Here is a 144,179-nt window from a genome sequence, read left to right on the forward strand (position 1 = left end):
CAGCGAACGGTCTACCCGACGGGAGACCATAGTCACAAGACATTAATTTTTTATTATCAAATTGCTTGCATATAGAGTATCGTCTCAATTGTGTGACTGGATTCGTGATTTCCTCTCAGAGAGGTCACAATTCTGAGTTATAGACGGTAAATCATCGAGTAGAACAGAAGTGATATCTGACGTTCCCCAAGGTAGTGTCATAGGCGCTCTGCTGTTCCTGATTTACATAAATGATCTAGGTGATAATCTGAGCAGCCTCCTTAGATTGTTTGCAGATGATGCTGTAATTTACCGTCTAGTAAAATCATCAGACGATCAGTTTCAATTACAAAATGATCTAGAGAGAATTTCTGAATGATGCGAAAAGTGGCAACTGGCACTAAACACAGAAAAGTGCGAGGTCATCCACATGGGTACGAAAAGAAATCCGATAAATTTTGGGTATACGATAAATAGCACAAATCTAAGGGCTGTCAATTCGACTAAATACCTAGGAATTACAATTACGAGAAACTTAAATTGGAAAGACCACACAGATAATACTGTAGGGAAGGCGAAACAAAGACTGCGCTTTGTTGGGAGAACACTTAGAAGATGCAAAAAACCCACTAAAGAGACAGTCTACATTACACTTGTCCGTCCTCTGCTGGAATATTGCTGCGCGGTACCAGGTAGGATTGACGGAGGACACCGAAAAAGTGCAAAGAAGGGCAGCTCGTTTCGTGTTATCGCGCAATAGGGGTGAGAATGTCACTGGTATGATACGCGAGTTGGGGTGGTAGTCACTGAAACAGAGGCGGTTTTCTTTGCGGCGAGATCTATTTACGAAATTTTAATTTACCAACTTTCTCTTCCGAATAAGAAAATATTTTATTGACACCCACCTACAGAGGGAGAAATGATCATCATCACAAAATAAGAGAAATCAGAGCTCAAACGGAAATATTTAGGTGTTCCTTTTTCCCACACGCCATTCGAGAGTGGAATGGTAGAGAAGTGGTATGAAAATGGTTCGATGAACCCTCTGCCAGGTACTTAAGTGTGAATTGCAGAGTAATCATGTAGATGTAAATGTAGATGTAGAAAGCAAAGAATAATGGATTGTCCAGTCCCTAGAGAGTTATATGCAGTGAAATGAGATGAACTGTTAGGAGTAACTAACTGGAGCTCGTGGTTGGGCATGAGATACGGAATTCGGACGAAAGGGTGAAAGGGTGGTGGTGGTAAAGGAGAGTTTCGGGGGAGGGGGTGAGTGGAGGAGGGTGGGATCATGATAAATCTTACCGCATCAGCATTGATGAATGGCTACGAGTACTATGCGTCCACCATTCTTGGGGCAAAGTAGGTCACTCACTTTTTAGCTGTTCTACTTTCTCCAAAACTGATGGACGCAATTTTTAGCCTATGACTTATTTTATTCTATTTTTAACAAATGACCTGCTTAATTCTTGTGACACATCACTGTTTCAACTCTCTTTTTAGCCCATGACCATCTTATTTTCTAGGACATGCTACTTTCATCCCATCGACATTACAAATTTGGAGAAAAAGTGCTATGTCTCGAAATATACCTCGCCACTGCTGGAGAGGTTGCGGCTATGAAAAATTACTATATTGCCACCGCGCTATGGACGACAGCTAGTAAAGAGAACATTAGGAAAACCCTAACCTGTATGACAATCCAAACAAGGAGTGAAGCCTGCAGTTATTAGAACCTGGGGTGAGTGTCCCCGACAAATCTTAATGTGTGGCAACCCATACTGTGCCACTAGGAGTAGCAGCTTTAAATGGAAGCATTATAGAGCACCATAATCAGTCCTCCAATCATAAATAAATAAAGTGACAGTGATGCAATTAGCACCAAAGAGTGGTTCCAACAAATGTAATAACAAATCGACGTCGAAACTCACCATGTTATCTGAGCCCTTCAGCCTGAAGTTGTTGAGGCTATTCACAAAATCCACAGTATTTGTAAGTGTTTCTGTCAGGTATTTTGCAGCACACGTGTGGGACTCCTAACGTTTCTGACAATGGTGTATTACGGTACCCCGTCTTTGTGAACCTTACATAGTCCACAAAGTCTTGATGGTACTGGCCCTTGTGATGACAATTTTTTGATGATCCCCTCTGGTAAATCCGGAACCTTTGGAAACGCCAAGGTCCTCTTCTAAAACATTTGGTGGGGTCAGCGCTGATCTGCCTGTAGGATTCGTTTTGTAGCAGGGTGTGCATCTTCTTAGTGTAGTCCTTGTGCGAGAAAACAGCAATAGCGTCGCCTTCGTGAGCTTCTCTCTCTCTCTGCGGTAACGTTTGACATTGTGGGCTTAGTTCTCGTCAGTGCATAACAAGTATTACGACGTACTTTTTCGGCTGCTTCACGCGGACGTCGCAAAATGGTCGAGACGACATCCCTTCAGAAATGAAAGAGCACACAGGTAAAGACATCTTAGATGATTCAGCTTGTCGAATTTCTTCATAATGCAATGCATCTCCTCTCCATAAAAGTGTCTAAAGTGAATTTTCAGGTTCTCCTGGCGTATTATTTGTTGACCAATCAGTCTACGGGTGTACTGCCAGTTCAGAGTCGGGGAGGGGGTGGAAGGTGAGAGGTGCGTTTCCTCTGAGGTCCGCACCCGAGGGCACAAAACGCTAGCTACAGAAGCGATGACATGGGCATCTGTGGTAGGTGTAGTTACATTGCCCGACATGGCCGCAAAGACTTTCAGAAACAGAATGGAAAAGGTGGCACACGGTGATAGTCGATGAAGTTAAAGGAAGGCGCAGGGTTAAAGACGACGAGGATTAGGGGAGTTGGTCTTGGTATATAATTTCATGTGAAAAAAGATGGATATAAAATTTGTATGGGCTGGCTGTGAGAGACAGTATGAACAATATAACGTGGATCATCGTTGTGTGTCTGTAAGGTGAGCTAGCACGCAACTGGAGCCTGCCATTTTACGCCACGAGGCACAAAGAATGACACTTTCTCTACATTAAGAGCCAGTTAATTTTAGCGCAGTCATGAACTACGAATCATAAGTAGGCTTGCAGCAGAAGCTTCTAATTTAATGTCGTAAGTAACTGGAAAGAAGCATCTTCGAACTAAGACTAGCGTCCTGGCTGAGGTGCAGAGAGATAAGATAACAGCTGAAATTGGAACAAAACCGTAACGTCAATGAACGTAGCGAGGGGAGCGGGCGACCTCTAATTAGCAGGGCTCAGTGCCGTCCAGTGAGTAGGAAAGGCACCAGTTCTGATGACGTGTGCTCTCATTTGATGCTGAGCCTCGTTTCTAGGTCTTGGAAACATATGGTGCACTCAGTTTTTATAGCACAGTTTGGTTTTTCACCTGAAAAGCGGAAGTGGTTTAAAAAGCGCACATCCATCAGTGCTCTACCTGTTTTAGATGTGCAGTCAATTTTATTTCCATTTTTTAATGAGGATTAGTGTGGACTTAACTCACATTGGAGGTGAACTTAAAGGTGTGATTGGATTTTAGCCTAAATTTGCTTCTTGATATTTTCATTATTTTAATCAACATGGTAAGGAGATAACAGCGATCTGTTCTTGGTGATTAAATAGCAAAAATGATCAAGATAGCAAATCTCTCATTTATTCAAATGCCCTGTTTCGGCACGTTTAATCGGTCATGTTCAGATTATGAGCACGATCTGTCTGGCGCTGGCGGCATGTTCAGCAGCTTTGCGTGGTCATAGCGGTAACTGCCATGACCTCTGATCACACGCAGATTTCAACATGCCGCCAGCCCCAGCCAAATCGTGCTCTTAATCTGAAGATGGCCAATTAGACGTGCAGAAACCGGTCATTTCAATAAATCGTCAGATTTTGTTTGGGAGCTAAACACACGCGGCTGCAAAACTCTTTTCTCAGGGATGAACTAATGTCTAGGATGATCTAGCAGACCTACTGGGTGTGTTATAAATCAGTTTAAGTAGGTGGAGTCGGATTTCACCAATAAAACTGCACGATCAAAAATTGTTTTACACTTCTCTTAATTATTTGATAGTAACTATCTCTCAACCGCATTAATTACTTCAGTCACTGGAAGTCTCGCTTATAGTTTGCGAAAAACTGTTGTAACTGTTCCCAAGTTTGACTACACTTCCATACACAACTTTACTGTTCGTATATAATGCCACAGGGCTAAGTATTCTAAGCGTAGATAAATCCAGTGAATGCTCAAAGGCCAAACAGTTTAACCACATTCACGAAAGAGCTCGTTACAAGTGGATACGTTTGGATTCTCGAGTCCCCGACAGAAATCACCAACTCATGCGAACGGAAACAGACACGAATAACCTTCTGTACTTTCTCGAGTCCTAGCCTGAAGTCCTCCAATACAACCACAACGGAACAGCCACGAAAGTCTGGACTCCGTGGAGTCCAAAATCCAAGTCCACTAATAAACGCTAGTATAAACGTTTGGACTCTCTGGAGTCTGCGACTGAACTCCACCAATCCTTTTAATATTACTTCCCAATTAAACATTTAATCTAACCTCCATAACATTCAGTTTGTCTGCTATTCGCTGTCCACCTCTGTGCATCTCCCGCCATTCCGTTTCATAGTCAGGCCATGACATACGACTGTGAACCTTAAATTTCGCTCGTGAGATTTCCATTGTTTTAAACAACATGGTAAGGAGGTAACAGTGATCTGTTCTTGATGATCAATTAGCGAAAATGGTCAAGATCGCAAAATCAGATGAGTGCTAAAATGACCGGTTTCGGCACCTTTAATCGACCGTCTTCAGATTATGAGCACGATTTTGCTGGAGCTATTCACCACACCGCCAGCCCCCGACAAATCGTGATCATAATATGATGGCCGATTAAACATGCCTAAACCGGTCACTTCAGCAAATCATCAGATTTTGTCTACAGGTCAAACACACGCGCCTGTAAAACAGTTCCCTTTACGATGAAATAAAGTTTACGATGTCCTAGCAGATCTACTTGGTGTGTTTTAACTAAATTTAAGCAGCTGGAGTTGGGCTTCACGAATAAAATTATATGAAAAATAATTGTTTTATATTTCTCTTATTTATTTCATAGTAATACTCTTGCATTAATTATCTCAGTCACTTCAGCAGTTAGCCAATTTACCCCCCACACAGAAAGTCTTGCTCACAATTTGCGAAACGCTATTGAAACTGTTCCCAAGGCTGACTACAGTTCCCAACACATCTTTACTGCTCTAATGCAGTGCCACTGTGGCAGGTATTCTAAGCGTAGATAAACCCAGTGAATGCACGAAGGCTTAACAGTTTAACCACACGAAAATCTTCGTAATCACAGTATCCTTTGGATACAAACTAAGTTATGAAACCAGCACAGTTCATAAAACAACTCATTACAAATGGAAACGTCTCGACTTTCGAGGCCCAGATCGAAATCACTAATTAACGCCAACGGAAATGACACAAATAATCGGTTCTTGAGTCCCAGAAAAAATCCTGAACTAAAGCAGAAACGGAACAGTCACGATAACGTCTGAACTCCAAGGAGTCTCTGACCGAAGTCCCCTAATAACAAGAAACAGTGGCATCTGGTGTCTGAGACTGAATTCTACCAATCCTCTTAACATCACTTCCCAATTAAACTTTTAATCTCCCCTCCATAAGCTACAGTTTGTCTGCTATTAGCTGATCACCTCTGTGAACCTATCGCCATTCCGTTCCCTAGTCATGCCTTGCCGTAAGATACAATGTTATACGACTATGACCCAATTATCCGAACTTTACGAGTATAATTAAATAGACATTATATTCTAAATCACACTTGTATGTTTGTTTTAATGACAAGAGACACTATTTTTTACTGTAATCTCTCAGAAAGCTTTAATCTGAATTATTCCTGAACCGCTTATTAACTTTGTCGTAGAATTCCATACAGTAACGTTCCCCGCATTTCGATGATAGACACTGTCATTCATGTTTTCATTTGATACAACAGTTGACTGTAAACAGAAAGGGGAACAGCCAGTCTGATGCTACTTGTGGTGACATTTCTTACTGTTAAATGGGAGGTCGCTGTCGACCATAGCTATCAAAACACACAATGAATCTTTCGAAAGAAAAAACAATCGCCTATATAACTAATTAACATGGCTAGATTTCCACCCATGGGCCAAGAAATCGAGGGACCATCTTTGGAAGCGCATTGCCATACTCCAGCGTCCAAGAATTTCAGGTCCGTTTGGTAGGAAAGCAACCAGCTGGTAACTAATAGTGCGTGCCGCTTTTCCAACGCTTTGAGTTAGAAAGCATGTGTCCGGCGCCTGCCAAGGACACGATACAACCTTCCTTTGTAATACGTTAAAGCCGCATGTTACATTGCCATCAGTGTCGTCTTTACAATATACAAAGTGAATAATAATACAATTCTGATAGCTATTTTACACAAACGGCTGCTGGAAATCAGCAGTTCTGCTTTCTGATTTAGTTACGACAATGGCTGTTTCTTTTCAATGAGATGTCGGAAGAAGACAGATTCATTCTCAGGCTAATATTTGTACTTCTACTTCAATGCACTGCGTAAATCTTTTTAAAACCTAATCTCACAACCCAAGCCCATTTCTAAAGCTGCTGTGCACCTACATGGGGGCGAAAATCGATCACGGAAATGGAAATTCCTCAGCTAGAATCGCATTTCCAGAATTGATATTGGAGTATTTGCGTGACCAACCGGAAACGAAATCCGACTTTGGGTGCTTCATACAAATGCAGTGACTGTCGCTAGCAATACCTTTGATCCGGTATTACCGAGCTATCGGTGCAATTTTAGGATTTACATCGACGCCGCATATCACATCGAATGTGGTAGTGGAACTTCGCTAGGCAGTGTCACTTTTATGAAGCAACAAGAAAACACAGCGCTCTCTGTAATATGAATTGGGCGTCGCTGATCTTTGTTCGAGAGGCCACTGACTCAGCAAAACGTTGGTACTCGGGTTAATGGGCTGCCTGCCGCATGTGCTGCAGCTACGTCATTAACCTTCACGCGCTCGTGCGGGCGGTGAAGTGACCGCCTTTTTGCAATTTCACGCCATACTTACTCCACAAAGGTAACGAGGCGGCGGGAGGGACATGTATTCTCTAGTTGCACCTTTTTCCGACAGATGCTGCTCAAAGTTCGTCCAAGTCGCACCTCTCTGCCTCTCAGAGCAAGTTCAAATACACTCCTGGAAATTGAAATAAGAACACCGTGAATTCATTGTCCCAGGAAGGGCAAACTTTATTGACACATTCCTGGGGTCAGATACATCACATGATCACACTGACAGAACCACAGGCACATAGACACAGGCAACAGAGCATGCACAATGTCGGCACTAGTACAGTGTATATCCACCTTTCGCAGCAATGCAGGCTGCTATTCTCCCATGGAGACGATCGTAGAGATGCTGGATGTAGTCCTGTGGAACGGCTTGCCATGCCATTTCCACCTGGCGCCTCAGTTGGACCAGCGTTCGTGCTGGACGTGCAGACCGCGTGATCGACGCTTCATCCAGTCCCAAACATACTCAATGGGGGACAGATCCGGAGATCTTGCTGGCCAGGGTAGTTGACTTACACCTTCTAGAGCACGTTGGGTGGCACGGGATACATGCGGACGTGCATTGTCCTGTTGGAACAGCAAGTTCCCTTGCCGGTCTAGGAATGGTAGAACGATGGGTTCGATGACGGTTTGGATGTACCGTGCACTATTCAGTGTCCCCTCGACGATCACCAGTGGTGTACGGCCAGTGTAGGAGATCGCTCCCCACACCATGATGCCGGGTGTGGGCCCTGTGTGCCTCGGTCGTATGCAGTCCTGATTGTGGCGCTCACCTGCACGGCGCCAAACACGCGTACGACCATCATTGGCACCAAGGCAGAAGCGACTCTCATCGCTGAAGACGACACGTCTCCATTCGTCCCTCCATTCACGCCTGTCGCGACACCACTGGAGGCGGGCTGCACGATGTTGGGGCGTGAGCGGACGACGGCCTAACGGTGTGCGGGACCGTAGCCCAGCTTCATGGAGACGGTTGCGAATTGTCCTCGCCGATACCCCAGGAGCAACAGTGCCCCTAATTTGCTGAGAAGTGGCGGTGTGGTCCCCTACGGCACTGCGTAGGATCCTACGGTCTTGGCGTGCATCCGTGCGTCGCTGCGGTCCCGTCCCAGGTCGACGGGCACGTGCACCTTCCGCCGACCACTGGCGACAACATCGATGTACTGTGGAGACCTCACGCCCCACGTGTTGAGCAATTCGGCGGTACGTCCACCCGGCCTCCCGCATGCCCACTATACGCCCTCGCTCAAAGTCCGTCAACTGCACATACGGTTCACGTCCACGCTGTCGCGGCATGGTACCAGTGTTAAAGACTGCGATGGAGCTCCGTATGCCACGGCAAACTGGCTGACACTGACGGCGGCGGTGCACAAATGCTGCGCAGCTAGCGCCATTCGACGGCCAACACCGCGGTTCCTGGTGTGTCCGCTGTGCCGTGCGTGTGATCATTGCTTGTACAGCCCTCTCGCAGTGTCCGGAGCAAGTATGGTGGGTCTGACACACCGGTGTCAATGTGTTCTTTTTTCCATTTCCAGGAGTGTAGATCCGAACACGTTCGGCGGTCAGTTTACCGCCTTGCGAGCGCTTACTGCACTTACAAACACGGTCAGTTACCGCCTTGCGAGCGCTTACGAGACTTTGTTCTACTCGTCTACTTCGGAATTTAAGTATTTCTTTTTGTAATTCCCCTATAATTCCTCAATTTTATAGACTCTTCCAATTCTCAAGTGAATGTGCATGTGCTCCAGAATGTCAACATCAAGAAGATCACAAAGGTGGCCTGCATGTATATTTTTCCGCTTACTTGACTTGGCAGGAATAAATACGTTACGCATTTTTCAATTCAACACAGGTAATATGAAAGAAGAAACGAGAAGACAATTCTTACATGCGTTATCTTTGGAACTGATGAGCGAAAATCTGAAAGAAAGAGCTAAATTGAAGCATTTACCAAAAATTTGTTATTATTTTTGGAAAGTTACAGAGAGAGTGACGTAGTTTATCCAGCTGTATCAACCCCTACAAGGAGAGGAATATGTTATTTGTGTGGCTCAAAAAAGAATATAAAAACAAAGCGAGAATGCGGTGAATGTGGAAGAAACGTCTGTCTACGACATTCAACCACGACAGTTACGTGCAATAATTGTTGTCAGCCTCAAAACGAGAATGAAATGCATACAGACTGATCAACATTTTTCATCTGACAGAAATGTTTGTGACGTTTTCAATCAAAAATTCTTTTTTCAAAGCAAAATTAGCTTTTCTTGTGACGAGTTAAGACAGTGAATAATTCTAGTCTTAAGTATTACATTATATAGTCCCAAAACATTACAATCAAAAAAATGTTCTTGTATTTCATTTGGGTAGTTGGTTTCCTTTTTGTATTCCATTGTATATTTTATTGTTAAATAAATACTTTTGATTACAAATGTGTTTGAAATATTGCGTGAGATATCCTATGTCGATATCTTATGGAAATATGACCTTTAAAAACGGAAAACCTCAAGAAATTGATGAAAACCCTCAGGCGGTCGGCCGACCGCCCGCGCGAACGCTCGCGTGACCATTCCTAGCGCGAGCGCATGAAGGTTAAATAAGCAAGAGCAGCAGGACAAGACGTTGCTATCATCAAGGACGCGTGCAGACGTGCTCGCGTAACATCGCCCCACTCCACACTGGCTAGTAGAAACAGTTCTGAGAACCCTTTTGTCTCCGACAGTCGCAACAGTAGCTGCCGCCTGCCGAGGTTCGTGGTAGGCAGCAATTGCACCACCTTGCTACCGGCTCGAAGATGACAGCCTGCGGAAGAAGTAAGGAAATCACACTCTTTATTTTATTATTAGCGCTCGATTTCGTTACAATTGTGTTACACTTTTGTCCATATCATTTCATAATCGAACGACCTAGTAGCTATTCTCTTATTCAGTGCTATCAAAGACTGGCTGCAAAATCGATTTTTCCAAACTCCATTTCCTGAGACCTCGTTTAGTATATAAAACGTAAATTCTACTATTGTGGATTGGGTTAACCGTCTATAAAAAGGGTCCTGACATCAAAAATCCCATAAAATTTATTCCATTCCATTCTGGCTGGCTGGTACAGAAAACGTTCTGAATTGGCTCTAAGCACATTGGGACTTAACATCTGAGGTCATCAGTCCCGTAGAACTTAGAACTACTTAAACCTAACTAACCTAAGGACATCACAGACATCCATGCTCGAGGCCGGATTCGAACCTGCGAACGAAGCAGCTGCGTGGTTCCGGAATGAAGCGCCTAGAACCTCTCGGCCACAGCGGCCGGCCGTTGTGAATTATTTCGAATTGAAAAGCAGTATGGGTTGCAAGGTTATTTGATTTCCGTAACGTGTTTCGCCCATTTGGGGCATCATCAGATTGACTTCAAAATAAGAAAACAATCCGTAGCAAATAAATAGCGGGAATGGTCCCATCTTGCACTTCTACAGGAATAAATATATTGGTGGGATAGATGACTGATCCATCCTGTGAGTATACTCCAACCGAGGTAACAGCTGCAAGTATACACAGTGCGCAATCGTGTGTTGGATTAGTGAGCAGTCGTGAAGCCGCGGGCGTGTCGTGCCTGAGTGTTGTTTAATTGGGCAAGTCCATTGTGCCCGGGAATACCAACGTGCCAGATGTGTTCGCCCATACGGAATAAAAATGGTTCAAATGGCTCTGAGCACTATAGGGCTTAACATCTGTGGTCATCAGTCCCCTAGAACTTAGAACTACTTACACCTAACCAACCTAAGGACATCACACACATCCATGCCCGAGACAGGATTCGAACCTGCGACCGTAGCGGTCACGCGGTTCCAGACTGAAGCGCCTAGAACAGCACGGCCACACAGGCCTGCCATACAGAATACACAGGCATATTGTTTGTCTACAGGTACTGTAACGACAGTTCGCGCGTGGCTATGAAAGAATGCCAGAGACGTTTCCCTGATCGATGGATCCCCTGTGTCATCGTATTCCCTAGTTTTCAAACATTATGTGAATCCAGAACACTACCAGGTACACATGTAACATTAGAACGTGAGGGATCCAGCCAGCAGAGTAAAGGGAAGGCATTGTTGAAATGGTACAGTGGAATAGCACCACCAGTGCATGGCACTTTAGCTGTCAGCTCGATATTCCAAAAAGGTGAGTGTAGCGTACATTACATTCCGAGGGCTCGTACCCATTCCATGTGCAGCCCATGCAACATCTACATACAGGTGATTCAGTAGCCGGCCGCGGTGGCCGTGCGGTTCTGGCGCTGCAGTCCGGAACCGCGGGACTGCTACGGTCGCAGGTTCGAATCCTGCCTCGGGCATGGGTGTGTGTGATGTCCTTAGGTTAGTTAGGTTTAAGTAGTTCTAAGTTCTAGGGGACTTATGACCTAAGATGTTGAGTCCCATAGTGCTCAGAGCCATTTTTTTGTGATTCAGTAAGCAGATAACTATTTCGTGAACGCTTGGCTGTACACAGAGACGTCATACAACACACTTTATTTACAGATGAGCCTACATTTACCTTCAGTGGTACCATGATTACCCGAAATTCTCATACATGGGTGACGGAGATCCGAATGACACTAGAGAATTCCAAGTTAGGTTCTCAGTGAACGTCTGCTGTGACATGACTGATGATCTGGTGACAGGGCCTGTGTTCCTGCTAAATCGTATGGCAACCACAGCATACGTATATTTCCTGATAGAAGACCTACCTACAGTTGGAAGACGTGACATTAGAGAAACGACAGCAAATGTACCTGCAACATAATGGATCACTGATCCACTCTACGAATGTATCCCAGTGTCTGAATAACCCATTTCCTCAGCGGTGGGCTGGCTGTGGCGGACCCATTAACTGGTCTGCCAGATCACTCGACATAACCCCACCAGATTTCTGTTAATGAGGCTGTTTAAAGGGGGATGTGTACGCTACAAACATGGATACACGTGGATAACTTGTCTATAGCATCACCGTCGTTGTTGCCCGCATTAAAGCTCGCCGAGATGATGCTCGACGTCCAACACAACACACCCTCCAACCCATTGACAAATATATTGAGATGGATGGGACACTTTTTGAACACCTCCTGTAGGATGGATCAATACGGATCAGTCATGTGTGCTACCATTATTCTGTCCACCACAGCGCCTACGTAACATTTCGGTAAGTGTTACTCACACTTGCCTTCATAATCATTCGCGGATGTGTGTGGTCTTCAAACTGATCGAATTCCGTAACGATCGAAAAGCGGGCACATGGTAAAAGGACTTTTTTGGTTTATTTTCACATGTAGAATCACTTCACAAATTACATGACATCCCTCCTGAATCACCCTGTGTTTGCAAAACATAAGAAGTCACACAAATTACATAAAGCTAAGTATATATCAATATGCCCACATACGAGCAAAAGAAAAAGATAAATTGATGGTAGCACGATACATATCTTTCTCTTTTGCTCATACATGGGCATCTTAATATACTGCATACTTAATTTTACGTAATTTTTACGACATCTTATGTTTTGGATACATGAACATTAGTCTATGTGTTTTACATAGTTTTATATTCACGTACGTACCTTATGGAGGTTCTTACTGTCGTAATTCCTTTCGTTTGATTAGGTCCACCTTTAATTTTTTTTATCGTTCTATGAGGTATGGACTTTACATCCAGTTAGTTCCGGGTAAAGTTTAATATATGTTTTAGTTCATTTGTTCGCCTAATCGTACAAGATAGTACCGTACCCCTGTATTTCTATGCAATGGATTATTTTCTTGTTTTGTAGACAATCTAATGAAGCCCCAAAAGGGGGAATAACGTTACTGAAATAAATAACTTTAAAACCCAGACTGTTTTTCAGTTTGAAATAAAAATCCTAATTTTGCACTTTACTGCTTATTCTCACGCACCTACTTTCAGTAAACTTCCACTACTTCGGATGTATTACAATACAAGGACCACTCTGCCTAACTTAAAAGAATAGACAGTTCTCTCTACTTCCACTTAGTGCAGACTTTTCACTGTTTAAAAATTAACTTGAACTGCAATAAACTTAATTTGGCTTCATCCGACAATCACACACACTCTTCAGAAAAATAAAAGTTCTACCACTGAACCAAACTTGCTGTATATATTCTGAAACCACATTTACAGTCAACGCGCCTTCTAATAGGCCTATGAAACTATCTTTTAAATGATCCGAGCCATGTCACTGTTGGCTTTAAAACATTTGGACTGGCACGAGAAAAGATTAACACCAGCCTAGAATGAACACAAACCAACGACTGATGCTTAGCTTTAACTTTTTAGTCGGCAACATACACTCCTGGAAATGGAAAAAAGAACACATTGACACCGGTGTGTCACACCCACCATACTTGCTCCGGACACTGCGAGAGGGCTGTACAAGCAATGATCACACGCACGGCACAGCGGACACACCAGGAACCGCGGTGTTGGCCGTCGAATGGCGCTAGCTGCGCAGCATTTGTGCACCGCCGCCGTCAGTGTCAGCCAGTTTGCCGTGGCATACGGAGCTCCATCGCAGTCTTTAACACTGGTAGCATGCCGCGACAGCGTGGACATGAACCGTATGTGCAGTTGACGGACTTTGAGCGAGGGCGTATAGTGGGCATGCGGGAGGCCGGGTGGACGTACCGCCGAATTGCTCAACACGTGGCGCGTGAGGTCTCCACAGTACATCGATGTTGTCGCCAGTGGTCGGCGGAAGGTGCACGTGCCCGTCGACCTGGGACCGGACCGCAGCGACGCACGGATGCACACCAAGACCGTAGGATCCTACGCAGTGCCGTAGGGGACCGCACCGCCACTTCCCAGCAAATTAGGGACACTGTTGCTCCTGGGGTATCGGCGAGGACCATTCGCAACCGTCTCCATGAAGCTGGGCTACGGTCCCGCACACCGTTAGGCCGTCTTCCGCTCACGCCCCAACATCGTGCAGCCCGCCTCCAGTGGTGTCGCGACAGGCGTGAATGGAGGGACGAATGGAGACGTGTCGTCTTCAGCGATGAGAGTCGCTTCTGCCTTGGTGCCAATGATGGTCGTATGCGTGTTTGGCGCCGTGCAGGTGAGCGCCACAATCAGGACTGCATACGACCGAGGCACACAGGGCCAACACCCGGCATCATGGTGTGGGGAGCGATCTCCTACACTGGCCGTACACCACTGGTGATCGTCGAGGGGACACTGAATAGTGCACGGTACATCCAAACCGTCATCGAACCCATCGTTCTACCATTCCTAGACCGGCAAGGGAACTTGCTGTTCCAACAGGACAATGCACGTCCGCATGTATCCCGTGCCACCCAACGTGCTCTAGAAGGTGTAAGTCAACTACCCTGGCCAGCAAGATCTCCGGATCTGTCCCCCATTGAGCATGTTTGGGACTGGATGAAGCGTCGTCTCACGCGGTCTGCACGTCCAGCACGAACGCTGGTCCAACTGAGGCGCCAGGTGGAAATGGCATGGCAAGCCGTTCCACAGGACTACATCCAGCATCTCTACGATCGTCTCCATGGGAGAATAGCAGCCTGCATTGCTGCGGAAGGTGGATATACACTGTACTAGTGCCGACATTGTGCATGCTCTGTTGCCTGTGTCTATGTGCCTGTGGTTCTGTCGGTGTGATCATGTGATGTATCTGACCCCAGGAATGTGTCAATAAAGTTTCCCCTTCCTGGGACAATGAATTCACGGTGTTCTTATTTCAATTTCCAGGAGTGTATATATGTACACTCCATGCTGTCCGTTTTATTGTTAAGTTGGCGTCGCGGCTCACGCCGCCTCCGTTCAGGTACTCCATCGTCTGCCGAGTTGAAATTTCAACATGAAAGAGAGTTCCAAAACAATTAACGAAATGTTTAGCCCCCACTCCCAGCCCTAATTCATTCACTCAGCAAACATTTGTAATGCGACCTCTCATTACTATGTTGCACTCTCAATAGTTTACCTGAGGATGAGAATGTGCATATGTGGCAGACGTAGTTAGTACGTTACAACTTCATCGATATGACATTCAAATGGTTCAAATGGCTCTGAGCACTATGGGACTTAACATCTATGGTCATCAGTCCCCTAGAACTTAGAACTACTTAAACCTAACTAACCTAAGGACAGCACACAACACCCAGCCATCACGAGGCAAGGAAAATCCCTGACCCCGCCGGGAATCGAACCCGGGAACCCGGGCGTGGGAAGCGAGAACGCTACCGCACGACCACGAGCTGCGGGCGATATGACATTGTTGAACTACTCTGCACCTAGTGCGGATCTGCTTTGAAATTATATGCACATGAACCTTACGATGCTTCTACTGACTTTTCTCCATCTTAAATTGGGGAATAATCGTTTTTATGCAAAATAGAAAAATAACACCTGCAATATTCGTGGAAGTATGAGTTTCATTTCAGATGAAGCTGAGTGGTAGCCCTGGCAGGATTATTATCCACCCCGAGCGTCGGTGTTTTCTCCGCTCCTATATTTATTTAAAACGATCAAATATCACATTACATGATTATCGACCACCAAAATAAGTTACATTATCTGAAAGATAGTGCAAACACGTTCCCACAGTAATTTCACACACTGTCCGTCATTCTAAGACAATTTGCCATGTTGTTGACTGCTTTAACCAGTAAGTGTCACACATCTCCAGTATTTACACTACTGGCCATTAAAATTGCTAAACCAAGAAGAAATACAAATGTAAACGGGTATTCATTGGACAAATATATTATGCTAGAACTGACATGTGATTACATTTTCACGCAATTTGGGTGCATAGATCCTGAGAAATCAGTACCCAGAACAACCACCTCTGGCCATAATAACGGCCTTTATACGCCTGGGCATTGAGTCAAACAGAGCTTGGATGGCGTGTACAGGTACAGCTGCCCATGCAGCTTCAACACGATACCACAGTTCATCAAGAGGAGTGAGTGGCGTATTGTGACGAGCCAGTTGCTCGGCCACCATTGACCAGACGTTTTCAGTTGGTGAGAGATCTAGAGAATGTACTGGCCAGGGTAGCAGTCGAACATTTTCTGTATCCAGAAAGGCCCGTACAGGACCTGCAACATGTGGTCGCGTATTATCCTCCTGAAATGTAAGGTTTCACAGGGATCGAATGAAGGGTAGAGCCACGGGTCGTAACACATCTGAAATGTAACGTCCACTCTTCAAAGTGCTGTCAATGATAACAATAGGAGACCGAGACGAGTAACCAATGGCACCCCATACCATCACGCCGGGTGATACGCCAGTAGGGCGATGCCGAATACAAGCTTCCAATGTGTGTTCACAGCGACGTTGCCAAACACGGATACGACCATCATGATGATGTAAAGACAACCTCGATTCATCCGAAAAAATGACGTTTTGCCATTCGTGCACACAGTTTCGTCGTTGAGTACACCGTCGCAGGCGCCCCTGTCTGTGATATAGCGTCAAGGGTAACCGCAGCCATGGTCTCCGAACTGATAGTCCATGCTGCTGCCAACGTCGTCGAACTGCTCGTGCAGATGGTTGTTGTCCTGCAAACGTCCCCATCTGTTGACTCAGGGATCGAGACGTGGCTGCACGATCCGTTACAGCCATGCGGATAAGATGCCTGTCATTTCGACTGCTAGTGATACGAGGCCGTTGGGATCCAGCACGGCGTTCCGTATTACCCTCCTGAACCCACCGATTCAGTATTGTGCTAACAGTCATTGGGACTCGACCAACGCGAGCAGCATTGTCGCGATACGATAGACCGCAATCGCGATAGGCTACAATCCGACCTTTATCAAAGTCGGAAACGTGATGGTACGCATTTCTCCTCCTTACACGAGGCATCACAACAACGTTTCACCAGGCAACGCCAGTCAACTGCTGTTTGTGTATGAGAAATCGGTTGGAAACTTTCTTCATGTCAGCACATTGTAGGTGTCGGCACCGGCGCGATCCTTGTGTGAATGCTCTGGAAAGCTAATCATTTGCATATCACAGAATCTTCTTCCTGTCAGTTAAATTTCGCGTCTGTAGCACGTCATATTCGTGGTGTAGCAATTTTAATGGCCAGTAGTGTAGTATTATTTCTGTCACATTACGTGGCATATATTAGGAAACGCTCATGTCTCGCTTCGTTAGATTATGGAGAATTAATTACAGGATCTGTTAACCTTTATGGACTGGGGTGCTGTGTGATAACGTTGGCACGGCACTGGACGTTGGAAACAATTCAAGGCTTAGGAACTTAAGTAATATTATAATGGAAATAATCTATATTGTAATATGAATGTGTTGATGTCTTAAATCCTTCCACAGGTTTATCCACTTTGCGTGCAGTGGTAACATTAATTTAAAAATTAACACTACTAATAGTAATAATAGTAATATTTCTTTCTTTCCATGTTCAACTGATATACACTGCGAAACGCAATTAAAGAGTCACTTTTCTAAAACAGAGTTATTGTCTTCCTTATCTTCCCTTGGAATGAGCCAACAACCTTTCTCTGTAATACCGGAAAAGCGTAGCCCCTGTGACGTCATCCTCAGGCTCGGCGTTGCTTCAAACAGCAAGCAAGGTGTTGACACTCGCAAAAAAAGAAAAAAAGTAAAAAAAAAACAGAAAACAACAGAGCTCAGAAGTGTATGTGATGTGTAAGGTGGGTTAATGACTTGACACTAGCACGAATTTCACCACAATTCTGGCCAACGCCACCGTTCACGTGTCACACGATTGAAAGGACCCGCCCTCACCCCCCGTTGCCCACTCTTCACCACTAACCTTGGCGCTTCTGCGTTGAAAATCAGAACTGCTACGTCCAGCGTTGTAATCACGCTCTTCATCTACGTCATACTCTGCAAGCCACATAATGGTATGTGGCGGAGGGTACTTTCGGTACCACCATCTGATCCCTCCAACTCTGTTCCACTAGCGAATTGTGCGTGGGAAGAATGATTGCCGGTAAACCTCTGTATTGGTTCTAATTTCTCGGATTTTCTCGTCGTGGTCAATACGCGAGATATATCTGGGGGAAGTAATATTTTGTCGACTCCTCCTGAAAACAGCTGTCCCGAAATTTCAACACTAACTCTCTCCGTGATGCACAGCGCCTCTCTTGTAACGTCTGCCAGTGGAGTTTGCTTAGCATCTCCGTAACGCTCTCTCACCAGCTAAGCGACCCCGTGACGAAACACGCCGCTCTTCGCTGGATCTTCTCTATCTCCTCTATCGGTCCCACCTGATAGGGATCCCAGATAGATGAATAATATTCAGGAATCGGGCTAACAAGCACCTTATCAGCCACTTCTTTTGTGGATGACTAACATTTCCTTAAGATTCTTCCGATGAAACTGAGTCTGGTGTCTGCTTTTCCCACTATCCATTTTATGTGGTCATTCCATTTAAGGTCGCTCTGAATAGTTACACCTAGATATTTTACGGCAGGCGCTGTTTCCAGCTGTTTGTCATCAATAGTGTAGCTGTACAGTAGTGGACTCCTTTTCCTATGTATGCGCAGTATGTTACATTTATTTACGTTCAGGGTCAACTGCTAGAGCCTGCACCAATCATCTGCAGGTCGTTCTGCAAATTCTTACTATCTTCTGGCGTTGCTACTTTGGTATAGACAACTGCATCATCTGCGAATAGCTTTAAAGAGCATCCGACGCTTTCTACTAGATCATTTAAATATGTTGTAAACACCAGCCTTCCTATCACACTTCCCTGTGGTACTCCGGATATTACCTTTACGTCTGTCGATCTTGTTCCGTTAAGAGCGACGTGTTGAGTTCTATCTGCAAGGAAGTCTTGAATCCAATCGCAGGTCTGCTCTGATACTCCCTAAGCTCGTATTTTTTTCATTAAACGGCAATGTGGGACGGTGTCAGATGCCATACGGAAAACAAGGAACACGGCGTCAACCTGAGCGCCGTTGTCCACTACGCTGTGGATCTCGTGGAGGAACAGAGCTAGCTGAGTTTCGCACCATCTCTGTGTGCGGAATCCATGTCGATTTTTATAGAAGTGACGTTCATCTTCCAAAACGTCATAATTCCTGAACATAAAACATCGTGAACATAAAACACGTTCCATAATTCTATATCAGATTGACGTCAACGGTATAGGTATATACTTGTGTGGATCTGTCCTACGGCCTTTCTCAAAAACAGGAATGACCTGCGCTTTTCTCCAGTCGTTAGGTACCTTTCTTTGCTCAAGCGATCTACGATAAATTACTGCTAGAAGGGGAGTAAGTTCTTTCTCATAATCTTTATAGAATCTTATAGGTATGTCATCTGGTCCTGACACCTTTCCACTACTAAGCGATTGTAGCTGCTTTTCAGTTTTTATTTTGACGATGACCGGTTTCAGTCAGTAATGACCATCCTCAGATATTTTTCTACACCATGTCCTAAAGTGATAACGGTACTCTGTCTTTCTGGATGTCTTGGCAGTACAGTTCCTCTTGATAACTACACTCCTGGAAATGGAAAAAAGAACACATTGACACCGGTGTGTCAGACCCACCATACTTGCTCCGGACACTGCGAGAGGGCTGTACAAGCAATGATCACACGCACGGCACAGCGGACACACCAGGAACCGCGGTGTTGGCCGTCGAATGGCGCTAGCTGCGCAGCATTTGTGCACCACCGCCGTCAGTGTCAGCCAGTTTGCCGTGGCATACGGAGCTCCATCGCAGTCTTTAACACTCGTAGCATGCCGCGACAGCGTGGACGTGAACCGTATGCGCAGTTGACGGACTTTGAGCGAGGGCGTATAGTGGGCATGCGGGAGGCCGGGTGGACGTACCGCCGAATTGCTCAACACGTGGGGCGTGAGGTCTCCACAGTACATCGATGTTGTCGCCAGTGGTCGGCGGAAGGTGCACGTGCCCGTCGACCTGGGACCGGACCGCAGCGACGCACGGATGCACGCCAAGACCGTAGGATCCTACGCAGTGCCGTAGGGGACCGCACCGCCACTTCCCAGCAAATTAGGGACACTGTTGCTCCTGGGGTATCGGCGAGGACCATTCGCAACCGTCTCCATGAAGCTGGGCTACGGTCCCGCACACCGTTAGGCCGTCTTCCGCTCACGGCCCAACATCGTGCAGCCCGCCTCCAGTGGTGTCGCGACAGGCGTGAATGGAGGGACGAATGGAGACGTGTCGTCTTCAGCGATGAGAGTCGCTTCTGCCTTGGTGCCAATGATGGTCGTATGCGTGTTTGGCGCCGTGCAGGTGAGCGCCACGATCAGGACTGCATACGACCGAGGCACACAGGGCCAACACCCGGCATCATGGTGTGGGGAGCGATCTCCTACACTGGCCGTACACCACTGGTGATCGTCGAGGGGACACTGAATAGTGCACGGTACATCCAAACCGTCATCGAACCCATCGTTCTACCATTCCTAGACCGGCAAGGGAACTTGCTGTTCCAACAGGACAATGCACGTCCGCATGTATCCCGTGCCACCCAACGTGCTCTAGAAGGTGTAAGTCAACTACCCTGGCCAGCAAGATCTCCGGATCTGTCCCCCATTGAGCATGTTTGGGACTGGATGAAGCGTCGTCTCACGCGGTCTGCACGTCCAGCACGAACGCTGGTCCAACTGAGGCGCCAGGCGGAAATGGCATGGCAAGCCGTTCCACAGGACTACATCCAGCATCTCTACGATCGTCTCCATGGGAGAATAGCAGCCTCCATTGCTGCGAAAGGAGGATATACACTGTACCAGTGCCGACATTGTGCATGCTCTGTTGCTTGTGTCTATGTGCCTGTGGTTCTGTCAGTGTGATCATGTGATGTATCTGACCCCAGGAATGTGTCAATAAAGTTTCCGCTTCCTGGGACAATGAATTCACGGTGTTCTTATTTCAATTTCTAGGAGTGTATTTGTTGATGAACCCCCCCCCCCCCAATCCCCCCATGGTAAACCCACGGGTGTATTACGAGTTCACAGAGTCCAACGGACACAATATTTCGGCAACAGACATGCCATCATCATTAGATGGGATGCGCTGATCAGCTAAGCTTCTGAGTGGGTTCGCGGAGGGGGGTGTGCGTTTCATATGCGGTCCACACCCGAAGGTGCACGACGGCAGCCGTAGAGGCGGCGGCATGGGTAGGTGTAGTTACACAGCCGCAAATACTTTTCAGTAACATAACGGAAAAGGCAGGAAACAGTGATGAGTCAATCAAATTATAGGTGGTGCAGGGTAAAAGATGATGACCATAAGGTCAGTTGGTATGTAGTTTAGTGTGAAAAGTTGGATACGAATTTTGAATGGGCTGGCTGCGATACCCAGTATGCTCAGTACAACGTGGATGATCTATGCGTCTTTTTAAGGAGCGATAGCACTCAGCTGGAGCCCGCCATGTTACTCCGCGAGGCACAAAGAATAACACATTCTGTACGTAAAGAGCCTGCTAATTTTAGCCTTGCCATGAAGTAAAACTCAAATGTAGGCGTGTAGCAGAAGCTTGTGATTTAATGTCGGAAGTATCTGGAAAAAAGCATCTTTGACTAAGACCAGCGCTCTAACTGAAGTGCCACAGAAACAAAATGGAAACTTGAATTGCAACAAAGCAGTAACGTGAATGAACATAGGAGAGCGGGCGAGTTCTGAAGTGCGCGCTCATTTGACGCTGAGCCTCTTTTTCAGGTCTTGGGGATATGTGTCCCACTAGGTTTTTATTGCACAGTTTGGTTTTTCACCTGAAAAGCCGAAGTGGTTTAAGAACCAATCTCCCTGTTTGCTCTATCTATCTTAGATGTGAAAGCCATTTTATTTTCGTTTTTCAATGCTGCAGTGAGGATCAGTGAGAAGTGAACGTAATCTACATGGGAGTTTAGCTTAAATGTGTGATCGGATTTTACCTGAAATTTGGCTCGTCAGATTTTTATAATTTTAACCGACATGGTAAGGTGGTATGTTCGTGATGATCAAGTAGCATAAATGGTCAAGATCGCAAAATCTGACGACTTATTAAAATGACCAGTTTGGGCACGTTTAATCTTCCATCTTCACACTATGAGCACGATTTGGCTGCTGGCGGCGTGGTGAACAGCTGCGCATGATCACAACCGTAACTGTGGCTGTTCACCACGCCGCCAGCAGCCAAATCGTGCTCATAATGTGAAGATAGCAGATTAAACGTCCCCAAACTGGTCATTTTAATAAGTCGTCAGATTTTGTTTAGAGTTCAAACACATGCGGCTGCAAAACTGTTTCCCTTACGATGAACTAATGTTTACGATGACTAGCAAGTCTACTGGACGTGTTATAAATAAATTTAAGTAGTTGGATAGAACTATACGACCAAAAATTGTTTTATAGTGCTCTTAATTATTTAATAGTAACTATCTGTCAATTGCATAAATTATCTCAGTCAATGAAAGTCTCTGTTACAATTTGCGATAAACTGTTGTAACTGTTCCCAAGTCTGACTACACTTCCCAACACAACTTTACTGCTAGTATATAATGCCGCTGAGATAAGTATTCTAAGTGTAGATAAATCCAGTGAATGCTCAAAGGAGTAACAATTTAAAAACATTCACGATAAAGTTCATTACAAGTGGATACATTTGGAATATCGAGTCCCAGACTGAAATTACCAACTCAGGCGAACGGAAACAGACACAAATAACCATCTGCACTTTCTTGAGTCCCAGACTGAAGTCGTCCAATAAAACCGAAACGGAACAGCCACGAAGAGTTCAGACTCCGTGGAGTCCCAGACCCAAGTCCACTTACAAACGAAAGTATAAACATTTGGACTCTCTGGAGTCTGAGACTGAATTCCACCAATCCTTTTAATATCAGTTCCCAATTAAAGCCGTGCGGGATTAGCCGAGCGGTCCAGGGCGCTGCAGTCATGGACTGTGCAGCTGGTCCCGGCGGAGGTTCGATTCCTCCCTCGGGCTTGGGTGTGTGTGTGTTTGCCCTTAGGATAATTTAGGTTAAGTAGTGTGTAAGCTTAGGGACTGATGACCTTAGCAGTTAATTCCCTAAGATGTCGTGCACATTTGAACATTTTTTTTTCAATTAAACATTTATTCACCCTTCCGTAACCTATATTTTGTCTACTATTGGCTGATCACCTCTGTGCATCTCCCACCAATCCATTTCCTAGTCATGCCATACCATACAACTATGACCCAATTGGCTGACCATAATGAGTATAATTAAAGAAATAGTGTACTCTAAATCCCACTTGAATGCTGGTCTTAATAACAAGAGACATTATATTTTACTGTTTCTAATCTCTTATAAAACTTCAATTTGAATTATTGCTTTACCGTGTATTAACTTTGTGATGGAATTTCATACACAAATGAAAACATGCGCGGGAAAAGGGGCCAACCCTCAAATGTAAAAACTTAGAGATAAGTGTTGCCATCTTTTGTTGGTTACGGGAATTATCAAAATTGCCATTGATCTCACCCCTAAATATCACTTAGGGGTGAGACCAATGTCAATCTTGATAGTTCCCGTGTCCGCCAACAGTCGACAGCACTTATCTCTGAGCTTTTACATGTGAGGGTTAGCCCGTTTTTCCGCGCATGTCTTCCAATGTTTTTCTCATTTCATTGATAGGAACTGTCATTCATGTCTTGATTTGAGACGATGGTTGACTAGAAACAGAAAGGTGATCAGTCAGTCTAATGCTACTTGTGGTGACACTTCTTAACCTTACCTGGGTGGTCGGTGTCGATCAGAGCCATCAAAAACACACAAGAGATGTTTTGAAATAGACGCAGAACCGGTCGACTTTCTGCCGAGTGTTCCTTCCGTGGCACTTAGGAAATACGCTAACAGTAGCTCCTATAGCTAATACACATGGCCACCTTTCCTTCTACTGGCGATGAAATCGTGCGATCATCTGGAGCATACGGGGAGACAATCTCCCTTTGAAAAACTCTTTTAAAACACGCGCTTTGGAGACGCCTGGTCGTCCACCTGCTTCCAGAAATCTCACGCTGGTTTGGTTGGAAAGCAGTCAGGTGGTAAGTAATAGTGCCTTCTGCTTTCCCAACCCCTTGAGCTAGAAAGAATGTGACCAGCATATGCAAAAGACAAGACAGAATGGCCCTTTGTAGTGCGTTATGTCGCATGTTCCGTTGCCGTCAGTGTGGTCTTTACAATATATGAAGCGAATAATACTACACTTCGCTTAGCTCAAAGTACTACTAAACCGCGTGATCCAATTGGGCATAAGATAGAGAACAATGTTCACATTTGCGATGCATTTTGAGACAGCAAGCTCCTCCTATAGACGCCTGACCAGAGTACGGCTTTTACAAAATACGCAGGTGTGTAACACTGCTACTTTCTCTTCCGGCCCGCCTGCAACGCATTCAGCTTCGTATGCGTTCTGTCCCGAAACAGTGTGTGAACCGAGCACGTAACCATCAATAAAATCTTCTCGGTTTACAAGCCACTTCATTTTGAATAAAACAATCGAGCCTTCGATAACTGTCTCCGACATCGGCATCAGGAGTTGAAATCACTCCTAATGATGATAGCGGAGACAGCTATCGAAAACCCGATTGTTTTATTCGAAATGACGCAGCTTGTAAACTGAGAATATTTTATTGAAGCATGCCGCCGCGAAGGACTTCGAGGACACGAAGACGCTACTTTCTGCCGTCCCAGTTATCCCTGGGCTATTCATATGCGGACAACAAGCCACATACCGCGTTCAGCCCTGCGTTCCCTCGGCCTACCCATGTGTGGTATAAAACACAACTGGAACTCATTTGTTCACTCTCAAGTGGTTTAAGAAGTTCACCTCCATATTTGTTCCAACAACGTAAAATTCAGTAGAAACATCAACAATGTACAAAAAGACTGATTGCTACTTAACGTAAAGAAGACACGTTAAGTTGAAAACACTTACGTAAAGTTTTCGACCACACCCTTCATCAGCAAAAGAGAAACACACATCATTCATACACACAAGGAAGCACACGTAACGCGCACCTGACCGCCAACCATCTCGGCGTGAGATGCTGGAGCTGGCGGTCACGTGCGCATGAGACGTGCTTGCTTGTGTGTAGGAATGATGTGTGTTTCTCTTTTGCTCATGAAGTGTGTGGTCGAAAACTTTATGTACGTGTCTTTTAATTGTGCCTGCCTGCAACCGCATTTGTTCTAGATATTTTAGATGTAAAAACCAATCATTTCTTTTCGTATTTTATAATACACTACTTGCCATTAAAATTGCTACACCACGAAAATGATGTGCTACAGACGCGAAATTTAACCGACAGGAAGAAGATGCTGTGATATGCAAATGATTAGCTTTTCAGAGCATTCACACAAGGTTCGCGCCGGTGGTGACACATACAACGTGCTGACATGAGGAAAGTTTCCAACCGATTTCTCATACACAAACAGCAGTTGACCGGCGTTGCTTGGTGAAACGTGATGTCTCATGTAAGGAGGAGAAATGCGTACCATCACATTTCCGACTTTGAAAAGGTCGGATTGTAGCCTATCGCGTTTGCGGTTTATCGTATCGCCACATTGCTGCTCGCGTTGGTCGATATCCAATGACTGTTAGCACAATATGGAATCGGTGGGTTCAGGAGGGTAATCCGGAACGCCATGTTAGATCCCAACGGCCTCGTATCACTAGCAGTCGAGATGACAGGCATCTTATCCGCACGGCTGTAACGGATCGTGCAGCCACGTCTCGATCCCTGAGTCAACAGATGGGGACGTTTGCAAGACAACAACCATCTGCACGAAGAGTTCGACGACGTTTGTAGCAGCATGGACTATAAGCTCGGAGACCATGGCTGCGGTTACCCTTGATGCTGCATCACAAACTGGAGCGCCTGCGATGGTGTACTCAACGACGAACCTGGGTGCACGGATCGCAAAACGTCATTTTTTCGGATTAATCCAGGTTCTGTTTACAGCATCATGATGGTCGCATCCGTGTTTGGCGACATCGCGGTGAACACACACTGGAAACGTGTATTCGTCATCGCCATACTGGCGTATCACTCGGCGTGATGGTATGGGGTGCCATTCGTTACACGTCTCGGTCACCTCTTGTTCGCATTGACGGCACTTTGAACAGTGGACGTTACATTTCAGATGTGTTACGACTCGTGACTCTACCCTTCATTCGATACCTGCGAAACCCTACACTTCAGCAGGATAATGCACGACCACATGTTGCAGGTCCTGTACGGGCCTTTCTGGATACAGAAAATGTTCGAATGCTGCCCTGGCCAGCGCATTCTCCAGAGCTCTCACCAACTGAAAACGTTTGGTCAATGGCCGAGCAACTGGCTCGTCACAATACGCCAGTCACTACTCTTGATGAACTGTGGTATCGTGTTGAAGCTGCATGGGCAGCTGTACCTATACACGCCATCCAAGCTCTGTTTGACTCAATGCCCAGGCGTATCAAGGACGATATTACGGCCAGAGGTGGTTGTTCTGGGTACTGATTTCTCAGGATCTATGCACCCAAATTGCGTGAAAATGTAATTACACGTCAATTGTCGTATAATATATTTGTCCAATGAATACCCGTTTATCATCTGCATTTCTTCTTGGTGTAGCAGTTTTAATGGCCAGAGGCGTACTAATGTGAGGATTAATCTTACGTGTGTGATAAGTAATGCTAATTCATGTGTTTATTCGTAATTCTTATTGTTTTCTCGTTTGACGATGTGTATTCTAGTTAATGGCGTTCATTAAATGTATTCATTCGACAAAATGTACCATCAACGAGACGTGTGAGCTTTCCTTTGTCTCGCACATTTATACAGATACGAATGAGTGTATTATTCTAGTCAGACATTAAAATTTCTGAGTTATTGGGTGATGAGTTGCGACTTACATCTTCTCAAATTTATGTAGCGTTTATTGTTGTAACGATCTGGCCGAGCGGTTCTAGGCGCTTCAGTCCGGAACCGCGCTGCTGCTACGGTCGCAGGTTCTAATCCTGCCTCGGACATGGAAGTGTGCGATGTCCTTAGGTTAGGTAGGTTTAATTAGTTAGTTCTAAGTCTATGGGACTGATAACCTCAGATGTTAAATCCCATAGAGCTTAGAGCCATTTCAACCATGTTGCTGTAAGTTTTGAGGTCAGTTCTTTTGCTCATCAGAGGAACCACAAGTGTACATTACGTATCTCCATACTCTTCCAACCAACAAAATCCCGCAACCTTATAAGATTCTAAATACATGATATCTTCTGATGCATACTGACGATCATTGTGACTACATGCTAAAATCAAGCGTAAGCGATGTTTGCTCCGCACACAGAATAAGCACTCTTGACAATGTACCACACGACACAAATCCACACTTCCTAGCTCTTCAGAGGAAGTAAGTAGCAAATCACCTCCCCCAGCGCGAGATATCCTCATTATCAAACAACGTGTATAAAGCGACTTTTACTTAAAATACAAGAGAAGAGATTTTTTTGTTTTGTTGAACACAGTATTAATTTCCGTGTAGAGACATCCCTATAATTATGTACGATAGCAAACTGGACAAATATCTTTCTATGAACACTTATTTCGGTAAATTGTTTTACCGCCTAGTTAAAAAATATTCACTGTTTACTTGAAATGTCTTTATATATTTACTATTTGTGTGTAACTTCATACTTTTTTTCTTCTAGAACAATTGTTTTACACGTTTGTTGTACTATCGATGCTGGCCAAATTGTGTCATGCCTCAAAGATATTGGTGGTGGTTCCAACGGCGTCCATCAGCCACCAGAAGCCTTTCCATATCTTAACAAAAGCTCTGCTTCAGAGAGGACATGAAGTCACTCTCTTCACCACAAATCCACTCAAGGTAAGTCTCGTCCCACAGTCTAATAACTCAATTTGTGTATTGTTACATACTCCTCTAAGAGCACGCCATGTAGCTGTATTAACGAATGGTAGGACTATAAAGTGAGCAAAATAAAACTGACCAGGAAAGTACACTGCGCAACAAAATTAAAGAATCACTTTTTCAAAACCCTGCCTGATCTTAAGCAATTGATTGTCAATTTTGTTTTCAGTCAGAAACAGATTTCCCTGCTGCCACAAACGAAATACAAATCTCTGTTCTCGTGGACAGCTACTTTTAACTGGAAGAAGCAAATTAACGTTGCTATGAATATGAATTGTGTAAGACGCACAACTTAGCAAAAACTTTTTCGTTGAACATAAAACTAGTTCTTATATTCTCTGTATCAAAACTGTTAGTCGTGTTTGATACCATTTCAATATTTAGCATTGAGGCTTACTTCTGTATTGTAGTGGATACGGCAGTGGCGTTGATGTCAGCTAAGGCTCGTCTTCAAAAATTAATTTGGCGTCCTCTCATATTCACACGTGCACACACCAGGTAATGTGCATATGTGCTGTGCCAGAGTCAGACTGCACTACTTGCCTACTCACAGTACACGTATTCCACCAGAATTACCGCCAGATCTGATTCACGCACACCAAGCTGCGCCTCACGTCAGACGTTTCACAAAGATTGTCTTAGCTGCGAATGAGATGCTCTCTGGATTTCATATTATCCATCAGACACAAGCGACAGAGTCAAAACAATCCATCGCCTGGTCTCGATCTGTCTCCAGATCTATCATGTGTGAGCAAATTGCATATCACAAGAATCGGTATTTAATCAGTCAAAAGTCCAAAAAATCGGGTGAAAATCATGCGATGTTTGGCAATATGGCTGCCTGGCTGTGAACGTTCATCCAGTCCACAAGCGTTGCTGTGTATTTTAGTTTAATTTCACACTGCGCATATATAGTAGAGACCCACTTTAGAGTTTGTTATTGAAGAAATACGAATCACCCTGAAAGTAAAGGCGATATTAAATTGTCAAATATTAAAATTTTAAACTTGGCTGTAGCTTCAGCAACTACGTACAGTAACCTTTGAGAGAAAAAAAAAATCAGCCAACAAGTTGCAAATAAAGGTTTATTGTAACCCTTGACATAGGTTTCGGCAATTTTAGAATTGGCTTCTTCACAAGATGTAATGGGCTCTAAAATTACATTAGTGGTTACAAAAATATTTTAAACAGAAGGAAGTATCAACTCTAGCTAAAAGTTTGTAAGCTATGGGTATTCGCTTATTTCATCACATGCTGATAAAGTACACTGAATAAAGCAAACCGGTTCTTGCCATATAAGACATACATCTTAAGAACACAAATAATCACAAACCGTGACTTAGGACTGCAGCACTATAGTACTACAGTTGTGCAGATCACATGCCAAATGTAGTGGCCAATTAACATATGGCTCTTGTCGACGTAAAAGCTGACTTGTGTTCAACAGTACATAATGATGGGATCTGGATTAAAACAATATATATATGACAAACACCAAAAGTCAGCCGCCTAAACTCACAGGCGTTAGCGTTAAGGAAAACAAGTCGCAGAGGGCGGTAAATGGGTGCATGTAAGTAATGTGCCTAGACTGCTTTGAGCACTCAAAGTGCACAGATTTGGGGCCTCATGCGGCTAGCTTTCCTTAGTACTAGAGCCTGCATATTTAGGTAGTTAACTTCCGCTATTTGTCATATACTTGCTGCTGTAATCCAGCTGCCATCATTGCATTTTATTATAAACAACCTTTACGTCGACAAGAACCTCATGTCAATTGGTCACTGGACTTGGCATTTGATTTGCACACCTGTAAGATTATTGTGTTACAAACCTAAATCATGGTGTGTGATCGTTTGTGTTCTTAAGATTAATGTCTCATATGAGAAGAGCTGTTTGGCTTTGTTCAATGTACCTAATCACTATATGAAGTAACAAGTGAGTACCCTTTCCATATAGTCTTTAGAATACAGTTGTTACTTTGTTCTATTTAAAATATTTTTGTAACGACTAATGTAATTTACAGGGTTCTTTACATCCTGTGAAGAAGACGGTTTTGAAATTGGTCTAATGTTAAGAAGGGATACACATATAACTACACTGATACTTTTAGATTTTGCATTGAACATCTTTTAGGTGCTTGCGTTGTAGAGGTAGATGAGCTATTTATTGGCATATATCGATGGAGCTGTTCTCTCTGTTGTATTTTTGTACCTATCAACGAGTGCTATGTCATCCCAGAAGGACATACAACTTGCACTGCACGACTGCCTTTAGAATGCTGTTTGCGGAGGCTCACTCTGTCTGTCTTGGAGTTTTCTTGCTACAGCTGAAAACGTTCCACGATTCATCATTCGAAAAGTGCTGAGAACAGTTGTGAAACGGTATCCAGGCTGTCGTAGATGCAGGTGGTCGTCACATTGAACATCGTTTGTAACCTGGAACGAAAACATGGTATGCAATCAAAAAACATTGCCCTCTCATGCGGAAATTAAAATGTGTTTCTTCCAGTGATTTATTCGTTATTTCTCTTCTACAGATCTTGCAAATGTTTCTATGAAGTTTCATTGTCCTCCGGTCACTCGTTTTTCGAGGAGGTCCTCTCAAGTGGCTAAAGTTTATTTCTAAATCCTGTACATGCATCAAACCGAATGGCAGGTCTTTATCAATTGATAGTGGAGACGCAAAACATTATAATCTGATTCACGAACGGTGACAGTCCGCGCACTTGGAGGCACAGATGGGGGCTGCAGTGTTGCCGGTGCAAGGCTTTGTGCGTGAAGAAAGCGTGTATCCTCAAAATTATGTCTCTCTCTTGCTTATGCAGATTTTTCGTTTACTTCCATCATGAGCCATGATAACTTATAGAACATGGCAATGAGGATTCAGTAAATAATTCACTGAGGATCAGGTTAATGCTCGCACTGGCTACGACTTCCATAGCAGAGCGTTCAAAAAGACACCTGAACGCTCACTGGCTGGTGGAAAATGACTGACATCTGGTGTGCAGAACGAGCTTAAACGCGACCGTTATCGTTCTTTATTCGAAAAATCCACGCCAGCTGTTTGGTGGAGACGCACTCACGGTATGGCATTTGAAAAGACATGCTAAAGCCTGAAGGGTTGGGCTTGTGGCAGACCGAGGCCAGCTGCATTTAAGAGACTAGCTGTTGACGACTTCATCCACTGCACAACTAGCGGACCAATAAAGACAGTTAATTAGGTGAGAAAAAGCGAAAAACACTCGCTTTCAGCTGTTCAGTGTTCCATAAACAGTGACTGGAGTAACCTAACCTGAATTTATTTAAGTTGTCAAACTGCATTGGGTTCCTTGGGTCAGAACAAAGCTGTCTAGCTCTAGTTACGTCTCCACTAGCAATTTATAAAAATCTGTCAATCGGTTTGATGCATGTACAGGACTTAGAATTAAATTTTCGTCAATTGAGAGGTCCTCCTCGAACAACGAGTCACCGTAGTACAATGAAACCTCGTAGAAACATTTGCAAGATTACGCAGAAGAGAAATAACGAATAAACCGCTGGATGAAACCCATTTTAATTTCCACATGAGAGCGCAATGTTTGTTAAGGGGGGTAGGACATCAAACGGGCCGACTTGGAGCAGGAGAGGCATCACACGACATTTTAATTTCCAGTGTCTATACTTTCACAAATAAGTTCATATAACTTCGTCAGCATCGCCAGGAAGGATTAATGATTCACACTCATTGAAGTGGAAGTTCGAAAACATAACAAAATAATTTTCTTCTTTACGTGCGTAATTTCATTATTTTTTCATTTACTAATGGCTGCATTTGTTGCTATAGGTACACTTTTCTTCATAAGTTACAGAGATATTTTTGGACGAATTTTGCACAGCATACATACCATACTTACAGGTGTATGAAACTCTAGAATTTATTTAATTTATGAAAAAACGAATGAGCTGTTATATTTTAAACTTCATGTTTAGGAAAAACACAAATGTTATAGTTAATTACTTCAATTTTTACCACAGTTTTTAATAGATTTGCAAAATTCTAGAGTTTCATACACCTTTAAGTATGGTTTGTATGCTGTGCAAAATTCATCGGAGAATCTCTCTTACTTATGAAGAAACGTGTACCTATAGCAACAAATGCTGCCATTAGTAAGTGAAAAAAATGATGAAATTTCAGATGTAAAAAAAATTACATCGTTGTGTTTTCGAACTTCCACTGCTATAAGTGTGAATTCTGAATCCTTCCCGGTCATGCTGACAAAGTTTTATGAATTTATTTGTAAAATTATAGACAGTGCAAATTAAAATGTCGTGTGATGCCTCTCCTGCTCCAAGTCGGCCCGTTTGACGTCCGACCCCCCTTAACTGCATACCATGTTATTGTTCCAGGTTACAAACGATGTTCAGCGTGATGACCATGTGCATCCACTACAGCCTGGATACCGTTTCACAATTTTGTTCTCAGCACTTTTCGAATGATGAACCGTGGAACGTTTAGCTGACGTGACACCAATTATGCACTGGTTGAAGATTGCACATTGAGTCCAGCATTCTCAGCCATGAAAAAGAGTAACTTCTTCAACAATTTGTGGCCCAATTGGCCGTCAGTCTCTCCCAGGAGCAATTCTCAAGTCATCGGTTAATTCGTACTTCCGAAACATGTTCTTCAACTTCGGTCTGGGAAGATGACCTCTCAGTATTCATTTAATGCGTCGATACACGTGAAGGCAGCAGCACCGTTGTCGTCGTTTTGACAACAGAGCTTTACGAGCAAAAGCCCTGCTCACCATGTCCGGATTCATGTTGACTGTCTGCAACCGTAATGCACACAGATGCTTGTGTTTGTAGCCTGTGTCGCCATACCGGTACTAGCGCCCTTAGCAAGTCATGACTCTAACACTACTAACAACAAATCCAGCAGAACACAGTCCGAACATCATTCCTATAAAGTTATGTCCCATACTGTAAATAGTTTTACATCTACACTGTCTCGTGGTCGTGCGGTAGCGTTCTCGCTTCCCACGCCCGGGTTCCCGGGTTCGATTCCCGGCGGGGTCAGGGATTTTCTCTGCCTCGTGATGGCTGGGTGTTGTGTGCTGTCCTTAGGTTAGTTAGGTTTAAGTAGTTCTAAGTTCTAGGGGACTTATGACCACAGCAGTTGAGTCCCATAGTGCTCAGAGCCATTTGAACCATTTCTACACTGACTCAAGCAGCGAAAGTTTAATTATAACCACACTGTATATCCGCCCCAGTCAAATATATCAAAATTATTATTTGAAATATGCATAACAAAAAATTACGAACTTTGAATGTTTATAGTTCTTTTATTTAATATTATCAAATTTTTAACAAAATAGTTGTTCAGAGCTCAGACAATGGTGGGGGTGACATCCTCTCTGAGATTATACAACGCCCTCAGTGACACTGTAGAGAGAAGGAAGTGCTTCTCTGGGCGGTATCACTAACCTGCTGTCTTGCTGCTTCGTTAAGTCCCTCGTAGCACAGTAGTAGCGCTTAGTCGCCAGGTTCTATGTAGGTGGTGATCCTGCTGAAGTGGAGTGTATAGGGATGCCAGTTGTTAATTGCCAACAACGTTTGTACTATACTTGTTTTAATACAGAAATTACTTTGTTCAAATGGTTCAAATGGCTCTGAGCACTATGCGACTTAACTTCTGAGGTCATTAGTCGCCTAGAACTTATAACTAATTAAACCTAACTAACCTAAGGACATCACACACATCCATGCCCGAGGCAGGATTCGAACCTGCGACCGGAGCGGTCGCTCGGCTCCAGACTGTAGCGCCTAGAACCGCACGGCCACTCCGGCCGGCAATTACTTTGTCACACACGTCACAGAATCAGAATTTGCAATATGGCGGCTCTGGGCTACGCCGTTATATTCGACCCTTTACAACACATTAACACAATTTTCTGACTTTACATAATGATAGACACTTCCCACGACACGTGGCGTTCTGATAACTAATAACTTCACTTTATGTCTTGTTTAACAGCTGAAATATGTCCTCGCGACCGTTCTTTTAGAGCCACCCCGGTTACTCGACCGTGCGTTTCCTATATATATATATATATATATATATATATATATATATATATATATATATATATATATATATATATATATATCCAAACTTTCAGCCAATGGGCGTTCAGATCACTGTTGATAGGCGGATCTGACGTCACGTTTGCGGACATTGTGACGGAAGTTTGTCTCGGAACACTGTCTCAGATTGTGAGATCCTACTTCTGAATAGTCGGATCTTGTCCCTACTAAGGTTGCACAACATTGCCTCCTATGATTTCATCTCTAATGCTTCCTGCTGACGCTTACTTGTTAAATGTACATGTAGTCTGGCTGCTACTGAGCATTCCCGATCGCATAAATATGCATAATACTTGGCTTAAACACGTGAAGATTACAATTAGAGGATGTTTGTTCCAATAATTTTTTTTGTTTTTGTGCCATGTTTACTGAGAGTTACGCTTTCCATGTTGTAGTTAACATATGCGGTCGATTTACTATGTGAAATTCTAATGTTTACTACGTGCAGCGCACGTCCACTCTGGGTGAGAGAGCCCAGCTCCCAATCGTAAACTGCCTGAACAGTATTTTTGTTATGAATTATCTGAGCGTGTTTATTGTCAAGCCTAAGGTTATAAACTGACACAGATTTTGTTTTGGTGCAGCACTCTCTTTAAAAATATAAAATTAGTTACTAGCGTGGTATAAAAATTTCCTTGGTGTATACCCTTCTACAGCAATTGCAGGGAACTTGCTGCTGTATTATGAAATGAATGATTACGTATAAATATACAGGATATTAGGCGTGTAAGTGTAAATATTTTTCTTGATAATGGAGGACAACGTTCTGACCAACATTGCTTTCGTATTTACTTCTTTTGCAGAATATTAGTTATTAAGAGCAGTATGTTTTTAAGTTGGTTATTACATGAAATGTGGCAAGAGCAAGCCATTAATGTTTAGTTTACCTTGGGCAGCAGGTCAAATGTTGACGTGTGGACACTTGGACGTAAAACGATTAGTCTATACTGACAGGCGTAGTCCACTTTCTGGTGCAGCTACGACCATACAGAAAACATCTGGTAGTAAACTATGGGTTGTGTTTTTGGGAACACTGTTAACTGTAGAGAAAAAACAACTAACACATGTTGTGTTCCTAATGATGACAATATCTGCACTTATACCCCTAAAACACTGTATATGTACTTGGTTGCGCCCCAGGAAAGGAAGGTGAGCAGGTGGTCACTCTCACCATGTCAGCCAAGCGAAATGCTCCCGTTATCTTTCTGTTCACCAACGCCAACTAGAAAAAGTGCAAATGAAAACAAACTGGCTATTTCCTAAAACCGCTGGAAATTGCAACCAGAACCATCAGTTACAGGCATGGAGGTTTAGATGGGATAAATGTACAGCAGGAAATAAAGAAGCATGAGGATAGCGCGTTGACTAAACTCTCTCTCTCTCTCTCTCTCTCTCTCTCTCACACACACACACACACACACACACACACACGCACAATAAGAAACCAGACCTATAGAGAGGATGGCTGTATTCTTCAATAAACAAATAGACTGATCCTGAAAGGGACATACTGGAAAAGTAGCGTTCACTGAATACTGCAACTTACTAATGCAAGCTAAAATTGCTACACCAAGAAGAAATACAGATGATAAACGGGCATTCATTGGGCAAATATATTATACTAGAACTGACATGTGATTCCATTTTCACGCAATTTGGGTGCATAGATCCTGAGAAAACAGTACCCAGAACAACCAAATTTGGCCGTAATATCGTCCTTGATACGCCTGGGCATTGAGTCAAACAGAGCTTGGATGGCGTGTACAGGTACAGGTACAGCTGCCCATGCAGCTTCAACACGATACCACAGTTCATCAAGAGTGGTGACTGGCGTATTGTGACGAGCCAGTTGCTCGGCCACCATTGACCAGACGTTTTCAATTGGTGAGAGCTGGAGAATGTACTGGCCAGAGCAGCAGTCGAACAGGACCTGCAACATGGTCGTGCATTATCCTGCTGAAATGTAGGGTTTCGTAGGGATCGAATGAAGGGTAGAGCCACGGGTCGTACCACATCTGAAACGTAACGTCCATTGTTCAAAGTGCCGTCAATGCGAAAAAGAGGTGGCCGAGACGTGTAACCAATGGCACCGCATACCATCACGCCGAGTGATATGCCAGTATGGCGATGACGAATACACGCTTCCAATGTGCGTTCACCACGATGTCGCCAAACACGGATACGACCATCATGATGCTGTAAACAGAACCTGGATTCATCCGAAAAAATGACGTTTTGCGATCCGTGCACCCAGGTTCGTCGTTGAGTACACCATCGCAGGCGCTCCAGTTTGTGATGCAGCATCAAGGGTAACCGCAGCCATGGTCTCCGAGCTGATAGTCCATGCTGCTACAAACGTCGTCGAACTGTTCGTGCAGATGCTTGTTGTCTTGCAAACGTCCCCATCTGTTGACTCCGGGATCGAGACGTGGCTGCACGATCCGTTGTAGCCATGCTGATAAGATGCCTGTCATCTCGACTGCTAGTGATACGAGGCGGTTGGGATCCAGCACGGCGTTCCGTATTACTCTCCTGAACCCACCGATTCCATATTGTGCTAACAGTCATTGGATCTCGACCAACGCGAGCAGCAATGTCACGACATGATAAACCGCAATCGCGATAGGCAACAATCCGACCTTTATCAAAGTCGTAAACGTGATGGTACGCATTTCTCCTCCTTACACGAGGCATCACAACAACGTTTCCCCAGGCAACGCCGGTCAACTGCTGATTGTGTATGAGAAATCGGTTGGAAACTCTCCTCATGTCAGCACGTTGTAGATGTCGCCACCGGCGCCAACTTTGTGTGAATGCACTGAAAAGCTAATCATTTGCATATCACAGCATATTCTTCCTGTCGATTAAATTGCGCGTCTGTAGTACGTCATATTCGTGGTGTAGCAATTTTAATGGACAGTAGTGTAAATGAAAATTTAATCATAAATTGAAAATAGCGTCTAGTAAGATAGTTTGCACAGGAATCGTCGTTTCAGACTAAAGTCTCCGTCTGACTTGAACACTTCGACATTCTGTAACAGTAATTTTCGTGGCCGAGTTATTGATAAGTAGTTGTAAAGAGCAAGGGTATACATAGTGAGGATGAAAACTATCCTGGAGAGCTGAATTCCCGGCATACGTTCTTTCCTTGGATTGGTTTGCCTGCGAAGTATGGAGAGTAGGCGGTAGCATCTGAGTTTGCGGTAGCTACTGCGATGTTGAAATAGAAAGAGTTTTGTGAAACAGTTGGTAAAATCAATGTTCCATAAAACATGCCTTTCTCTGCTCGCCAACACTTGTTAAACGTGCGCCTCAGAATCGACAGGAAAACGGACCAAGACAGACACCCTAGGCTGAAAGCTTTTCTACTAAAAGTCAATCTTCTTTGTCGTTTACAGCACGACACATCTCTAAGAAGTTCTAATTTGAAGCACAGGCACGGAGTCAGGGTGAGGCTGGCTGCACGCAGAGTTTTATTAGCTAGGTTTTCTAAACACAGGAGACTGCCCAAGTCGGCATGCTGCCAACTTTCTAGCATCGACGACGCCAGCATCTACAGTGACCCTCCCGAGCGAGAAGGGACTATTGGAACAAACTCTGATTGGTACCTACTGTGTGTGGGAGAAAGAGCCCTCAACGAGACAGCCACGTTCAAATGAGCAATGGCTGCATCTAATTAGCAGCCTTCTTGTGGATTTCAATTAATGAATGAATGACTGATGCCATCAAGCCGAAACTTTGGGTACAGAGCCTCACGTACCTAGGGATGTTACTGATAGCCCCTTCTGTAGTCCAACGAAGTCCATCTAAACTATACTGCGCAACATCACTAACACTTGAAAATGGGAAAATGTTCTTCTGAAACATGTTGTAGCAATAACCACACGATTGACAGTCGCGCTGAATATCCTCAAAATTGCTTGAATAACAGTTGTATGATGGCTTACATCAGTTGTGTTGAAGGGTCACTTTTTAGAAACTAGGTTATTGTTTCCCACTGTGATTTGGCTCAAAGCTACGCACAATGTTCCTCTGTAACGGTGAAAAAGCGTGACACACTACGACGTCACCCTTGGGCTCGGCTACGCTTCAGTCAGCAACGTGTCGACACATGCGAGAAAAGAGGCCACAGCTCAGAATTTCGTATGAATTTTAGGGTGTGTATGGTGGTGAGATTTTGCCACCAAACATGAAAAATTGTGACATTTCATATTCTATGATTACTTGTATGGGATCGCGTTTTTAGGTGATGTTATCGAATTAGTACTCATTTATTCACTGACACTGGATAGTTTCTTAATAACATTTCTCTAGAGTTGCATCTTTGACGATGCTAAAAAGTTCTCGCGCCTGACGCCTAGCGGAATTCCCGCTACAAGATAGACAAACGAATTTGGTTGGGTGAATCTGTAGACCAAGGAACAGTTACAACTTGTTCCGGAAGTTTTTATCGAACTGAGTAAGAGATGAAGGTGGTTGGCTGTCAGCTTATTCACTCGTAGAGTGGGAGTTATTTCGCTTGTAATGGGCGCGGTGATCAGCTGCATATAGAGTACATGATAACGCGGTCAGGTTCGCTCTAAACTGTGCACTCCGTGGCGAGAGATCCTCTGGCGGGTATCGAGAGGTCACAAATCGCTGGGTAGCGCTGCGAGGCATTGCTAGCAAGACCCCAGTGAACAGTCTCACTATTAGAGTAGATAAAGTTCAGATATCGCCACTAGGAACGGCATCAATCGTTTCTGTCACCTGAGAAACGAATCTTTACTTCTTTGTGGAGACTAAGGCATTGCAAAGTGCTTTTTGTATGATAGCAGACTTGAGTCAAGTTTCTACTCCTGGCTTATGAGGAAACATAATTCTTGATTCATGCACAGCAATGTACCGAAATACACTCCTGGAAATGGAAAAAAGAACACATTGACACCGGTGTGTCAGACCCACCATACTTGCTCCGGACACTGCGAGAGGGCTGTACAAGCAATGATCACACGCACGGCACAGCGGACACACCAGGAACCGCGGTGTTGGCCGTCGAATGGCGCTAGCTGCGCAGCATTTGTGCACCGCCGCCGTCAGTGTCAGCCAGTTTGCCGTGGCATACGGAGCTCCATCGCAGTCTTTAACACTGGTAGCATGCCGCGACAGCGTGGACGTGAACCGTATGTGCAGTTGACGGACTTTGAGCGAGGGCGTATAGTGGGCATGCGGGAGGCCGGGTGGACGTACCGCCGAATTGCTCAACACGTGGGGCGTGAGGTCTCCACAGTACATCGATGTTGTCGCCAGTGGTCGGCGGAAGGTGCACGTGCCCGTCGACCTGGGACCGGACCGCAGCGACGCACGGATGCACGCCAAGACCGTAGGATCCTACGCAGTGCCGTAGGGGACCGCACCACCATTTCCCAGCAAATTAGGGACACTGTTGCTCCTGGGGTATCGGCGAGGACCATTCGCAACCGTCTCCATGAAGCTGGGCTACGGTCCCGCACACCGTTAGGCCGTCTTCCGCTCACGCCCCAACATCGTGCAGCCCGCCTCCAGTGGTGTCGCGACAGGCGTGAATGGAGGGACGAATGGAGACGTGTCGTCTTCAGCGATGAGAGTCGCTTCTGCCTTGGTGCCAATGATGGTCGTATGCGTGTTTGGCGCCGTGCAGGTGAGCGCCACAATCAGGACTGCATACGACCGAGGCACACAGGGCCAACACCCGGCATCATGGTGTGGGGAGCGATCTCCTACACTGGCCGTACACCACTGGTGATCGTCGAGGGGACACTGAATAGTGCACGGTACATCCAAACCGTCATCGAACCCATCGTTCTACCATTCCTAGACCGGCAAGGGAACTTGCTGTTCCAACAGGACAATGCACGTCCGCATGTATCCCGTGCCACCCAACGTGCTCTAGAAGGTGTAAGTCAACTACCCTGGCCAGCAAGATCTCCGGATCTGTCCCCCATTGAGTATGTTTGGGACTGGATGAAGCGTCGTCTCACGCGGTCTGCACGTCCGGCACGAACGCTGGTCCAACTGAGGCGCCAGGTGGAAATGGCATGGCAAGCCGCTCCACAGGACTACATCCAGCATCTCTACGATCGTCTCCATGGGAGAATAGCAGCCTGCATTGCTGCGAAAGGTGGATATACACTGTACTAGTGCCGACATTGTGCATGCTCTGTTGCCTGTGTCTATGTGCCTGTGGTTCTGTCAGTGTGATCATGTGATGTATCTGACCCCAGGAATGTGTCAATAAAGTTTCCCCTTCCTGGGACAATGAATTCACGGTGTTCTTATTTCAATTTCCAGGAGTGTAGTTTCGCCCCTAGGAGTTTGCGGACGCCATTGGACGTCCTCTGTGTAGTCAGAATTCACAGTTACAGATAGCACCTCGTCTGGACGATAGCCGGCGCATAATTGCCTATCACAGCAGTGAATCCAGTGATACATGCACCACGGTTCGATAGACAGGGAATATTTAACAGTAAGCGTGTTACGTTCCATCGATTTGATTACAGAGCTCTCTACTGTCAGAGCCAGTCAGGGTGGAGGCTTTGCGTAACTTCGATGCTAATTAGTTTCAACCATTACCAACGAATAAACGGGACACGATTTCGGTTCGAGTCGCAGATGTTTTGCCGATCTCAAATTTAGGTTAATGTACATTTAATTAACGTTATAGGTCAGTACTTGTTGCACAGTTTTCTCTGAGTGTTAGTTTTACAATAAATATCTCGTGGGTACCCAGTTGTTCCACTTTTCCTACGTTTGGATGCCAAATACTGATCCTGATTACGTTAGAGTATCATCACAACTTGGGGAACTAAACATATGTTACCCCCAGTTACAGGATGTCGATGTCAGTGCTAATTTAATTGACTTTTTGTTGTGTCTAGGCAAGACAGCCTAGACACAATGAGAGGAAGCCGAAAGGCACGCGCTTAAACTCACGCAGGCTGGCGTGAGGTCTGAAACAGGATACGTAATGAATACTATAAAGAAAAGTAAGTAGCTTCTGGAATACTTAACTTTAATCCACATTTGTAGAACATCGCTCTTGATGATACATTAATAGAATCTCAATATGAATTGAATACGGCACCTTGCTAGGTCGTAGCAAATGTAGCTGAAGGCTATGCTAACTAACGTCTCGGCAAATGAGAGCGTATTTTTCAGTAATCCATCCCAGGCAAAGTCGGCTGTACAACTGGGGCGAGTGCTAGTACGTCTCTCTAGACCTGCCGTGTGGTGGCGCTCGGTCCGCTATCACTGACAGTGGCGACACGCGGGTCCGAGGTATACTACCGGACCGCGGCCGATTTAAAGGCTACCACCTAGCAAGTGTGGTGTCTGGCGGTGACACCACACTTTTAGGCATGACCACTCCATTGCGAACATAATATTGACAGCCATCACACGTAAACTTACCGTTTGCTAACAATATATCACATTGCACTCCAGGGTAGCATTGAAGGTGGCTTAATGATGACACATTGGCACCAAATTTCAATACAGTTCTGCCAAACTTCCCTGTGAAGGAGGTCTGGAATGTAACCAGCATCGAAATTACACTTCTTTTTTATGTGTGGCCAAGGAAAATATTTCAGACAGACCGACGCTCAGAATCGATACGAAAAGAGCCCCAGGAGGTGGCACAGAGGAACTCAATGAGGATCACCCCTACCCTTGGAGCGTAGATTCCCACACATTTCGCAATCGAAACGACGTTTAGAATCGTAGTGACCAACAGGACGATGTTGTTGACAATATTTGACACTGCTGCCGCTCCCTGGGCGTTTCGACTCTACTGTATGGGCGTCGTGGGGCTGCGACGCCACTGAACGTTATCTTAGTGGGATGGAGTGGAGTGCGACCGCAATTTTTGCTCTGGTATACATACTGGAACCACTAGGGATCAATCCATAATTGAGGTACTCCTGGGCTTCATCTGGTGACTCTGAATTATTTATGAAACGACTAAACTCATTATTAAAGTTCTAAATTTTATAATGGTATGAGGTAATAGTAAGTGGACATTTTTATTTAAATATTTAGGGCAAATCTGCTATATTGCTATACTCAAGCCCCTTATCAATTCAAGTAATCTAACTCACCCTCACACAAATTACAAGAGTTGTGGAAACCAGCAGTACTGTTACTGATAACATTTCTACAGACAATTAGATGTTGCGAAGGCACTGTGTAATTGCAAGACAAATTAATGAAAACGGAATTGAAGACTTTAAAATTGCAGAATACGGAATTAGAAGATGCATTCTGCTAGGTAACCTACAGTTCCTGAGAAAGGCCTTCCAAAAAATTTTAGTTGGTGCCAAATCCGTTAATTATTATTTTTACATTTTTCGCAAGTGTTAGTTGCCATACGGAGTTCAACTGCCGCTGAATATAGCAGTTCATTTTCCATAGCAGTATACTAATTCGTGTCTCAGCGGTGTTCGAAATTCTGATGGAAAATACTGCGATGAACCACTTGCGTGTATTGGGATCGAAGCAAGCGACTGAGTGCAGCGATGTCGTTAGCAGTATCGCGAGCTATAAGTCGCTCGTATGAGGAGGTACCAACAAAACAAAATCTGGGCTTGATCTGAAAGTGATAGTTAACACAGTTTGCATCGTTCTAGAATACACTGTTGACATTTGCGAAACTCATTCCGTACTGCAACAGCGCCAATACGATAAAATTTACTACATTATTGTAGTTCACAGAATGAGATTTTCACTCTGCAGCGGAGTGTGCGCTGATATGAAACTTCCTGGCAGATTAAAACTGTGTGTCGGACCGAGACTCGAACTCTGGACCTTTGCCTTTCGCGGGCCAGTGCTCTACCAATTGACCTACCCAAGCACGACTCACGCCCTATACTCACAGCTTTACTTCTGCCAGTACCTCGTCTCCTACCTTCCAAACTTTACAGAAGCTCTCCTGCGGACCATGCAGAACTACCACTCCTGAAAGAAAGGATATTGCGGAGACAGGGCTTAGCCACAGCCTAGGGAATGTTTCCAGAGTGAGATTTTCACTCTGCAGCGGAGTTGGTAGAGCACTTGCCCGCGAAAGGCAAAGGTCCCGAGTTCGAATCTCGTTTCGGCACACAGTTTAAATCTGCCAGGAAGTTTCATTATTGTAGTTCTTTATTTATCGATTTATCTTTAGAATACTGCTGTATATTAATTATTGTGACACCCTTTGTTACAAAACTTTCCGATCAAACTTCCACCTACCTGATAACTTGGACTCTGCAGACCGTCATAACAGGAAACACAACGATGACTGAGAACAAACCATTGAGAATTTATCACGGGTACTCAGCATAAGAGCGCACCGTCACACAACTTCCTTCTGGTCTTATGAAGCTGAAAACCTCTTCATAGGAAACTGTACATCAACATCATCGACCAGTATTAGGCATTTAGCCTGTTCTGGCATCCCGAGGCGCAGCACCACCTGCCTGGTCTGCGTCCACATCTACATCTCCACGTTTCGGTGTTTGTCGGAAGGTACTTTCGGTGCCACTATCACTTCACACTCTCCTCGTACCATGCGCCAATGGTCCGTGGAACGAGCGACTGCCGGTAGCCATTCCAATGAACTTTAATTTCTCTGACGCTGGCTTGGTGCTTATTTCACGAGATGTATGTAAATGCAAATAATATGTTTCCCGTCTCTTCTTGGGTCGTACTCTCTCTAAATGGTAACATTAAATCTCTCCGTGTTGCACAACAGCCCTCTTCTAGCGCGTGCCACTGGACTTTGACTAGTATCTGCGTAGCATTTTCTAGCTTCCTAAACGGTTGTGTGACTAAACGCACCATACTTTTTTGGATCTTCTCAATCTCTTCTATTAATTGACAGATGTAAGGGTAATTCCCAGCGAAACCCAAGCAAGTGTGATAGGACCGTTACTGTTTATAGTACATATAATAGTCTAGTAGAAAGCGACGGGTGTTCTCTAAAGCTGTTCACAGATGATGCGGTTGTTTATAACAAAGTAGCAATGCCAGAAGATAGTACGAATTTGCAGAACGACCTCCAGAGAATTGATGAATGGTACATGCTCTGCAGTTGACCCTGAACGTAAATAAATGTAACATATTGCGCATACACAGGAAAAGAAATCCATTACTAAAGAGCTGCCGGCCGCTGGTTCGAATCCTACCTCGGGCACGGATGTGTGTGATGTCCTCAGGTTAGTTAGGTTTAAGTAGTTCTAAGTCTAGGGGACTGATGACCTGAGATGTTAAGTCCCATAGTGCGTAGAGCCATTTGAACCATTTTTGAACTGTATAGCTATAGTATTGATCACAAACCGCTGGAAACACTATCTGCCGTAAAATATCTAGGAGTAACTTTCCGAAGCGATGGAATGACCACGTAAAACAAACAGTGGGAAAAGCAGATGCTAGACTCAGATTCATAGGAAGAGTCTTAAGGAAATGGAACTCAGCCACGAAGGAAGTGGCTTGTAAGGGCCTTGTTCGACATATTCTAGAATATTGTTCATCTGTCTGGGATCCCCACCAGATAGGACTGACAGAAGAGGTAGAGAAGATTCATCGAAGGGCGGCATGTTTCGCCACGGGATCGTTTAGTCGGCACTAGAGCGTTATGGAGGTGCTCAACAAATGCCAATATGGCAAACGTTACAAGAGAGGCGTTATGCATCACGGGTAGATTTAGTACTGAAATTTCGATAGAGCACTCTCCCCCTAGATACGTCTCGCGTAATGATCACTAGGAGAAAATTAGAGAAATTAGAGCCAATGATGAGGCTTACCGACGACCATTCTTCCCGCGCGCTATTCGCGAGATGAACAGGGTTGGAGGGCTCAGTTAGCGGTACAAAAGGTACCCTCCGCCACACACCATTATGTGGCTTGCGGAGTATGATGTAGATATAGATGTTAGATGTAGATGTAGACGGCAGAGATCCCACACAGACGGGAAATACTCAAAAATCAACTGAACGAGTGTTTTGTAAGCCACTTCATTCGTGGAGCAGTTGCATTTCCTTAGAATTCATCTGAACTAAAACGTCTTGGTCTGGTTTCATCCTTACATATTACTGATTACATTTGGTACCTCTAGAACTGTTAGTCGTAGGATATTGTGCAGTTGCTACTGTTCCCTGTGATTTATTACCAACAGTGTAATCACACAGTAGATAATCTGTCCCCCTGTTTATTTACAATACGTTACACACATTTACACAGGTGTCCAAAATGAAAGCGACAAACCACTATTTCCCCGTGATGTGTCTAATTCACGGTATAATCATATAAAATGTCAACAGATGGCCGTACAGTCGTGTTTTGCACGGAAGATGGCATTCTGGTGAATGGAGAAGCACTTTTTGTATGTGACAAGACCTTTTGTATGTGTATCTCTGATGCGTCTTCACAGAAGATAACGAGTAGAGTGGAGTTATCAACACGCCACCTGGACAGTCGAATAGTGGCCCAATGGTCTTTTCGCAGAAGAGTCCCGATTTTGTGTGGAGAGTGATTCTCGTCTCATTTGCATTTGAAGGGAACGTGAATTTCAGATTTCAAACACTGTGGAAAGAGACCGGTATCAAGGAGTATCCTTAATGGTGTGTGCAAGGTTATGTTGACCACTTGAACACCTCTTCATGAAACTGTAAGGGAGAACCGGCAAGGTTTAACTGCTGTCAAGTATCGGGGCGAGATCTTGGACCAACATGTGCGGTTGTTTCGAGGTGGTGTGGGCCCAGACTTCGTATTGATGGACGATAATGCTCGACCTCTTTCTTGGGAACAGAACATACTGCGTGCATGGCTTGGCCTACTCGTTCTTCTATTTTGAATCCCATAGAGAATGTATGGGATGCGCTAGGGAGACAGGCTGCATCATGTCAGCATCCATCAACCTCTCTCCAATACTTGCGAGCTGGTCTGCAGGAAGAATGGGCTTTATTGCCTCAACATGAGACTGATGACGTCATTCAAAGCACGCCCCGTCGTTGACAGGCCAGTGCTGCTGCCACTGCTAGTAACACCCCATGCTGAGCACATTAACCAATTGTTGGAATGTGTGTGCAAATCCGTTAAGTTGGAAAAAACGAAGAACATTTTAGTCTACCGTTATACATGTTGCAATTATTTACGTTCTGTGTTCTATATATTGTTTCTACTTCAGCATCATCTGTTTCTCTTGTTTTGTGGCAAAATAAACGCAGTCCTGCAAAGTACCGTTTGTTGCTTTTATTTAGGAGACCGGTATATCATAAGGTTACACTGTCAGTGCTTGCAGCATGTGTCGATATAATGCAGACCTTTTAGCATTTCAGTGCGGTTTTTTGACGTTGTATTTTTCATGCAGAGAATAAAAACAACATCCTGCAATGTGCACTCCGTAGTTTACATCTATTCTAAACAATAAAAAAATAAAAACTTTGAGGTTTGCCGATGACATTGTAATTCCGTCAGAGACAGCAAAGTACTTGGAAGAGCAATTGAACAGAATGGGCAGCGTTTGAAACGAGGATATAAGTCGAACATCAACAAAAGCGAAAGAAGGATAACAGAATGTATTCGAGTTAAATCAGGTGACGCTGAGGGAACCAGATCAGGAAACAAGACTCTGAAAATAGTAGATGATTTTTGCTATTTCGGCAGCAACTTAACCGATGTTGGCCGATGTAGAGAGGATATAAAATGTAGACTAGCAATGGCAAGAAAAGAAGAGAAATTTGTTAACATAGAATATAGATTTAAGTGTTAGGAAGTGTTCTCTGAAGGTATTTGTCTGGAATGTTGCCACGTATGGAAGTGAAACGTGGACGATAAGCAATTTAGACAAGAAGGGAATAAAGGCTTTTGAAATGTGGTGCTAGGGAAGAATGCTGAACGTTAGATGGATGGATCATGTAACTAAGGAGGAGGTAATGAAGAGAATTGGGTAGAAAACAAATTTGTGGCGGAACTTGAGCAAAAGAGGGGATCAGTTGTTAGGACGCATTCTGAGGCATCATGGGATCACCAGTTTAGTAGTGGAGTGATATCTGGGATGGGGTGGGGGGGGGGGGGGAGGGCGGGGTGAAAATAATAGAGGTACAACAAGAACGAATAAAGCAGATTCAGAAGGATGTAGGTTGTAGAAGTTATTCGGAGATGAAGAGGTTTTTACAGAATAGAGTAGTATCGTGAGTTGAATCAAACCAGTCTTCGGACTGAAGATAGCGACGACAGCAGCAGCAGAATCAACAACAACAAATATTAAAAACCCTAAATCTGTTGGCGTACTCTTGAATTCACTTTTACGTCTGTAGATTTCATCTCGGTAACATCCATTAGGTCGATATGTTCTTGGTACTTAAGCCTGCCTGCCTCCACCCTTAACATATTTTTTTAGCTAGCACGACATATTTGCTGTGGTATGGTTTGATATTGCTTTCTTATTTACTACTTAGATTATGTCATTGTTTGGGATGTGAGTAACGCATTTTGGAGAATTGTTAATATTCTCGTTTCTGCAGCCTCTATTTTGCTTTCATCAATTTGACGAATGATACACTTTTCAAAATTCTACAGCTATGTAGAAATTGTAACATTTTCATTAAATTTAAGTCGTTTTCTGTGTGTTTTTCCTATTTTTTTATTGTTCAGGAGTCTACTCACTTTTCCGATAATGTATGTTTCACTTTCGGATTTCGTATCACACTCCAAATACTTAAAGTGTGGGAGAGTGAACTTGTATAACAATTTTTTATGTTACTGCAAGGGGCAGGATTTCAGTGTTTCACCTGTGATTTATAAGCTTTACGTGTCACTGTGATTACGATGGTGAAAACATTTGTTTGTGCTACTCTTAGTTTGCCCACGATCGAACTTTAAAAATGTACATGACGTTCCTACACAAAATGAATAAAACAACATGCAAAAACACATAATGCACATTTAGTGAACGCAGTATGTGCACAATCCTCAGAATCACAATTTGAGGTGCAAAAATTAAACGCCACTTGAATCACGTTTTGCTTTCAACAAAACGTGCGGGGGTGTTTAGCTCAGCCACTTGCCAGGAATATTGAAGCACAGGCTGATACACTGCATCAGACATGTGGTTATGAATAACAGAACAAATTTTCTTGATCAAAATTCTGTTTCCTAATTTGGTGTCGAAGTCACTGCCGAGTGACCTTATAGAGCATGTTATCCTTCTTGATATACACTCCTGGAAATGGAAAAAAGAACACATTGACACCGGTGTGTCAGACCCACCATACTTGCTCCGGACACTGCGAGAGGGCTGTACAAGCAATGATCACACGCACGGCACAGCGGACACACCAGGAACCGCGGTGTTGGCCGTCGAATGGCGCTAGCTGCGCAGCATTTGTGCACCGCCGCCTTCAGTGTCAGCCAGTTTGCCGTGGCATACGGAGCTCCATCGCAGTCTTTAACACTGGTAGCATGCCGCGACAGCGTGGACGTGAACCGTATGTGCAGTTGACGGACTTTGAGCGAGGGCGTATAGTGGGCATGCGGGAGGCCGGGTGGACGTACCGCCGAATTGCTCAACACGTGGGGCGTGAGGTCTCCACAGTACATCGATGTTGTCGCCAGTGGTCGGCGGAAGGTGCACGTGCCCGTCGACCTGGGACCGGACCGCAGCGACGCACGGATGCACGCCAAGACCGTAGGATCCTACGCAGTGCCGTAGGGGCCCGCACCGCCACTTCCCAGCGAATTAGGGACACTGTTGCTCCTGGGGTATCGGCGAGGACCATTCGCAACCGTCTCCATGAAGTTGGGCTACGGTCCCGCACACCGTTAGGCCGTCTTCCGCTCACGCCTTAACATCGTGCAGCCCGCCTCCAGTGGTGTCGCGACAGGCGTGAATGGAGGGACGAATGGAGACGTGTCGTCTTCAGCGATGAGAGTCGCTTCTGCCCTGGTGCCAATGATGGTCGTATGCGTGTTTGGCGCCGTGCAGGTGGGCGCCACAATCAGGACTGCATACGACCGAGGCACATAGGGCCAACACCCGGCATCATGGTGTGGGGAGCGATCTCCTACACTGGCCGTACACCACTGGTGATCGTCGAGGGGACACTGAATAGTGCACGGTACATCCAAACCGTCATCGAACCCATCGTTCTACCATTCCTAGACCGGCAAGGGAACTTGCTGTTCCAACAGGACAATGCACGTCCGCATGTATCCCGTGCCACCCAACGTGCTCTAGAAGGTGTAAGTCAACTACCCTGGCCAGCAAGATCTCCGGATCTGTCCCCCATTGAGCATGTTTGGGACTGGATGAAGCGTCGTCTCACGCGGTCTGCACGTCCAGCACGAACGCTGGTCCAACTGAGGCGCCAGGTGGAAATGGCATGGCAAGCCGTTCCACAGGACTACATCCAGCATCTCTACGATCGTCTCCATGGGAGAATAGCAGCCTGCATTGCTGCGAAAGGTGGATATACACTGTACTAGTGCCGACATTGTGCATGCTCTGTTGCCTGTGTCTATGTGCCTGTGGTTCTGTCAGTGTGATCATGTGATGTATCTGACCCCAGGAATGTGTCAATAAAGTTTCCCCTTCCTGGGACAATGAATTCACGGTGTTCTTATTTCAATTTCCAGGAGTGTATTTTATATTGCTGAAAGAGATATACATCCAAAGGCTGTACATATTTTGTTGTTTTTGGCGGAATGATCGCGCATTCAGTGTCTTTACCCTCAAATGAATCATTGAATCATTTACTATTGTTACCTCCTTTTGAGGACTCCAAGAAGCACAAAAAGTGTCTACGGCGCATCCTGTATTCTTTCTTGAGAAGAGCTATGAAAGCTGGAAACAAACTATATATGCCCAATGTCCCTTACTTTACGCAGTACCCAAAATTTCAGGTGCCAGTAATGGGCATATCTTCCTTCACTCCTTGCTATGACAGACTGAGATAGAATGTGTTGTTTTATCTCGAAATGAATGTTCAGCACGTCTTTGTTTCTCCGCATAATCCAGTATTGCTTTGATATGATTGTTGTAATGATAATAAATACGTTCAAGACGTTTTTCAGAATTTTTTTAACGCTGACAGTACGAGTTTCTTTTCTGGTGAAGATTCATAATCACAGAACTGTTAGCTTCTCTTTAAGGAGTACTGTTTCCACCACTGCAACACTGCAATCTCGAACACTGTTATTGTTTTATCGTTTATAAAGTCGTTTTCTTCATCCACTATCCTATCCAGTGTAACTTCAGTTGAGCAGTCAAAAGAATATTCATGTTTCTGAATAATCAGAACCCCCTAAACCTTTGCGAAAGTGTCATCATCCCGTCGTACATCATTTTCCGTTGGATAACGCCTTCTTAACTTGGATGCCACAATATTTAAAACATTCCAGACGTTAATGGTTTTGCTTTATATGCAGGACAATGCTGACACACGTATACGAAAACGTTAACTGCTTGCAGAGGTAACCGATTGAGTGGCGTATTAACTTCCCTCCCCCAAGCGCTGATGTGTATAAACCAAGAGCAACACAATGACATGCTGTCGCAGGGGTGCTTAGAAATGTGGGATGGGTCTGTGTACGAACGTTTAAATAAAAATTGCCGTTGGAGCCGAGAGACGTCCATTGTGAGCATTTCACTGAATTCCTTTATTTTGAATTTTTCCAATGTACTGTTCGGTTTATATATGGCACATTTGTTTATTACGTTATATCGTCTACATTTTGAGCGCTTTATTTCGTCCTACAAATGGATTTACTAAAGCTAAACGTCTTTTTCCAGAATTGTCCCACAGGAGAAGATCACACTGTTTCGCCGTTAAATCGTCGAACGAACGATAAAACGACAAACCGAAATAAGTGATCATGTGATAGAAAAACAACTAAAATCACTCAACGGACGTGGTGGTGTACCATTACGTCTCTACACAGATTATACGAAAAAACTTGCTCCTCTTCTAGTACAATGTGCTGTAGGTCCATGGACGGTTGAACGTTTCCAAATCTTTAGAAGATAGCACAGGTGATACCCGTTTTCGAGAGGGGTCGTCGAATAGACGCACAAAACTATACGCCTATATCTTTGACATTTGTCTGTTGTAGATATTTGGAACATATGCTCGCGAATTATGACATTTCTTAAAATCGAAAATGTCCTCTGCAGGAATCATGGGTTCCGAAAACAACTATCACATGAAACACAGCTCGTGATGTTCGTCCACGAGGCCCAGAAAGCATTGGATACAGGCGCCCAGGTAGATGCTGTGTTCCTTGACATCCGGGAGGCGTTTGGTACAGTTCTATGGGTTTCGACACGGTTCCGCACTGCCGCCTGATGGAGGAAATACAGCTGTCTGATAAGATTGAATAAGTTATAGGAAACAGAATACAGCATGTCATTGTCAACGGGGAGAAATCTTCAGGCGTTAAAGTAACTTCGGATGTACTCAAGGTAGTGTCATAGGATCATTAAGAAATCCCACGAGGCTTTTCGAGGTTGATGGCCTTGTACACAGAGACGTCGCAATGGTAGAGAATTACAGAGAAACGTCGGAATTTAGTTAGTTAGATAAGTGTTCCATTGATCAATCTCACGGTAACCGTTATGATGAGGAATGTGTCAAGTGCATAAAAATGCACACATGAATCGAGGTTTTTTTTACCTTAAGGTTTTTATAATCCATCCCATTCCTTTAAATGGAACAAATGCATGCATTATAGCTATAGATATATTTTTGAAGCTATTACTGCTGTCTGTCAGACATTTTATTTTATCTGGTAATTTATTCTAAAAGTTTCACAGCAGTATATTTTGCCCCCTTCTGTGCCAAAGATAGGTTAAGTGGAGGATAGTGTAAATCCTTCTTTCTGCTGGTATAATAATAATGAATGCCAAGGTTGTTTTTAAACTAGTCCATGTTGTTGAGAGCAAATTTCGTTATTGACTAAGTGTACTGTGAGGCTTTGTAAGAATTCTTAACCTTTTAAAGAGATGCCTGCTACATGTGCGACTATGAGCCCCACACATTACTCTAATCACTTTCTTTTGAATAGTGAATACTTTTTGACTAAGTGCTGAGTTGCACCAAAATATTATTCCGTATGCAAGGTATGTTAGTTTCCTAATTTCTGTATCCTCAAAATTGGCAATTATTCTGATTGCGAAGTTTCTGAACCTAGTCGCTTTAGGAGATCCAAAATATGAATTTTTCAACTAAGATTCTCATCTATATGTACAACCAAAAATTTAGTATGCTCTACTCTGGTTGCTGACTTCTATCGATGTGTTGTATTTATTGAAGGAAAAGCTGCAGCATATCTACTCTTTGTGCAGGGATTGGCAGTTCACCCTCAACATAAGCAAATGTAACGTATTTCCTATACACAGTCACAAAACCCATTACTTTACGATTACAAACTTGTAGAATACTAAGTGGAAGCAGTTGCTTCCATAAAATATCCAGAAGTATGCGTACGGAGCAATCTAATGTGGAACCATCACATCAAATTAATCTCGGGTAAGGCAGATGCCAAACTGAGATTCAGTGGAGAAATCCTCAAGAAATGTAGTCCGTCAACAAAAGTGGTAGCTTACAAAACCATCATTCCACCAATACTTGAATAATGCTCCGTAGTAAGGGATCAGTATTAGAAAGGAGCGCTATGAGTAGTTAAGAGGCAAGAAAATTACACTGCTTAGTGAAAATTTGTGTGTAATATCCATGGAGTGCCACAATTGGTGCTACATCTGAATCTTACAGTTTGTATTTTGTGGATTCATACTGGTCGGCCTTCTCAGTTATTGCAGGCAGTGGCTATTTTGTGGTCTTCAGTACGAAGAATGGTTTCATGCAGCTCTCCATGTTACTCTGTCCTGTGCGAGCCCCTTAGTGTTCGAATAAGTACCGCAACTTACATCCTTCTAAATCTGCTTACTGTGTTCCTCTCTTGGTCTCCTTCTCCGATTTTTACCCTCCACACTTCCCTCCAATACTAAATCGGTATTCTCTCGATGTCCCAGAATGTTTCCCCATCAACCGATCTCTCCTTCTAGTCGTGTTGTGCCAAAAACTTCTTTTCTACCCAGTTCTATTCAGTACGTCGTCATTAGTTATATGATCTACCAATCTAATGTTCAGCATTCTTCTGTAGCACCATATTTCAAAAGCTTCTATTCTCTTCTTGCTTAAGCTGTTTGCTGACCAAGTTTCACACATAGCTACACTCCATACAAGTACTTTCAGAAAAGACTTTCTAACACTTACGAGTCAGTCTTAAAAAATGTCTCTTCTTCAGAAATGCTTTCGTTGCTATTGCCATTCTATTTATTACACCCTCCCTGCTTCGACCACCGTCCGTTATTTTGCTCTCCAAATAGAAAAACTCATATAGTACTTTCAGTGCCTCATTTCCCGACCTAATTCACTCTACCATCTGATTTAATTAGACTACATTCCGTTATCCTCGCTTTGATTTTGTCAATATTCATCTTATATTCTCCTTTGAAGACTCTGTCCATTCTGTTCAACTGCCCTTCCAAGTTCTTTGCTGCCTCTGGCAGAATTACAACGCCATCGGGAAAACTCAATGTTTTTATTTATTCTCCCTGAACCTTAATCACCACTCCAAATTTTTCTTTGTTCAATATACAGAACGAATAACATCTGGGATAAGCTACAACTCTGTGTCACCCCCTTTTCTATCACTGCTTCCCTTTCATGGCCTTCGACTCTCATAACTGCCGTTTGGTTTCAGTACAAGTTGTGAATAGCCCTTTGCTTCTTATATTTTACCCCAGCTACCTTTAGAATATCAAATAATCACAGTCAATATCGTTAAAAGCTTTCTCTAAGGCTAAAAATGCTACTAAGGCAGGTTTGCCCTTCCATAACCTATCTTCTAAGGTAAGTAGTAGGTCAGAATTGCCTCATGTGTTTCTACATTTCTCCGGAATCCAAACTGATCTTCCCAGAAGGCGGCTTCTACCAGTTTCTCTACTCTTCTTTAAGAAATTCTTGTCAGTAGTTTGTAACCACGACTTATGAAACACATAGTTCGGTAATATTCACAGTTGTCAATACGGGCTGTCTCTGCAATTGGAATTATTGTATTCTTCTTTAAGTCTGCGGCCTTACTCACCTGAGGCAAGAGTTTTGTCATGGCCGGCTCTCCCAAGGGTATCAGTAGAACTGATGGAATGTCGTCTACTCACGGGGCATTGTTTCGACTTAGATCTTTCAGTGTTCTGTCAAATTCTTCTCGCAGTGTCATATCTCCCAGCTCATGTTCATCTACGTCCTCTTCCATTTCTACACTATTGCCTTCAAATTCATCTCCCTTGCATAGACTCTGTATTATTCCTTACATCTTTCAGCTTTGCATTTTTCGCTTAAGCTTTGTTTTCTGTTCATACATCTGCTTCTCTTCTCCCCAAACACCTCTTGTTGTTCATACAAGAGGTTCTCTTTTCTCCAAAGGTCTCTTTAATTTTCTTGTAGGCAGTATCTATCTGTCTCCTATCGATATATGCTTCTAAATCCTCACATTTGTTCTCTAGCCATTCCTGCTTAGCCATTTTGCACTTCTTGTCAACCTCATTTTTAGACGTTTGTAATCCCTTTCGCCTGTTTCATTTGCTCCATTTTCATATTTTCTCCTTGCATCTACTAAATTCAATATCTATTACGTTATCCAAGGATATCTACTAGGCTTTGTATTTTTATCTATCTGATCCTCTGCTGCTTTCACTATTTCGTGTCTCAAAGACACCCATGCGTCTTGTATTCCTTTCCTCTTTTCTTGTCAATTGTTACCTAATTTTCTCTCTGAGAGTCTCAACTACGTCTGACTCTTTCATCTCATCCAGGACCCATCTCCTTAAACTCCAATTTTTTGCGATTTCTTCAGAACTCCAATTTTTGCGATTTCTTCAGTTTAATCGACATTTTATGAAGAATAATTTATGGTCAGAGTCCATATTGGCCACTGGAAATGTCTTTCAATATGTAGTTCAGAAGTCTCTGTCTTATCATTATATAATCAATATGAAACCTTTCGGCGACTCCAGGTCTCTTCCATGTATGCACCCTTTTTTCATGATCCTTAAACCAAGCTTCAGCGATGATTAAATTATATTCTGTTCAAAAGTCTACTAGGCGACCTCCTGTTTAATTCTTCCCCCCCCCCCCCCCCTCCCCGCCAGTCCAAAGTCACCTGCTACTTTTACTTGTCTTCCTTTCCCTAATACTGAATTCCATTCCCCCAGCACAATTAATTTTTCGTCTCACTGCACTATCTGAATTCTGTATCTCACTCTCATTCTGCCAACGGCCTCGTCAAAGAGGGCGAAGGAGTCGACAGAGAGGATCAGGGCACTCTCTTGTCCTAGGGGTGGGAAACTGCCCCTAAAGGCGGAAGGATCAGCAATGATCAACGGCATGGGGATGCAAAAGGGAAGGGAAATCACTGAATTAAAGACACTTGACGTGTATCCACAGGACGTGTGGCCTGTAATTGAGAAAGTGCCATGATGATCCCCTTTGGCAAAAGATTCTGTAATAGTCCTCCATTCGGATAAACAACGAATGGATAACGATATACGAGTCTGGGCGTGGAATGTCACAAACTTGGATGTGGTAGGGAGACTATAAAACCTGGAAAGGAAAATGCAAAGGCTCAATATAGGTATAGTAGGGGTCAGTGAAGTGAAATGGAAAGAGGACAAGGTCAGATGAGTACAGGGTAATATCAACAACAGCAGAAAATCGTATAACGGGAGTAGGATTCGTTATGAATAGGAAGGTAGGGCAGAAGTGTGTTACTGTGATAAGTTCAGTGACAGGGTTTTTCTTATCAGAATCAAATGCCAATCAACACCGACAACGATAGTTCAGGTATAAATGCCGACGTTGCAAGCTGAAGATGAAGAGGCAGAGAAAGTACACGAGGATATGGAGGAGAATATGGGCTTGGGACAAGAAATGAGAGAGAAGAAAGCATAATTGAGTTCTGTAATAAATTTCAGCTAATAATAGCGAATACTCTGTTCAAGAATCACAAAGGGAGGAGGTATACTTGGAAAAGGCCGGGTGATGCGGGAAGATTTCAGTTAGGTTACATCATGGTCAGACAGGGACACCGGACTCAGATACTGGATTGTAAGGCGTACCCAGGAGCAGATAGAGACTCACATCGCAATATAGTAGTGATGAAGAGTAGGCTGAAGTTTAAGACATGTCAGGAAGAACCAATACGCAACGAACTGGAATACGGAAATACTGAGGAATTATGAGATATGCTTGAAGTTCTCTAAGGCTATATATACACCAATAATAAATAGCTCAGTAGGCACCACAGTTGAAGACGAATGGACGTCTCTAAAAAGAGCTATCACAGAAGTTTGAAAGAAAAATATAGGTACAAAGAACATAACTACGAAGAAACCATAGGTACAGCAGAAATACTTCAGTGGATCGATGAAAGGAGGAAGTACAAAAGCGTTCGGGAAACTCAGGAAAAGAGAAATACAACTCACTAAGAAATGAAATAAGTAGGAAATAGGGAACCGAAGACGAAATGGCTGCAAGAAAAATGTGAAGAAATCGAAAAAGAAATGATTGTTGGGAGGACAGACTCAGCATACAGGGAAAAAAAAGAACCATCGGTGACATTAGAAGCACGGGTGGTAACATTAAGAGTGCAATGGCAATACATTGTTTAATGCAGAGGAGAGAGTGGATAAGTGGAAAAAAATATATTGAAAGTCTCTATGAGGGGAAAGATTTGTTTGATACGATAGAAGAAGAAAGAGGAGACGATTTAAACGAGATAGAGGATCCAATAGTAGAATCAGAATTTAAGAGCGCTTTGGAGGACTTAAGATCAAATAAGACAGAAGGAATAGATAGCATCCATCAGAATTTCTAAAATCGTTGAGAGAAGAGGCAACTAAACGAATATTCACGTTAATGTGTAGATTGTATGAGACTGGTGACATACCATCTGACTTTCAGAAACAATCATCCACATAATTCTGCAGACTGCAAAAGCTGACAAGTGGGAGAATTATTGTACAATCAGTTTAACGGCTCATGTATCCAAATTGCTGACAAGAACACAGAAGAATGGGAAAGAAAATTGAGGAGGTGCTAGATGACGATCAGTTTGGCTTTAGAAAAGGTAAAGGCACAAGAGAGGCAATTCTGACGTTGCGGTTGATAATGGAAGCAACACTAAAGAAATATCAAGACACGTTCATGGGCTTTGTCGACCTGAAAAAGCGTTCTACAATGTGAAATGGTGCAAGACATTCGAAATTCTGAGAAAGTTTGGGAAAGCTATAGGGAGAGTCGGGTAATACGTATATAATGTGTATGAGAGTAAGAAGCAATAATAAGAGTGGACTCGGATTAAAAAGTATGTAAGACAGGGTTGTAGTCTGTCACCCCTTCTGTGCAATCTGTACATCGAAGAAGCAATGATGAAAATAGAAGAAAGGTTCACGACTGGAATTAAAATTCAAGGTGAAAGGATATCAATGATACGATTTGCTGATGACATTGCTATCCTGAGTGAAAGTGAAGAAGAATTACATGATCTGCTGAATGGAATGAACAATCTAATCAGTACAGAATATGGATTGAGGGTAAATTATGGCAAGACGAAAGCAATGAGAAGTAGGAGAAATGAGAACAGCTAGAAACTTAAAAACAGGATTGATGATCACGAAGCAGATAAAGCTAAGGAATTCTGCAACTTAGGCAGTAAAATAACCATGACGGACGAAGCAAGGAAGGCATCACAAACAGACTAGCAATGGTAAATAGGGCATTCCTAGCCAAGAGAAGTCTACTTGTATCAAACATAGGCCTTAATTTGAGGAAGATAGTTCTGATAATGTACGTCTGAAGTACATTGTTTGGTAATCAAACATGGATTGTGGGCAAACGCGAACAGACGAGAACCGAAGCTTTCAAGATATGGTGCTACAAGCGATTGTTGAATATTAGGGGACTGATAAGGCAAGGAAAGAGGAGGTTCTGAGCGAATCGGAGAGGAAAGGAATATGTGAAAAACACTGACAAGGAAAGGGACAGGATGATAAGACTTCTGTTAAGACATGAGGGAATGACTCCTATGATACTAGAGGGAGCTGTAGAGGGCAAAAACAGAGATTGGGATATATCCTGCAAATAACTGAAGACGTAGGTTGCAAATACTACTCTAAGATGAAGAGTTTGCCACAGGAGAGGAATTAGTAGCGGTCTGCATCAAACCAGTCAGAAGACTGATGACCCAAAAAGAAAAAGAAAAAAATCTCTTTATATACTGTATTTTTTCACTCTTACTCATCTGTGAAGCTAGTTGGCTCATAAACTGGTACCACTGTGGTGGGTGTGGGCTTCATGTCTATTTTTACTAGGATAATGCTTTCACTATGCTGTTCATAGCATCTTATCGGCATTTCTATTTTCTTATTCATTGTTGAATCTACTTCTGCATTACCACTATTTGATTTTGTATTTACAAACCTGTATTGATCTGAGCAGAAGTCCTGCTCCTTCTGCCACCGAAATTCACTAATTCTCACTATAACTAACTTCAAGCTATCCAGTTGCCTTTTTAGAATTTCTGTCCTACCTACCCGACTGATGATATCTAGCTTTCCACGCTCCGATCCGTACAATGCAAGATTTTTTTCTCCTGATAACAACTTCCTTCGTAGCCCGGCCGGAAATTCGAGTGGGGGCTATTTTTCCTCCGGAATATTTTACCCAAGAGGATGTCATCATCATTTAACTATATAGCAGAGCTTGTTGTTGCCCTCGGGAAAAATTACGGCTGTAGTTTCCCCTGGCTTTCAGACATAGCAAGGCATTTTTGGTTGATTTTACAAGGCCAAATCAGTGAATCATCTAGACTGTTGCCCCTGCGACTACTGAAAAGGCTGCTGCCCTCTTCAGGAACCACACGTTTGTCTGCCCTCTCAACAGTTATCCCTCCGTAGTGACTGCACCTACAATACGCCTATTTGCATCGGTGAGGCACGCGAACCACCCGCCAACGACAAGGTCCATAGTTCGTAGGGGGGATGTCCATTAACACACAGATACTAATGACGAAAATAACGGCAGCAGTTTATAATTGCTGTTAATGTACATACCCATACAAACGATTGGCATATATTCTAACTTTCAGAGTAAGAAGTTCCCGTTCAACGGTAGGGAAACTACGTGAAGTTGTTGGAAGTATTATATACAATTTAAGTTGGCTATCGAGACCCATAAACTATTACCTGCATCAGCGGCACTGCAGCAAACAAAATCTCGTGACCGCGCAAGGTCTTTGCATGAATCCGCTGCAACAAGTAAGCTTTGGCAACTCTCATACTCAACTTTGACTCGAGACAAAATGTGGTGAGTTATCCACGAATGGGAAATACCTTCTTGTATTAAGTACTCGGCACACTGTAATGATTGTGTGGCACTTTTCCGCTTGTCAGTGCATTCTGCACAACGACACAATAGCTCATAGAAGCATCGTAGGCTTTTTACATATTATAATGAGCGTCTATGACTGGGCGTCTGTTGAAACGGGGAATTTATATACGAATTATTGGACTCTCTGTTAGACAATTATTGTCATACCTGTATATTGATTAATCTTTATTTTAGACTTGTTGTTGTTGTGGTGTTTAGTCCAGAGACTGGTTTGATGCAGCTTTCCATGCTACTCTATCCTGTGCAATCTTCGTCATCTCCCAGTATTTACTGCAACCTACATCCTTCTGAATCTGCTTAGTGTATTCATCTCTTGGTCTCCCTCCACGATTTTTACCCTCCACGCTGCCCTCCAATACTAAACTGGTGATCCCTTGATGCCTCAGAATATGCCCTACCAACCGATCCCTTCTTCTAGTCTAGTTGTGCCACAATTCTATTCAATACCTCCTCATTAGTTATGTGATCTACCCATATAATCTTCAGCATTCTTCTGTAGCACCACATTTCGAAAGCTTCTATTCTCTTCTTGTCTAAACTATTTATCGTCCGCGTTTCACTTCCAGACATCGCTACACTCCATACAAATACTTTCAAAAACTACTTCCTGACACTTAAATCTATACTCGATGTTAACAAATTTCTCTTCTGCAGAAACGCTTTCCTTGCCATTGCCAGTCTACATTTTATATCCTCTCTACTTCGACCATCATCAGTTATTTTGCTCCCCAAATAGCAATACTCATTTACTACTTTAAGCGTCTCATTTCCTAATTTAATTCCCGCAGCATCACCCGATTTAATTCGACTACATTCCATTATCCTCGTTTTGCTTTTGTCGATGTTCGTCTTACATTCTCCTTTCAAGACACTGTCCATTCCGTTCAGCTGCTCTTCCAGGTCCCTTGCTCTCTCTAACAGAATTACAATGTCATCGGCGAACCTCAAAGTTTTTATTTCTTCTCCATGTATTTTAATACCTACTCCGAATTTTTCTTTTGTTTCCTTTACTGCTTGCTCAATATACAGATTGAATAACATCGGGGATAGGCTACAACCCTGTCTCACTCCCTTCCTAATCACTGCTTCCCTTTCATGCCCCTCGACCATACAGATATGTTATCTAAATAATTTTGCAAGTCGTTTTGATCATCTGATGCCTTTAAAAGACGGTAAATGACAGCATCATCTGCAAACAATCTACGACGGCTACTCAGATTGTCTCCCATGTCGTTAATATAGGTAAGGAACAATAGAGGGCTTATAACACTTTCCATCTATTACTACGAACTGTGACCTTTCTGACCGGAAATCACGAATCCAGTCGCACAACTGAGGCGATATTCCATATGCACACAGTTTGGTTAGAAGACGCTTGTGAGGAACGATGTCGAAAGCTTTCTGGAAATCTAAAAATATGGAATCAATTTGACATTCCCTGTCGATAGCAATTATTACTTCATGAGTATAAAGAGCTAGTTGTGTTTCACAAGAACGATATTTTCTGAATCCGTGCTGACTATGTGTCAATAAATAGTTTTCTTTCATAACGTTCGAATACAGTATATGTTCCAAAACCCCACTGCAAATCGACGTTAGTGATATAGGCCTGTAATTCAGCGGATTACTCCTACTTCCCTATTTGGGAATTGGTGTGACTTGAGCAATTTTCCAGTCTTTAGGTACGTATCTTTCTGTGAGAGAGTGGTTGTATATAATTGCTAAATATGGAGCTATTTTATCAGCATACTCTGAGAGGAACCTGACTGGTATACAATCTGGACCGGAGGCCTTGCCTTTATTAAGTGATTTAAGCTGCTTTGTTACACCCAGGATATCTATTTCTATGTTTCTCATCTTGGCAGTTGTTCTTGATTGGAATTCAGGAATATTTACTTCGTCTTCTTTGGTTAAGGAGTTTCGGAAAACCGTGTTTAATAACTCTGCTTTAGTGGCACTGTCTTCAGTGACTTCACCGTTGTTATCGCGCAGTGAAGGTATTGATTGCGTCTTGCCACTGGTGTGCTTTATGTATGACCAGAATCTCTTTGGGTTTTCTGCCAGATTTCGAGACAGAATTTTGTTGTGGAAATCATTAAAAGCATCTCGCATTGCAGTATACGCTATATTTCGAACTTCTGTATAACTTTGCCAATCTTGAGGATTTTGCGTTCTTTTAAATTTGCATGCTTTTTTCGTTGCTTCTGCAACAACGACCTGACCCGTTTTGTGTACCATGGGGGATCAGTACCATCACTTATTAATTTATGTGGTATATATCTCTCAATTACTGTCTATACTATCTCTCTGAAAACATTCCACAACTTTCTACACTTACATGATCAGATCGGAAGGAGTGAGGACTGTATCGTAAAAAGGCGTTAAGAGCATTTTCATCAGCTTTTTTAAATAGATATACTTCGCGTTTCTTTTTAATGGTTGTAGGTGTTACGGTATTCAGCCTAGCGGCAAGTGCCTTGTGGTCGCTAATCCCAGTATTCGTCACAATACTCACTATTTGTCCAGGATTATTTGTTGCTAAAAGGTCAAGTATGCTTTCGCAACCTTTTACGCTTCGAGTGGGCTCATGAACTAATCGTTCAAAATAATGACTATGTGTTATGCGCATATTACCTATGTGTATATTGACTGTCATCTAACATAGCACTGTTAGTGAAGCTATAATAGACCTGGCTTGAAAATGAACTTTGTAGTTCAAAGAGACGGATACGGTCCAGAGGCGCACAACACTACTAAAAAAAAAGTCACGCTTTTGTAAAATTCTGTAATGGCCTCCCATTGCGAAGCATATGTTTGAAACTTACCTGAAAGCTGCCTACAACCCTTTTCTGTAATGGTGCAGAAGCGTGGCGCCCTGGGATGTCATCCTCAGTCTAGGCGACACTTCAAACAGCATGGTGTCTAAACATACGAAAAGAAGACCACAGTTCAAAAGTTCATAAGAGCTGTAAGGTTGGTTAACGATGTCACATTGACACTGAATTGTACCGCCGTTCTGCCCAAAGCCGTCGTGGACGTGTCACAAGATTGGAAGGTCATCACATCTCCTCTTACCCACATTTCACTCCTTATTTTGATACCGCTGTTACGGAGGTCAGAAACGGATTCCTCTAACGCCTCCCAGTTCACCTCCAGTACCACATATGCGTTTTTCTTGAGTACGTTAAAAATGTACCAGTCAGAAACTTCATTCAGCTGGATGGTGCCTTGTGGCTGCTCTGACACCTGAGGGCAGGGAACTCCTTCAGATCCCATTAGGTGGGGTTGCCAGTCCTCAGGCGCTGCTGCAGCTACAGAGCACCATTCACTTGAATGGGTGTCGAAGTCTCTGATGGATAGACGGTGTTGCTGAACTGGAGGTTGTAACGCTACCACCCTAATCGGACGTACGTTAGCTGTATAAAGCCTGTACTGTAATAAGTTCACGGGATTCACCTTATAAACAAGGATTTTAGTACATAAGTTGACCGCGTGTACCTAATAGAAGCAAGATCGGACTTGTACTCAGTCAATAACTACAGTGATGCATCAAGCAAATGTAAAGTATAATTACTCTTTCGCATGGACAAGAAGTACACACAGTAGATGCTACCTATAATTAATAATTCGGTCGCCAGCCTACTTAGGCAATGAGTGAGTTTTTCCTTGTACAAGTGGGTGCATGTACAAGCATAGTAACACGTAGTAATGATGCGTTATATGGCAAAGTTTGGAACCAGAAAAATCCACTGAACTAAAGTTTTCTCTTTTTGTACTAATTTGGACGAGATAAATTCACACAACACCACACAGCAATGATTACTACGAACTGCATTTTGTATATTGATCAGACTGAAATCGGGCATAGATTGTCCTAGAATGGGCAGTTTTGAAAGCACACATACAATGTCACTATTAAAATTGGAAAACAACACTAATACCCTTAGATTCAATATAGAACTTAACTTTACTGGTCAAATCTGGTCAGCACATTTCAAGGTTTGAAAGAATGGACAAGAGAAGGGGGGGGGGGGGCTGAAACTGTTATGGTCGTTATACTGAAACTATTAAGTGTTGAAGGCAAATTAACACTCAAAATTATCAATCTATGGATAACTACTCTTTTGTCTTACTTCTGAATAATTTAACTGTCATTATTTCTGTCTCAGATTAATTAAATAACATCGCTAACTCAATTCAAAAAATTCTCTTCCAAGTTAGTCATACTTTTGTTCTTTACCAACATTTGCAATAACACACAGAACTTTTAAACTTCTTTATAGCATAGATTGATCTACTGATAATTCTTATTAACACTAATTTTAAACTTTCAGTTCAGGATACTCGGGTTGCACAATACGAGGTAAGGATCCTGTCTAGGTCAGTGATCAGGATAAGTCATGGCTAAGGCAATTCTGGTAAAAGTCACGTTATTATTGAACAGTTAGAAACATTTTCGACACTGGTCCACACAGATACACTTCTAAAGATGAAATAAATGTTTGACCTGTGCAAGTCGGTGCGGCGGTTGGCGGGCAGCGAGATAGCGGGCAGCACGGCACACATACAAGCACGGCTAAGGCTCTCATTACATAGGCACTTTCCTTCTTCTTAGCGTCGTAATCTTTCCAACTTTGTGCCTCAGAATATAGCCATGCCAAGTAGTCGTCGGAATCGGTGCATCCGAGGCTCAATGGAACCCACTTTTCCTGGGTAGCCGCCACGGTACAGTACGTGTTCCTCTGACTGATTCACAACTCCGACTGTGTCTCGCCTCCGACTGATCTACTGAGCCCGTTGTGCCGAACCGCGCCAGTGTGCGTTTTCCCGCTCCCCTACAGGTAGGGTACTCACCACAGGTTTTCTACTACACATATCCTAATGCATTACCTACGTATGGGCCAAGTGTATAAATTACAATTTTCACATCTTACAATAGTTTTAACATTAAATACACTTCCCTTTGATTACCACATTATTTGAAATCCAACATAAATAATAATATTCATTTCAAAAGTTACTCACAGTCTCTTTAACATAACGATATGGACCGAAAAGGAAGATCAAAACATTGCTTACATTAATTTATCTAAATTCATAAAGAAAAAATTTGTTATATGTACAGTTGTCGTTACAAGGTTCCTAGAGCGTCCCTGTGGCGTTTTATTCGCGCACTTATGAGTGTGAACGTTATAGACGTCTTTTGAGGCGAATTTTGAATTTTCGCAATGGGACACAATTACAAGCTTCGCGAAAGAGACTTTTCGTGCATTTCGGAGACTTAGCTGCACTGCGTAAATGATGAGATGTACACTGACCAATCCAAAAGTTACGAGTCTTCTTTTATTGCTGGCGTATAAGCGACGTCAGCGCAGTAGCTTGGAGTAACAATTGTAAACAGCAGGTGTGAATTTGACTAGTCAGTTGTGGGTAGGCAGTGTTACGTAGTGGACGTGTGATAGTTGTGTGTCAACGTTGTCGTGTCACAATTCACAATGGAGCAACGAACCGAATATCTCCAGAATGTTTTGAGGAAGGGAGTGTGTGCAAAACCTGCTCCGGAAGCCTTGATCCCTGAACAAAAATCGGCGATGCATGGACGCCTGCCGCAACTTGAGAAACGGGGACAATTCTTTCCTGAAAAAAAAAATCATCACGAGTAATGAGAGTTCGTGTTATGAATACGAACCTACCACAATACGGCGAAGTGAAGAATGGGTCTCTGATGGTTCGCCAAGACTGAAGAAGGTGCGAATGTGACTTGCAATTTGAATAACATTCAAAACGACTTCTCTGTCAGTTTTACTTAGTGAGAAGTTTCTGTGCGCTGTACTCAAGTGGAGGCAGACTATGTAAAACATCTGAAGCATAAAACCACCATCTCAGTTTCTCTCTATTTTGGATAAATCCAGTCTCAAAGCCTTTTAGACTGACAGGGTGTAGTTCGAATTACCTTCTTCCGTTGGTTTCCCAGTTTAGGAGTGCGTTTCAACCTGATAGTTTATTTGATAGTTTCTGCCTTCTTATGCTTCCAAAATCTCTTAATGAATTCGTAATGATTTTCCTCGCGTTCTTCTCGCCCTTCTTCTTTTCCTACTGATAGTTTTCTCATTTTTACTGTGGTTTCCTCTGTGATGTTAATGTTCCATAGAGTCTTATAATCGACTAATTTTGATCTTATTTCAATTACTAATATTAAATACTCTTTTAGTGAATATGCTATTGTCCATTCTATAAATATGGCCATCGAACTTGAGCATTATGTTTGTGAACTTATCTATTTGCGCGCGGACGTCAGATGTTCCCCTCATCAACCAAATTCCATTTTTTGTGTGAGTCCACATATTTTCGTATTAATTTCTGCGCCTGTTTTTTTTTTTTTTTAACTTCTGCAAGTTAAGTCACCTCCAACTGTTATTATCTCTGGTGCATACATTGTTCAAATGGCTCTGAGCACTATGGGACTCAACATCTTAGGTCATAAGTCCCCTAGAACTTAGAACTACTTAAACCTAACTAACCTAAGGACATCACACACACCCATGCCCGAGGCAGGATTCGAACCTGCGACCGTAGCAGTCCCGCGGTTCCGGACTGCAGCGCCAGAACCGCTAGACCACCGCGGCCGGCTTACATTGTTACCGGTAAAAGAACTGTCTTGTAATGTCGCATTTACGCATTGCACGATATCACCTTTTTGTTATTATGGTTTCAATTGATTTTGAATGTCTTTATAATTACATGTCTCTTTCTATGTTTGCATTGCTGTCCAACCCTGAGGCAGTAGGATGTCTCCAAGGTAGCCTAGGGAGGATATGTAAATAAACGTTCCGCATCCGACTTTTAGTGGAACTTCCCTATTATTTTGATGCAGATTTTTCGTGGAACGGATTTCTTCGTAAGATATCTGAAGGTGTGCCTTTGCTGTTATCGCGCGTACCTTTCCTATGGCATATTTTGTTTCTTATTATTCTTTGTGATCACTGATAAATCATCAGCAAGGAATAAACATTTAACACTTATTTCTCATCCAAAACTTCCGACATTTATAACTCTGCAATATTTTCCAGTTTGTTATGACTTGGTACAGAACGACAGTGGATGAGAGAGGGAGGGGGGAGGGGGAGAGAGGGAAAGGCACCGTCTCGTTCTTGAACTAGAGAATTTTTCTTACGATGTTGCTTTCGTAGAAGTCTGTCAGACTGGTTCTTTGTTCTTTCTGTTCACTCTGTGCTCGCCTAGAGCGTAAAACACTATCTGTTGACAGAGTCAAAGGCACTGAAGTCCAAAAAGGTATCCACTTTGCTTGCTCATCGGCAGATCCTTAACATTTTCACGCGATACACTGTTCTGCCTACAGCCGACCCTTAGTGAAACTTACTTCGTAGTTATCAACCAGGTGGTTAGCCTGTTGTTCCAAACGACGTAAGAGAGCTTTTGAAACAATTTTGTATGCTCCTGGAAAAAGACATATGTCCTCATCATTGGACGGGTTTGTCACATCACCTTCCTTTTGCATTAGCTGTAACAGAGCTCATTTCCTGTCCTGTGATTGGTGTGTCAGTGAGTAGAGTGGTAGGGGGCAGGCGTCAACCAATCGCAGATCTTTGTCGTGTGCCACATGCTCACTGTATCTGCTATTTTGTAGGTTCCTACTGATTCTTTCCGTCACTGACTTGCTCTGTCAATCACAAAGTCATTATTTTATTCGAGCTGCAGCAAGGATTTGCTACCCAAGGAACGAATACGTTGCACGCGAGAGGAGGAATAATATCCTGCCCGCATGGAGCTCTCTGTCCGTACTAGGTCGCGAAATGGAACGCTGAGGCTGCCTGTTACAGTTACAAGAAACGAATGGTAGTGATTTATTTTAAAGTATTGATATTTTAACGAGAAGGAGAAAAGTATTGTAACAACAACACAACATCTTTAACATGGTGAAAGGTGGCTACACTGAGCCACAGCGCCAGAGATCGCGCCAGAGAGTTTTGTTTCGCCACCTCCACTGGCAGTGATTATTGAGAACTCGTAGTAGTCAGTGCTTGTCGAGGACTCGTAGTAGTCAGTGTGCGTTGAGATGTGCTAGTGGGCAGTGTTTGTCGAGATGTTGTTCCATGTTTTATGCAGTTGTTTGATGGGCTAGACAGCAGATGGTTCGAATGGAAATACTGTAATGATCAGAGTGCTTTTCGTCAAAATATATGAAGGTAAAATATTCTGTGTTTTTTTTTCATTATTTCAGTGTCTTAAATAATGCGTCATTACAGGTTCAGTCAACAAAGTATCTGGCACGGTTCTTCTTCAACAACACAAGAAATTTTAAATATCATTTATACTGAATTAATTAAAGAAAATAGAAATACTACAATTGCGCAAGAAAACCAGGATTACACTCTAATACAAGAACACAAGCCAGATGCTTTGTTGACTGAACCTGTAATGACGCATTATTTAAGACACTGAAATAATGAAAAAAAACACAGAATATTTTACCTTCATATATATTGACGAAAAGCACTCTGATCATTACAGTATTTCCATTCGAACCATCTGCTGTCTAGCCCATCAAAAAACTGCATAAAACATGGAACAACATCTCGACAAACACTGCCCACTAGCACATCTCAACACACACTGACTACTACGAGTCTTCGACAAGCACTGACTACTACGAGTCCTCAATAATCACTGCCAGTGGAGGCGGCGAAACAAAACTCTCTGGCGCGATCTCTGGCGCTGTGGCTCAGTGTAGCCACCTTTCAATGGTTATTTTTGTATTCGCAAATCCCTCTATATAAAAAAGTTATTAGGGTGCAGCCTGCAAAGTAGATACAATTCAGTAACAGTTTTATTTTAATATTCCGTTAAATGTCACCAACTCTTACAAGGGAACCTCCCCATCGCACCCCCCTCAGATTTAGTTATAAGTTGACACAGTGGATAGGCCTTGAAAAACTGAATACAGATCGATCGAGAAAACAGGAAGAAGTTGTGTGGAACTATGAAAAAATAAGCAAAATATACAAACTGGGTCGTCCATGTATAATATATCCAATATTAAGGGCACTGTGAGGCGAGGAGCACCGTGGTCCCGTGGTTAGCATGAACAGCTGTGGAACGAGAGGTCCTTAGTTCAAATCTTCCCTCAACCGAAACTTTTAACTTTTTATTTTCAGTTTATGTGACAAACTCTTATGTTTTCATCACTTTTTTGGAGTGATTATTACATCCACAAGAAAGCCTAAATCGGGCAAGGTAGAAGAATCTTTTTACCCATTCGCCAAGTGTACTAGTTAGGTGGGTCGACAACATATTCCTGTCATGTGACGCACATGCTGTCACCAGTGTCGTATAGAATATATCAGACGTGTTTTCCTGTGGAGGAATCGGTTGACCTATGACCTTGCGATCAAATGTTTTCGGTTCCCATTGGAGAGGCACGTCCTTTCGTCAACTAATCGCACGGTTTTGCGGTGCGGTCGCAAAACACAGACACTAAACTTATTACAGTGAACAGAGACGTCAATGAACGAACGGACAGATCATAACTTTGCGAAAATAAAGAAAGCAAAATTTTCACTCGACGGCAGATTTGAACTGAAGGCCTCTCGCTCCATAACAGTTCACGCTAACCACGGGACCACGGCACACCTCACCTCACACTGCTCTTAATATTGCCTATCTTACGCATGGACGACCCAGTTTGTATATTTTGCTTATTTTTTCATAGTTCCACACAATTTCTTCCTGTTTTCTCGATTGATCTGTGTTCAGTTTTTCAAGGCCTATCCACTGTGCCAACTTATAACTAAATCTGAGGGGGGTGCGATGGGGATGTTCCCTTGTTAGAATAATTCCAGATCTTTACTCGGTATAACGATCCTTGGTTAATGTGATACAGAGTGGGTGAGGTGAATGGTAAGGCGCTGGGCACATTAAATGCAAAAAAAGACCTCATTTAACATCATTTATTAAAACATTAATTAAAGTCCGCTTCACCCAGAACAATAAAGTATTAATCAAAATGGAAGATTTAAAAAATTACTATCTAACCTGTCTCAACATTGAAATATAGGAAGCAATGATTACATAACTCATTAAGCCAAAGTTCAATTACAGTGTTAAGGTACAAATTCAAGAAATAATTTTTCTCCAGCTCTCACGAGCATTCAACTCTCTCTCTATACTGATTGACCTTTAAAAAGTTTTAAGTGCAATATCAAGATAGTTAATCATATTCAGAAACAATGTAGTCACATCAAAGGTATCAAAACAATAAAATAAGAAAAATGTGAAGTTCTAGACATGTCTCTCAAGTAATGATTAACTGTTGTAACGGCCAGAGGCCCCTTTCAGAACCAGAAGAAATAACTTCCAGGATTACTAAACATCGTTAAGACTAATCTTGAATTCACTTACGTAATGTAAATCTGAACAGGACTGAGCTTTAAAGTGACGCAAGTCACTTCAGGCAATCAGTACAATAGACGGGTATCAGTACATAATAGTTACTTACATTAATGGCAGAACGGTCCTTTCTCCGCCAACTGCCCTGGCCTCTCGCTTCCGACCATCCGCCACAAATGTTACAGGCTGCCTCTAAATCGATACTAACCTCCACCTCCACAGACATTGCTACAGCTGGTGCACGGCGCACCGACAATCGAAACCAGGAATTCTGTGACGGAAATGCAGGTTCTTTAAGCGGCGCCAAATTAGAAGACTTGCACCAGGATAGAAGCCAATCGACAATATTATATACTCTTTTTCTTCATAACGACCTGTGCCACTTATCCAGTAAGGTGCTGGTTGCGTTGCACGTACACTAACCGGCGATTAAATGTCCTATTCTTGTGTTTGACCTTCAGATTTCTCACGAGAACCTTACGGAAGTCGACGCGTCTGTGGGATACAAAACACATGGCGAGTTCGACTTCGTTTCAATGGCGTCACAGTCACCTCTGGAGAATATTCCATTCGTTCGACATTACGCAAAAACAATAGTTCCAGCGCAGCTCAGCGATCCCGCAGTACAGGACTTCATCAGGTGAGTATTTTTCTCTCAGCCAAAGATTACATTTAAGTGTATAGTGTTGTGTATTAAAAATAGGAGGAACAGTTCGGGTACCGTCGACGAGACAAAGCACAAGGCTCTAAGCACTATGGGACTTAGCATCTGAGGTCATCAGTCCTCTAGACTTAGAACTACTTAAACCTAACTAACCTAAGGACATCACACACATCCATGCCGGAGGCAGGATTCGAACCTCTCACCGCAACAGCAGCGCGGTTCCAGACTGAAACGCCTAGAACCGCACGGCCACAGCGGCTGGCCAAAGCACAAGCTCGAACTGGGCTATGACGGAAAGGGCAGGGGTGCCCCGGTGTTTTTACAAGTGAATAATTCCATAATACACCTGGAGCAGCTATGGGAAACTACGGGTAGTGTAAATGTAGATAGAGTTCCTGTTCGGTCTTCTCACGAGATCAGCTGTAGCATTTGTGTTCTATATGTCCTGTTTATTTCACTATTGTTCTGCAAAGTTTACTGCCGCCTCTATGAAGAACTCTTACTATCAAGTTTCTTACAAGCTTGATATGGCTCTGTATCTTTCTTTGCATCCCGCAACTTTATTCCTCTAGTTGGGTAAGATTTTGTCAACGCATCCATAGTCCACTTGGTGGATCTTACTAACACTGTCTCTCTCTCTCTGCTATGCGTCTGGGATAGAACAGCTGACCTCTCCTAGCTCGATTATCATTTATTACACTGTATTCAAATAAAACAACTGGTGTTGACACTCAAGCAGCTACTGGGAAACTTCTCGCGTTTGACCTTCGAGTTACTCTGTAGTTCTGGCCGGCATTTACTAAGGATTACCTCTATGAATTGTAGCCACGACATTTTCTGTGCTCGCTCTGATCAATTCTTTGCTTTAAGTTCCTTTATAAAATAACCACAGGTTTCAAACTTTTACATACTGAGTATTTGTCACTGCTTGGTGCGTCCCTCGTCTCCTCTCACGGTTGGTCTCTAATCCCAATACTAGTTACGGTTGTGCAATGCATCTCTCTAAGACAATTTAAGCGCAATGAACTCTATTCTGTGTTTTCTATAGTACAACCCCCTGGATCTCTACATTACTTCTTCCAGGAGTCGATATATTTCCTCTGTTTCACCTCGTAGTAGTGATATTTCAACAGCCTCAAACGACGTCGTTTTACATTATATGGCTTCGTCAAAAAAATTCAAAATTTGTAAACTCACTTTTTCCAGAGGTGGTTTATAATATCTAAGTTTCCCAATCGCTCAGTTGATCGCTTCACCAGTTTCACTTTTCACTTTAGCATCTAATGTAGTTTCGCTCTCCTTGACGGAATCTAGCGCCTGCTGGAGATGCACAACTCACAGCTTCTTCAGTGTCACTTTCTTTGAGCCCACAGCTCGTGGTCGTGCGGTAGCGTTCTCGCTTCCCATGCCCGGGTTCCCGGGTACGATTCCCGGCGTGGTCAGGGATTTTCTCTGCCTCGAGATGGCTGGGTGTTGTGTGATGTCCTTAGGTTAGTTAGGTTTAAGTAGTTCTAAGTTCTAGGGGACTGATGACCATAGATGTTAAGTCCCATAGTGCTCAGAGCCATTTGAACCATTTTTCATTTTCTTTGACATCTAATTTCAAAGCAGGTCCGTGTAAACGCCTTATATTATTGCTGATAGCAGCTAACTATTCCGAGAGACATGCTTAAAGGTTTTGGGCTCTTCTTCAAATTCTCCCTCCGAGTTTCCGTGAGATTTTTCGTTACAGTCTGCTTTTCATATCTTCCAATAATTCTTTGATTATTTCTCTTCCCTCTTGTTCCTCCTTTTCCTTTCGCGCGTACTTTTCTTGTTTCTCTTCTTCTCTCTTTCTCAAATACATATTGAAAACTGTCGACATCTTTTCCCCGTCAATCATTTTAGAGGAATTGAAAATGCTTCTAGCGCAAAAAATTCTAAATAGCGCCCTGACAATACCATATCCAAAAGTAGTTTTGTGTACCGGTATCTATTCATTAAAGAATGTGTACATAACAAATACACTGTCAGTCATTTACAATTATATTTAAATCCTTAAACTGCTCAATTATTTAAGATTTTGCTGTTGTTCCTTGTTTCAGTTAAAGTCACATACTGCCACAACCAAAGTGAATTTAGACACATGGAATTACAACCATTTTTACCAAGACCACAAAATCGTCACCACATATTAGCAATAAATTCCCTAAAGTTACATTCAAAAGGGTTAACACTCGCTAGATTAATCACCTCTATCCGTCAATTAAATCCGCACTTTGATAACGTCCACTTCTTGCACGAAAATTTGATTAGCAGCAAGCCACCCACGCCTGTTGAATTTGTCTTGCTATTATTGCAGCCTCTTGCTTATCGTGCCAAGTGACGCCTCATTACTCTGAAAATGGGCTCTAAGGGAGTGCACAAGTAAATTAAAACTTCAGAAAAAGAAAGATTCGAATTGTGGTCGTACATTCAAACAAGCAATATATTTATTTTGCATTTCTGTTTTTTATATTTTAGGTGATAATTAAGACTATGACAATCCTCCGTATGTTACCCAACGTCTATTGTGGCCACATAAATTAATTTCTTTCTCACGTACCAGCCGCACTGTAAATAAACCGCATATCTGAGTAGGAGAGAAAATGTTTCTGATTCGTATGACTCGCACTTGATTGGCTAAGTCAATGCATTTACAGACGAAGCCAACAACAAGGATCACATAAGGGCTTGTTTTCATGAATGTCAAAAAAGGAGGTACGTCAGAGATGCTGAAGTAAGTTACCACTCCAGGGGAAAACTTGTGCGTACATACAACAGTTTTATGTTTCTGTAATACGATGCGTACATTACACACATTCGAAGGGTACAATTGGTGACCGTGTGCACTGAACTATGATAACCTGTTGCAGGAGGAACCACACCTTCGACGTGGTCATCATGGAATGGATAACTTACCAAGGCTACTACGGACTGGTACACAGAGTCGGTTCCCCACCTCTCATAGGCATGATCACACTGTCGGCGTTTTCGCCTGTGTACTACTCAATGGGAAATCCCATGAACCCTGCATACATACCCGATGTATGGGTGGGGTTCTCGGACCACATGACCTTCTGGGAACGCGCGTACAACGCGCTCTTCTACCTCAGATGCTATTTCCTGTGGTACTCGGAAAATTTGCCAGAGCAGGAGGTCTTCATGAGACAGTACTTCGGTCCTGAACCACCTCCGGTGTACGAGACGGAACGCAACTTCAGCCTCCTCATCATCAACAACCACTTTACTATGGAGTACCCTCGTCCGCACTTGCCCAACGTCATAGAGATCACCGGTGTTCACGTAGAGACGCAGACCAAACCACTGCCAAAGGTGAGTCAGAAATTACAGTTCTTCATGTCATATAACAAGTAGTTTCGCTTTAATCGGAATGTATACACAGACCCAACACCCTATACAAGGTGTTAGTTGCGTAAGTAAAGATATTTTTTTAGTGACTAAGGGCAGTGTACTGAACAATATTACATCAGTATTTACAATACTGGACATTAAAATTTCTACACCAAGAATAAATGCAGATGATAAACGGGTATTCATTGGACAAATATATTATACTAGAACTGTCATGTGATTACATTTTCACGCAGTTTGGGTGTATAGATCCTGAGAAATTAGTATCCACAACAACCACCTCTGGCCGTAATAATGGCATTGATACGCCTGGGCATTGAGCCAAACAGAGCTTGGATGGCGTGTACAGGTACAGCTGCCCATACAGCTTAACACGATACCACAGTCCATCAAGAGTAGTGACAGGCGTATTGTGACGAGCCATTTGCTCAGCCACCATTGACCAGACGTTTTCAATTGAAGAGAGATCTGGAGAATGTGTTGGCCAGGGCAGCAGTCGAACATTTTATGTACCTCGAAAGGCCCGTACAGGACCTGCAACATGCGGTCGTGCATTATCCTACTTAAATGTGGGGTTTCGCAGGGATCGAATGAAGGGTAGAGCCACGGGACGTGACACATCTGAAATGTAACGCCCACTGTTCAAAGTGCCGTCAATGCGAACAAGAGGTGACCAAGACGTGTAACCAATGGCACCCCATACCATCACGCCGGGTGATACGCCAATGTGGCGATGACGAATACACGCTTCCAATGTGCGTTCACCGCGATGTCGCCAAACACGGATGCGACCATCATGATGCTGTAAACAGAACCTGGATTCATCCGAAAACAGGACATTTTGCCATTCGTGCAGCCAGGTTCGTCGTTGAGTACACCATCGCAGGCACTCCTGTCTTTGATGCAGCCTCAAGAGTAACCGCAGCCGTGGTCTCGGAACTGATAGTCTATGCTGCTGCAAACGTCGTCGAACTGTTGGTGCAGATGGTTGTTGTCTTGCAAACGTCCCCATCTGGTGACTTTGGGATCGAGACGTGGCTGCACGATCCGTTACAGCCATGCGGATAAGATGCCTGTCATCTCGACTGCTAGTGATACGAGGCCGTTGGGATCCAGCACCGCGTTCCGTATTACCCTCCTGAACCCACCGATTCCATATTCTGCTAACAGTCATTGGATCTCGACCAACGCGAGCAGCAATGTCGCGATACGATAAACCGCAATCGCGATAGGCTGCAATCCGACCTTTATCAAAGTCAGAAACGTGATGGTACGCATTTCTCCTCCTTCCACGAGGCATCACAACAACGTTTCATCAGGCAACGCCGGTCAACTGCTGTTTGTGTATGAGAAATCGGTTGGGAACTTTCCTCATGTCAGCACGTTGTAGGTGTCGCCACCGACGCCAACCTTGTGAGAATGCTCTAAAACGCTAATCATTTGCATATCACAGCATCTTCTTCCTGCCGGTTAAATTGCGCGTCTGTAGCACGTCATCTTCGTGGTGTACCAATTTTAATGGCCAGTAGTGTACTTCGTTTTCAATCTAATAATTATAGCTATTACATGTAGCAACTGGAATTTAACAATGCTTAATTTCCCCTGGACAGCAGTTCAACTGTTGAAGTATGACTGCGTGGAATGCGTGTATACTGACAGGCGTAGTCCACTTAGAAAGTACACGTTTGACTTCAGAAGCTCGGAACTACACAAAATCATGCATACTTGTGGAATAATGATCATAAAGAAACAAAGGTCTGTGTCATTTTTATACAAAACGCTGCATTCTACCACAAGCTACATCTTAATAGAAAGAAAAAAGATAATAAGATACCAATACCATAGTAGGGAAATAAACAGTAATTCAAGGACGTCAGTGTATCATTACATTTTCAAACAACAGTGCCAAAAATCCTCTGCCTAAAATAATTCAAATAGCGCAAAACACACATCTCCTACATACCTTATAGTGCGTATTTTAGTTTTGATATTGCAGACGCGGGATTTCGATAAAGTGGTTAAAACAAAGTGGACGAGAACAATGTTCACACCTCACTAGAGCTACGTTTTTACATTCTAAATCACTTTCGCATTCAAATAATCCAATACCAAAAGCCACGCTAATCATATGTTCACATCGTGATGTGGGTATGTGAATATCATAACCTACTTTTCGCCTAGCGTATTGCGACATAGGCGCATACTTTGGTGCAGAAAAATGATTTTAAATCACAGAGTGAAGTCTGATTGTGAACTAATGATCACTTGAGGTTTGGCACATCGTAGTCGTATAAAAGCAACAATCATTCTGATATAGAGCTTACATTGCCGAAAGAAGCAAACATCAAGGGATTGGCAATATTTTATTGTTTTCAATGGCAGTATCTTCAGCATAACATCTTTGTTTGGAAAACTTACGTCTAGAAGGGCACGATCTCCATGACCTGACCATGAGTCACATAGTAGTAGGCTCTTTCCACTTGTTACAAGTTTGCGAAAGACTGAAGTCAGAAAACGTTTGATCTGTTCTTTAGTCATTTTTCCATTTTTGTTTGCCTTCATATGAATGTATGGTAGGCGGGTTGTTTTGTAAGATCCTTTGAAATTTGTGGACTGAAAGTGCCTTTCGCCTCTCGAAAACAGATGTACAACTTGTTTGCTAATCTATTTGTCATTGATAAAGTCATATCAATTGTGCAGCTTTAGGTAGATCTGTATTCAGACTGCAACTCACTAGCTGTAGTCTTCTCTCCTCTGTGAGACAATGTTGATAATGAGGACTTGACTCTGATCACAGTTCTAAACATTTTCTTTATCCACACCCTGTTCCGTCATAAACTTGTTCACTTTCTCCACAAACCGTTGTGCTTCTGCCGTCTACTTTTTTTTTTTTTTTTTTTTTGTGTCTACTGACTGGTTTGATGCGGCCCGCCACGAATTCCTTTCCTGTGCTAACCTCTTCATCTCAGAGTAGCACTTGCAACCTACGTCCTCAATTATTTGCTTGACGTATTCCAATCTCTGTCTTCCTCTACAGTTTTTGCCCTCTGCAGCTCCCTCTAGTACCATGGAAGTCATTCCCTCATGTCTTAGCAGATGTCCTATCATACTGTCCCTTCTCCTTATCAGTGTTTTCCACATATTCCTTTCCTCTCCGATTCTGCGTAGAACCTCCTCATTCCTTAGCTTATCAGTCCAACTAATTTTCAACATTCGTCTCTAGCACCACACCTCAAATGCTTCGATTCTCTTCTGTTCCGGTTTTCCCACAGTCCATGTTTCACTGCCATACCATGCCGTACTCCAGACGTACATCCTCAGAAATTTCTTCCTCAAATTAAGGCCGGTATTAGATATTAGTAGACTTCTCTTGGCCAGAAATGCCTTTTTTGCCATAGCGAGTCTGCTTTTGATGTCCTCCTTGCTCCGTCCGCCATTGGTTATTTTACTGCCTAGGTAGCAGAATACCTTAACTTCATTGACTTCGTGACCATCAATCCTGATGTTAAGTTTCTCGCTGTTCTCATTTCTACTACTTCTCACTACCTTCGTCTTTCTCCGATTTACTCTCAAACCATACTGTGTACTCATTAGACTGTTCATTCCGTTCAGCAGATCATTTAACTCTTCTTCACTTTCACTCAGGATAGCAATGTCATCAGCGAACCGTATCGTTGATATCCTTTCACCTTGTATTTTAATTCCACTCCTGAATCTTTCTTTTATTTACATCATTGCTTCCTCGATGTACAGATTGAAGAGTAGGGGCGAAAGGCTACAGCCTTGTCTTACACCCTTCTTAATACGAGCACTTCGTTCTTGATCGTCCACTCTTATTATTCCCTCTTAGTTGTTGTACATATTGTATATGCCCTGCCTGTCCCTGTAGCTTACCCTCACTTTTTTTCAGAATCTCGAACAGCTTGCACCATTTTATATTGTCGAACGCTTTTTCCAGGTCGACAAATCATATGAAAGTGTCTTGATTTTTCTTTAGCCTTGCTTCCATTATTAGCCGTAACGTCAGAATTGCCTCTCTCGTCCCTTTACTTTTCTTAAAGCCAAACTGATCGTCACCTAGCGCATTCTCAATTTTCTTTTCCATTCTTCTGTATATTATTCTTGTAAGCAGCTTCGATGCATGAGCTGTTAAGCTGATTGTGCGATAATTCTCGCACTTGTCAGCTCTTGCCGTCTTCGGAATTGTGTGGATGATGCTTTTCCGAAAGTCAGATGGTATACCGCCAGACTCATATATTCTACACACCAACGTGAATAGTCGTTTTGTTGCCACTTCCCCCAATGATTTTAGAACTTCTGATGGAATGTTATCTATCCCTTCTGCCTTATTTGACCGTAAGTCCTCCAAAGCTCTTTTAAATTCCGATTCTAATACTGGATCCCCTATCTTTTCTAAATCGACTCCTGTTCCTTCTTCTATCACATCACACAAATCTTCACCCTCATAGAGGCTTTCAATGTATTCTTTCCACCTATCTGCTCTCTCCTCTGCATTTAACAGTTGAATTCCCGTTGCACTTTTAATGTTACCACCGTTGCTTTTGATGTCACCAAAGGTTGTTTTGACTTTCCTGTATGCTGAGTCTGTCCTCCCGACAATCATATCTTTTTCGATGTCTTTACATTTTTCCTGCAGCCATGTCGTCTTAGTTTCACTGAACTTCCTATTTATTTAATTCCTCAGCGACTTGTATTTCTGTGTTCCTGATTTTCCCGGAAGATGCTTGTACTTCCTCCGTTCATCTATCAACTGAAGTATTTCTTCTGTTACCCATGGTTTCTTCGCAGCTACCTTCTTTGTAACTATGTTTTCTTTCCCAACTTCTGTGATGGCCCTTTTTAGAGATGTCCACTCCTCTTCAACTGTACTGCCTACTGCGCTATTCCTTATTGCTGTATCTATAGCGTTAGAGAACTTCAAACGTATCTCGTCATTCCTTAGTACTTCCGTATCCCACTTCCTTGCGTATTGATTCTTCCTGACTAATGTCTTGAACTTCAGCCTACTCTTCATCACTACTATATTGTGATCTGAGTCTATATCTGCTCCTGGGTACGCCTTACAATCCAGTATCTGATTTCGGAATCTCTGTCTGACCATGATGTAATCTAATTGCAATCTTCCCGTATCTCCCGGCGTTTTCCAAGTATACTACCACCTCTTGTGATTCTTGAACAGGGTATTCGCTATTACTAGCTGAAAGTTGTTACAGAACTCAATTAGTCTTTCTCCTCTTTCATTCCTTGTCCCAAGCCCATATTCCCCTGTAACCTTTTCTTCTACTCCTTCCCCTACAACTGCATTCCAGTCGCCCATGACTATTAGATTTTCGTCCCCCTTTACATAATGCATCACCCTTTCAATATCCTCATACACTTTCTCTATCTGTTCATCTTCAGCTTGCGACGTCGGCATGTATACCTGAACTATCGTTGTCGGTGTTGGTCTGCTGTCTACTCTGATTAGGACAACCCGGTCACTGAACTGTTCACAGTAACACACCCTCTGCCCTACCATCCTATTAATAACGAATCCTACACCTGTTATACCATTTTCTGCTGCTGTTGATATTACCCGATACTCATCTGACCAGAAATCCTTGTCTTCCTTCCACTTCACTTTTCTGACCCCTACTATATCTAGATTGAGCCTTTGCATTTCCCTTTTCAGATTTTCTAGTTTCCCTACCACGTTCAAGCTTCTGACATTCCACGCCCCGACTCGTAGAACGTTATCCTTTCGTTGATTATTCAATCTTTTTCTCATGGTAACCTCCCCCTTGGCAGTCCCCTCCCGGAGATCCGAATGGGGGACTATTCCGGAATCTTTTGCCAATGGAGAGATCATCATGACACTTCTTCAAATACAGGTCACATGTCTTGTGGATACACGTTACGTGTCTTTAATGCAGTGGTTTCCATTGCCTTCTGCATCCTCATGTCGTTGATCATTGCTGATTCTTCCGCCTTTAGGTGCAATTTCCCACCCCTAGGACAAGAGAGTGCCCTGAACCTCTATCCGCTCCTCCGCCCTCTTTGACAAGGCCGTTGGCAGAATGAGGCTGACTTCTTATGCCGGAAGTCTCCGGCCGCCAATGCTGATTATTTATCAAAATTTAGGCAGTGGCGGGGATCTAACCCGGGACCGAAGACGTTTTGATTATGAATCAAAGACGCTACCCTTAGACCACGGGTACACATTTATGAATACTATTACAATCGTGGCATCAAATTCCTATTATAAACTATTGACGCGATGTATATGCATTAAAGGCAAATAAAACTCCAGATTAACTCTAAATTACGTGCCGAGCAAAAGCGAACAGGAGCTCTTTTCAAAAGAAACAGATTGTAGCAATTACAAACTACAAAAGAGCATTTACACAGAAGAGCCAAAGAAACTGGTACACCTGCCTAACAACATGTACGGCCCCCGCGAGCACGCAGAAGTGCCGCAACAAGACGTGGAATGAACCCTACTAATGTCTGAAGTAGTGCTGGAGGGGAATGATACCATCAATCCTGCAGGGCTGTCCATAAATCCGTAAGAGTACGAGCGGGTGGAGATCTCTTCTGAATGGCGCGTTGCAAGGCATCCCAGATACGCTCAATAATTTTCATGTGTGGGGAGTTTAGTGGCCAGCGGAAGTGCTTAAACTCAGAAGAGCGTTCGCGGAGCCACTCCGTAGCAATTCTACACGTGCAGGGTGTCGCATTGTCCTGTTGGAATTGCCTAAGTCTGTCGGAATGTCCTATGGACATGAATGGAGGCAGGTGATCAGACTGGATGCTTACGTACATGTCATCTGTCAGAGTGGTATGTAGGCGTATCAGGAGTCCCATATCACTCCAACTGCGCGCGCCCCACATCATTACATAGCCTCCATCAGCTCGATGACATGCAGGGATTCATGGATTCAAGCGGTAGTGTCCATACCCGTACACGTCCACCTTCTCGATATAATCTGAAACGAGACTCGTCCGACGAGGCAACATGCATCCAGTCACCAACAGTCGAATGTCGGTGTTGACGGGCCCAGTCGAGGCGTAAAACTTTGTCTCGTGCAGTCATCAAGGGCACACAGGTGGACCTTCGACTCCAAAAGACCATATCGATGATGTTTCGTTGAATGGCTCGCACGTTGACAATTGTTGATGGCCCAGCACTGAAATCTGCAGCAATTTGCGTAAGTTTTGCACTTGTGCGACGTTGAACGATTCTCTTCAGTTGTCGTTGGTCTCGTCCTTTCAGGATCTCTATCCGGCAGCAGCGATGTCGGAGATTCGATGTTTTACCGGATTCCTGGTATTCGTGGTACACTCGTCAAATGGTCGTACGGAAAAATCTTCACTTCACCACTATCTCGGAGATGCTGTGTCCCATAGCTCGTGCGACGACTATGTTCAAACTCACTTAAATCTTGATAACTTGCCATTGTAGCAGCAGTAACCGATCTAACAACTGCGCCAGACACTTCTTGTCTTAGATCGGCGTTGCCGACCGTAGCGCTGTAGTCTCCTGTTTACATAATTCTGTATTTCAATACGTGTGCCAATACCAGATTCTTTAGCTCTTCAGTGTAATATGGCAATTTGATGAAGAAAGGTCGTTTGGATCTACAGTTCACTATCTACATGTGCAAATATTAGCACTAGAAGTGTCTAAAATGGTTGGGTTAGACAATTTCAAAGCTTCGATATTTTTATCGAGAATCTTAAGGCTGAATATGGCATTTCATTCAGGCATATTACTGCATAAATCACTCATAAGGACATAGAAGACAATAAAGTTCAAGCCATTAGTCAGGAAGAATCAATACGCAAAGAAGTGGGATACGGAAGAACTAAGGAATGACGTGATACGTTTGAAATTCTCTAACGCTACAGATACAGCAATATGGAATAGCGCAGTAGGCAGTACAGTTGAAGAGGAGTGGACATCTCTAAAAAGGGCCATCACAGAAGTTGGGAAGGAAAACATAGGTACAAAGAAGGTAGCTACGAAGAAACCATGGGTAACAAAAGAAATACCTCAGTTCATTGATGAAAGGAGGAAGTACAAACATGTTCCGGGAAAATCAGGAATACAGAAATACAAGTCGCTCAGGAATGAAATAAATAGGAAGTGCAGGGAAGCTAAGACGAAATGGCTGCAGGAAAAATGTGAAGACATCGAAAAAGATATGATTGTCGGAAGGACAGACTCAGCATACAGGAAAGTCAAAACAACCTTTGGTGACATCAAAAGCAACGGTGGTAACATTAAAAGTGCAACGGGAATTCAACTGTTAAATGCAGAGGAGAGAGCAGATAGGTGGAAAGAATACATTGAAAGCCTCTATGAGGGTGAAGATTTGCCTGATGTGATAGAAGAAGAAACAGGAGTCGATTTAGAAGAGATAGGGGATCCAGTATTAGAATCGGAATTTAAATAAGGCAGAAGGGATAGATAACATTCCATCAGAATTTCTAAAATCATTGGGGGAAGTGGCAACAAAACGACTATTCACGTTGGTGTGTAGAATATATGAGTCTGGCGGTATACCATCTGACTTTCGGAAAAGCATCATCCACACAATTCCGAAGACGGCAAGAGCTGACAAGTGCGAGAATTATCGCACAATCAGCTTAACAGCTCATGCATCGAAGCTGCTTACAAGAATAATATACAGAAGAATGGAAAAGAAAATTGAGAATGCGCTAGGTGACGATCAGTTTGGCTTTAAGAAAAGTAAAGGGACGAGAGAGGCAATTCTGACGTTACGGCTAATAATGGAAGCAAGGCTAAAGAAAAATCAAGACACTTTCATATGATTTGTCGACCTGGAAAAAGCGTTCGACAATATAAAATGGTGCAAGCTGTTCGAGATTCTGAAAAAAAGTGAGGGTAAGCTACAGGGACAGACAGGGCATATACAATATGTACAACAACTAAGAGGGAATAATAAGAGTGGACGATCAAGAACGAAGTGCTCGTATTAAGAAGGGTGTAAGACAAGGCTGTAGCCTTTCGCCCCTACTCTTCAATCTGTACATCGAGGAAGCAATGATGGAAATAAAAGAAAGGTTCAGGAGTGGAATTAAAATACAAGGTGAAAGGATATCAACGATACGGTTCGCTGATGACATTGCTATCCTGAGTGAGAGTGAAGAAGAATTAAATGATCTGCTGAACGGAATGAACAGTCTACTGAGTACACAGTATGGTTTGAGAGTAAATCGGAGAAAGACGAAGGTAGTGAGAAGTAGTAGAAATGAGAACAGCGAGAAACTTAACATCAGGATGAAGTTAAGGTATTCTGCTACCTAGGCAGTAAAATAACCAATGGCGGACGGAGCAAGGAGGACATCAAAAGCAGACTCGCTATGGCAAAAAAGGCATTTCTGGCCAAGAGAAGTCTACTAATATCTAATACCGGCCTTAATTTGAGGAAGAAATTTCTGAGGATGTACGTCTGGAGTACGGCATGGTATGGCAGTGAAACATGGACTGTGGGAAAACCGGAACAGAAGAGAATCGAAGCATTTGAGGTGTGGTGCTAGAGACGAATGTTGAAAATTAGTTGGACTGATAAGCTAAGGAATGAGGAGGTTCTACGCAGAATCGGAGAGGAAAGGAATATGTGGAAAACACTGATAAGGAGAAGGGACAGTATGATAGGACATCTGCTAAGACATGAGGGAATGACTTCCATGGTACTAGAGGGAGCTGCAGAGGGCAAAAACTGTAGAGGAAGACAGAGATTGGAATACGTCAAGCAAATAATTGAGGACGTAGGTTGCAAGTGCTACTCTGAGATGAAGAGGTTAGCACAGGAAAGGAATTCGTGGCGGGCCGCATCAAACCAGTCAGTAGACTGATGACAAAAAAAAGTCCTCTAGTACGGTTAGTATCTGCTAATACACTGGCCCTCGACTGTTTGAAGTGGAGACAACTCATAGTCACTTTGTCTAGAGTGTTGCCGTTGGTCTGGAGATGGACGTCGTGTACTGCTTGAACAGCCATCTTCAGGTTCAGGTTTTTCCTGTTCTTCAAAACCAGTGTATCTATTCAACGTAGCATCAAGTATTTCTACATCTACATCTACATTCATATTCCGCAAGCCACCCAACGGTGTGTCTTCCCAATATATTTCTGAATTATTATATAATATATTTGCGAACTCTGTTTGTCGACCCCGATTTCATTTCCATATTCATCACGTCACTACTTCGTCCCTAATATCTGGACCACATTCGTAGGAGTAATTCTTTTAATGATACCACTGTACACAGTAGTCCACAAGCGAACCTTCCAAAAGATACATTCACACTGCATGTGTGCCATTCACCGGAACTCGGGCACTTGTTAGTGCTGCTACAACATGCCACCGTTCGATGGTGCTTGCAAACAAATGCGAAGTTTTTGATGGAAATGACACATATCACTGTTGTTTCTATGATCAAGTGTTAGTGTAAGCATGGTTTCGTGCTGTTCCGAGTGTTCGAGGTCAAAGGTGTCCATTGTTAGTAGTACAGTTAGGTTTGTGCAGAAAACATCAGGTGGTAATTATCTGTTTGGGGGAAGACTGCTAAACGTGAAGAGGGAGAGGGAAAAATTAATACACTGAAATGGGTACCAATGACCACAATATCCGCATTTGTACTCCTAACACCATGTATGTGTAGAGAAACTTGTATTCATTCCTAAACCTGTCATCCTGACCTCCTCCTTGGGATGCTGGGCTCTTCCTGCCATGAGCCGCTATAAAGTGGGAGTGCTGAAGAAGTAACATCTCCCTGAAAAACCTTGGTCTAACTGACCCAATTAGTAGTACCTCGCGAGGGCCTTTATCTAGAAGAAAGAGCTCTCTCAGTTGCAGGTGATACATGGAGGAAGCAGGAAGACAGCAATTGTTCCAGGAATTTCAGGAGATTGATATTGCAGCTGTGATACAACTTGCAAACGTGTGAGGAAGACTTTAGCGGATTCATTATTGCGTCGTGGTAGGCACCAGGAAACCACCGCATTACCCCTCCATAGTAGAGGTAGTTGTCTGCTAAAAGTTTCGTGATTCCTTCCTGGATAAAATATTCTGGAGGTAAAATAGGTCCTCACACTCAGCGAGCTGCAGATAGGTATTCATTCCAGCTGACATATGATCGTGAGATATTTTAGCAACTAAACTGATGCTTAAAAATATGTCTATTGTTTAATTTCCAGTCTCTGTTGCACGTTTTTATACTATGACTAATTTCAATATTCCTGGATCATTTTTCCATCGTTTATTTCCCAGCCTCAGTTGCGTATTTTTATACACAAATGAAAAAAAAAAATAGCATCACCTCGGTTCCGAGAGTTCCGGAACCTGTACAGAAAACTGGAATAAATATCAACATAAACATCATTTACACCCTTTTTAATGCTCATGGAAACCACACATTGCATGTTGTGCCACCATGCAGAGAGGCCTTCAGAGCTGGTGGTCGAGATTGCTGCACACACCGGTACCTCTAATACCCAGAAGCACGTCCTCTTGCATTGATGCATTCCTGTATTCGTCGTGGCTTACTATCCACAAGTTCATCAAGGCGCTGTTGGTCCATATTGTCCCACTCCTCAACGGCGAAGATCCCTCACAAGGGAACCTCCCCATCGCACCCCCCTCAGATTTAGTTATAAGTTGGCACAGTGGATAGGCGTTGATAAACTGAACACAAATCAATTGAGAAAACAGGAAGAAGTTGTGTGGAACTGTGAAAAAATAAGCAAAATATACAAACTGAGTAGTCCATGGGCCACATAGGCAACATCATGCACAATGTGAGTTCTAATGCGCTGTGGTCCCGTGGTAGCGTGAGGAGCTGCAGAACGAGAGGTCTTTGGTTCAAGTCTTCCCTCGAGTGAAAAGTTTACTTTATTTTTGCATAGTTATTATCTGTCCGTTCGTTCATTGACGTCTCTGTTCACTGTAATAAGTTTAGTGTCTGTGTTTTGCGACCGCATCGCAAAATCGTGCGATTAGCAGACGAAAGGACGTGCCTCTCCAATGGGAACCGAAAACATTTGATCGCAAGGTCATAGGTCAACCGATTCCTCCACAGGAAAACACATCTGATATATTCTATACGACACTGGTGACGGCATCTGCGTCACATGACAGGAATATGTTGTCGACCCACCTAACTTGTACACTTGGCGAATAGGTAAAAAGATTCCTCTACCTTGCCCGATTTAGGTTTTCTTGTGGATGTGATAATCACTCCCAAAAAAGTGATGAAAACATAAGAGTTTGTCACATAAACTGAAAATAAAAACATTAAACTTTGCACTCTATGGAAGATTTGAACCAAGGACCTTTCGTTCCGCAGCTGCTCACGTTACCACGAGACCACGGCGCTCCTCTGTTCCCAGTAACCTTGATGTTGCTTATCTTCCCGTGAACTACTCAGTTTGTATATTTTGCTTATTTTTTTCACAGTTCCACAACTTCTTCCTGTTTTCTCAATTGATCTGTGTTCAGTTTTTCAAGGCCTATCCACTGTGCCAACTTATAACTAAATCTGAGGGGGGTGCGATGGGGAGGTTCCCTTGTCAGAGTAGTTGGTGGGTCAGGTCGTCCATAAACAGCCCTTTTCAATCTATCCCAGGTATATCAGATACGGTTCATGTCTGGAGAACATGCTGGTTAGTCGAGCGATGCAGTTATCCTGAAGGAAGTCATTCACAAGATGTGCACGATGGGGGCGCGAATTGTCGTCCATGAAGACGAATGGCTCGCCAATATGTTGCGGATATGGCTGCACTACGGGTCGGAGGATGGTATTCACATATCGTACAGCCGTTACAGCGCCTTCCATGACCACCAGCGGCGTACGTCGGCCCCACATAATGCCACCTGAAAACAGCAAGGGAACCTCCATCTAGCTGCACTCGCTGGGCAGTGTGTCTAAGGCGTTCAGCCTGGCCAGGTTGCCTCCAAACATGTCACCGACGATTGTCTGGTTAAAGGTATATGCGACGCCCATCGGTGAAGGGAACGTGATGCCAATCCTGAGCGGTCCATTTGGCATGTTGCTGGGCCCAATTTTACCGCGCTGCATGGTGTCGTGGTTGCAAAGATGAACCTAGGCATGGACGTCGTGAGTGAAGTTGCGTATGATGTGCCTATCGCTCAGTTTGAGTCGTAACAGGATGTCCTGTGGCTGCACGAAAAGCATTATTCAACATGGCGTTGCTGTCAGGGTTCCTCCGAGCCATCATCCGTAGGTAGCTGTCATCTACTGCAGTAGTAGTCCTTGGGTGACCATAGCGAGGCATATCATCGACAGTTCCTGTCTCTCTGTATCTTCTCCATGTCTGAACAACATCGCTTTGGTTCACTCGCAGACGCCTGGACACTTCCCTTGTTGAGAGCCCTTCCTGGCACAAAGTAACAATGCGGTCGCGATCAAACCGCGGTATTGACCGTCTAGGCATAATTGAACTACAGACAACACGAGCTGTGTACCTCCTTCCTGGTGGAATGACTGGAACTGATCGGCTGTCGGACCCCCTCCGTCTAATGGACGCTGCTCATGCATGGTTGTTTATATCTTTGGACGGGTTTAATGACATCTCTGAACATACGCTTGGCGTATTTTTTGATTTAACTAAGGCATTTCATTGTGTTGATCACAAAATACTGCTCCAGAAGTTGGACCATTACGGAATACGGGGAGTAGCTCACAATTGGTTCACCTCTTACTTTAGCAACAGGCAGCAAAAGGTCATTATTCACAATGTTGATAACGGCTGTGATGTGGGATCTGAGTGGGGTAATGTCAAGTGGGGAGTGCCCCAGCGATCAGTGTTGGGGCCGCTCCTGTTCCTTATTTATATGAATGATATGCCCTCTAGTATTACGGGCAGCTCCAAAATATTTATGTTTGCTGATGACACTAGCTTGGTGGTAAAGGATGTTGTGTGCAACATTGCCTCGGTTTCAAATAGTGCTGTACATGACCTCAGTTCATGGCTTATAGAAAATAAACTAATCACAGTAAGACTCAGTTTTTACAGTTTCTAACACACAATTCAACAAACCCTGACGTTTTAATTTCACAGAACGGGCATATGATTAGTGAATCTGAACAGTTCAAATTTCTAGGTGTCCAGATAGATAGTAAGCTGTCGTGGAAAGCCCACGTTCAAGATCTTGTTCAAAGACTTAATACTGCCATTTTTACTATTCGAACGGTATCAAAAGTGAGTGATACTTTGACACGAAAATTAGTCTACTTGGCTTATTTTCATTCGCTTATGTCGTATGGTATTATATTTTGGGGGAACTCTACAAGGACATTTTTGGCTCAGAAACGGGCGGTTCGGTCAATAGGTGGTTTGAGTTCACGAACCTCTTGTCGACCTCTGCTCACGAGTCTGGGTATTTTGACATTGGCCTCTCAATATGTATATTCCTTATTGTCGTTTCTTGTTACCAATATTAGTTTATTCCCAAGAATAAGCAGCTTTCACTCTGTTAATACTCGGCATAAATCAAACCTCCATTTGGATCGGACTTAACTCTTGTGCAAAAAGGTGTGCAGTATAATGCTGCATCCATTTTCAATAAGATGCCACTCGAGTTCACAAATCTTAGCAGTAATCCACGCGCTTTCAAATCGTAACTGAAGAGTTTCCTCATGGGTCACTCCCATTCTGTCGAGGAGTTCCTTGAAAATTTAAGCTGATTCTTATTGTATTGCTGATAGCGTTTACTTAAACTTATGGACTGACTTTTTTCAGGTTCATGAACATTTATTTTTATCTGTTATTACTTTTATGTTGTAAGTTCATGTACTGACACGTTCCATGACCTTGGAGATTTGCTCCTCAATTTGGTCCTACGGAACTTGACGTGTAAATAAAATAAAAATAAACGAATTCCTCAAATGGTTCAAATGGCTCTGAGATCTATGAGACTTAACATCTGAGGTCATCAGTCCCCTAGAACTTAGAATTACTTAAACCTAACTAACCTAAGGACATCACGCACATCCATGCCCGAGGCATGGTGCCTTTCCCTTTCCTAAAACCAAACTGATCGTCATCTAACGAATTCTCAATTTTCTTTTCGAATATTTTGTGTATTGTTTTTGTCAACAGCTTGGCTGCGTAAGATATTAAGTTGACTGTGCAATAGTTTTCGCACCTATCTGCCCCTACTATCTTTAGAATTGTGTGGATGATATTTTTTGGAAAGTCTGATGTCGCCAGGCACAGATTCTAAACACCCCGTACCCCTAATCCGCAGCTTGTGATCTAGTGGCTAGCATTGCTACCTCTGGCTCACGGGGTCCCGGGTTCGATTCCCGGCTAGGGGACTGGGTGTTTGTATTTTCACCATTTTATCATCATTCATGAAAGTAGCGAGATTGGACTGTGTAAAGACTGGTAATTTGTAGGGAGGCTGATAACCACGCAGTTAAGCGCACCAGAAACCAAACATCATCATCCGTACCCCTAGAAAGAGAAATCTACAAGGCTTAATCGAACGACTGTGCGGGCCATTGCCGGGATGGCCGAGTGGTTAGAGCAGCTACAGTCTGGAACCGCGTGACCGCTACAGTCGCAGGTTCGAATCCTGCTTCGGGCATGGATGTGTGTGATGTCCATAGGTTAGTTAGGTTTAAGTAGTTCTAAGTTCTAGGGGACTGACGACCTCAGAAGTTAAGTCTCAGTGCTCAGAGCCATTCTGAACCATCTTCTAAAAAACATGTTGTACACCAGGAGCAGAATGTTTTGCGTGTCCATCGTGCACATACGCCGTTTAGAGTCTAGAGTGACTTTTTCATCTAAGTTGTTGACGATAAAAGTTCGATACATCTCAGCTGTGAGAGTACGTGCGATGTAGTGTGGACCCATGGTTTCAGCTCCAAGGATTCCGCACCACACATTAAAGGACTAACTACTTTAACAACAAACGTCGCGTATCCGTGTAGGATTTTCTGTGGCTCAGCGACTCATTAATTGCACCATGATCTGTAAACGTTTATCCGTCAGAGAACATTACACTTTTTAAAGCGTCCAGAGTGTGGTTATTCAGTGATTATTCGCAGGAAGTAACTCTCCGATTCTAATTGTTCCCATGTAGCTGCTGTGTCAAAGACAGCTGGTACAGGTGAAAACTGTAACAGTGTACTATTGGCTGCACAGGTGTTAACTTGATACTGGTGAGAGAGGCAGTGTCTCGTAAGCTGACGTAAGGATCGTGGTGTACTGTTGCTACGACAGAAACTTCCATATCCTCAGTTCTTACTAGTCTCCGTCTATTACCGCCGCTCCTTCTCAAACTGCTTGCTCCTTGAAGTCATTGTTGAGAACGTAATGCCTGACAGACCTTTTTCGACCAGAATATCTCACGCCACGATCTATGGCAGACGCCGAGCGTCAGAGGTTTTTCAGCTTACTCGTTGGATACGTATGTCATGTTTATTCCACGTCAACATCCGTCGCAGACTGAACCTCGTGTGACTGAGCATTCCGAACTAACTTGTGCAAGGATGTGTAAGGGTGCATTCTACAATTTAACTGAACATGATTCAAACTGTGCATCGTTGAAGCTCGTGCAAATCTTTCTATTTGACGCCACCTCAGCGAATCGATGAAGATGAGAGAAAACGATTGGGGCAGCACAAACACCCAGTTCCCGAGCGCAGAAAATCGCCGACCCGATCGGGAATCGAACCGCAGACCTCGCGATCTAGAGATTGCGACGCTTGCCACTATTTTTCTTATTATTCTTTTTGTCTGTCTGTTTCCTCGTCGATTTTCTTCTGCAGTTCTGTGCAATCGCCACTTGACATCTCTCAATTCCATCGATGAGAACTTCACTCTTTTTTTTTTTTATGACGGAGGGTGGCCATCCCCTTACCGACCACACTGAGCTGGACCGTGATCTGCCGCCATCTGAAAATAGATAATTATGAACAGCATGTTGCATCGATCTCTAAACGATTCACCAATTCTAGTTCCCTAACTAAAATTCATAGAAATATGATTTAAATATATTTGTACACAGTTGGATTATGTACATGAGTTGCATGATAAAAAGCGAAGTTGTATTTAAAACATTACAACTCGTTGCTGTAACTCCCTGGAATATAAATAAAATACAATCATAATTACGAAGAAAGTGTAACCTTTGTTACGTTTTTCTGTACGTACTTAGAAGAAAATTTTTACAGCCAACATCGCGTTCAAAATAATTTTTTATTGACCAGTTTCAACAGCTAAGACTGGTATCTTCAGATCTTCAAATCTTGTTTTGTGGAAGTCATGCTCTAATGTGCGTTCGTTACTCATGCTATGTTAACATCTTAGTGGAGAGTATACTGTATATTTCCACATAGGTTGGTCAACTTATCACACGTAAAATATACACAGGTAAAGTAATTTTGAACACGATCTTGGCTAATAAAATTTCTTTAAAGTACATACAAATCGTTCTTTCTCATATCTCGTTTTACGAAACTTCAGTCAGATTTTTTGTATGTGTCTACTGTGCCACTGCTCTATGTTCCTTGACAATGCCACCGATATAACCCGCCAGTCCTCTATTCTCGGCACGCTTACGTTGATTAGGCACGTCTGTTAACGACTGCACTAGTATAATGTCAGAGACATTTGCACAAATAAGTAATCCAGTTACAATAACTGCAGTTAGAACACTCAAAAGGAATGTAGAACCTACGTATAACTTTATAGAGCAGCACTTTGTGGGAAAGGTAACTTCCAATAACGGAGACCGCAAATTGATATACAAAAGTCTGGTAGTTTCTCTAGCAAGTCCGTATCTACAAAGTTATCTTCCAAGATGACTTCCTGTGGGTCCACTGTATTGGCGGCGATACCGCTGACTGAATATTGCCGCAGCTGGCCTCTTAGGATGGTCACCAATAGTTGTCTGACTGTGCCGTGAGCTACTGTGAATTGACTGTAGAGGCTACGCAGAGTTGCTTATGTTATTATGCAAATGAATGCACTCAGTGCTATGTCTGCGTAAGCAGAAGAAACTAACGATCAAAGTCCGAAAACAATTTATTGGACTGTTCAATTAACCAAAACAAATTCTCTAAGTTTAACACCAATGCAAAATAGAAATCCGTCTTCGAATCACAACTACATACATGAATAATATAGAAAACAACAGAAACAATTTCCTACTAGTCTCCGCCAGAGACCTCCGAGATACCAAGCCTAATCCAGAAATCAGCGAGAAGATCTAAGCCGGGCTGCCGGGGCAGCAGCTATCCACGTCTGCTGGCGGTCGATGAACCGCCTATGTGCGCCCGAGCGCCGGCCTTTATAGCGCTTGCCAGTGTGGCCGAGCGGTTCTAGGCGCTTCAGTCTGGAACCACGCGACCGCTATGGTCGCAGGATCGAATCCTGTCTCGGGCATGGTTGTGTGTGATGTCCTTAGGTTAGTTAGGTTTAAGTAGTTCTACTTACTAGGGGACTGATGACCTCAGATGTTAAGTCCCATAGTGCTCAGAGCCATTTGAACCATTTGAACTTTATAGCGCTTCGGCGGATGAGTACCTCGAAACTATTTTCCATCACGTGGTTTGACGTGTGAAAATAGTTCCGGGATCTGCAGCGACCTCTTCCTTATGTTTATGTAGGCCGGTAGTGGCCCCTGGTGGCCGCTGGTGTCTTTGCAGTGTTGTTGTTCTTGTTGTTGCTGTTGTGGCCGTTCATTGTTATTGCCTGTCGGTTGTGTAGTGATTAGTGTGCCTGCTAGCGGGTAACCCGTGGCTGCAGGTTGTCAGTTTGGTTGCTGATACTCTAGGCGCCGTGATGTCTGGTGGAGAAGGCCACAGCACTCAGTCCGCGTTATTGGCTGCCGTCAGCCAGGATGACGAGCTGTTTACACGTTGGCTCTCCAAGTAAAGTGATGTCACACGGCAGCTGATTGGCGTCTGCAGAACGAATGCCAAAGTATTTTCGTAGACAGCCGTCGCTGTCAGCCTTTTCCAACGACCACACCTGCTGATTATGCAACCAGTGACACCACACTGTACAAAGGGATGTTGTCCGGCGGGAGTCTAAATAAATATTCCTTTCACCTGTTACTCGTATTCTGTAAGTTACAGAGAATGGGACACTTTGTATAGGTTCGTGGATGAAATGTATGTAACTGTTCGAACTACACAGATTTTCGAAATGTTGTACTTTATTGCCTTTCTGAAGAAAACAAAAGCAGATAGGTTACTGCGTAAGCAGCTTAATATTACATACATCGAAAACATTCACGAGAGCACTTTGTGAAGGAATTGAAAACAGGGTGGGGGGTATCTAAAGCACATTAGAAGGGGATCGGTTGGAACTTAAGAGGACCAGAGGTATTCGAGAAACTATTTTAGTATAACAGTTAACAACGGAGGGCGGTTTATGAAACACAAGAAAACATACATTGAATTCTTAGAAATGAGGAAGATTTTCCATTCATAGGATGTGATAGAACAGTAATCTCTTTATGAAAACAGACTCAAGTGACTGGCACTGACGTATTCATGCAAATCGTATTCATACATTAACCTTAATTGGCTATTACAAAAGCAGATATTTTTATTATATACCATCTGTACTTAGATGTTTGTTTTATTTCTTCACATAGTCGCCATACAAATTTAAACATTTATGATATGGCGACATGAGCTTCTTTAACCCTTCATTAAATAGTGGTGCCTCCATACGCTTTAGCCAGTTGTTGACAGCAACCTTAATCTGACTGTCGATCGTTAATAGCCAAGCAGGCCTTCATATTGGCAAAAGATAGAAGTAGCTTGATGCAAAATCCGGATAACAGGGAGGATACTGAAAAAAATCTTCCACAAATAAAATCTGGTTTTCACTACGTCCATTGTTGCAGCGCATCCGGGAGTTTATGGACGGGGCAGAACACGGAGTGATCTACTTCAGTCTCGGCTCCAATGTCAAAAGCAGCGCTTTGCCGTGGGAGAAGGCCAAGGCCTTCCTGGATGCCTTCCGGGAGCTGCCACAGCGCGTCCTCTGGAAGTGGGAGAATGAATCGCTGCCTGGACAGCCACATAACGTGATGGTCAGCAAGTGGCTGCCACAGCAGGATGTTCTCGGTAAGCTCTCGACCACCGCATTTCTTCTTTTTCCACATAAAGAATTTATCACGTCTCAGTAAGTACCATGTATTACAGGTAAACAAGTCCCTCTTATGCAATACGAGTATCTGACACTTCCGTAGGGGCTTCTTGAAGTTATGTTAATGGAGCTTATCTCAGGCCGATATGGCTGGTACAGTCTGAAAGATTCCCTTCTAACCTCCTTGCCTAGGGACGCCAGATGAAAGTTGATGTCGTCAAGCCCTGAATGAAAATTGCGCAACGGATAACTGGGGAGGGGAGCTTGAGAGCACTACCAATAGAGCGTGCCCTTTCTGTACGATACTAGGCAAGGGGCTGGAGGGCTCACACGCTGATGTGTGGCTCCCTGCATTCTATAGCTTTTATTTTAAATGAATTCCTTTAACTTGACTTCTTCGTGATTTTTGAGGTATGTTAAAGATTGATGACAACTGATTACCTATTTATTTTAAACATTATCACTCGATTTTACAGCGATTGCAGCAATTGTTCCAGTTTACAGATATTACAATTTTACAACTTATAGCTCGGGTATATTATATACTAATCTGCACGCACATTTCTACGGGCAAGACGGTATTGCGTTGGCCAAATGTGTACCACCAAAGTCTCCCAATATTTTACATAGGACATCCATCATGTGAAGAGGATAACGGGCAAACTGGGGACCAGATACATTAACACATGGGGTCAAATTTCCGAAATTAAACGAGAACATCATTCCTTACACAATCCAAAGCTGGAAATAAAAGAATTAGTACAAATATTCAAATACCTCTATCCATGCGTGAACATTGAGACAGACGCACAGAGGGCACGTCTGTTCACTTACCCGTCTTCTGTAACACTCCCAGAATATCGCGGGCACCCAGAGGTCTTCCTGGGCCCCGGTGGAGGGGATGGTCCGAACCACTTGGCCGTGACCAACCTCTCCACTCAAAATCTTGTGACACTGGAACGTCTTTGACTTTTACCTGCCTGTGCTGTCTCTCTGATCCCCTACCCAGGAGTAAGGTTGGCACTACTATACTACAGAACTACTTCCCAACTAAGATTTGGCCACGCATTACGGAAAGGTATGAGGAGGATTAGGAAAGTTCATGTGCAGATTCACATTCACGTACAAGAAATGCATAATACGCGTCACATATAAATACGTATTATGAAGCCTGACACATTTCTTTCCACCCGTCCACACGGGTTCTGTTGCACCCGCGGCCAGCCGCGTCGTGCAATAAAATTGGCGGTGGAGCTGCCTCTGTTTGTATTTCACGGCACGAGCGAGCAGTGAAACCTGCTGCTTATGGAGCGGAAACTACTGTACCGTTTCAAGTCGAAGACTTATCTCCTGAGTAGAAGGAACAAAAATTAGAAGTTAATGTCCTGTCAGTGATGAGGCCATTAGAGAAAAGGCACAGGCCATACTGAGAAACGAAGAGAAACGAAATCGGCCGTACCCTTTTCAAAGCAACTGGTCAGTTACTTTCCATAAGTGATCCAGGGAAGCCACGAATAACGGTTATCGAGATGACCTAAATGGGATCTGACGCGGTATCCTCCAGAACTAGTGTCTACTGTGTTAACCTCTGCGTACCACGTTTGATCCACAATTCTACTCAGGCGTAAGTAAATGAGGTGCTGAGAGCCACAAGGGCCTAAAACACACCGTCGTAGATTTTGAGACTGAAGCACGTTTGTATGTTGCTGACATCTGCTGATCTTATGGTTAACCAGCTTTATCAGTGCTGTACCCCAACATTTTATATATGAACATTTGCGAAAAGCTCTCTTGCCGATTTCTCTGATGTTCACATCCATAAGCACCCAAAGCACAAATTTTCACTGCTCTAGGAACACTCATTGACTACAATGACGCCCATTTCTTCATTAAAGCTAAAAGTTATTGAAGTAATGCCCCACCATAACCTCACATTCCACGGCTTCAGCATTCTAGTCTCTAAAATGGACGCTGAGGATTTCAGGAAACTTAAGAGTGTTACTGTCGTCACTACCAAACTAAAAGTTGATGTTCGTGGTAACAATGTAAGAGTACACTTCAAAAATATTACGATGACGGTGTTTTCTACAGATTGCCGTGAACTGTTGTTTAAAGTAACATAGTCTTCGTTGGAGTCATAGCAGATCACCAGTTTCTTCAAGTGGAATAATGGGCGACCACAGTTTGCTATTTTCCCACAGTGTGTGGATGTCTTGCACAGTCTAGTGCCCAAATAAGCAGATGGAAAGCAAACATCGACCTTGAAACACAAAGACTTAAGAAAACTACTGTATCAAACTCAAAACACATAGACTTAACAAAACTGCTATATTTTGTACTTAAAAAGAATACTTTTATGTGAATCTCAAGCCAGAGAGTGTCCTTAATGAATATGGTGGAATAGATAATAGCAGTTTGTGTACTGCGTTTAGTATCTGTTCTTTATATTCTGACTTTAGCTTCACGGTAATTAAAAAAGACATAACGCTGAAAGAGACAGTATTGCCACTAACCTACAAAAGTATGATTTGTAGATTGACATTAACACTAATTACGCTAAACATTAAATAAAATTTCATGGCACAAAGTGGGTGCATGATTCTTTCATAGGAAATGTAAGATGTTGAGACTTGGTTAAAAAGTTAGGCAAACGTATGACATTCGTGTTTTGCCAACAAATCTGATTTTCAGACTTTTTTTCCAAAACTTTGTATCTGTCCTTTGTCTCAATTGTGCAACGATTCTGTGCTCAACTCCGATGTCTCGTTACACTTTTACTCACTGAAAACCAATAGAAATTTGCGTATGCATAGTTCGATGTGAAACAATTTGAAATCAAACCCCAGACTAGATAGAAGTTGATCTATAATAATGTACGAATTTGAAAGTACAATTGTTGGGGACTGAAAATGTCGTTACAAGACGTAACAAGTATTGTGAAAAACCCCGTAAGCGGCATGGCTAGCGTCAGGACGCTACCCAGCTGCGTCATTCGACAGATGCTGTAGACACCCAGGGACGACGAAAAGGTGTCCGGATACTAGCAATCACGGACAGAAGGTTTCACAGACTCGACAGGGTATGTAAAAGTGATGGACGGCGGCAGACACTAGCAGAGACTGCAGCAGCGGATTAATAGTGGCTACGCTGATTTGTACAAATGCTTTAATTAATGGAGGGGAGGCAGCACAAGATGAGCATAATAAAGAACTGATGTCTGATTACAATTGCGTGAACTAGTTTATTTTGTCTGCATGACGAAACATGGTGCAATCAGGAAAGAGGTGTTTGCTAATTAATTAGCGTCACTTCAACAGTGAAATGTGAATGAGAATAATAAATAGAAGAGATTTCTTATTTCAATGAAATCTTTTCACAAGAAATTTACAGACACAATTCACGCAACGTATCACAGCTCCCAGTGAAAAGTAACTAATGAACGGACTGTAATTTTAGAGGAGTTACCACAACCCCACAATCTCTGATTATATCAATATTGTTTGTATGGCGCAGAAGCTATACGTACCTCTCATTTACAGTTAAATTCAGATCAGAAAATGAGTCAGATTTAATCTAAAACAGTCAGATTAAATAACATAAACTGTTATAAAATCTCCGTTGCGATCATTTCAGACAGTGACCATAAGAAGATGATTCTTGGTTTAAACTGCCAGAATTATTTAAATGTAACAGGCCCGACGATTTTGATTATCTTCTCGTGCCGCGGCGAAACAGAAAACTGACCAAATAGATATCAGGGAGTAAAGCGTAGAATATATTAAATCCAAAGCAGATGCCTATCAACAGATAAGTCAGTAATTGTACTGTGGAAAGTTTTAAGCAACTCGTCTCCATAATCCTATCTTCTCTGGACGTGTTGGGCAATGTAATATGCGGTACATAAAATTGAAACAGGTAAAACAACGAAACATGTTTCCATTTGCATGTTGAGACCACTAGACGATGCAGAACAAACAAGTAATGCACGTTGTACGGTGCAGCAAACGAACTGGATGTTGTGATGAATTTCCAACTCCTAAAAAGAACTAAAACATAGACGCTAACAGAACAATCTCAGTCACACTGATGTGCGGCTAAGTAAATGGGCAATTTCAACTTTCTGAAATAAAGGTAAATTATTGACATTAATCATAGCACTAATGACTTTTATACACGTTAGCGCAGTTATATACAAATTGAGTTTGCAGCATTATCTGTACTAGTATATAAGGGGAACACGTTATTATCAAAACACTTAAAAAGTCCTTGGCCGATTGACTTCAAATTCTTACAATTTACTCTAATAAACTCTTAATGTAACAAGATGTGGTCTCTCAGACCGCTCGAAAATTTTGGAACTTGCTCTCCAAGGTTTGTACCAGCGGAATGCTTGTACAGTACCTCCTAACCTCCTTAAACCATCAACTCTACAAAGTTTTGTCGTCGGTTGCGTTATCGCCTTCTTTGTTTCTCGCTAACACGTGTTACTAACATGTGTCGTGATCTCCTAGACCGCGCCTCTTGAACTGTGTACCTATTCTCTTCAGTATAGCACAAAATGTGTCACAGGAACGTTCCCAAATTTGATGAAGTTAATATTCGGTGGATGGAGAAAGATGTCAGTGACATAGATCAGGAAATAGAAGAAAAAAAAAACAATTTTTCAATAGCCAATGATCATTGTTGTGCTAGCAGAGAATGAGTCAGAGGAAAAAGCTTCAGGACAATTGTGATGGGTACCTTTCTGTTTCTCCAATAAAGTACTCAGTTAAAATCAGATGTGTTGTAAGTGGTGTTAAAGAACCCAGCATCGAGTATCAAGTGTGGTGACCTTTTTGTGCCTATCGAGGGCCATTTTTATGTGCAAGTTTAAACTATGGAATTTAGTCGTACGTGAACATTCACTCACTATAGGCAGCAAGTAAAATTAAGTTCTCTAACACTTCATATATGAACGAGTGTACTAGTTAAAAAACCGTACAAAAGCATGTGATTTAGTAGGATAAAAGTCAGTTTAAGTACAATAGCAGGGCATTTAGGAAAACGTAATAGAACAACATATGGAATACCAATCAATCGATACTATAGTCACTAATGAAGATGCTGTTCAATTGCAAACTTCCTACTTACTTTTGTAATCAGGACTTTATTAAAAATGGCAAAGGTAATGTTAATCAGAACACAGGGAGGAGTAGTGATCTAAATAAAAGTAGATTTATTCATTCTTAACATCACAAGACAAAAAAAGTTAATGAAACGTGACACAAACATTTTTGACAAACGCTTTCACTAATATGGGGTCTATGGTGGACAAAGTGATCACCTGGGGATTCATACACGACACTAACCAGAACACTAATCGGTTTATCTGACTTCATACACGTGAATCCGAGGTGTGGCACTAAAACTACACCATCATCAAGCATCTATACTACTCCAAAAAGAAAAATATGGTTCGAAAGAACAGGGTGCTGAGAAACACATATAGGAGCCCTACGCCATAGCAGCGAATACTTTACCCTTCTCCTGGTCCAGGCGGGACACCACGATGCGTTCGGCGACTGAAGTCATTCACGGCAGCAATCTGTTATTAATGGCGCGTGCCCGAAAAATGGAAGTACGCGGTCTCGTGTTCGGCTAATTCGGAATGAAGGTACTTCCCTACGAGTCTCTGAAAGCCCGGTGGATTCCAGTGTGCAGGTGGACCTGTTTAATGGTCTGCCAAACCAACCTCACTCCGTCCCACGACTATGCATGCCGGAATAAGTCAAATGTTTAGACGGCTGACTCAAGACAAATAAATACACCCACGCATTATTTGTTGTGTGCTTTATGCTAGAACCATGGTTCAGAAGGTGACTGGCACAGGCTATAAGTGGCAAACTAGCAAGGGCACAAGTCTCACCATTTAGGTAGAGACCTTCAGTTCTTTACTAGTGAAGTGTCAGTACAAGACACCACTTCTCTTTCTCTCTGCTTTGCTCACCAGCTTGGTAGCAGAACACATTTACATCTTAGACTACTCTCACTTTAGCACATGCCAATCATGAGAGCTAGTGCCACATTCGAAGATTGCCCCTTGCTCTGCATTCACAGATTTTACCAATCAGATACTTTAAAGATAATTGGGAGAAAAGAAAAAAGATTCAGCTTTGCAGCCTCTTTCCCATATGTTTATGACACGTCCTTTGCTAACGACATGACCAGGATGGAACCACAGCCCTCCATAAAAAGATCGTTATCTCCCCTGTTGCGTCCATTTCGAAGTTTCCAAAGCACGGCCATAAACTCGCTAAAAGGCCTCGTACCTTCACAAATATGTTTTGTAACAGAGTCTGGACGTCTGTGACCTGTGCCACAGAAATTCGCAGAAAGGTCACAGTTTTCTCGTCGGCTTCCTGCCTAACAAGGGCCCATGCTCTGCCATATTGCTGGTCTTAAATGCTTTGCCCATTGCAGTGGCGTCTCCTCTGCACTGGTCAGCCTACCTGGATGTAGCCCCTGACTGATTGGTGCCATCCAACGTGTCTGCACAATGAGGCTACAGAACTCCGGCGTCATGAAATGTTTTCATCCAGGTTCCGCAGAAAAATCGCTCCCCTCGGCCCTCAGTCGTCGTATGCCTTTACTGGAGTCATTTAAATTGGCACTCTATTCCTTTGAATGCATTTAAAGCTTACCGCTGCTCCTTCACTAGAGTACACAAGCAAGAGCGTTAACTACTGCCCACCATTTCATTGTGATTTGTGAAGTCAGCTTGTAGTAAAGATCATTTTCCCTAAGAACATTAAGTGGCATGACAGCAAGTCAGAAGTGATAGTGCCCTCCAATCTCTCACAGTATCACAAGGAATTTTTCAATTCATAATATTACAGAGGGCAGCCAGCACTCTGATTGGAAACGCTGATCTACTGTGCTGGCTAAAACCCAAGACATAGGTTGGGACTTCCATGCATTACGATTTAAGAACTGTATCATAGAGCTGAAGCAACATGGAACAGTATTTCCATACCTGTGATCCAAGTTCAGTTGGATGCTTAGGCCCATCAGAACAATTTTCACTTCTGTGTAATAACCCAAATAACCTAAAATCAACTAAACACTTAAATTTTGTATTCCCCCCCCCCCCCCCCCCCCCATAATTTACAAGTTTCAATATTTGCTGTCCAGCCCAGTGTTGAAATGACCAGCTGTGTAACCTATTTCATATAATTTTTCTCCATACAGAATTATTCGTAAATAAACATTTCTATTTGATTAATATTGGTAGGAATTGTTGGAAATGCTGTGGAAAAAATGTTGTGAATGTTACTTGTTCTGTCCTCAGCTCACCCTAAGGTGGTCCTGTTCGTCATGCAGGGAGGCCTCCAGAGTATGAACGAGGCCACTTACCACGGTGTCCCGTTCCTCGTGATCCCATTCTTCTCCGACCAGGCGCACAATGCCGCCAAGATACAGCAGGCGGAGCTTGGCCTCAGGTTGGATTTCCATGACGTCACAAAGGATACTGTGTTACGCAGTATACGTGCCGTTTTGCAGGATTCAAAGTAAGTCTTTAACAGACAAAAAAGGCGTGTTAAATGAGAATATCTTTTCGTCATAGTATAACAGTTACAGTAACAAAGCTTCATATCAACGAAAATTTTATGCTCTAACATAAGCCAGATAAAGTTATTTCGTGAACTACTTTCTGCTCTTTCTTCTTTTACAAATGAGTATACTTGTGCTAAAATATTTGTATACAGAAGTGCTATCATAGAGCTTGTATACCACAAATGGAGTTAGGGGTCTTAGTCGAGATATTTCTAGTGATGACTGAGGACAGTGTACTGTAGTGTGTAGTTCGTTTGCAGACTAATAAAATAATTCAAATGGTTCTGAGCACTATGGTACTTAACAGCTGAAGTTATCAGTTCCCTAGAACTCAGAACTACTTAAACCTAACTAACCTAAGGACATCGCACACATCCATGCCCGAGGTAGGATTCGAACCTGCGACGGTAGCGGTCGCGCGGTTTCAGACTGAAGCGCCTACAACCGGACGGCCACACCGGCCGGCGCAGACTAATAATTACAGCTGTTACTAGTAGTGTGTTTTAGGTTGATTCGTATGTGGGCCTAAGCCATTAAAGTTTATTTTACCCTGGGTTGCAGGGCAGGTACTGAAGTATGGATGCACGGAGGCAGTCGTAGTCCGCATTGCCATGCAGTTGCGACCGCACGGACAACATCAGACAGTAAATCAAGCGATGTGTTGGCGGGAGGACTGTTAAATGCAAAAGAATAAATAAATAAATAAATAAAAATAAAAAATACAAAAAGAAATACTCACTGAAGTTGGTACATAGTAAAATACAGTATCTGTACCAATGCCCCTAATATTCCATATAAATTGGCCTTGTCATCTGACAAAAGCATATCGTAGCCCCTCCAAAATTATGAACAGCCAATTAGTAACTTACGATGTTAAACAAGAATGGTAATTAACTGAGTTTATTACATTAAGATGTGCAATAAAACATCTTACAAACATTGGAAATATCGAACTATTACGTTAGCATATTTGGATAAAGTGTCGGAGCTCAGGTTCTAACAGTCGTGTTCCAGTATAAAACAATAATGTTCGCTAAGTCGTACCGTGATTCCTGAAATAGTAATAAATAAAGCAATAGATGGATAGGCATTTCCGTCTGTGGCCAGAACGGAAAGCACAAAAATCCGCAGTTAAATCTTCAGAGTTAAGCTTGAAAATTAGTTAGTGAAAATAATTTGTCCCTACGATTCGCCTTGCTGTAGCGGCTAGAAATGCCGGCGGATGCTGAAGCGGCTAAAAAAACCAGTTATTGGTTTCGCACCAACAATTCTACTGAGCAACTCAGCCAGAAGTATTTCTAGGTCGCCAGCTTATCTGCTCGAACAGGCGCTCATGTGCTTGGCTGATGAGGGGCGGAGAAGTAGTCTGGCAGCTTAGGGCCCTGGCGATGAAGTGATTTTGTTCGTGTACTGCCGGAAGGGACGTCTCTGACTTTCAAGTTTTCGTTCTTTACGTCGTTTTAGTTGGCTGAGCTACCGATGTTCTCAGCACTGACCATCCGAAAGGTGCCTTTCAGGAAACTGGTCCCTCTCTGCCTCTGATTTCAGGTGGTTGACAAGTAAAGCGTTTCCTAGTATTTGGTGCTGAAAAATAGCGCCCTGCTCTTTCTGTCTTTTTCTACAGCGAATGAGATGGTCCTCGACAGCGTAGGCGTCTGTTTGTAACTGCTAAGATATTTGCGTTTGCCAGACCTGGCATCTCTTACATTGTGTTGAACATTCGCTTTTTCGCAGAGCTTGGGTCCTAGCAGTTCTCACGCTCACACAGGTAGCCTGAATGGTTCTCACTGCACATTTCGATCTTATTTGCTGCGGGCGTTTTATTTCTAAGAAGACTTGTTTTCTGCGTTTCGCACACCAAAGCACCGTCTCTGGACCGGCTGTTGTTATGCTGTGTGCCTACGTGACCAGATCGCACCTGCTCGCTTCTTCAGCAGATTTCTCATACACAAACAGCAGTTGACCAGCGTTACCTGGTGAAACGTTGTTGTGATGCCTCGTGTAAGGTGCAGAAATGCGTACCGTCACGTTTAAGACTTTGATAAAGGTCGGATTGTAGCCTGTCGCGATTGCGGTTTATCGTATCGCGACATTGCTGCTCGCGTTGGTCGAGATCTAATGACTGTTAGCAGAATATGGAATCGGTGGGTTCAGGAGGGTAATACGGAACGCCGTGCTGGGTCCCAACGGCCTCGTATCACTAGCAGTCGAGATGACAGGCATCTTATCCGCATGGCTGTAACGGATCGTGCAGCCACGTCTCGATCCTTGAGTCAACAGATGGGGACGTTTGCAAGACAACAACCATCTGCACGAACAGTTCGACGACGTTTGCAGCAGCATGGACTATCAGTTCGGAGACCATGGCTGCGGTTACCCTTGACGCTGCATCACAGACAGAAGCGCCTGCGATAGTGTACTGGAAGACGAACTTGGGTGCACGAATGGCAAAACGTCATTTTTTCGGATGAATCCAGGTTCTGTTTACAGCATCATGATGGTCGCATCCGTGTTTGGCGACATCGCTGCTGAACGCACATTGGAAGCGTGTATTCGTCATCGCCATACTGGCGTATCACCTGGCGTGATGGTATGGGGTGCCATTGGTTACACGTCTCGGTTACCTCTTCTTCGCATTGACGGCACTTAGAACAGTTCAGATGTGTTATGACCCGTGCCTCTACCCTTCATTCGATCCCTGCGAAACCCTTCATTTCAGCAGGATAATGTACGGCTGCATGTTGCAGGTCCTGTACGGGTCTTTCTGGATACAGAAAATGTTCGACTGCTGCCCTGGCCAGCACATTCTACAGATCTCTCATCAATTGAAAAAGTCTGGTCAATGGTGGCCGAGCAACTGGCTCGTCACAATAAGCCAGCCACTACTCTTGATGAACTGTGGTATCGTGTTGAAGCTGCATGGGCAGCTGTACCTGTACACGCCATCCAAGCTCTGTTTGACTCAATGCCCAGGCGTATCAAGGCCGTTATTGCGGCCAGAGGTGGTTGTTCTGGGTACTGATTTCTCAGGATCTATGCACCCAAATTGCGTGAAAATATAATCACATGTCAGTTCTAGTATAGTATATCTGTCCAATGAATACCCGTTTATCATCTGCATTTATTCTTGGTGTAGCAATTTTAATGGCCTGTAGTGTATGTATAAGTTTGATAAGATAAAGCACTTGTAAGGGAAACAAATCGTTTGTTACAACATTGCAGCATCAGTAAATCATATAAAGCCATCAAAGTCTCTGAAAAGTGTATCATGTGACACCAGGACGCTAAACCACCGAAAGGAGACACGAGAGCAGCATCGGTAGTGTCAGAACAGAAAGGAGAGACTTAGGGCGTCCAGAGCGTTCGACATAAGAGTGACGAGGGCGAAAGATGTGGGAGTCATGTAGTTAACAGGGTGGCCCACAATTATGTATCAACTGTTTGATTTACTGTAGTATTTTTAATTTTGGAGAAGAGTTACGATGCAGTCTGAGAGTGGCGATAGCGGCCACTGGACTTAAAAATGATTAGTGTACGACAGAAAACATGACGAAACGTTGTCTCTGGAACAGCGCTTGTGTTGCGTGCGTTTGTACTCTACAAAAAAACATTTAAGGGAGGATGAGACAGGGGACGCCAGTCGAATTTGAAGGAAATGGTGCCTCTGGGTTAACAATCGCCAAAATAAACAATAAATCTGACGTTACTGGTAGTGTTTTGCAAGCGAGGAGTTGAGAAGGGATGATAGTAGAGTCGCTTGTTAGATGCCGTTAAATCTCAAAGGTCTACATCCAGTGATCTGAGCATTTCACGCATAACATTGTACGGAATAATGAAGAATCAGAAATAAAGCCATTTCACACTCGTCTGATAAATGATAGGATAGAACTTGGAGTGTACAGAGAAATGGTTGGGATTTATGAAGGTTAATCGAGGTTTGGAAGAGGGCATCGAGGTGTTTGAAATGACAAAGTGTATCGACGTCAAATACACAATTTGGCCAAACCACGGGATGTTTTGACAGTAGAGTCCACAGGGTACCGGTCCATGCAAGGTGCTCGTGTCAACGTTCCTCTCCTTCTCCAGACATGTATCGATTTGGCTGGTGCTTTGGTGGACTACACCACGGAGAGCAGAACGTATTAGATTAAAATACTTGTAAGGAAAAGAACCTACATCTACATCGATACTCTGCATATCACACTTCAGTGCATGGCAAAGGGTTCAGCGAACCAGCTTCACAATAAATCTTTATTATTCCACTCTCGAACAGCACGAGAAAAGACGAACACCTAATTTTTCCGTGTGACCTTTGATTTCCCTTATTTTATTATGATAATCGCATGCGGAGGAAACAGTTGGTGATAGAAGGTCCCTTTGTTTTAATGATCTCCACCCCAAATCCCGTATCATGGGTATCATATCCATGACACTCTCTCCATTATTTCTCAATAATACAAAACGTGCTGCTCTTCTTTGAACTTTCACGATGTACTCAGTTAATCCTATCTGGTAAGAATCCCACACAGTGCAGTATTCCGTAAGAAGACGGACAAGTATAGTGCAGGCGGTCTCTTTAGTAGACCTGTTGCAACGTCTAAGTTTTCTGCCAATAAAACGCAGTCTTTAAATCACCTTCCTACAACATTTGCTATGTGTTCTTTCCAATTTATGTTGCTCTTAATTGTGATTCTTAGGAATTTAGTTGGATTCACGGCCTTCAGATTTGATTGCTTTATCGTGTAACCGAAGTTTAACGGATTCCTTTTAGCACTCATGTGAATGACCTCACACTGTTCATTATTTAAGATCAATTACCAAATTTCGCACCATACAGATATCTTCTCTAAATCGTTTTGCAATTTGTTTTGAGCTTATGATTACTAGACGATAAACGACAGCAAACAGCCTAAGACGACTGCTCAGATTGTCTTCTAAATCTTTTATGTAGATAAGGAACGGCAGAGGGGCTATAACATTACCTTGGGGAAAGCCAGAAATCACTCTGTTTTACTCGATGACTTTCCGTCAGTTACTACGAACTGTGACCTCTCTGACAGGAAATCCCAAATCCAGTCACGTAACTGAGACGGTATTCCACAGGCACACAATTTGATTACATGCTGCATGTGAGGTATCGTGTTTATTTTCAATTTATGTTGCTAGTTTCCTTGCCGCAGTGCTTGAAACATCATATACATAATTATGGGACACCCTGTAATGGAAACAGAGTACTGAGGACACAAGATAGTTGTGACACTTGAACAGCAAAATTATCGAAGAAGTTTTATTTTTAAAAAAGTGACGAACAGAGCGAAAAAATGTGGTGCAATCTCTAGTAAGGTTATACGATAACAAGCGGCGTCGGAAACGAACTGGGAATAATAAGTGATAACTCAAAAGGAATAACTGTATGTGTATTATTTCATTTAATAACGTATCTAGAAAAGATCGACACCCTCAATCTGAGATTGCAATCACCTTAACGGTGACAAATAGTAGATCATGCGCATGTATAGCAAAACACAGTTTCAAAATAAGGACTCGGGAATTTCAGTGATCCAGATTAAAATTTACGTGTTGCAGGTTCTTTCACGAACATTGCACAGCAGTCAAATTACGTCTTATGAACAGATATAAAAATCCGTCACACAATACACTGTTAAAAACTACCACTTAAAAGCTCGAAAACAGTAAAAATCCAGTAGCAGGCACGTTATACTAGACTTTCCGTCCCAGGATTTTAACAGACAGAAACAATATAAAACCTTTATAGCAAAAGGCTGCCTTACAGCATCACACATTCAAAATCTGTTCTATATGCTCGGAAATATCATGTTAACAGTCTGGTACAGTGGTGTAGCGTCGAATGCTTCACGAAACTACTGGAATACAGAACATGAATGAGACTACACGCATTGTTCGCTGGACATTGTGTATGACAAGTCGGCCCGCATTTCTTACGACGGACTATTTCTTAAGTCCTGCTGATTTATGGACTCAAGCTCTTCTCTTTAGGGCCGGCCGAAGTGGCCGTGCGGTTAAAGGCGCTGCAGTCTGGCACCGCAAGACCGCTACGGTCGCAGGTTCGAATCCTGCCTCGGGCATGGATGTTTGTGATGTCCTTAGGTTAGTTAGGTTTAACTAGTTCTAAGTTCTAGGGGACTAATGACCTCAGCAGTTGAGTCCCATAGTGCTCAGAGCCATTTTTTTCTTCTCTTTAGAATACGCATTATGATTGAGATTAGAATAATCTCTATAACTCTGCGCAACCGTGCTATCGGTTTTCTTAAGTACGGCGTTAATCTGCTTAGTACGTCAATAGGGATTGTGACTGACACGAGTAGCAATCAGATTACATAGAGATATATAAAACTGCGCACTTTGTCCCAGTTTCCACCAGCATAAGTGATTGTTAATTGTATTTATTCGCCTTCTTGCAGGCAGGGGGATTTAGCTAGCTGCATTGTTATTTAATATGTTTACAACTTACATATTCGTTATTTGTTAATTAAGGTTTTCTTCAGAGTTGCAAATAATTTATTAGTTACTAGTTTCGAACTTTTCGTTCTTTCGCAAAGCTGGTTGCAGGTGATGCTCCAAAAACGACCAGCTTTGCGAAAGAAGCGGCGACACTTTCTGCGCAACCCATCCATCATTTTGCACGACAATGCTCGGGCGCATGCGGCGCAAGCTGTAGCTGCTCAGTTCGGTCGATGTGACTGGGAAGTACTGTACCATCCACCATACTCCCCGGACTTAAAATCCTTGTGACTTCGATTTGATTCCGAAGATGAACTGTTCCAGGGATTCGACAGACAGTAGACCGCTCCATTCGCAACATCAACAGAACAGGCTCTGCTAACGGTATACTATGCCTTTCACATCGTTGGCAACGGGCTCTACGCTGGTGACTACTTTGAAGGACAGTAACAGGTGCAAACATGTGACTCTTTTGTATCGGTTGTGTATAAATAGTTGCCACTATTTAAGTTCCAACCTACGTATTTGGTCTTCATACATGCTTGACCTCTTCACATTTTTCGAATAGACGCAATCATTATGACCAATGCGATACTCTATTTGCTTCACAAGCTGCGACATCGTACTGAGTGCATCACATGTTTACTTCGCTTTCATACGTTTTACGCATGACTCTAGTATGTTCTTGTTTCTTCTGTATTCATTTCATAGACTACATTAATCAGACAATGTGGTTCATCCACTGTTACGGAATTTCATCATTCTTTTCTTGCAACGGAGTACCGCAGAGTACGAGGGGCCCTGCTGGTCACGTGCCTCCAACCACTTCCCGCCAGTCCGGAATTCTGGCGTTAGCGCCAACAGAGGGCGCTGATTATGTGCAGCACTATGTTTTCTTTCATTTGTGGCTCCGTTAGCGATTTGTTTTATGGTTGTTTAATATTACCCGGTACGTGATCAACGGTGTTTAATATTTATGTCATTATCTAGAATATTGGCACTAGAGCACATGTCAACCACTGTTTAACTCTTCCTCTTTTTAACAATATTACTTTTGTCGTGTTCTTCTTTTTATTGGTTTTTATTACTGTGATGCCTTTTATACGGTACAAGCTTATTACAGACTTCAACTTTTGTATCCCCCTTTATTTTCGCTGTTTCACTTAATTATTGAAAGCTAGTGTATGTCGACATTAGCGACATCTGGTGAACTTACAACACAAACGTCTTGTGGCTACTGTACGGCAGTTTGTCTTAAACAGTAGTACTACTGACAACATGACTCTTGCATGTGATGTTATTTCTATGTATTTGACGATGCTGGTGCTGATTCCGCATCTAACATTTGACGATGCCACTATGGCTGCAGTACATTAGAACTTTGTTTTTGTGAAACAGATCTGATGATGGTCATTAAAGACCGAAACCGGTAATCTGTTAACAAAAAGTTTGTGACCATAGACGTAAATTAAAGGAAACTCTATTCGCTGTTTAGTCAGGTTGGTCGCAGTTTTATTACCAGTTTCTCCAATTCTTCCCTTGGATATATCGTAAGGAACTAATTCGTACGGATTTAGATTATGTCCTTTACTCATCTATAATTTGTGAGATAATCAGATTTGTAATTTCACGTCTCGTGTCGTTTTACATATAGTCTAACTTTGTCAATAAATCATGATTTCAATTACTCCTCTTTAATTTCAGTAGACAGACGTACCTCCCCCTCCCCCCTACACCCCCCCCACCAGTTATTAATTTAATACAAGATGCGTAGCTAATGTCCATTTGTCAGTGCCACCCACCTTTCCCGTTTCCTTCTGCATACCTCATCAACATACGTCTGTATTGTAGTGGCGGAATTGCATATTGATAGGGGATGCTTGATACAGATCATTGACTTAATACGAACGCGTATTCCCTCTCATAACGCCAGTGGCAGCTTACATTGCCTTTTGAAAATATCATGCGATTTGGACATAAGATTTTTGGCTTTAGGGTATGGTTTGTCACGCTTACGGGTAGGGGAATTCTTAGTCTGACGATTGTCTTCACAGATTTTGGCCTGCTCTTTGGTGTTGCGGTAGCAGTTGAGTAGTAGGTGATTTATTTACACCTGTCGTTTAAGAAGGATGATCTGTATGTATCAGTCGGAGGTGGAGTGCTCACTTGGTTGGGCACCCTTGCTTCTGCTTCAATCAAATCAGCAGAATGTATGGCACGTCTTGGCCGCGTCTGTGCCCCCGACGGCCAGTAAAATGGCTGGTGACATCCCATCCTGTGACACGCCGAATTATTTGACTTATAGTGGCCACACGAGTGTTATTTGAAGAACGTCGCAGCTTGAGTGTACACACAAGGACAGGTTATTGACAGTGTTGATACTAGAATTACAGTGCAGGCTACTAAAATTGCAGCACCACGTAGGGGGCAAGAATAAACGTCAAATCTGCACCAAGTGTACTACGTCTTTGCTTATGTAAGTGATGAGCTTTCCAGGGTGACGACACAGAGTAGGAGTAAGCCAATCCAAATTTTTTATGTAAGGAAAGATTTCGCAGCAAGTTTCTAATTCAGAAATCAATTTTCAATGAAACTTCCTGGCAGATTAAAACTGTGTGCCGGACCGAGACTCGAACTCGGGACCTTTGCCCGCGAAAGGCAAAGGTCCCGAGTTCGAGTCTCGGTCCGGCACACAGTTTTAATCTGCCAGGAAGTTTCATATCAGCGCACACTCCACTGCAGAGTGAAAATCTCATTCTGGAAACATCCCCCAGGCTGTGGCTAAGCCATGTCTCCGCAGTATCCTTTCTTTCCGGAGTGCTAGTTCTGCAAGTTTCGCAGGAGAGCTTCTGTAATGTTTGGATGGTAGGAGACGAGGTACTGGCAGAAGTAAAGCTGTGGGGACGGGGCGTGAGTCGTGCTTTGGTAGCTCAGTTGGTAGAACATTTGCCCGCGAAAGGCAAAGGTCCCGAGTTCGAATCTCGGTCAGACACACAGTTTTAATCTGCCAGGAAGTTTCATATCAGCGCACACTCCGCTGAAGGTCTCATTCTGGCATGTTTCAATGTTGATTATTTGTGCGAAAATTGTGTTATGCCTCGCATAAGAAGGAGAATCTCCTACCAGCACGTGTAGAAAGTCGACAGCGGCAGGATCATGGTCTATCGAGACAGCGGTTTCTCGTTCCGCGATACTGCTGCTCACGTTGCCAGCAATGGAAATGATGGGTTCAGGAGGACACCGCTCAACGCAGTGCAGGACCCCAACGGCCCCACGCTATTAGCGCCCTACAATCTAGGGAAACAAAATTCTACACACCACGAAGGAGCTATGCAAATTGGTCACAAATTGATATTCATGCAAGTACCGACGGAAAATGCAGAACTGTAAACTTAGGCGGCCGATGGACGAATGTGTGACGCTGCAATGCAGTTTCACTGCGCAGCTGGCACGGATAAAAATGCAGGACATGTCGATACCAGGGCATTAGGTGAATTTCACTCCGTCTACTAAGTTGGACATTACTATGCCTCACACACAGGCGCGTGAACAATATACACAGATGGAACTTCCTGACAGATTAAAACTGTGTGCCGGACCGAGACTCGAACTCGGAAGGAAAGAAGATTGGGTTTAACGTCGCGTTGGAGCATACGCTCGGAATGTGTCAAGCATGTGGAAGGAAATCGATCGTGCCATTTCAGAGGAACCGCCTAGAGGAATTTAGTGATATCACGCAAATCCTAAATATGGTTGGCCGGGCCTGTGTTTCAACCAGAGTGCGGGTCTAGTGTGCTAACCGCTGCGCCACTTCGCTCGGTTCGAACTTGGGAACTTTGCCTTCCCCGGGCTGGTCCTCTACCGACTGAGCTACCCAAACACGACTCACGACCCTTACTCACAGCTTTACTTCCACCACTATCTAATCTTCTACATTCCAAAATTCACAGAAGCTCTTCTGCGAAAGTTGCAAGACTAGCAGTCCTGGAAGAAATGATATTGCGGAGACTTGGCTTAGCCACAGCCTGGGAGACGTTTCCAGGATGAAGGAGAAGAGGTACTGGCGGATGTAAGGCTGTTGAGGACATGTCGCGAGACGTGCGTGGGTAACTCAATCGCTAGAGCACTTGCCCGAGACAGCGGTTACCTGATCCAGTAGTGCTTACATTGTGTACTCAATGATACAACATATCAGTACGCTAGGTGATGGGCCCGTAAGATTAACGAATGCAGTCCCACGACGTTTGTTCTGCTCGATGCCTCCACAAAGGGCTGGTTCGAGAACAAACTTCGCTACAAGAGACTTATCATTACCGCCCCCTCCCTCCCCCCTTTTCTCTCCTACAATTTCACCAGAGTCAATTTACACTCTCAGTTGTGATACGCAGTGTATACAGATCTTGCATTTGTATGCTCCTGGCATCCCTCACAACCTGTCGCCCCAAGTTGCCGCTACTAATTGCGATACGTCCTGTAAAGAAATCTTACAATTGTGGCGCTTCTGGAATCCCTCACAGATGGCCACCCGTAGCGGCGGCTTGTGTCACTGGGACTTAAATGGCCCTGCCCCAACACGCATATACATCCACAGTGATTTTATACGCAGCAACGCGATTCGACTGAGAAGACGCTACCCAAACACTATGGGGCACTATTCCGATCGGTGTTGTTATTGGGGGCTCCGATGTCGACGCGTCTCTAATACAGCGTCAAGTAAGCCGCAAAATTGGTTGCACTGTCGATACAGCTGTTGCACGGAAGAGAATTTTCTGAGCCTAGATACATGAACTGGCTGTACGACCCTGCACGACCAAACATACGCATTCTAATACATATTTCATCGAATGGGACGGAAATCCTGATGCTGTGTTCGGTCGTGGTCTACCCACTGCTGCCAAATCGCCGAAAAGTAGCATCTCTCCTATTCAAATATCGAGCGATTCGTCGACTGCTCCAAACGGCTTATTTTGAGTCCAACTACACGTTCTCTCTCAAATGCTCACATCTGCATATGTTGAGAGAATGAAAGTTTTGCGCTTTAACAGAGTGCGCGGTGATATGAAACTTCTTAGCAGATTAAAACTGTGTGCCAGACAGAGCTTCGAACTGGGGAACGTTGCCTTTGACAGTAGGATTTGTATTTCTTCCATGTTGAGGCCGATGGCTGTGCCCTGTCTTCTAGGTTTTCGTGATGATGTCTTACAACAGTGTAATGTAAGACCACGTGTTACCCGCTCTGTGCTGTCCTACCTCGATCTGGAGGGTATTCAACTGCTACACTGGCCACAGCGTTCTGTAGATCTTTCACCATTTAAATCATCTGGTCATGAGTTGCCAAAGATTGGCATCCAGCGATTACGATTGACTAACACGGAATGGAATCACCCCCCGGAAATCAGTCATGTATTCTACCGACTAAACCGTAAACACTCAGTAAATAAAACTATATTGTATGATATCTTCCCTTATGTTGCAATTTAAATGACCATCGGTGTATGTTTCAACCGAGGTGCTAGCGCTGTGCGGAATGAAATACGGATGCCATCAATACAAAATAAATAGGGGTTTCAAAAAGTAATATCAGAAAAAACTGAAAAATGTACACAAATAAACGCCACAAAAGTCATTTTTTCCTTGCAGAATGCCAATAAACATTTCATTACGTTGGCTTTTCAGATCATTATGAGACTAGAACATTCCATATGCAATAAAAATGCTTCTCATTGCCTGTGAACTGTACCCAGAATTTCCAGACTTATTAGGAAATCTCGAAATCTGATATTTTGATTATGGTTAACAGTATATAACAGTATATAACAGTATATAACGTAAATTAACTGATTTCAACAAATGAACTCCATACTTGGCAGTGCAGCTAGTGCTATTCTACTATAAAGGCCTATATAAACAAAAAAAAAAGAATTAATAGAACTGCAGATCTTCATTCTTCAATAAAAAAGTGGTAATTCTGTCACTTCTGTCACCCTTTCCAGCTATTAACACCTCATTTATTTTGATAGGAACACTAGCAAAACAATGCTAATGCCTCTTAGGATAAATTTATTGAGATGAAAACCTGTTTACACATGATTTTACACTAATTACATCAATTTATGCAGATATTCAAAATTTGGAAACAAAGATTTTTACATTTCTTTTGAATAACGTTCCATAAGACCACCTGAAGCATTTCGAACACTGTTCACATTTCCCTATCTTATTTTGGGAGAAAAACTTTCAGTAAATAGTGGATCTTCAACTGTACTATCCTCGCCATCAGTGTAGCTTATATTTCATATCTGATTGCATCTGAACTTGAGTTATGTCCCTGTATCTTCAGTTTGTCAGTCCTAGCTGACCTTCACTAATTACGCTATTCTTTCTCCTTCTGTCGTTGTTTGGCATTCTTCCATTTTCTTGGATACTCTTAGAGATATCTGATCTTATTTTTAGCTGTAAGGTATGCATTGTACAAAATGCGCTGTACATAGGTTGTCATAAATTCGTACCTGGGATGGACTGAAGGATCTGTAAGGTGTTGGATTTAGAGCTCTAGTTGTGCCTACTCCAAACGAAACGAATGCAGCCGAATCGCTGCCACAATTAAAATGCAATATTCAAATGCTAGTCTTTAATTATCACTAGTTAACCAATGAAAAACATGCCATACATATCAATAGAACTCTTTAATACTGAGTACACACTACAGCATCTACCACGAATACTGGTTTTGAAAGTCACAGTGTGTAAATCTATTGCATCACTGTCAAGGGTCAACTGAATTGTGCTCAAGAGCTCTGTACACTACCTACAAGACAGTTGCATCATGTGTAGAAATCAAAGTGGAATGCGATTTTGGGAAAGGGGACGGATTTTATACACTTTACCTTACTTGTTTGTTTCTTATTGTCATGTAGTTCAAATTTCAATTCAAGAGACTTTTGCATCAGCGCGCCATACTGGTATTCTTATTTCTGTCACAGGTACAGAGAGAACATGAAGACATTGTCATCGATATTTCGCGAGCACCAAGTGGACTCTGTGGAGCGCGCCGTGTGGTGGGTGGAGTACGTGATACGTCACAAGGGGGCCCCGCACATGCGCAGTGCAGCCCTCGATCTGCACTGGTGGCAGCAGCTGCTGCTCGACGTCATAGCCTTCATACTGCTCGTAGTGATTGTGACTGGTGGCGGCATCTTGTATCTGGTTCGCCGATTATTTGTCACACTGAGAAGCAGTAATCTGAAGCAGAAGAAACATTAATGTGTATTCACATGCAGCGAGAAGTACACTTTAAGGTGACCTCGTTGTCCACATACACTGGTACTGAGAATCAAGGACGTGTACATATATCATTGGGTGGGACGTATTCCCTAAAATCGTTTACATGATTATGGCTCTCGTTCTGACTAAGCACTTGTGGCACAGTCCACTACACCTGTTATCTACCACATATGTCAGTACACAAGCAAGCTGTTGAACTGGAGATATGGGTGTCAGTACTGACAAACACTACTGGGCGTAAAACACAAAAATCAACAAAAATATAACAAGTTTCGAACTGAAGTTGACATAGCAGGCTAGTAGTAAGAACTAATATCCCTTTATTTGGACATATGTGAAAACATATGTACATCTGTCTAACAATTTGATTTGTTTTATTGCATGGAGAAACAAATTCTGTAAGAATTTAACTTTTATTAAGTTTAATAATACTTTCCTTTGTTAATGTACTTTTGTTATTCACTAAATCCAGTAAAGTTTTGTCATATTTTTTGCTGCATTTTAATGACATGAGGTAAGAGATCAAATGATACATCATTATGGCAGTTTTCTAATATAGAATTCTTAGTTCGTAACTAGAATACAAAAAACCATGCTACGACATCAACTCAGATTCATCATCTCGTTCATATGATTTGTAATATTACTATTATTTACGATTACAAGGCAGCTTATTGCAAACTTACAGTCAGATATTTATTAATTGTTGTTTGGGTCACACCCATCCACAAACTGTGGAATATCTGGTAAAGGACATGATTTCTGCAGCTAAAAAGAGTGTTACCAACTGAAGTAGTTAGCTGTGTGAGGATTTCCTTCTTCAGTGTATTTATAGTGAGATGTGCTGGCGAATACACACAACATAAAAAGATATCTTCATTTCACTCTATTCTGTCGTTCCTATATTACTTTAAAGAAAGCAGAACACTTTAAAAACTACTGTAAAACATCCTGAATAAGTGCTTATAACTCAAAAGATTACTAAAGTTTCAGTGATACAAACATGTAACAACTTTTTGTACAAAATATACCAGTAATGTTAATGGGTGTACAACTCAAAAATCAACAAAAAGATTAAACGTTTTGAACTGAAGTGAACATAGCAAGGTCGCTGGAAGAACTAAGATCCCTTTCTTTGGACAAAGAAGAAGTAAAGGAAATTGGCTGAAATCCACATAGTTAGAGGAATGCATAATTGCTGAAGCAAATGGCACTTCTCTATAACAATTGATTAGCTGCTTCACAGCAAACTGCACAGTTACATTCATTATAGCCGATTTTATTTTATTTTAGACCATGAAAACGTCTTATTGAATATAATTCGAATGTGTGATTGGTGCAATCCATCAAGCTAAAACACTGGTTGTGCCTCACAGTATAACATTTAAACGGAGATACTTGACTTTCAAGCTAATTTTCTCTGTTTGATCTATTATCTGTGAGAAGTAATTATTGTTTTAAGTCTCAATAACGTTTCCAGCATGAGATTTTCACTCTGCAGCCGAGTGTGAGCTGATATGAGACTTCCTGGCAGATTAAAACTGTGTGCCGGACCGAGAGTCGAAATCGGGTCCTTTGCCTTTCATGGGCGAGTTTCATATTAGCGTACACTCCGCTGCAGAGTGAAAATCTCATTTTGGAAACATCCCCTAGACTCTGGCTAAGCCATGTCTCAGCAGTATCCTTTCTTCCAGGGGTGCTAGTTCTGATGGTAAATTACTTGCCCACAAAAGGCAAAGGTCCCGAGTTCGAGTCTCGGTCCGTCAAACAGTTTTAATCTGCCAGGAAGTTTAAGTCTCAACGACATTGTATGAACAGATACTTCAGGACTGATTGACTTTGCATAAGTTATAAATTTTATTTGCCCACATGTAACAGTTCTTCTCCACAGCTGAGAAGTATTACGAAAAATTGTATATGAATTACTTGTACTGTAAAACAATGATGTTCATTCAACCAACTCTAATGATTCTTCTCCACAGGGAAGAAGTATTGCAAGAAATTATGTGTAAGTTACTTGCATTGTAGAGCAATAAAAATACTGTTCCTGCCCCAATGAGATCCAACAGAAAAAATAAACATAAAATATGAAGTTTCACTATTATTTAATAGTTATTTCGCTATGAAAAGATGCATTACCAGAAACTACCTATTGTACTAACGTAATCATTCATAAGACCTCTGGCAGCCATTTTGGTTCATTTGCATAATATGTGTGTGTGTGTGTGTGTGTGTGTGTGTGTGTGTGTGTGGATTTTTTATTTTATTCTGTGTTAAGGAAACAAAAGAAAAATTCGGAGTAGGTATTAAAATCCATGGAGAAGAAATAAAAACTTTGAGGTTCGCCGATGACATTGTAATTCTGTCAGAGACAGCAAAGGACTTGGAAGAGCAGTTGAACGGAATGGATGGTGTCTTGAAGGGAGGATATAAGATGAACATCAACAAAAGTAAAACGAGGATAATGGAATGTAATCGAATTAAGTCGGGTGATGTTGAGGGTATTAGATTAGGAAATGAGACACTTAGAGTAGTAAAGGAGTTTTGCTATTTGGGGAGCAAAATAACTGATGATGGTCGAAGTAGAGAGGATATAAAATGTAGAATGGCAATGGCAAGGAAAGCGTTTCTGAAGAAGAGAAATTTGTTAACATCGAGTATAGATTTAAGCGTCAGGAAGTCATTTCTGAAAGTATTTGTATGGAGTGTAGCCATGTATGGAAGTGAAACATGGACGGTAAATAGTTTGGACGAGAAGAGAATAGAAGCTTTCGAAATGTGGTGCTACAGAAGAATGCTGAAGATTAGATGGGTAGATCACATAACTAATGAGGAAGTATTGAATAGGATTGGGGAGAAGAGAAGTTTGTGGCACAACTTGACCAGAAGAAGGGATCGGTTGGTAGGACATGTTCTGAGGCATCAAGGGATCACCAATTTAGTATTGGAGGGCATCGTGGAGGGTAAAAATCGTAGGGGGAGACCAAGAGATGAATACACTAAGCAGATTCAGAAGGATGTAGGTTGCAGTAGGTACTGGGAGATGAAGAAGCTTGCACAGGATAGAATAGCATGGAGAGCTGCATCAAACCAGTCTCAGGACTGAAGACCACAACAACAACATTCAATACAAGCCTGTTTCTGTTCATTGAGAAACAATTTAAAAATATTATGCAGCAGCATTCTTAATGCTGATTATATCCTCTTTGTGTCTCAGGATGTGTATAGTAAATTATATCATTGACTGATTACTTAAATATTCGAGTCAAACTTGAATTAAAATGATATTATGACATCTAAATGATACTGCATGCTCCTAACAGTGGAAGATCTGTAAAAGATCAAAACTGCCATCATTCCTGATTCCTTACTTGCTTCACAACTATACTTTTATTTGGTTTGTTTATTTATGGATTTTTGATCATTATTACTTTGCAGCAATTTGTTGATGTTGACAGATAACCGTAATGTAGAATACTATTGTTGAATAGGAACAGACGGGTTGGCAATGGATTTGTGGACAGATCCACTTATAGGAAAGAGCTCTTTAAAAAGAAGTACCGACAGACAACCGAAATACACCATACAAACTACACTAGACAGCTTCCTGCAGATATATGATTCAACATAAAAATTTTCTGTTGTAGAAAATATGATTATTTTCCAGTGATCCAAACTGAAGGTAAGGAGTTTCAAACTTTGTTAATTGTATGAATATCATGAAGTCTGTGAGCAAGAATTTTTTAACACAATAAAACACAAGAATAACTTTCAGACAAAGTGATAACAATGAATGAGATTTCTCTGCTATACAAATAGAACATGAAATTATGCCAGTTGAAAAAGATTAGGTGAAAGGTTGTATCACTCGTTTATAAAAGATATAACACAAACTTTAAAAAGTTTATTAGTTTACATTTACATAAAAACAGAAAATTCCTTACTTGGTACTCGTTCATAAAACAAAAACAAGTAAAATTATTCAGGTTTTTAGAAGCCATAAGCAGCAGAAGTGTATATCTGTATGACTAAAACTTGATTTTATTGCATTTCTTCCTAGACAATATATTAAAAATATTTTGTTCTTCTCAATACACTCGAGACTGATAATGGAATTGTTGTATGTTGGAAAAAGTTTGATTCCTCCTACATTCAGTTGTGAGTCACTGGGAAATCTATAAAAAACCAGAGGTGTAAAACTTTAGTCTCTTTAGGTCATAGTTTGTGTGATGAGGCGAAAGTACTTTCGCCCTGCCATAACTGTGGATTCTCTGTGGGAGAAGGCCCACCAAACTAAGACATATGAAGTATTAGTTCACAGAGTTAAGCAGTCATTGCATCTATACTACCAACCAAACTACCTTCAAATGACCCCTGAATCCACCTGCCTCCATGGACGAGGTCACTAACGCATGCTTGTGGCGTGGCACTCAAGCCAGGGTAAGCAAATTCAAATCCTAGTGGTGCAAAACATTTTCACTGCCTGTATTTGGCTGGCAAGGGGAGGAGAAGTGGTGGGGTCAAGTTCTTGATCACCAGAAGTTACGCCAATGTCCTGGTTTAAATACCATAACTCTCCACAGTGTCTCATCAAGTAAGGGCATGTGACACTGTTGATGGTAATTTGTCTGTTGGATGGGGACATTAGGCTATGTGCTGGCACTGGGTTTCACTCTCTCCCTTCTCTCATCATCATCGTCATCATACAACACAAACATTAGACTACACAACCCCCCCCCCCCTCACACACACCCACACACCACACACACACACACACACACACACACACACACACACACACACACACACACACACCCACACACACCCACACACACACACACACACATATATATATATATATATATATATATATATATATATATATATATATATATATATATGCACGCCATGTAAAATCTATCAATACCCCGAACCTGGCCGTGGAAATTTTACAAATGCCGCTTTGTACAGTACACCCCAGTGGAACACCTTTCTGTTGAGTTAGAACATGACTTCGCTCCAGATCCCAGCGTTCACATAACTATCTTCTCTGGTTTCAGCTTATGGGGACGGGGCTGTAATTCCTCCACAGACATTCTGACGCCACATAGGAAGTGTTGGCAGAAGAGTTCAAGAAATCATTAAGACCAAGCGTAGACCCATCCCGTATACTCGCAATGCCCACTGGTATGTGTCCAGATACTTTTGATCGGATAGTGCGCTTACCCTATCCTACATTCATGATATTATCTTCGCAGACGTTTGGAACAGAGCACACTCCTCGTTTAATAAGCTGCTCACGGCAAACCAACACACAGTTTCTGTATTTATCTGATTTTCAATAAAGGATCATGTCCATGTTTACATGAGAAAAATCATCAATTACGGCAGCCATAAAGATACAGTTTTAACTTTTTTCAGTTTGCAAAAGCACTGTAAGGCAGTATCCGAACTACCTGTTGAAAAATTGCAACAAAGGTTCATTCTGCGTCTACATTACAGTAGCAGGGCTGTTAGCTTACTGTACTGCAGACACAATAACAAAAAAGTTGCACCGTACTCATTATTTACGGTATATTAGACAACATCTCAATGCAGTTGGTTTGGGGAAAAGAAAAGAGAGACAAAAATAACTTATGGGGATACGCGATAGGTATCAACCCCAGTGAGTGAAGCAAATCTCTGAAAAACATAAAGTAAGAAAGTGTTCCTGGAATACACACCTGAGATGACGAAACGTCCCGAGAAATAATTTGAACATTCTCTGTGTAACGACAAGCCATGTATTTGACCTACTGTGTTATTTGGCTGAAAATAATAATATTCTAGAACAGTCCGCCAAGTTCTCTATGAGTAGGGGACGAAAAACAAAAATTAAGTAATTAAGTGGGCATAAATTAAAAGATTGGCCACTTGCAAACAGGACTCACGGTGTGACGGTTCCATAAAAACGTAATTACGTATACAGACAGTTCATCCATCCCAGGGATCGGGAATTTTGACGATTTTTGCTTGTTATTGATGCTGGAAAGATATCGGTCCCGGAAATTCCAAGACTTTCGAGAAGTTTGTTTCATCTCTGACAGCAAAGGACAGAATAAACATTTTTTTCATGTACTATAATTACAAGTTAACAATTTTCTGTTTTTTACTTTGAAATCTTGCTCCCTGCCAAATTTCATGATTTTAGGTCAACGGGAAGTATCCTGTAGCTTCCAATGAGTCAGTTTTCAAGTATCAAAACATCTGACATAAATTGCTTTAATTTATGATTACATTTACTTAGAAGCTTAACTTCTTTACACCGCTAAGGAACGGTTGACCTTAATTTCTCACATAAATTTCAACTCGATACATTTAGCCGTTCGGGAGAAAAAAGCTTTTAACCCTCGTAAGGACAAACGGACATTCTGATGAAAAGATCGTCTGGCATTGTTACAAATTAACAAATTTCGGATATTTTCCTTCACTGTATTGTGAATCCTTGCTTCTTACCAAATTTCATCTTTATAGGGTGTCAGTAAGTACCCTATGGGCTTCAATGACTCAGTTTGCGAGTATGGAAATATGTGACATAAATGGCCGTGTCTTTGGATAACATTGACTGAGAAGTTTAAATTCATTACATTGGTAAAGGGCAATAAATTCAGGATGTGACACAAATTTCAACTTGATATCGTTCCTGACTAAAGGTATGTTAACAGAAAGATAACAAATGACAAAATTTTTTTTTTCGTGTGATATAATCAGAAATTAAAAATTGTCTGATTTTTTTTCTTGTAGTTGTACTGTGAAAACTTGCTTCTTGCCAAATTTCACCATTCTACTTCAACGGGAAGCACCTTAAAGATTTTTATGAGTTAGTTTGTGAATATGAAAATGATTTTTGACATTCTGATAGAAAGACAGACGAATGAACAACAAAGTGATTCTGGAAGAGTTCTATTTTTAGCGATTTAGGTATGGAACCTTGAAAAGGAAAACAAAAGCTATTGGATCACAGGCAGGGAGAACGCATAAGACAGCAGCTTTCCGCACCGCAGCAGAGCGGTAGGTCCTTGGTGGAAATATGGTGCGAAAATATGGGATCAAAAACTCGACTGAACCTCCTAAAGCAAACCATTAATCGACATTTAATTTTTGTCTCAGAAAAGTAAGATGGTTTTATGAGTTATCATTGCATATGCTAGATCATGGTAGAACCTACTGAGTGACAACTGTTCCGTAGCTCTCGCGTCATAAATTTCTTTGCGTCTCTTGTCGTTGAATCTTTCTTAAACTGTGGAGTAGTCTCGATTCCGTTGTGACGTTCATGAATATTTTCCCTATAACTTCATATTTCCATAATTTATATGTCTTTTTTCTATCTGATATTTCATACCAGGGGCAAAGAAATTCTCTAATCGTGGTTCTCAGTTCTTATAAACAGAATTCATTTTGCAAAATTTGATTATTTGGCTGGAACTTATACGCTTTATTAGTAATTAAATGGCTCATTCATTGTTATGGATGTCTCTCGGGGCATTTTATCTTCCATTATGATGCGTTACGCCATATACTGATATCGTAAATCGTAAATTACAGGCTGATCCGTCAAAAGGTCAACCGACAGATAATCGCGTCATTTCCGTTCAAGTTACTGTTGGACTACGTAAAGTAGACCATTATGCAGCACTAAGGCATGTTTGCGATATTTTCTATCAAGAAGTGATGACAAGAAACCAGAGCACACTAATCACTGAGCTGAGGTAGTCCAAAAAACTGCAACGGCAAACCTCTGTTAAATCGAATTACTGCCTTGCAAGTAGAGTTCTTTTCTCTTTGGTGTTAGGATGGGCATCCGGCCACCAACCACAACACTGCCTCAACTCATATAACAAGGCCGGTCCCGTGGATGATGTGGGGAAAGGCAAAAGAGGAAAGCAGAAGAAGAAGAAGAAGAAGAAGAAGAAGAACAAGGAGAGTTTGTCTGCAACACATTGTGGCGAAGCGATATAACTGACCGTTAGGAATGTGTAAGACTCTTGCTGCTGTTCAGTGACCCGTTCCCGTACAGAATGAGTTCCCACGCTGTGAAGGTGCAATCTGTCGTATCTGTGTCCGATACTAGCAGGCCCAGCCACGAGCAGGTACACTTACAGATCGTTTAAATCACACACAGACCTGTGATTTAATACGGTCATTTACCGTAGTGCAATCGAAATGAAATGTTATATAATGTTGCAGAGTAACAATACTTAACTACTGTACACGTTTCAGTTCTGTACTTGAAATATTTTCGTAGACATTCAAAATTACCTGAGACCTAAATATTTAAAGTTCTCATGGAAAACTTCGTGAAACATTAATATATTTTTGTAAATACATCAGAGGATGGCTTAAACTAAACACTACGTTGCTATTAATGCATACTTAACTAGTGTTTTGTGTATAACAGTAAAATTTACGTAACTTTTTACTTTTGAAACAATAATCACTGTTGTAGCTCCGTCATGAGTTTCACTGAGAAGTATCGATTTTTTTCTCTAGACGCCGACTAGTTTCGGACATATGTGTCCATTTCCAAACCATTCGTATCGTAAGCGTGATAAATACAGATATAGCGTATGTACAAAAACTGCCCCTGAGTTCTGTAATATCCGTCCCATATAGTGTATTTACTGTTGTTGAGTCGGCCGTAGTGCCGCTTTGATCATCACTGCAGGGGCACTTTTCATACATTGGCTATCCCTGTATTTGTCACACTTGCGATATGGATGGTTTGAAAATCGACGCAGGTGTCCGAATTTACCATCAAGAAACAAAAAACATCCTCAGTGCAGCTTATGACGGAGCTACAACCATTTATTTCAATTATAAGACAAGTTGCGGACCTGTTTTTCACCTGCAGCATGCTGAAAGTTCGTAAATAATCATTGTATTCATTTGCCTGACATAATTACTATTTGTTATGCTGTCGGAGAGAGTCAGGGGCGAATTTCGTATGTATGTGACGTATGGATCTTGAAATTTATTACCGATTAATAATGAATGAGCCCTTGAATGATACTGCGTGACTCACATGTATGGACCACTATACTTAAATTAAAGTAGCCAGTTTAAGGATTCTGGTAGCTAAAACTTTATTTCTGCCTTTAAGAAAAGTGAAGGTGGAGTTATTTCAGTTTATGTTCTTTTCGTAAATTACTAAATTCGAAAAATGATTATAATAAATTTGGAACTGAGGTTGCCCAAGGAGGAAAATCACCATTATGTCTACGAAACGCTATTGAGCTTATTTGCTACAGTATGTTCCTGCCAATCAGATCAGGGAATGATGGCGTGTTTTGAAAACATACAGATTTTCCTGCACTCGTCTTATTTGGTCGTAATTCAGTTGAAGTACCATTCCAATGATTTTCGTTAAGAATCTGAGAGGTTCGGAAAATGATGAGATCAGGTGCAGGCAACGTTTCCGGAAGTTCTGTGTAGTTCAGACAATTTTAGATTTCCTTCACACAGGCTAAATAATTCCGTGTGGCATTCTGTGCTGTCGCAGTTCCTAAATTTAAGATTACTGAACGTTGGTGAGCAGTGTATTATTGAGCGTGCATACAAAACTGACATTGTCCGAACTTTCCAACCGTTTACTGACTGGCAAAAATTGCGGTTGTTTGAACAACTGACCGCAAGTTCTGTACTTACCTTGTCTACTGTGGACAAAATGTGCTGTCTATATGACAGTGATGATACAAACCATGAGCAGGTACACGTTTTTTACGTTAAGAATCTTGTGGAATGGCCGACTTTGGCATCCGGTCGTTTAATGTTAAAACTAATATAGCACAGACGTTTTCGACAAGGACTTGTTTCATTTGATAGCCTCAGTCAGACGTTCTGCAATGAACCCTGACTTTTAAACCGATTGTCAGGGCAGGCCTTGCTTCCAAAACGCTCCCTAAGCTCCCAAGAAGCTCCATAAGGTAAGCCGGTAAAGCCCAATAGACGGAACAGCCCTGTGGTACCTTAAAGTCACTAATTTTCTATTTCGTTCTGATCATCTGTAGCTGAAACACTCGCTGGCTATCTCATTGCCACATAAATTGCTGCTTTGGAGGGTGTAACTTAATTCACACTTAGAAAACTATGATGAAAAATCGTTTATAGAAGATATTAGTATGCTTATGGATTATTTTTGTGGTACCTTAGAGCTGCCGTATCTTGCATCATAACATTTCTTGTCACGATCTAGTAGTTGCCGACCATCATAGGCTTCCTGCAGATGTTGTCGTTGATATTTGGTTCATTTCGAGAACAGAGAATCTCGTCCTTCCTTGTTTCCCTAGTAGATTGACGCTTCCTCCTTGGTATTGCCATTTAAGTATATCCACCTACTCAATAAGTGTTTCTTCATTGACTGCATTCGCTCCATCCTCTGATAATTTCACGTGATGTTCACCTTTAACCCTTTAAGTGTGCTATCATGTTTCCAATCAGACTTCTTTTCAGATGGATCTAGTAAAGAATGAAATAGCGAAACATCTTTTTTCGATTTTTTCTAATTAAAAACAAGTCAGTTGTTCCTGGGTACGTCACATGGAGCTTTGTGTCGCTTCGCGGTATTTGTTCAAGTGATGCTACAGGATGCATACCCTCTGAATGGAATTACCCAAAACGTAAAATAAAAGACGTATTGCTGCGCTATCGTAGCACAAATTATATTTCAATATCTTAGTGAGTAGAAGCGGCCAGGCAGTGTAGTATAGTTAACACAAAAAAAGCTAAATTCTTTGTCGATGGAGGTTGTACGATTCGACTGCACTAAACGTCAGAAGAAGGCAGGTAAATTACAAAAGGTATGCATACAGTTTTAACTGCCGATAGGATCAAATGGCGATCGCGAAATTAACGGGGTTAGACGTTCTCTACGTCATGGAGTAGGAATTCATAAAGTTTTTCCGTAGTGTCCCCCTTCTGAAACATAAATTATTTTGCCCCCGCCCCCTCCTCCATATTTTTCGTTTCTTTGTCAGCACTTCTCATTCTTGACACAAAAATTGCTCACGATATCTATTTACTTCTGTCTATTTACTGCAGGTATCATTTACAATAACAATAATAATGAGAGTGTGTCCTTAGAGCACACCAAAGTTATTTTTTTTTAAATTGTCGTACATTTTTATTATTCAAAGGTGGTTAAAATTAGTTACTTAGAAATGGCTTATAAATAATCACTGCAGCGTCTGCCGTTACTGTAATTTGTAAAATATGTGTATTTCATTACATATGTTTTTACAAATTAGTTCACAAAATGGTTAGCTCAGGTTTAACTTTTTCCATCGATACTGCTTTTAGTTTATAAAGGATGTTTTAGGATTTGAAAGATCACGACTTACAAATGACAACAGAACAATAGTCAGCATTTAAACGGCAATTTAAAAACGCATATATCCAAACTGATCATCAAAAAAGGAAGTAAGCTAGAGGAAAATGCACATAGTTTAAAATTCGAAAATGTTCTGGCATTTGACTATTTAGTGTGACGTGTGTGCTTGAATTTTTGAAGAAAGCAGATCCATTCTTGGTCGGCCCATTGTAACAGCAACTCAAAGGCCTCCTTCCAACTGAAGTCACTTGACTTGGTAAATACTATTGCGGAAAACGATACGATATGTAATAATAGGTCCACATTTTCTCTAAAATGCGATATAAATTTCGCGTATGCAACCAAAAAGTTCCAAGAGACTACGATTTAAATTCATTCTATTAACTCCTCCTGTTCTGCTGGTGACAAGCCGTCTGTTACGATGGTATCGAATGGGTAGTCGGTCCAGTCATATTCAGATGAAGCTTCTGGAAATTTATCCTCAAATTTCTGACGATGTGTTTAGAGATGTACTACATCCATTCTACTAATTTTACTTATATTCAACTAATCTTTCTCTTAAACGAAAGCACTTGGAAAGATGATATCACTATTTTGACCTTGAAGTGAATCGCTAAGATCGTTCAGTTTCTTAGAAACGTCAGTCAAGTAGCACAGTATTAGACGCCACGAGTGTAGGGCTGTAGGAAAAAAAATGAAGTTCATCCTTCATATCCACAACAGGATGCCGGCCGGTGTGGCCGTGCGGTTAAAGGCGCTTCAGTCTGGAACCGCGTGACCGCTCCGGTCGCAGGTTCGAATCCTGCCTCGGGCATGGATGTGTGTGATGTCCTTAGGTTAGTTAGGTTTAAGTAGTTCTAAGTTCTAGGGGACTGATGACCACAGATGTTAAGTCCCATAGTCCTCAGAGCCATTTGCCACAACAGGATGAAGAACTTTATCGCGGGACAACTAACGTCCTTCGGTGTGCATTAGAAACGAATCATGAGTAAACTCATATCCTCGCTAAGAATGCAAAATAGCCTTCTGTTTAAAGCTCGTGCTTTCACAAAATTTACAAAGAGTTCATCGTTCAGCACTTTATTGACAGTATTATCAGTATTTTCATCAGATGCATGGTGAATTTTGAGCTACAGTGAAGACGTGGCAGCAACTGATTGATAGTGTCAGTAGTTATTCAGCACGACGAGTCACGGTATCATTTGAGAGCAATATCGACAACTGACTCTCGCCAAACATTTCTGCATGCATGATTTCGCAATTTTGATGGCTGCGTGAAAAACTTGTTTCTCACCCATAATGTGTGGTAATATGAATTTTGCAATTAAATGTGATTTGTCTATGGATGTTCTAAGGCTCTCTTAGAAACAGATACCTCTCTTTTGAGGAAACTGACATATCCTATTAGTTGTTGCTCAAGACGCTTAAAATATAGGATGGGGTTACTTACATGGTCTGGATGTTCTTCTGCGGGAATCTCATTTCTTTTATAGGCTTCAAGATAAAGTTCGCTCATATATGCAGACAAAGAACAGTTATTCGAAAGATCGTGATAAAGCCTAATGTCAGCTGTATACTTTCGAAGGGGAAGCATACTTTCGAAGGAGAAGGAATAATCGGTGAATCTCTTCCATGGGGTCTCTTATTACCACCACGACTCAATCACTTATTCATGGGAGTGGTGAACTTCTGTCACGTTCCAGAATGAGATTTTCACTCTGCAGCGGAGTGTGCGCTGATCTGAAACTTCCTCGCAGATTAAAACTGTGTGCCCGACCGAGACTCGAACTCGAGACCTTTGCCTTTCGCGGGCAAGTGCTCTACCAACTGAGCTACCGAAGCACGACTGACGCCCGGTACTCACAGCTTTACTTCTGCCAGTACCTCGTCTCCTACCTTCCAAACTTTACAGAAGCCATGTCTCCGCAATATCCTTTCTTTCAGGAGTGCTAGTTCTGCAAGGTTCGCAGGAGAGCTTCTGTAAAGTTTAGAAGGTAGGAGACGAGGTACTGGCAGAAGTAAAGCTGTGAGTACCGGGCGTGAGTCGTGCTTCGGTAGCTCAGTTGGTAGAGCACTTGCCCGCGAAAGGCAAAGGTCCCGAGTTCGAGTCTCGGTCGGGCACACAGTTTTAATGTGCCAGGAAGTTTCATATCAGCGCACACTCCGCTGCAGAGTGAAAATCTCATTCTGCAAACATCCCCCAGGCTGTGGCTAAGCCATGTCTCCGCAATATCCTTTCTTTCAGGAGTGCTAGTTCTGCAAGGTTCGCAGGAGAGCTTCTGTAAAGTTTGGAAGGTAGGAGACGAGGTACTGGCAGAAGTAAAGCTGTGAGTACCGGGCGTGAGTCGTGCTTCGGTAGCTCAGTTGGTAGAGCACTTGCCCGCGAAAGGCAAAGGTCCCGAGTTCGAGTCTCGGTCGGGCACACAGTTTTAATCTACCAGGAAGTTTCTGTCACGTTATTTTAAATGTGGTAAATTGCTCCCAGTGAGTATCTAGTAGAATTCAAAATCTAGGTAACTCAGTACCTTTGAGCTGACTCCGGAAACCTGGCTGAAACAGTCACAGTGGTTATGATTAACAACCTATTCTTGTAGTAAGTGTTGCAAGGAAGTGGCGGTAACATTGTCAAGCGGCTTGTTGTGATATGTAGTTGTTAAGTAATTGTAAGTAGCTAATCCTGTGGGTGACTGGTGACAGGAGCTGATGAAATATTATTCGCGACTTTTCTCAGCGTTCTTACTGACAAGACCTACTGGTCAGTTCTTGTCAAATAAACTTAACTCCTTCCGAACAGACCTTGGAGGCCCAACGTACCGACCGAACGCCGTGTCATCCTCAGCCCACAGGCGTCACCGGATGCGGATTTGGAGGGGCGTGTGGTCGGCACACCGCTCACCCGGCCGTTGTCAGTTTTCCTGAGCGGAGCCGCTACATCCCCATCAAGTAACTCTTCAATCGGCCTCACAAGGGTTGAGTGAACCCCTCTTGCTCGGCATACCGGACGGTCACCCATCCCAGTGCTAGCCACACCCGACGGCGCTTCGTTCGGTGATGCAGTGGACACCGCTGTTCCCACTGCGGCAAGGCTTTTGGTTTTTGTGAAATCACAGATGAACGATAGGGGACCTCTCTAACTTGGTTCATGGGAATGAGACTCTGACGCTTGCAATATTTATTCACCGGATGTCATTTTCTGGCGTAAAATGAAATATAAGTATTTCAATGAAAGTCGACGCACCTCTTTACTATTCTATGCGTCCTCTCCCCCCCCCCCCACCCCTTACTATGAGGACGGCTGCTCTACATCACCTCGTCAACATTCTGGTAATGTCAGCGTTGTCTGCATGTCACAGAATTGATTAAATAACTTTCGTTACAGTAATATTCCATCCATCATAACACCGACAGGAGATTTCAGTACCAATATTGATGTGGATTTTACTCTTCATAAAAAATGTTAGAGTTACTCCAAGCAACTCTCACTTACGTTCTGACATAGAGGTTATAAACCCCAAGATAGTGCACCTCCATACGCCGTATTTCAACCTGCACGTTCGCCTGACCTGTATAATGGATCTGTACCAAAGAGAATTCTGTTCTGTTGCAGGTCAGGATACATCTCCAGATTAATGAACCCTCCGATACCAAACGGTGCTCTTTTTTTTTCTTTATAAGTGTTTCTTCGAAATTAGCATACTTACGTTCCTGAAGGGTGCTTTCAGGATCTGTTTGTTGTCTGGAAACATTTAGATGAAATTTATTCTCTCCTTTTTACATTTGTTCTATTATATTCTGAAGAATAATTTCTTTCATTTTTTCAACTTTTAATACCGTTAATTATCCTATAATTTTTCAACATTTTCGGACGTCAGTAACTGGCAGATATTTAAACAGTTAACATTATTTAGAGACCTAAACTTCACAACAAAATTATGTTCAAGAATGTACATTTAATTACTAGCTGACAAACCCGGTGTTCTTCAGGTGTTCATTTTGCCCATTTTGTATTAAAAATGAAAACAAAAAATTAACTGTGTTTGTAGTGTAGTATCGAAAAAAGTCAATTCAATGTATTCGTGAAAACATATATGAAATTATGAATCATTCGTACAAAGAAATATGCATAATATATAAATGTATAAGCGCAGCATCCAAATTAAGAAACATGCTCCTGTACAGTCCCTGTACGCTCGGCGCAGCTGCTTCGCATGTTTACGACGCAAGTTTGTAAACTTCTCTACAGTGCTTCTTCATAGCTCTGTAGACGCCTATTTTTTCCGCCTACAGCCGTTTGCACTTCGCAGTGGAATCTGTCAAAAGCGGTGCCAGATGTCCAGGATTTCCTTGATTCGACTGAAGGCGTCTGTCAGTAGTAAAGATGATATGGTTTTTTCGTGTATCTCAGTGTTTATTACGCCGTACCTCTTTAACTATGTGTCGTACAGTGCTATAATTTTGTAGGTACATTCGGCAGTATGTGTGGATACGGTTTCGAAAATGTGTGGCGAATTTAGTTAGTAGAAACTAAGTGATAAATTTGAACATAAGGCACAATATGGAACTTTTTCACTCATCTCAGTGTTTATGACATCATACATCTTAAGTATGTGTGGTACCATGATCTGTAGGTGCATTTAGCGCCATATGTGGACACTGCCTGCAAATTTTACTGCGAATGCTGTTAGTGGCACAGAAGTAATTCATTTATACGTCGTCCATGCTGCGGCAGTTTTTCATGCATCTCATTGTTTATGACATGATATCTCCTGAACTACAATAGTGATCGTTGCCTGACAGTAAGGAATATGTGCCCTGAGTTTGTTTGAAATCGATAGAGCTATTTAGGAAGAGATGTGGAAAAACACGCACACACACACACACACACACACACACACACACACACACACGCTTGCACGCACACCCACATACACAAACATGCATACACCCATTCTTATAGTACATATGAATTTTATATTTGTAGGCTTTCTTGGTAAATGACAACTCAGGCATGTTGTTTTACTTGGTTAGAGGGAGTCCTTGTAGAATCGCTGTGACGGACGTGGGAAGGAGGGTCTGGAATATGCCTTTAAGTAAGACAAATCTATCTTGTGTACCGACTGTTATGAAGATCGTATGTAACGTTGAAGTCAACTTTTGCGAATATCTGTAAAGGATGAGCCAGACAGTAGGGGTTTTCACTTTATTGTATGAGCTTCCAAACGGTAACTTCATTTTTCCATTGCAGCCAATCCCCGGCCGGTAGTGGTAGCTGACTGTAAATTCTTTAGTCCCACGGTCTGGTAACAGGAAGTAAGCATCGAGGAAGGGCACCTTGATCATGCACCTCCCTAATGCGCTGACGAGGTAACGCCGCCCTAGGCGTCGCTTAGCAGGCAACGATCTGGAACGTTCCATTGACGCCCCCACGGGTTTCTCAGTCCTGACCAATCATGGCGAAGGAAGCCGAATGGTGCCTCGAATATACCCAGCCGCCCGTCGCCGTGCCTGCCCTCTTGTCCTCTCGCTCTCTTGGACGCGCGCCCTGTAGCCGTGGACATCTCCCGCTTCTCCCTGTGCTGCGGCGTCAGGGACTTAGCTTTCGCAGCCGGCATGTTGCTCAGACTGGTCCAATTGGCAGATGCCAACTTTCGTTAGCTTCGCGAACTACGTTCCGCCTAACTCTACGCTCTGGCTCACCCTCGCCTCCCTAGGCCTGGCTATGTGACCCCTTTTTAACATGCTTTCGCCAATAAATGGCCTTTGTCTAAATATTCCCCTATTCATTCCATAACGCCCACCGCTTTCCCAACCTCCCATCCTGTACATATCATATTTGAGAGGAAGTACAAATTCATCAGTCATGAAGATAGCGTTTATTTTGAAAGGGACGTTTTATATACGATCTACAATTTATTGCACGTCAATAATGAGAAGGAGACGCATGAATATGGTGAAGTGGCAAATATACTATGGAAATTTATTTTGAACACATTTATATCTTTATGAAAATATCCAAAATCTGGGCCTCGAGAATAAACGCACCCCTAAGAACTTTTGGACAGGGAACTGAGCACGAATTTCATCGAATAATCCAGATGAGCACTTCATTATTTTCTTAGTTATACAACAACTAACATTTCACCAGTTTTGATTTTACAGTGCCATTGTCAAATATTTAATACTCTATATTTACATATCTGATGTCAGAGATGAAGAAATGTTGGTTTAATACTTAAATTTTAACCACAGTGTTGGTAGCTGGCGAAATCATACAGAAGCCACTTCGAAACGTATTTACTAGGAAAATACCAATTACAATGGAGTTAATAGCGTGAGCGGGTAAGCTACATCAATTATACCTGTTGACTATGAAGAGAGCAGACACCAGCTCTGCTATCCTACCGAAGGATGTGGTGACGATGGCCTACCCGTTTCGTTATCCTTCCGCAAATACTCGCGGAAAAGAGGAACAAAGCAAATATCAGCATCTAGTTTATGATAAGCAACTGTATTTGTTGCCTCCTGCAACTAAATTGTAGGCCCATGGAAGCCACTGTCACTACACACCAACGACACCCTTTTATTAAGTCTCTTAACAGATACTTGTGCCTTCGGGCAAAGTGCCATCGCTGTGTTACTTGTGGGAAGGATATTTTCTAAAGGTAATTACCTAATTGTCACGTTAGAAATTTTTTTTCACTCGAAATTGCACGTAATAGTGTACAAACACTGACGAAACAGCATAGGTACAAAAGGTGTTGTTCTTCTTATTAGAGAAGTTTGTTCACATAGCTACTGTGTTACTGTATGACGAGAGACCGTACTGTGGAATAACATCTCTATAAGCTTTGTGCAATGAACATGAACATACGACGGAAGGGATTATCACTGTAAAAATTTTCTACAAATGATCTGAAGATGGTGATTTAAAATCGCTGAAACTATTAAGTATTGTGTGTTTTATGCGATCTTGGCGAATAAACGTCTATAATAAGAAGAACAAGCGTGTTTAGATTCTGAGATCGCCTCCAACATAGCTGAGAGTGTCAGGAATCAACAGAGGAACAGGCACAAACATAGAGCACTGCTATTATGGCGCTGTCACAAAGCTATCGTATCATAAAACGCCTATCAAATTTCACACAAGTGGAGACAGAAAGACTAAATTAAATGCGTTGTGTCTTGGAATCCTCCATACTCGGTTCGCTAGACAAACAATCAAGCAACTCGTATTAATGAGTTTTATTACAACAAGACAAATACAAATAGTTAACTCTGATATGAGAACTCTTTTAGTCCTTTGTACATGATCATCCACAAGTGCAACTACACATTTTTTTTCTTTATTGTTATTTTACAACCTGTACAACAGGCAGGCTGTCAGCAGCACTCTACGCTGCTCTTCAGCCATAGAATACACAATGAGAAAAAACAGTGAGAAGACACATAAGTTACATAACGGTGGGCAATAAAACAGTAGACACATAAAGACAAACACGGAGCCGTTCACACTCGACGATAATCCACACTGCAAACTGTTGATACGACGCACAAACACTGAAGATGGCGATGGCACAGGTGAACGATGGAGTGCGACGGTGAACACGAAACACTAAACTCGATGACACACACGAGACACTGATGGCGATGATCTCCGGCGCGCGAAAGTCCACGGAGCGTTTGCGAGTCCGGGGACCTGCCGAGAGAGGAGGAGGGTGGAGGAAGAGGGAGAGGGGAGAGCAGAGATGCCACGGGCAGAGGAGATAGGGGGAAGGGAGGAAGGGCGAGGGGAAGCCCAGGGGAAGAGGGATGGAGGAAGGGGGATGGGGGAAAAGGAGAGAGAAGGGAGGGAGGGTGCCTAAAGGAAAGGACACAGGAAGTGGGGGGGGGGAATCAAAGTTGATAGGAGGGGTAGATGGAGGGGAGGAGGACATCATCAGGGAGGGGGAGCTGGCGGAAGCCACCTTGGGAGAGGGTAAGGAGGGTGGAGAGATGGAGACCGGGTGGGACATAGAAATACAAGTGCGGCAGCAGGCGGGGGTGGGAGAGGATGGGTGAGAAGCGGATGAGGAGGATCGAGTTTGTGGGAGGTGTACAGGATCAGTATCCTTTCAAGGAAAAGGAGGAGGTGGGGGAAGGGGATGAGATCATACAGGATCCGCGTGGGGGAGGGGAGACGGATGCGATAGGCTAGGCGGAGAGCATGGGGTTCAAGGATTTGTAGGGATTTATAAAAGGTAGGGGGAGCGGAGATCCAGGCCGGATGGACGTAACAAAGGATAGGGCGGATATTTATAGGTGTGGAGGATGGTGGAGGGTTCCAGACCCCACGTACGGCCGGAAAGGAGCTTGAGGAGACGGAGTCGGGAGCGTGCCTTGGCTTGGATTGTCCGGAGATGGGGGGTCCGGGAGAGGTGACGGTCGAGGGTGACGCCAAGGTACTTAAGGGTGGGGGTGAGGAAGATCGGACGGCCATAGACGGTGAGATAGAAATCAAGGAGGCGGAAGGAAGGAGTGGTTTTGCCTACAATGATCGCCTGGGGTTTGGAGGGATCAACTACACAGCAAAGGGCGACATAAAAATTATCAGTTTTCTTCAGAATAGGTAAACACAAGAAAGACTTCTGGTCCTAGCGACCGGTACTAACAACAGTCTGTCAACTGAACTACAGTGACTGCTGATCTCTAACTGAGCTACGTAGAGATTGCTCTTGAAGAGACCACGATGTGTCAGCTAACGAAGTGAGTAATGTTGAAGCTGCTATCGAAGAGGGCTGCCACCAATCGGGCGTGGCGCTCGTTTCGCCTTCACCTAGGGACCGCTACTGTCGCGTTGTCATCCTGTATGGAGGTCGTTCAGCCGGCGACTAGCTGACCTCTTCTCATAGCCTTCTCTTCTCTGTCATTCCAGACTGGCCTGCCGGCGCTGACTTTATGCCGTAACAAAATTCATCAGTCATATCAACAGATACACGCTTAACTTACCTACAAGTAGCCTTTCATACACATTAATCATTATTACATAGATCAATAAATAACTTGTCAGAACAATGTAATTTCGTTTTCCCACAAATACTCGAAAACCTACTGTGTGCAATGCAGATCAAAACAGTTACGGATTTTCTAATAGCCACTTAAGAATTCATTAATAGTGCTAATAACCTATTCTGCATTCATAAACAATTTTTATCAAACTTTAGCTGTAAATAAAGTTATCAGTTACCACTGAGGAACGTGGTTTTTTGAATCAGAATAAAAGCTCGAACCCACAATTTATTTGAGGCAGGTGAGATGCATATGATATTCTCTAAATTCTGAAGTGAATTCGCGCATCAGGCTACATGCCCTTTCGTTGCTACTGTTTACCCTGGTATGGTACGACAAGCACAATATGTTCTCTATCCTACAGTGGCATGGGCCGACAAATATAATATGGCTACTGTTACCTGTCTGTTAGACGTTAATGTTTATGCGCGACAGCATTTATATGTCTGCCGACGTTGTTGACTCTCACTGTGTTCATGAATTGAATCTTCCTACAATGAAAGTGATTAATAGAGTCCGCGACACTCAAACAACAGTTATATTTCCAGGTGTTCGTCTACTACTTCTTCTGAAGAACTATGCTGCAACAGAGAGCAGTTCTTTGTCACGGTAAGACGATTTGAGGTGCGCTGGAGTGCAATTGATCCTTTCTTCATATAAGTTTGTAGGTGAATGATTTATTGAAATAACAGAGACTTGCACTCATTCCTTTTCCCACATCTTTATTATTTTGTCTTTTACAATAGGGAATCAGTTGTTAGCATACACTGTTATTACCTATTGCACAACGTTTCAACATGCTGAAATTCATCAAAAATAAACTTGTTCGAATACTTTTATAGCCGGCCTGAGTGGCCGTGCGGTTCTAGGCGCTACAGTCTGGAACCGAGTGACCGCTACGGTCGCAGGTTCGAATCCTGCCTCGGGCATGGATGTGTGTGATGTCCTTAGGTTAGTTACGTTTAATTAGTTCCAAGTTCTAGGCGACTGATGACCTCAGAAGTTCAGTCGCATAGTGCTCAGAGCCATTTGAACCATTGAATACTTTTATATTGAATATTCGGCACTATCTTTCGACCTCATTATTCTGTCTGAAAACGGTTAGTTACCATACCATTCCTTCACATAATTTAACCTCACCCGCCACTACTCACTCACGATGTTCAGTCCCAATTGTCTCTCGTCCCCAGTTGCCTTCAACTGCTCTGCATGACATCGTTCTCCAACAGTAAACCTTGTCCGCTGACGCCCTGGGGTGCTGTCCCTACTTCATTTGTGATGATTTCCAGTTATTATAATAAACTTCTCGTCGTTATATTAAGCTGAATGTAATACTTTTTCAGTAATATAGTTTTCTAGGTGGTGCTATCTTATAATTAAACTGCTTCATACTCTAGTGTTTGAGTTCATGGTTAATTAACATATCAGTTCAAATAAACAAAGGTTAGTTGCTTGTCAGTGGATGAAATGGGTCACATCGGAGGTTACCGTAGATATGGTCAATTTAAAGCTGTTTAAAATTCTGAACAATATCCTACATATGCTGGTAGCTAAATCGATGTAATACAATACGCGCTGTCACAGCTGCAGTATTCGTCGCCTCGTGCTTTTACACGAGCAAAATCACGTGTAATTTGCACCGTGCTTCGTCCTTATTGAAGCTCTGTTCGTTGTCTGGATGAATTTAGTTTTAAAACATTTATTGCTATCCAGCACCCCACCAGAGTTTTAAAAGCTGGACGAGGACTGAACTGTGTAATGTATGGTGGCCTAACCTTATTGACAGGGCAGTGTTGAAGTTTCACAACGACAATGCGTACCTGTCCGTTAAAATTATCATATTTGAGAAAAAAATGTTGCCTATGATGTACACAACTTATTGCTCATTTGATGACAAACAATTTGAATAACGCGTATTTACACAATAGTGACATTTCTTTCCATGTTTTACTGTTAAACATTACGTAGAAAAGGAGGTACGAGATTAACCGCCGGCCGGAGTGGCCGAGCGGTTAAAGGCGCTACAATCTGGAACCGCACGACCGCCACGGTCGCAGGTTCGAATCCTGCCTCGGGCATGGATGTGTGTGATGTCCTTAGGTTAGTTAGGTTTAAGTAGTTCTAAGTTCTAGGGCACTTATGACCACAGCCGTTGAGTCTCATAGTGCTCAGAGCCATTTGAACATCGAGATTAACCAATGGATGACTCTACTATTACTGCAATGATTATTTTATACATCCACATCCACATCTGCAAACCTCTGTGAAGCGCATGCCAGTGCGTACATTCCATTGTACCAGTAATTAGGGCTTGTTCCCGTACCATTCATTATGGAGTGCGGAAAGAATGATTGCTTAAACACTTCTGTGCTCTCTGTAATTAGTCTAATCTTATTTTCGTGATGCATACGGGAGAATTACGTAGGGGATTGTGGTATATTTCTAGATTCCTCACTTACAGCTGTATCTTGAAAACTTACCAGTAGGCTTTCACGGCAAAGTTAGCCTCTATCATCAAGCGTTTGTCAGTCAGTTCCGTTAGGCTACCCCATTGGAAGAATAAAACTGTCACCATTCGTGAAGTCCTTCATTGTATACGTTTCGTACCCCTTGTTAATCCTATTTGGTACGATTCCCACACACTTGAGCAACATGGCGGGATGGATCGTACGAGTGTTTTGTAAACAATCTCCTTTGTAGATTGTAGACTGAATTTGCTTACTATCCTACGAAAGAACGGATTTCTGCAGTCTGCCTTACTGATGAGAAGGCATATGAGGTCGTTCCATTTCACATTCTTAAAAAAAAGTTACACCCAGGTATTTGTACCAGATCACGTATTTTGGTAGTGACTGACTGATATTGCCGTCATAGGATATTACGTATTTATCGTTTCGCGAGGCACGCAAATACTCATTGCTGAGCGTTTGAAGCAAGATTCCAATCTTTACAACACTTTGAAACACTGTCAAGATCTGATTGAATATTTGTGTGGCTGTTTTCATACAGTAATTCATTACAGATAACAGCATCATCTGCGAAATGCTTGAGAGTACTATTGATATTTTCAGATAGCCATTAACATACAACTCTAACGACAACACAAGTCCCTGGTGTACTCCCGAAGTTATTTCTATACATTATTTAGAGGAACTATTGATGTCAGCTGCATCGAGACTTTATTGGAACTCAATGGTGACGTTGAAAATGTGTACCAAACCGGGATTCGAACCCAGTGTATCCTGCTGATTAGGGAGTTGCGTTAAGTACTGCACCATCAGGACGTCTGTCTCAGCACCCCTCCTGGCCGACCCACATTCCCACCAAGTATCGCCTATCCGCAGTCCTGTCCATTTTCTCCATGATGGCAGGCGGGCGAACTTAATTGTTCATCGTAACTGAAGGTGGTCGGTTCATTGCCCATTGAGGCAAATCACTTATATAAGAATCCGTGGTGTCTGATATTTCGAACATGTCCGAAAGAACAGACACCACGCATTCATATACAATTTCTACATATGCTTATGACCCTGCATTCAAACAAGCGACGCCGCGCATTGGTCAGCAGACTGGACTCGCATTCAGAAGCGCGACGGTTCAAATCCCAGTCTCGTCATCCAGATGGAGCTTTTACCTGAATTCCCTAAATCTCATCAGGCAAATGCTGAGAGTCTTCCTTTGCCAGGGAACCACTGATTTGCTTCTCTACCCTTGAAACACTCTTGAGCTTGGGCTCCGTCGCTGATGACCTCACTGTCGACAGTACGTTAAACCCCAATCTTCCTCCCTTCCTTCTCCAATCGAGATAACACGCTGCATTCTCCCTACGAAGAAATCCTCAATCCTGTCCAAATTTCGCTTGATGTCCCATACAGTCCCACTTTCTATAATAACTGTATGCGTTAAACTCTTCTCGAAATTCAAGAACTACTGTATCCACCTGAATACCTTGATCTAGGGCTTTCAGCAAGTCATGTGTTGGGTTTCGCAAGACAGATGTTTTCGGAAACCACGACGCTTGGCATGGAAGACGGTATTCTGTTCGAGATATTTCATTACGCTTGACCCCAGAGGTTCTGAAACAGATAAATGACAAGTTCATTCGACCCTAGTTATATGGATCAATACTACTATCCTTCTTGTAGAGAGCGTTGGCCTGCTCATGTTAAGTAACTGTCAGAAAATGTATCGATATTTTCTCCTCGCTGTGTGCCTACAGACTAAACAGAGCAGACTGTTTCTTATTTTCCACTACGCAAAACGTCCTTGAGCGGAATTGTATGCAATCAGAAGTAATTACTGTCAATTTTTTTAAAAATCTGTTGCGTGTCTCTTGAGAATTTTTTTCAGTTGATGGACGGAGGACGCTGGCGACACTAATTGCAGAGCACTGCTGCAGCGTTTGCCGTCCTTGCAGAGTAGGCATGGCAGCAGGCACGCGTGCGGGTTCAGAGGCGCTCGGCCACACCCGTAACACCGAGCGAGGTGGCGCAGTGGTTAGCACACTGGACTTGCATTCGGGAGGACGACGGTTCAATCCCGTCTCCGGCCATCCTGATTTAGGTTTTCCGTGATTTCCCTAAATCGTTTCAGGCAAATGCCGGGATGGTTCCTTTGAAAGGGCACGGCCGATTTCTTTCCCAATCCTTCCCTAACCCGAGCTTGCGCTCCGTCTCTAATGACCTCGTTGTCGACGGGACGTTAAACATTAACCACCACCACCACCACACCCGTAACAGCGCCCTTTAGACCCTTTAAAAAGTGTCAGATTTTTTTGTGATATTCTACATTACTTTTAAAGAAGAATTTCACACTGGGGGACCTGGATCATAAATTATCTGCTTTGGAAACAGATGTTTCTGTTTATTTTATTTTTGTTATCTTTCAACCTTGGCGACTAGCTTCACAGCGTCATTCACTGACAGTCCTTCGCAGAAAATAGTACATAAAGAGTGAGTCGCATAATAAAAACACAAACACTGATAAAAACAAGAATGTGGAAATTATAAAAATGGTTCAAATGGCTCTGAGCACTATGGGACTCAACTGCTGAGGTCATTAGTCCCCTAGAACTTAGAACTAGTTAAACCTAACTAACCTAAGGACATCACAAACATCCATGCCCGAGGCAGGATTCGAACCTGCGACCGTAGCGGTCTTGCGGTTCCAGACTGCAGCGCCTTTAACCGCACGGCCACTTCGGCCGGCGTGGAAATTATAGCGGCATATTGTTAATTAGTACAGCCTATATGTTCTCGGAGTGTTCCGGCCCGCCTCCAACATACAAGATATGTTGCGCCCTGTTAAAGACGACATTGCTCTTCGAGTGTCTGGTGTACCCTGTGAATGTGGCAGCATGTATATTGGACAAACAATTCGCACGGTTGTGGAGCGTTGTACTGAGCACAAGCGCCATATAAAACAAAGGAAGCTTGACAAGTCGGCCATAGCGGAGCATTGCCTAGAAAACGGACATAAAATAGAGTTTGAAGATACAAAAGTGTTGGCTCATGCGTCTACATATTGGGACTCCGTTATAAAGGAAGCGGCCGAGATTCGTTTAAACAACAACAATTTCAACAGAGACCAGGGATACACACTCAGCAGGGCATGGGGACGGGCGTTGGACATCGAAAGAAAGAACAGATGCGCGACGCGGGAGGGGCAGTTTCGAACGTGGCGCCTGCCCCTGGCGCCACCTGACGTCACCGGTGCTGCCACGGGCAATAGCTCCGCTAGCTGCCCGGGTCAACTTACGCGCGCGCGCCACACTGGATCGATCTGATTGGTTGCCGATTATGTCATCATGCCTATATAAGCAGCCCCGGCCCGCCGCCTCTACCACTCTTTTCTCCACACTCGTGACCGGGATACACTTACCCGCCACCGGCAATTACAACGACACATCCACAACCTGCTTACTGCGAAGAAACGCCGTGCCTGGCGCCAGACATGTACACAACTCAACACCACGCTCCCCATAAACTCTTCCAAGTATTGGTCTGCTTTCCATCGCCTTACTGGGAACCGCCCCACCCCCCAGTACTCTCTCCTCCTTAATGACCGTCCCTTTCCTGACAACATCAGTAAGGCCAACCACTTTGCCTCCCACCTCTCTGATGTTTTTCCCATCCCAGATGATCCCCACTTTGATTATTCCCTCTTCCCTGATGTCATGGACCGTACGAATACCTCTGTTCCTCCCCTTGCTCCTAGCTTCCAGTACTTGGGCCACACACCACCATCTGAACTTAACACTCCCATCACTATACAGGACATCAGCCTCACACTCCGCACAAAACGCAACACTGCTCCCGGCCACGACTGCATTACCTACCGCCACCTCAAACACTGCCCTCCATCCTTCCTTTCAATCCTTGCCACCCTCTACAATGTCATCCTTGCCACTGGCTTCTATCCCGACCTGTGGAAAACCTCCCGTGTCCTGATGTTCTCCAAACCCAACAAGCCTCCATCTGATGCCTCTTCCTATCGTCCTATCTGTCTCACATCAGTGTTCAGCAAGCTCTTGGAATCCATCCTTTCCCGGCGCATCCATCACCATCTCCGCCAAAACCACCTCCTCCCAAACACCCAATGTGGCTTTCGACCTTCCTTCTCTGCTGATGACCAACTTCTCCGCCTCACTCATCTCCTCTCCCTCCAACTTAACTCCCGTCGCTCCGCCATTTTTGTCTCCCTTGACCTCGAAAAGGCCTACGACCGTGTCTGGCATCCCGGTCTCCTGTTTAAACTCCAAACCGATGCCCTTCCTATAAACTACATCCGTCTGGTGGCCTCCTTCCTCTCCCACCGCCCCTCCTATGTTACCATCCATAATGCCAATTCCCACACCTTCTACCCCTCTGCAGGTGTGCCCCAGGGCTCTGTCCTCTCCCCTCTCCTCTACCTCCTGTACACGGCAGATATGCCCCAACCCCCCCCAGACTGAAGCGCCTAGAACCGCTCGGCCACAGCGGTCGGCTCGACTGCTTGTGAAAGATAATTGTATAACTGGGGGTGGTATGATGACACTGTGTGTAACTGAATTTCTCGGTAAAAATCAGAAACCTGCCTGATTTTTAAAAATACCGATTACAGATTCGGATCTGGAATCAGCATAGCTAACCTACTTCGGAACGTGAACTTATTTATGCAAATTACTTTTTAGGAATGTGACTTTAATTAACCTGAAATGCATCTGACTACGTATAAATTAGGTTGCAGAAAGAATGATTTACCAGCGTATCTCAGACTGACTAAGTGTTACATAATTTAAATGTACCGTATTACGAAAACGTATCTGTTGAATGTACATCAAATTTAGCTAATTGAAAACTGTTCCTAATATTCTGCCAAAAGTTCATTTAGGATCTACAACAAATTTTTACCTTGCAACGGCTGATTGGACTCTGCTCTCGTAGCACTGCAGATTATGAGGTGAAATAAATCACTGCGCGGCAATTTGCCTACGTATTCTTACTTTCTTTTAAGTTGATGTTTAGCAAATTAGTTTTTCACTGTCTTTACAAAATTATCGATTATCGTTCACGAAAAACTGCTAGCCATGACAATGCCAATTTTACTAAACTTTTTCTTCGAGCAGTGGGTACATGCCTTGTCTAATATCAATGACAGGGAGATAGAAATGACGAGAGAAAGTCATCTAAAATTGTTTTAATGACATAAATTTGAACTCCAACTAATACAAACAATCGACATTCTCTCTCTCCACATTGTCACAATCAATAATACCTGCTCCTAAAATAAATTTCTATTACTTTTTTTTTTTAATTCGTAATGCAGTACTATTTAACTTAACTACATGGGGATGGCTAATTAGAATAATGAACACAGGATTGGTAGTTCTTCCTTAATGTCAACACGTAGATATTATTGGACACAACGAAATTTTTGCACAGCAATAATTACCGAAATCGCGCTTGCCACCAAGGAACTCAATATAAGTTTATCCAGTCATCTTTAAACATCCCCTTGGAAAAAATTATATTTTACTGTGCTGGATAACCTCTACGTTATTTGATTTTCAAACAGCTGAGCAGAACTGAACGCACTCAGACATTTCTCTCTTTACTTATTCTGATCAACACTAAACTGACACACAATATTTTTAGCGCAACGCAATCTGACTTTCAATAATCCCTACAAAAGA

The 144,179-nt window shown here is 42.8% G+C and overlaps 1 protein-coding gene across 1 annotated transcript; it reads left to right on the forward strand.

The window, feature by feature from the left end:
* Nucleotides 1–9,770: 9,770 nt before the first annotated feature.
* LOC126237286 (UDP-glucosyltransferase 2-like) lies at nucleotides 9,771–117,657 on the forward strand. Its single transcript, XM_049947232.1, has 7 exons — nucleotides 9,771–9,889; nucleotides 27,773–27,951; nucleotides 70,480–70,658; nucleotides 73,577–74,036; nucleotides 93,992–94,214; nucleotides 101,564–101,783; nucleotides 115,296–117,657. The coding sequence occupies exons 1-7, from the start codon at nucleotides 9,871–9,873 to the stop codon at nucleotides 115,573–115,575; spliced, it is 1,560 nt and encodes a 519-aa protein (XP_049803189.1). The 5' UTR covers nucleotides 9,771–9,870; the 3' UTR covers nucleotides 115,576–117,657.
* The last annotated feature ends 26,522 nt before the right edge of the window (nucleotides 117,658–144,179 follow it).

This window comes from Schistocerca nitens, chromosome 2 (assembly GCF_023898315.1).
Source record: "Schistocerca nitens isolate TAMUIC-IGC-003100 chromosome 2, iqSchNite1.1, whole genome shotgun sequence".
NCBI lineage: Eukaryota > Metazoa > Arthropoda > Insecta > Orthoptera > Acrididae > Schistocerca > Schistocerca nitens.

Excerpts from the sequence above, each read along its gene's own strand:
- LOC126237286 (XM_049947232.1), top strand. Across the intron at positions 74,037-93,991 it reads AGACCAAACCACTGCCAAAG|CGCATCCGGGAGTTTATGGA; the intron begins GTGAGTCAGAAA and ends CCATTGTTGCAG. Across the intron at positions 94,215-101,563 it reads GCCACAGCAGGATGTTCTCG|CTCACCCTAAGGTGGTCCTG; the intron begins GTAAGCTCTCGA and ends TTCTGTCCTCAG.